The sequence below is a fragment of the Taudactylus pleione genome, unplaced genomic scaffold (assembly GCF_031769625.1).
Source record: "Taudactylus pleione unplaced genomic scaffold, aTauple2 ptg000541l, whole genome shotgun sequence".
NCBI classification, from domain to species: domain Eukaryota; kingdom Metazoa; phylum Chordata; class Amphibia; order Anura; family Myobatrachidae; genus Taudactylus; species Taudactylus pleione.
In genome coordinates, this window is record NW_028284943.1 from 1,324,210 (window position 1) to 1,455,500 (window position 131,291).

Consider the following 131,291-nt stretch of genomic DNA (forward strand, 5'->3'; position numbering starts at 1 on the left):
GGGAAGTAGGCGGCATTATGTAGTGTTGGGTGTCTACTTATTATGCTGTGGTTACATTGCGTATGCGGTCATTAGCACATTTTCACCTCGACAGGCTGCGTGCAAGCGCAGCCTTGCAACCGGGTCTGAATCAGGCCCACAGTCCTCAAGTTCAGGTTTTAGAGATATCCATGTTTGAGCACAGGTGGTTAAATCAAATTGCACTATCGAACATTGCACCAGATTATCTGATTGAAAATGGCCATCAATGTCAGTGCAACTGAAATAAAAGATGCAGTCGCTGACCAAAACACGCTCACATCTGGTTAGCCACCCCCTGTGCCACACCATTGGGACGCAGACTGAAAACATTGGGCGCTTGCGCAAAGCATTAACACTATGTCCACCTCTGAATCAGGCTCTTAGGGTATAAGCATGAGCTGTGAAAGCCGCTGATTATTGATGGCTTTAACCGAAACGGCAATACAGATAAATACTGAACCAGGCTTGTTTATTACTATTGCCAATGATCGGCGGCTTTGCAAAACTATTCCTTTGGGACTTTTTATTTTTTTTTTATCTCTTCATTCATTAACGGTAGTTAACAGGTAAATAAAAAAGAAAAAAATCATATGCAGCCATAACAAAGCAAAGCAAGTAAAGACATCAAACTACCTTATTATCTTGGTTTTGGTGTTGAAAAAAACAATAACATCTAGAAAATACAAATGAAAATATAAAATAAGAGAAAACAGATAAGAAAGGGGGGGGGGGAGGACACCAGGCAGCGGAGTCTAAAAAAATAAATAATATTAAAAAGTAAATAAATTAGTACAAAAAATTCAAAATGGAGGTCAAACCAGACCTGGAAGGGTCCTATTAGAGTAAGAATACCAGGGGGCCCATACTTCATGAAATGTTGGCATTTTGTCATGGAGGAGGGCAGTGATATATTACATGGAAGCAGTGTACCAGATTCTATTGAGTAATGCAGGAATGGGGGGTGAATACGTTTTTTTTCCAGTTAATAGCAATCAAAATTTTAGCAGCGTTAAATACATGACCACATAGTCTGTTATAGGGTTTAGAAGTGTCAGGAAATGGTTTACATAGCAAGACATGTATTGGATCCTTAATAGGTCCAGAGTTAAAGATATCGCCTAATAGCGACAGACTTCATCCCAGTATGTTGAAATCAGTGGACATTCCCACCATATGTGGAAGTAGGTGCCTTTATGTCCACATTGACGCCAACAAAGGTCTGATGTCAATGGGTAGATGGAATGAAGTTTTTCAGGGACCATATACCATCTGGTATAAAGTTTGTAAGCAGTTCTTTAAGGTTGGTGTTAATGAATGTCTTAGAGACCAACTGACAAATATCTGACCACTCTTCATCATTTAGATTCCTACCCAGGTCAGTCTCCCATGCCAGTTCAAATGGCTCTTTGAATTCATGGGGGGAGCCAGATAATAGAGAATATAGAATGGAAAAGGAAATAGCACCTTTACGACCAGGGTTGTAAGTACAGAGGCGCTCAAAGGAGCCAAGTACCCTGAAGGAACGTGAATTACTGACAGAATTTATAAAACTAGTTATTTGTAAATATGCAAAATGGTATTTTGGTTGCAGGTGATATTTTTTGCACAGTTCCTCAAAAGTTCGAGGGGCAAAATCCCCAACAACATGTAAGACTCTAATGATACCCACCATGATTAAGGACCCACACACCCCAAAGGGAACTGAGGGTGCCTCCAGAGGGGTGTCAAGGGGGATGGGTTCGAGGCTAAGTCTAAACGTTTATTCACTCTATCCCAAATGCTCAAAATTGGGACTTTTTACACTATGTTGGTTGAAGAATGAGGAATAAAACTTTATTTTAATTTTTTTACCAAATGAATCCCTACTGATGATTATGAGGTCAAATAATCAGAGTACAGTACATGTAGTTCATAAGTTAGTAAGCATTAAGATATTCATAAAATATTTTATTAATATGTAGTTTATTTTGAGATAAGGAAGAGTATCAACACTACATAAGGATACTACTGACTAGGTGTAAACACTAGGGTCAGCCACATCAGAGTAATCTATTTGGTGCCCCCAGCATGAAGCTGAAGGCTATTCTATTTTGCTAGACTGACTTCATCACCACACCCAAGACACAAGATGGCTGGTATAGGTATATCTTATGCTGGCTCCACACCATAATAAAGCTGGGTCCACACTAGATGATGTGCAAACAATGTGCTAGGGCCTGATTATCAGGAATCTGCGCGTGCACAGGACTCACTCTGTGAGTGTGCAGAATGGGTCCTGCATAGACGCACGCATACCCTCAGATGCCTCTGCATGTTTGACAGGCAAAGGCATTTAAGGGGCAGGGCGGGACGGGGTAGGCTGCTGTTTCCGTGTGTATGCCACGTTTTCTGGGACAGGCTAGCCCAGGATCTGCGTTGATCAATGCAGTGTCCTGGGCTCACAAGCTGGCCAGCCTGAGTAAGGTGAGGCTTACTCAGCTGGCCGGAGGCCTGGTGCAGTCCACCATCGCAACCATCGACCACCAATGGTCACGATGGTGATCCCACCCTGCGACCTCCATCGCAGTGCTGGGATGCAGCATGGTGTGGGGGGGTGTCTTACACTTCCTGCTGCATTTACATTATTGCAAGGATCACAATTGCAAAGCTACCTGCATGTAGCTTTGCAATTGTGATCCTATCTGAATCAGGCCCCTAGCGCGTAAACACTGTGCAGTCCTTCAAATGACTGAACAACAGAGCCGTAACTAGACATTTTGGTGCCCTGTGCCAGAAAGATCATCGGCGCCCCCTCTTTAAAGGGTGTGGTCTTCTGGGAGAGGGGTGTGGCCTTGCGGCACTCCCCTGTACTCCCCTGTACTGCATACCAAAATAGAAACCACAGGCATTTCCCCTAGAAGACCTCATCTCCAATAGTACACACATTGAAACCAACACTTGCCCATTTGAACCTTCCCGAGCACCCTCATGTCTGTATCCCCAGCTCCTGCACCCTAATTTATGTGTCCCCAGTTCCTGCACCCTAAATCATACAATGCATACAAACAAGATACTGCAGAATCCATTTTGGGCATACATTTTCAAATCAGTGGTCTCAGGGCCTGATTCAGCAAGGATCGCAATTGCGTTTATCCACGCAATTGGCCGATTGTTGTGTTGTGCGCATGCGTATGCATCACATTGGGACTGCGATCACTGAGACTATGTAGACCCATCTCAGAGTGATTGACAGGAAGTGCCGTTTGTGGGTGGTGACGGGGGGTGGTCGGCGTGCAAGTACGTTCGAACGCCATTGAAGAGGCGTGCATAAATTATCCACTGCGATGCCATATGCAGCTCGAGTACTCAGTACATGCACTGAGGTTAGCAATTCCTTAGTAAGGTCTGACCTTGTGCAAGTGTGCGTTAGGCTCCGATTATACTCGATGTTACCAATGGTTTTGCAGTCTTGCTAAACATTACAGTTGTGTGGAGGGCGCCCTTATGTATTGCTGCGACGTCATAGCGATCGCAATGGATTAGCATATCATCGCAGTCAGACTGCGTGCATAATTGCAGATGCGATCCATAGTGAGTCAGGTCCTCAGTCTCTTAAAACAGAAAAATATTGTCTAATCTTTTAAAATGAGACTGTCCTTTCTCCAACTGGTTCCAATCCTTATCCAGTATGTCTTTAAATCACCTTGTGTATGAATACACTAGGTTTATACTGTATAGCAGTGGTTCCCAAACTGTGCGCTGTGGCACCCTGGGGTGCCTCGGGATACTGGCAGGGGTGCCTCAAGTTGGTGGTCCAGCACCAAATCAAATTATTTATGGTCAATGTAATGTAAATATGTGGGCAAACAGAAGTGCAAACCTGTCCACCACCACATAACTGAACCTAAGGATGACAGTTAAGTACAATTTACTTCACTTTACTACTTTACTTCATTTTTCTTCTGAATTTCTCAATAACAAACTTAAACTTAGGGGTGCTGTGAAAACAATACTGATACTCTAGGGCGTTGTGATTCAAAAACGTTTGGGAACCACTGCTGTATAATATTTCTCAAAAAAGTATATTTGCAATTTGGATGTAGAGGGTGTATCAGCATAGTGATACCATTGATTTAATTACAGGGCAGAGGAACATCTGTTATGTTTTTCTGCCACTGAAATGGGGAACTTTCCCACTTAGCATTCCAGATCCTGGGTGTTTACAACAGAGTATCATCATAATAAACAGAAGGCCTGTGCCTAAAGCAGGGGTCTTCAACCCGTGACCGATCGGGGCACCCGTAGTCCCCCACAGCAGCCGGCATTACAATGTCACACTGACTTATTATTTTGTATGCCACTGCGCTGCCCGCCGCTAGTGCTGCAGCTGCGGCTGAACACTGTTGGTGATTGACAGTCCAGGCGCAGCTGGAAGGGGGAGAAGGGACCACTCTCTTTTCTCCTCCCCTCTCTTCAACTCCTCCCCTCATAGTGACACAGCCTTATTGGAGTCCGTGCCCGGCTCGAGGGTAGGAGGGCCGTGCTCTCCCCTCTCCTCTCCTCAGCTCCTCCCGTCTGACCTTATATTCTCTGGCTTCCCCCTCTCTGAAAGGCTGTGCTTGGGCGCCGGAGATCTGACGTCTCGATCTCATGACCATTCCCGGCGTTACTTCCAATGAGGAGCCCCCATCCATGTGCTGCACTGACGTTCTGGGCCCAGGTAAAAAAATTTAAATACTGTATATTAGTCATCCACTGTCACCCACTGCTTTCACCCTCTCCCTGTCATATCCCTCTCCCTGTCACCCACTGTTTTCACATTCTCCCTGCCACATTCTCCCTGTTTGAGCCGAAAGCTCTCTGGGGCTTGCGGCCACGAGACCCTACCACAAGGGTCTCGTCGCAAGCCAGATGGTCGCGATGGTCTTGACCATCGCGACCATCATCCTGGCCGCTCGCATTAGCTGTGGGTGGCAACCCACAACAATACGAGCGGCCAGGAGGCCGCTCCAGAAAAAAAAAAAAGACGCCCTGATTCAGAGCGAGCACTCTGTCAGAGCGCCCGGCTCTGAATCAGGGCCTCGGTTACACCAAACCTAGTGACGCCACCGAGTATAATATTAAATTATAACCATATGTAGGTCTTTTGATCTCCAGATTACCTGTTGTAATTGTTACATTATTACATGTACATAATTGTTTGAGGATGGGGCAAATACCGAAGTATAGCTAAGTGGCCCTCGGACACAGAGGTGGATGTGTTTTACAAGTGCTCCCCACACCTCTATCATGGCCACTGGCTTCTATAATTCTTAGCCCTTAACACCTGAATGCAGAGGGGAAATGCGACGGAAAGAGTTTACTACATTGACCGACCCCAGACAGCACTGAACCACCGTCCCAGCTCCAAGATTAAGAGCACTCCATGTGGCTGCCATCGTAGCGAGCAGTCTAGCTCTCTGCTTAACTACTCTACTCCCTCCCCCTACCTACCGGTCTGGATGCTCCCTGATGCTGCACAAGTGTGGTGGGTACAATCTGTGCCCCCAGTTCCTGCACCCTAATGCACAGGGAGGATGAGACATCAGCACGGAGAGGAGGTGCGGTGACATGGGGAGAAGGAGGCACTGTGGTCTCTCCTCACACACAGTGAGTGCAGGAGCCGGAACACAGTCACAGGCGGAGCTCCAGAGAGAGAGAAGGGCTGGCTGGGTGCGCCGCTGCATAACATACATCGCAGCAGGTGCCAGGCAAATACAGATTGTGGTGGTGGTCGGTTCCACCCCAGGGCATCCAGCTCTCTGTGCAACAGCACCGGCCGTACCTCCCTAGTCACTGCCCTGATAGAATGACCCAGCTGCCGATGCCAGGCAGGTGAATGGGGCAGGTGCCCGACATATCGGTTGGTCGGGCACCGGATCGTGTAATGTGTACTGCCAGCCCGATATGTCAGCCCGTTGCATCGCTGGATACACACATTGGTAAGTGTGTACCCAGCTTTAGTGTTCTTTCATATAATTTAAACTATCTTTAATTGTAAGTGGTCTTACGATAGATACATATAAGGTGTCTTTCAAGATATTACAAAACCGAGCAACATCATTGCCATGACTGAGGGTCATATATAATGGGCAAAATTACTTCTGTGAAGGATGTCCTATATCTTTATTATATAATTACATAACTACATAGTGACCACAGGGTTTGGGTCAAAAGTTATTATGTAGACCAGAGGTTCCCAAACTCTGGGCCTGATTCAGACACGGACGTTAAGCCGCGAATGCACACTATGGCCGATAATCGCCAGTTTGCGCATGCATATGCATCAATTCACTCACTGCGCTCGGGAATTGTGCGCTCGTAGTACACAGACTAGACGCTAATTTGAGTGACAGTGCCATTTGTGGTTGGTAACAGGGGAAAGTGCTTGTGAACGGGGGAGTGGATGTGCGAACGCAAGAGTGTCTGGGCGTCTAAACGGTGTTTTATGGGTGTGCATAATTAGCAAAGAAGCATCATTGTACACGTTACTTGGTTGTATTTTAGACATCACTGATAGCAGTGCTTGCGGTGGAGTAGGGCCTACCTCAAGCGCCGCGTGTAGCTCCGATGGCTCTTGATGTTACCGATTAATCACACACTTCCTGGAGATGACGTGCGCTAAGAAAGAAAGGTAGATGTTTTTATACAGCGTGCGTTCATTCTGCCGTTGCTTTCCAAGGCATAGAGGGCGTCCTTCCACCAGACAGTGCGATCGCGGCATTTACATACCTGGCCCCTTTTGGCTGCGTGAGAGTGCAGCTTATCGTCCGGGTCTGAATTGACCCCTCTGTCCTCAATGCACCTTAACAGTCCAAGTTTTAAGAATATCCATGCCTGACCACAGGTCAGAATCACCTAGGCAAGTATTAGATGACATATGAACAGTTGGTTTATTTAACATCACGGTTGCACCACACAGTGGGCCTGATTCAGAGGCACTCACAAAAAGCGAGCGCTCGCTCTGAATCAGGGCGGGCGCAGGTTTTTTTAGTTGCGGCCTCCTGTCAGATAGTAATGAATACACCTGTGAACCAGCTGTGAGATCTGGAAAACATGAACTGTTAGGGGTTCTTGAGAACTAAACTTGGCCATCCCTGATCCAAAGAATATACCCCTAGGGGACCTGCAGTACTGCCTTTGTTCTGAACTCTCTCCTGGTCTTATGGAGCGGTGACCATCAAAAGCAGAGTGGCAGAGATGCAGGAACACTGGGCCTGATTCAGAGACGGACGCTCTGAAAGAGCGCTCGCTCTGAATCAGGGCGTTTTTTGTTTTTTTTTGGAGCGGCCTCCAGGCCGCTCGCATAGCTGTGGGTGACCACCCACAGCTATAGCGAGCGGCCATGATGATTGTCGCGATGGTCAAGACCATCGCGACCATCGGGCTTGCGGCGAGACCCTTGTGGTAGGGTCTCATGGCCGCAAGCCCCAGAGAGCTTCTGGCTCAAACAGAGCCGGAAGCTCTCTCACTGACATCAGTGGGGCCGCCCACAAACGGCAGGCGTTCGCATGGGAACGCCTCCGTTTGTGAAGCCACCCCCCCTGCCACGCCTACAAAATGGGGCGAGCTGTCGATCAACATCGACAGCTGCCCTTTTTGTAGTGAGTCCCGGAGTGAGCGCTGGGCCACCATCGACCCGCTTGCGAGCGCAATGCGCTTGCGAGCGGGTCTGAATCAGGCCCTGTATTAGGAAGGTTTCTAAATGAGCTATACACATGATAATTATACAGAACTTAACGTAAACACCTCACCAGTCTCTTAGCCACTCTGAGGGTATGAGTCTGGTGGTGTGTCCATCCAAGCTTATCTAGAGACACAAGGACACTCTTCTTTCAGGGCTGACTAGAAGACAGTGGACCTTATTTAGACCTGGTCACAAGCGCTGAGCGCTCGCGACCGGGACGATGTTTCCCCACTGGGCATGCGCACGTCGGAGCTGGCTCCGACGTGCGCATGCACAAGACCCGGCTAGCGATGGCCGCTCCGTCGCTACGGGTCTCGCACCAAAGGGGGCGAGTTGTCGATGGTGATTTTGGGAGGCGGGCAGGGGGGGTGGCCGGCCAAACGGAGGCGTTTCCAACGGAATGCTTGCCATTTGGGGGCGGCTCCACTGACATCAGCAATGATGTCAGTGGGGAGCTTCCTGTTCGATCACAGCAGGAGGCTCCCTGGGGCTTGTGCTTGTCGAGACCCAACCTTAGGGTCTCGCCGCAAGCTCCAATGTCGCGATGGTCCAGACCATCGCGACCACCAACCTGGTCGCTCCCTAGAGCTGTGGGTGGTAACCCACAGCTTAGCTAGCGACCAGGAGGCCGCACTTCACACCACAAGCGGCCGCCCTCATTCAGAGTGACCGCTTGTATCTAGCGATCGACTCTGAATGAGGGCCAGTGGGCCTGATTCAGACCCGGTGGCAAGCGCTGAGCGCTCGCAACCGGGTCGATGTTTGCCAACTGGGCATGCGCACGACAGAGCCGGGTGCTCCGTCGCTCCGGGTCTCGCACCGAAGGGGGCGAGCTGTCGATGGTTATTGACAGCTTGCCCCGTTTGGTAGGCGTGGCCGGGGGGTGGCTTCACAAACGGAGGCGTTCCCAAGCGAACGCCTGCCGTTTGTGGGCGGCCCCACTGACATCACCAGTGATGTCAGTGGGAGAGCTTCTGGCTCTGTTAGAGCCAGAAGCTCTCTGGGGCTTGCGGCCACGAGACCCTACCACAAGGGTCTCATTGCAAGCTTGATGGTCGCAATGGTCTTGACCATCACGACCATCAACTTGGCCGCTCGCTATAGCTGTGGGTGGTCACCCACAGCTATGCGAGCGGCCTGGAGGCCGCTCCAAAAAAAAAAAAAAAAACGCCCTGATTCAGAGCGTCCGTCTCTGAATCAGGCCCAGTGTTCCTGCATCTCTGCCACTCTGCTTTTGATGATCACCGCTCCATAAGACCAGGAGAGAGTTCAGAACAAAGGCAGTACTGCAGGTCCATTAGGGGTATATTCTTTGGATCAGGGATGGCCAAGTTTAGTTCTCAAGAACCCCTAACAGTTCATGTTTTCCAGATCTCATAGCTGGTGCACAGGTGTATTCATTACTATCTGACTGTTACGACCCTGTGGACGCCGAAGAGTGATAATCCCTGCACCTTCTGGGTTAACACCTGGATCTGGCCTGCCGGGTTCTGACCGGGGTCCATGACAACGTCAACCCCTGATGGTGAATCATTTTATGGCCAGTGATGTTACGACCCTGTGGTCGCCAGAAGAGACAGTCTTGCACAGCCTTGAGGGCTGGAATACCTTGGCAAAATGCGGCTGGGTGGTTGCCATGGTGGTTGAGGGAGCTAGCTCCAAATGTGGCTTATAGCCAATTAGTTGCAGTGCAGCCTTTGGGCCAGTAGCAGCCTGTGGGCTGGGTGAGGTCTGTGAGCCTATTAATGAAGATGCGGCCTGTGGGCCAGTAGCAGTCTGTGGGCTGGATGAGGCCTGTGGGCCTATTAGTTGAGAAGCAGCCTTTGGGCCGGTAGCAGCCTCTGGGCTCAATGAGGCCTGTGGGCCTATTTGTTGTGATGCGGCCTTTGGGCTGGATGCAGCCTCTGGGCTGGATGCTGCCTTGAGGGTAGGGCATACATGCCGACTATCTGGCTGCCCCTTCCGGGAGGGAGCAGCCAGATCGGCATTACTGGGGGGCGTGGCCAGCAAACGGGGGCGGGGCCGGCTAGGTGATAAGTTTTTGCGGGCGGGGCGGGGGCGGAGCCACGCGAGCGCATCATTTTGGCCCCGCCCCCGCTACACACTGCCGATATTACAGGCAGTGTAAAGCAGGGGGCGGTGCCAAAAAGACGCAAATCGCGTCACCGCCCCCGTTCGCTGCCGGGGTTATAGAAGTTATTGCGGTGGGACAGGAGGGATCCACGGCAGCCGGGAGACTTGCCTGCCATCCCGGGAGGTCGGGAGCGGCACCCGATTTTCGGGAGGCTCCCGACCAAATCGGGAGGGTAGGCAAGTGTGGGGTAGGGAAACTTTGGCAAGATGCTGCGGTGCGCCAGTGCCGCCGGGGTGATACCAGTTAGTACACAGGATTGTGTACTCCAAAATGTCCATATGCGCTAAATGCCGCACATGGATGACACACGCGGTTGTACACAGGTTTGCGTACTGAGGATGCCCAGGTGCACTAAATGCCGCCAGGATGACACAAGCGCTTGTACATAGGGTGTATACTCAGGACGCCCAGATGCGCTAAATGCCGCTGGGATGACACAAGTGCTTGTACACAGGATTGCAAGTGTGCCCCTTGCCACCTGAATGACACAAACGGCACGTAATGCAGGTGCAGACCATGCCACCCAGATGACACAAACGGCAGGTAGTGCAGGTGCGGACTTTGCCGCCTCGATGACACAAACGGCAGGAACAATGGAGCTGGATGGATACTGGAACTCGACTGAAACAGGAGACCAACACAAACCGGAAACACGTGATTACGCTATCACCGACATGGAGTGAAGGGCTGGCTGGAATTTATCAGAAACAGAGCCCAAACAGAGCCAGCCTCCCTTGATGACTGACCAGTTTGCACCTGGGCTGTGAACACACAGGAGAATCAATTGTATTTCCAGCAGCAACCAAGACTGGAACTACAACAATATGCTGCTAAGCACAGATCCAAACAGGAGGAAGGAAGAGATTTCAGCGAACACTTGCCCGGCATTCACACCGCACAGCATTGGCAGTGCGGCGGCTTGTGATACTGACAAATATAAAAGATCAATAGGTTATCTAGAAAGCAAAAACCGTTAGGAGTCCTTGAGGACCATACTTGCCAATTCCTATTTTGAAGACTCTTCCAGGGACCAATTGTATCTTCCTGACAAACTTTAGCCTCAAGGCCAATCTTACACAGCCATTACCAACTGGTTAATACCCTCTTGATACTGTGGAAGCTCCCTTTTAAAATCAATATTTGTCCCCTGCAGTGTTCCAGGTCTTTGCAGATTGCACCATTTTGGCATGTTACCTTTCTAGTTTAGGAGGCAGGGTCTGGCATACATCCCTCTTCCCTGATTGGTTCTTCTCCAAGCTGGAATTGTTCTAGCCAGCTATGCAAACCCCGACTGTGAAGGCTCCAAAGGGTAGATTTATTTAGGTGCAGGTTGTCAAAGCCGCTAAACTTCAGTGGCTGAACAAGCCTAGTTTAGCATCTATTGCGTTTTTTAAACTGATTAGTCAAAACTGACAGTGCTCATCAGATTTGACAGCCTGTCTACTATATTTTGACGCCAACAATGGTACAAGCTTAGCCGACCATAAGGGTGCCGCTCCCGGCCACCCGTGAAGGCAAGCAAGCCTCCCAACCTCCAGCGATGTGTCCGCACCCCCCGGCGTTGAAAGTATAAACCCCAGCAGCGTGGGGGCCGGTGACGTGATTCGCGCTAAATAGCGTCATCGTGGTTCCGCCCCTTGCTCCACAATACCATTAATCTCGCCATGCCCTCCGCTGTGTAAGCCCGACAGCTCCCTCCCGAAAGTAGGGAGCTAAATGTCAGCAAGCCTACATTTATGAGGCTAGCAAGTGAGTTTAGAGTGAAGGGGTTGGGTGGCAGAATAGCAAAGCCTGAGCTTGATGGCTGAGGAAGCAAAGTCAAGAGTACAAGTGAGGGTGACTTTTTGACTACTAGGGGGCTAAAAGGTCCTTTAGGTGAAGGGGAAATAGCCTTGTTTGTATAAATAGGGCTATTTCTCCTTCACTGTAAGGACCTGACCACAAGGGGGCTAAAAGGCACAGAACCTGATTCAGAGCCGCTCATTAGATGCGATCGCTCACATGATGTGTATGCAAATTGCGTAGGCAGTGCTATCGCACAGCAATGCATTAGCACGCCCAGTATTTCTTAGAGAGCGATCACATAGTGTATGCAGACAACCACCAGCCTGTTTTATGACGCCCACTTGTGCACGTCATGTCCAGGGAGTGTATGCAACCATCGGTACATCGGGTAACATTGGATGCGATCGTAGCGCTTGATGTTGACCATACCCTGCCGCAAGCACTGCGAACACTTCAGTGTAAAAACAAGCCAGGTGACGTGTACTATGATGCTGTCTTATAAGTATGCACACCTTTAAAATGCCGTTGAAATGCTCAAGCAAGCCTGCGTTTGCACCTCCACTCCCCCGTTTTTAATGGCCAGCCCCTTTACCACCTACAAACGGCTTCCCCTGTCACTCACTCTGCTGGGCTGTCTATGCGCAGCGAGCGAATGCATTGATAACTTTCATTAAGGTATGCGCATGCGCACTGCGATGCAGACGCATGCGCACTATGCATACACACTGCATAATATCGACAGCAGCGAGAGTATGCTTCTTAGCGAGCGGGTCTAAATTACCTCCACTGTCCCCTTCATATGTAGGACCTGACCACTAGGGGGCTAAAAAGGTTCTTTCTGCAAAGGGGAAATAACCCTGTTTGTGAGGATATAGCTAGTTTCCTTTCATATGCAGGACCTGACCACTAGGGGCAAAAAGGTTCTTACGGTGAAGAGGAAATAGTTGTATATGTGCATAGCTGGCTAGTTCCCCTTCGCCGTAAAGACCTGACCACTAGGGATCTAAAGGTGCAGTCCCCTTCATATGCAGGACCTGACCACTAGGGGGCTAAAAAGGCCCATCCAGGGAAAGGTAAATAGTCCTATTTGTGCAGATATGGCTAGTTCCCCATCACATGCAGGACCTGACCACTTGGGGGCTAAAAAGGTCCATTCTGCGAAGGGGAAATAGCCCTATTTGTGCAGATATGGCTAGTTCCCCTTCACATGCAGGACCTGACCAATAGGGGGCAAGAAGGTCCTTATGGCGAAGGGAAAATAAACAGAAATGTGTGGACATACATATTAATTCAGCAACTCATAAATATATACAAACTTATGTTACTTTATTTTCTGCGCTGCAATTTATAGCATATATTGTACTAAATCATTGAGAAGTTATATATAGCTGTGCGAGTTGCAGAAGGCCACACTTGTCGAATGGCTCTAGGACTAGAGAGCATAAGACCTTCCGTTTCCTTTCTAAATGTAGGCAAGTGTGTGTCTGATGCAGCAGCCATTTTGTTTCATATCTTAGCTAAAAGCATGTTAAATTATGTATTAATAAGTGTGTAGAGATTAGTGTTTATGTCTCTGCAGGTGTGATTAACTGTGGAGATATGCATAGGTTGAACTGCTATATAAGTTGTTCTAGCAATAAGATTGATAGGTTTAAATTTAAAGTTTAACACGTACAGGATGGCTGACGGCAGCAGGTCTTAGTTTTTACAGAAACAAATGAGCTAACTGAGATAGCATTTAACTGCAATAAAAAGAAATGAAGGCCAAATAGGCGACCATGTCAGATTCCGGCATAGTAACAAAAAAAGATAACGCGGAAATATGTCAATATTATGCCTAAGGCACAGATGGCCGAAGAAAACTTAGTACATACAAATATTAATTGGATTAATTGGATGTACAGTAAAAACAATAAAAGGGTATAAATACGAGCAGAGAAAGAGGGAGGGGGAGCAGTCGGAGAAGAGAGGAGAAAATGCAGAAAACGTTATGTATGTATAACGTACTGGTTGACTGCTATCCTGTTATTTTGTACTAGGTGTCACAAATTAATTTTTTTTGTATTCCCTACTACTGTTGGTAGAACCTGTCTTATTTTGATGTAAGTCTGCACTGGCAAAATATATGTATGATTATTTTATCTTTAAGTAGAAGCACTGTCATTCATTTTAAATTCTGTGTTTGTGTGGAATTATTAAAAGTAATCTTTGTAATTTTTTTATAACTAGCAGCGTTATCAGGTGTATTTGTACAAAGCTGACTAGATCCCCTTCATATGCAGAACCTGACCACTAAGGAGCTAAAAAGGTCCTTTGCAAAAAATACAGTGAAATATCCGCACATGTGCCGCTGACTCATCAAACCCCCCGCAATCGCCTCCCGTTACCCACGCACCCCCTACACAGCCACGGATACCACTAACCACCCCCACAAACCCCCTTTCCCCCCTCACTTACACTTATTTCTGTGCTCTGGTGAAGTCCTCTATGCAGCAGCTGACCAGGGTCCCAGTGCAGGAACAAGTTGGCCAGCTGGCCGGAGCCCCAGAGGACCTCACCAGAGCACTGATCTCCGGTCTCTGGATGCAGGTGTTTTTCTTTTTAACAGTAATTAGCTTGTGGTCTATTTAGACCACAAAGCTTAACACTGGGGCCCGGCTCCCGGCTTTGCTCTGGCTGTCAGAGAGCAGGAGTCAGGAAACCAGGGGAAAGCCCAAATAACACCATCATGACGTGGTGTTACTATCACAGAGCTTTCCCCTGTATTTTTTCACGTTTTATTTTTAGTAAATCTGAGCAGTTCACATTTTCCATTACAAGTATGGGAAATGCAATCTGCTTACTAAAAATATGTGAAGGGGTTGGAGTACTGTTTCATGAAAACTACTTCAATTTCCCTTTAATAAATGTATGTTATACTACAATAATGTGAAAACACCCTTTTTCACTTTTTTTAGTAAAACTAATATTGATAAATACGTCCTTATGGCGAAGGGGAACTAAGCTCATCCACTGCACAAAGCGCACAGACAGTAAAAGTGAAAGGGGTCGTTTGCATCACATGACGTAACTTTACAAAGCTGCCAGTACGCACAAGCAGAGCTTCCACAGCGCGCATGCGCAGTCCTCAATAAGACGGAGCTTCTGGGTGACGTCATGCTCGCCGCCCTGCGCTCTTATTTGTGCCTGTCATAGGTCTCGCCCGGGCGAGGCTGCGCATGCGCAAACCGGGCCGGGACTCTGATCACTTCCTGGTTTGGAGTCTCCGGTCCTCTCTCACCATGACAGAGGGCTCCGCGGAGCCTCCCCCCTGCCCCGGGGCTCGGCGCCGCCGCCTCCTCCTGTCACTGCCCAATGTGTTCCCAGGGCGAAGTCGCTCAGTCCCCGATCCGCCAGCACCATCTCCCCCGCCATCACCTCCTTCCCCTCCGGCGGCGCCGGCCCCAGTGCCACCCTCATCCCCAGGAGGCCAAGACTCGCTCCTTGAGTGCCCACTGTGCCTGGTACGGCAGCCCCCGGAGGAGCTGCCCGAGATACTGAGCTGCCGACACCGCTCCTGTCTACGCTGCCTGCGCCAGTATTTGCGGATTGAGATCACCGAGAGCCGGGTGAACCTGCGGTGCCCAGAGTGTGCCGAGCGGCTCAGCCCCCAGCATGTCCGGGCCATCCTGCGCGACCCCCCGCTCACCCGAAAGTACGAGGAGTTCCTGCTACGCCGCTGCCTGGCGGCCGACCCGGACTGCAGATGGTGCCCTGCCCCGGACTGCGGGTGAGAGCTGCTCCTGGCTGCCTGCGGGGGCATAGCCCTAGTAGTAGATGGTGCTAATAGCTGTAGCGATGGGATCGGGAACATGATATAATAAGTGGTGGAGGTGTACATGGGGCAGCCTCTTACAGATATTGGTGGTGTCTACTCGCCCTTTCATTTCTCTTACCCCTCCTCTCTTCTGACTGCAAAGTGATGATAGGCATGTATAGTGGCAGCTCAAATATGAGAGCTGGCGACCATGTCAGTGGCAGTGGGGGTATTAGGTGATGGCAGCAGTATGTAGTGAAACAGGCTAACGTGTGTCTGCAATAGACACTGCTTCATAAATACCATTATATGTGTAATAGACACTCAAGTGCATCTAAACGTTTTCAATACTAGATATTTGTCTGCCATTGATATACAGCAATAAAAGAGTGATATATCAGGCTCATTTGATAACTGTATAAAGGGAAATGATTCTGAATGAGTGTGACTCATTGTAGTCACCTACCAGTATTTACCAATTTAATAAACTAGTGAAAACCATATATGCTTGGTTTGGATTACAGATGATCAATGCTGGCTTATCCATGTTTTATAAATGTGTATTTCTGTTTAATACCCATCTTCCCTCTCCAATACCTGCCTTCACCATTATGTTACTTTGGTGGGTTTTGTTCTCAGGTGCTGTCACCATTTGTTCTGTTACAGTGGGATTCCAGTACTGATATAGAGCTGGGAGCTGTGCTGCTCACCTTCAGCAATGTTTGAATGGTGCTGCAGTTTATAGTATGAGCATGCTAAAGTGAGTAATGAAGGCATTTAAAAATGACAAAAGCTAATTATTTGGATAAGCCCCAACAGGAGTAGATATGTTACTATGAGTATTTTGTGAGACTGTAACACAATATACTGTATTAAATACAACCCTGTCCATCGGATTCTTAGGCTATAAATATTGGGTAGTCAGTTATACAGTTCTTTTATACATCGTACAGCTTGCAATAGCTACAAGCAGTCATTTTGTTTGCTTCAAAGTTTATTTTCATACATATAGACTAATCCCTTATTTTTTTTATTTTTTTTTAAATAAAGTTACTGCTTATACTTCTTCACACTGGGCAATCTTTCATTAAAGGATAGGATACTGTAGAGGGGGGGGGGGGGGGAGGATTCAGTTAAAAGTGCAGGATATACTTTTCCTGCTTCATCTTGTGACCTACACCACTTGTCTGTAAATCTGTGCTCTTTTCAAATACATTTGCATTGCACTTGTGCAGATAGACTATTGCAGGTCAGGCGTGCAACCCACCGAACATGAAGAATCTACTAGAGCTGTAAGTGTAAAAGGTAGGGTTATTTTTGCAAAATATATCTTGTTGGGGTATATTTGGCATAATTAACACCCTTTAAAACTCTGCAGAAATGTAATTCCATTCCTAATACAACAATGCTTATCCCTAGCCATTTACACTCACCTCTTTAGGCAATCTTAACAAAGTCACCAAACCACCCTATTAGCCTTCTGCTGGGTACACACTTTGACGGGTCGCCTGTACACACAACCAGATGCACCGACCTGATATGTCTGTGACTTACATTCACAGACCTATCCGGTGTACTCACCCACCAATGTACTCGCGATATATTGCCAAGTGTTTACCCAGCATTAGACTATTCTACCCAGTTCATGCAAAGCCATATCAGCGCCCATGATCGCATTGCAGGATGCAATCATACCGTCTGCATGTGTGCATTTGCACCCGCAGGGACAGGGGCTCTGAAAGGAGCCCATCCCTGTGAAATGACCCCATCAGAGGTCACTTCACTCCTGTGCCAGGGATCCTGCGAAATCGTGGTCTACAGACCATGCATGCGCCGCAACCATTGCTGGGGGAGGGTTCCTATGGAGCCCTCTCCCGGACAGTTTGCGACGTGTAGCCCATAATGCAAAGCATTCCTGAACTTGATAAATTTGACAGCATCGCATCTTCTATAGAAACCTATGGGGTTGCGGTGGTGGCGAAAATGGAGGGGCAGCAGCAGATATTGGAGATATCTACTGCGATCCCTCCATTATACATTAGGGGATACTTAATATTTGCGGCTATACCCCAAAATCGGCTGCTCGATCCAATCTATAATTGCATAGTGTGTACCTAACTTAAGTCTTGTTTTAACTACTGTATTTGTCCCTAACTTTAATGCATTTTGGAGTTTGCTGGCATTATGGAAATACAAATTAGCTTAAACAAAAACTACTGTATACGTCCTATAAAAGCAACATACACTAAATTTAAAGATTACTCATGGCAGTTATTCCATGTTGGAAACCACTTTAGCTTTTGCACAATTTTATTTATATAGCAGATACATATTATTCAGTGCCTTACAGGGAATAGTTAATATATCTACCACATGGGCACACACAGGTGAATTGCATCAGAAGCCAATTAGCCTAGGAGTCTTTGGAGTATTGGCCCCCATACACCAGCGACTGACTTTTGCAATTCAGAGATCCTCAGATGCCGGGGTTGGAGTATCTGTAAAATCCAACACGTTGGAATTTACTTATTTGCTGATCACAGTATGATAGTCATTTGCCAATCAGTGACAAAACATGTAGAATTTCGCTGACCTTCTGACGGATTGGCTAGCATCAATGACCGGCGGATCGGTGTTCCTGATTGGAGGATCGGGCAATCTGTCGTCAGATGTATTGGGTCCTTACCTTAGAAATCCCATCCAAACAGGGAGAACAGTAGCAGGGTTCGCAAAATACGCGCTATAGTGCGTTTTTACGTGCTACAGGAAGTTGGGGATCCAGTTTTTAAAACTCAGTGGGTCCTGCAGGACGCGCTGTGTGTGCTGTGTGCAGTGCCGCAGCAGCCAATCACCGCCGGCAGAGTCTCATCAGCCTATTGCTGCTGGAAGCATCTCCTCCCCCGCTGGACACAGACCGGCTGGCTGGAGACGTGAGAACTACAGCTCCCGGAATCCCCTCGTCCGCCGGCGCCTACTGCAGCTGCCACTCCCCGCTCCCTCGGACTCTCCCTGTGCCTCTTCTCTACTGAACCTCCTCTCCGTGGCTCCCCCTCCTCCCCGCAGGCTTCCACCTTCTGCAGACTGGCAACACAAACTGTAGGTGCAGGTGGTAATGATGCATGCACAGTGTTACATTAGTAACAGCGTGTATGTGAGGAGTGCTGGGGGAGAGGACACGTACATACCACCATAGGGCATCTGTATTATTCATATAAAGCATTTTTTTCAGAGCATGATGCTATCATTCCTCTGAGACACCGATTCCTGCTTTGAGCTACAGAGCTAGCATTCCATTCTCCAGCTGCCACAGAGTTTAGTGTCCTTAGTCAGTGCTCACTACACAGCTGTCCTGGTCCATGGTGACCATCTAATACTAATCAAAACCCCAGACAATCTCTGAAATCGCCCCACAGGCCATAGGTTACCCTCCATACTGTGTTTATTTCCATAATAAATACACATCACTATAGGCAGGGATACTGGATTTACCTTGCTGTAAACTACCTTAGTGGTAGTGTGCAGCTGTCAGGACAGATACTGAAATTACTTTACAGTTCCACAGCATAAATATCTTAACCCCAGCACTGCCTGTTCCTAACCTCCCCTTTGCCACCAATGCTATCCCTGCTATCTACCCATGTCCCCTCTCTAACCTTAGTTCTGCTTGCCACTAACCTCTTCTTTGCCCCCAGTACTGCTCCAGCTGCTATCCACCTTTACCCCTTCCCACCCCCAGCACTACCTGACCCTTGCCCGCATCACGGTTGCAACTGCTGGTTGTACTTACCCCTCCCTACCCCCAGCTCTGACTGCCCTAACTCCCCTCTTGCCCAGCTCTATCCCAACTGCTGCTTGTCCTTAACCCCCTGTACCCCAACTGCTACCTGCCCCCAACACTGTCCTTACTGCTGCCTGCCCTCACCCCAAATAATGTGATTGGACTCAAAAACAGTGGAGTAGGACCCCAATTTTTCAAAGTGTATTACCCAAAATATGTGAGACACTACTTTGCTACTATGCTTCCCAGTATTAATATTTGTGCATGTACTGAGGAACGAAGATAAATGAACTAATATGGGTCATAAGAAGTGTATTCGTTATTGAAGGTCAATACCTGAGGCTAATACATTGTACATTTAATGGGTTTTAAAGAATATATTTTTATTAGGTAGTGTCCCTGTACTCTGCTCTGCTACTTAACTCTGATCTGTACAATCTGTTCCAGGCTGTACATCTAATATTTTGAGGCATATGTGTGAAACCTACCTGCATAGTTACTGTCGATTTTAATGTCTGAGCATGCACAGCCCTTTCTCTATCCCAGTGGTTCTCAAACTCGGGCTTCAGGAGCCCACACAGGTCACGTTTTGCAGGTCTCCTGGCAGGTGCACAGGTGTAATCATTACTCACGGACACATTTTAAAAGTTCCACAGATGGAGCTAATTATTTCACCTGTAATTCTGTGAGACCTGGAAAACATGCACCGTGTGGGGTCCTGAGGACCGAGTTTGAAAACCTGTTCTCTGTCCACTCCTAGTATTGGTTGGCAGACTGTCAACGTTTGAAAAAACTTTCCAGGGTAATTATGCTGCTGCGCCATGATTTCATGTTCCATGTTATCTTGGCAGACCTTGGTGTACTACACTCACCACACAGACACACACACAACAAATGTGCTGAATTTAATTCTACTTTTTTTTTTTTTTTTTATATTCAAATACCACCAAATTATTATCATTTATAAAATCCTGGAAATAACAATTTATGTTGCGTCACATTTGCCATTTATAAGAATTCTATTTTCCATTTGGCCAATAGAGTTTGAACAGGGACAACAAATCAATGATTCTTAAGATCAGAAAAATGGGTACAACATATTAATTTGTGACCTAATTGTGGCATGATAAAAACAAAACATGTCGACTAATTAAAATGTATTATTTTTAATGATTTTGAATTATTTCCACACAAAAAAAAACAGAAAAAAAAATGTTATTAGAAATAATACAAACAGGAAAAATAAATGTTAATCTTAGTTTTCCTGATGTTAGAAATAACAAATAATAATTAGATCAAAATAGCAAAAAATAGTTATAATAAGAGGCAAAATTGTCATCCCACATCAAGTTCCCGTATATTAATGACATTGGCCACTGTTGGGTAACCTTATGTTAAACCTTATCCTACATATACCAAATAATGGATTTCGAACCTTGTAATTCCTTTTAAGTCCATTTTTATCTTGCAATAGAACTCTTCCGTAGAGCTTTATTGTTACTAGTCTTTCTGTGCTATGGTGACTCACTGTTTGCTATACACAGAGGTGTCGTTACAATAAGAACATTAGACAAAGTATAGGAAATTGTGAACAGGAGATGCATAGTAGTGGAAAAAAATCGAAAGATGCAATAATTGTGTATACCAAAAGATATTAAATTAGTTTCTTTATATATTCTCTAGTTCGAAATAGAGGGTCCTCTTGTTATCGCTATACCTAGTTTATACAATACATTGAAAAAAGTGGCCTAAATGTAGTATTTTTATAATAAGTTTTTTGTTTTTAAAATATTCATATATCTCTGTACATCACCAAATAATAATCTGGATCCTATAGAATGTGAAATGCATTATAAGGGCCAGATTCAGAGGTGCACGCAAGCGGACGATGTTTTGTGTAAGGCTGGTGCAAGTTTTGATGTTGCGACTGATGGTGCACCAGTAGGCCGGGTCTTGGTAGGAAGATCATCGGTCGTGGTCTTATCATAAGTGTGCGTCTGAGGCAAAATATGCCGCTGCGTCTGCATGCACCTCTGAATCTGGTCCTATGGATACTGCCGAGCATCCATGAAAGCCAATGCATATATGGAGCTTCAACCTGTTTCACCCATACAATAGGACTTCATCAAGGGGAAAAGAGACTTTATCCCTGAAGTCCTATTGTATGGCACATTATGTAATGTGTGGTTTGATCACTAGTAAAATATGGTGCACAGTTTAAACTTAAAAAGAAAAAAGGTATTGTGTTTGTGAAGCAATATTGTTTCTTCTCTATTTGATAGGATGGGGGGGAACTTCCACTATAAAATTATGGAGTTCCTGTTATAAAAATGTGTCTGGATCAAAATGGTGTACTACATGCCATGTGGCTGATACAAGGGATAATATGTAATGGAGAGCAAATGTGGACTCAAAGCTCATCCATGTTTGTGTCTGCAGCATGTTTAGCCTGAAGATCATTGGAGCAATTCAATTGTTCCTCCGATCAGACGCCCATTAGCCACGCCAGTCACACTTTTTCTCGCAGCCTCCGGAGGTGTGAAAAAAAAAAAGTGTGACAAGTCCTTAGTTTAGATACTCAAACCAGGACTTTAGACGCCTAAACCGGGATTTTAGATGGGCTTAGCCACTTTTCGTGTCTAAACCCTGTCCTTCTTTTAGTCATGTAAAATTCTAATGGGCGTCTGATCAGAGCAACAATTGAATTGCTCCAATAGACGCCCATTAGTTATGCTTGGCATACACTATACAATTATATGTCAGATATCTTGTCCAATCTGGCTGGTTGGAATGAAAACCTGGTAATGTATGGGAGCTAATGAGTCGATCATATGGTCTTAAGCACTGGAAAACTGCCAAAAAACAATTGTTCAAACTAGATAAATTCATGTGTTTTAACCAATTTGTCTGAATGACCGTTTTTGTCTGTTTTCCAGTGTTTCTCAGCAAATGGTCGATTGTCATTAGCTCCCATACATTACCAGGTTTTCATTCCAACCGGCCAGGTTGTGCAGATATCTGACAGATAATTGTATAGTACAGTAGTTCCCAAACTGTACACCGTGGCACCCAAGGGTGCCTTGGGACACTTGCAGGGGTGCCTCAGGTTGGTGGTCCAGCACCAAATAAAATTATTCATAGTTCATGCAATGTAAATATGTGGACAAACTGAAGCACAAACCTGTCCCCCACTACATAACTGACCCTAAGGATGACCGGTAAGTACAATTTACTTCATATTACAACTTTACTATATATTTTTTTTCCCTGAATTTCTCAAACGTTTGGCTTAGAGGTGGTGTGAAAACAATGCTGATACTCTAGGGTGCCTTGGTTCAAAAAAGTTTGGGAACCTCTGGTATAGTGTATGCCCAGCATTAGACGCCCAGAGCTAACAATTGAATTCCCCCCCCCCCCCTTCCTATGTGTGATTGCTTGCTATAATCTATCAGGGAGTGTATTTGACTAGTCACCTCCATCGGTTTCTCACAGATCCGGCATCTGAATGGAACTGAGTAACACAAAATCCTATTTGCAGTACTCTGTGCAAAACCTATTGAGAATTTAAATGAAAAGATTTTAAATTGTATATTTGTAGAAGTGCAAGCAATTAAGTGTTCTCCCCAGAATTTTTTTCTAGGCGGGTGGCATAAAAAAATAGCCAGGTGGGGGCCTTAATAATAGCAATAAATAAAATGTTTTAAACCCTGACCCTATGATTTAAACTTGAAATAACATTTTATATATTCTCCTCTTCTTATTAGAGGCCCTAGTTGTCTTGATTATGAAAAAACTGCAAAGTCTGTAGGATCTGGACCTTTTTATACAGCTCCCAGATACTGTCCCCACTTGCAGGCTCCCAAAGTGCCGTGTGGTGCACCCGCAAAAAACAGCCTGGGGAGAACACTGAATTAATGATCAATCTGCTTCCCGAGTGTCTTTGTGGGAAGAGGGTAGTGGAGACAAGTGAGGCTGTAGCCCCAGACTGAGCATTAGGTGGTGGCAGTTGCATGATGTCCCAAATTGTGATGTCAGATGTTACTCTGTGGCAGAGGTTCCAAACTCCACGATTACAGTCCATGTTTAAAGGATATCCAGGCTTTAGCACAGGTGACTAAGGCCCTCATTCAGAGCCGTACGCTCTGAGCAGAGCGCACGCTCTGAATGAGGGCCGCCCTCCATAATTATGGAGCGTCCTCCTGGACGCTCGTATAGCAGTGGGTCACCACCCACAGCCTATATGAGCGTGCAGTTTGATGGCTGCGATGGTGTTGACCATCGCGACCATCGCCACTGCGAGCCGGAGCCTGCGGTTGAGTTTTTCAACCGCAAGGCCCGGAGTGATTTTGGCTCTATCAGAGCCAAAATCACTCCCACTGACATCACTAGTGATCTCAGTGGGCCGGCTTCTGACAGTAGGCGTTCCCTTGGGAACGCCGCCATCAGGGAGGCACGCCCACCAAAGGGGGCGTGCTGTCAATCAACATCGACAGCACGCCCCCTTTGATCAGACACAACGAGCGAAGGAAAGTCCTTCGCTCGTCGCGTCTGGCGCATGCGCACGACGGAGCTCCTGCCGTCGTGCGCATGCGCAGTGCACAACATCGACCCACTTGCGAGCGGATAGCCGCTTGCGAGTGGGTCTGAATCAGGCCCTAAATTAGTACCTCAGTCACTTTGATTTAACCATCTGGACTCTAGCATGGATATCCTGAAAATCTGGACTGTAATGGTGGAGTTTGGTAACCTTTGCTATATGGAATTAGGCCAACTTGAAATGTTGTATTGTTTTTGTTTTGTTTTTTTATTAGTCAAACTTAAATTTTGCCTGGTATGTATAGTGAGCTTTGAGTGCTGCTTGTTGAATTCAGCTCAGACTTGGGTGATAATAGGGTTATATGTTTCTCTGAGGAAGTACATATGATAAACAAAGTGATTTGAGTATGTGAAAATGCTGGAACTATTTCTTGTGGTCAGTGCCATTTGTTATGGTGCATACACACTGTACGTTTAAAATAAACGACAACGATATCTATCATATCGTGTATTTTTCAGTGGCCAGCGACCTGTGATGCACGTATGGACAATAACGATCTCATCCATTGCCCGTGCATGCAGGCCAACCTGGTCGATATCGACCAGGTTACTAAAGGGACCCATGAACGTTGGCCATCGTTGGTGGGTTCATGGTGTGCTGGATGTTCGATATCAAACATCCAGCACACCTAGGAGATCGTACAACGATATCATTATCATTGTCGATTGACCCGTGTGTATGTACCATTAGTTCCTGGAGAATTCTCCACTTGGCCCAAAAGCTCCTTATTTAAACTACTAGTCAAGTGAGGCTGGGATTGCTAAACTGTGGTAGTATGAACCACCGATATATCACTTTATATGTCCCTTTCAGATGTATTATGCCTCTAACCATGTGGATGTTTTGGCGCACATTCAATCACCCCTGAGTTGTATCGCGCAGTCTCTTCTCTCGAGTAAAGTGCCTGGATCTGTTCAATTAGAGACCGAGATAGCAGTTAATGCTAATTTCTGCTCTTCTCTCCAGAGGATGAGCATATTTAAGTGGATGAATAATTTAGGACCATTGGCTGAATTAATTTTAACTTTCTCTGAATTTTGAGGCCAATTTATAGGCATTACTCTAAAGTACCTATCTGCAATTCTTTGTGGCTTTGAGAAATGTTACTAAAGAACACCTCTGAATTGCAGAAGCCAGAGTATACAGGAAAGGGATATATTTCCAATGGTGGCCTCCTAAAATACTTACTGACTTGACTCTTTACTATGGATTGTTTCTAAATCCAACATATAACTACTGATTTCTGAATACATTATAAATAGGATATATAGACATAAGAGAAGCTCTAATTTTTACAAATGTATGTCATGATTTACAATAGTAAGGTATTGTGCACCAATATCATATTAAGTACTTGAATATCAATTGTGAATTTATTTTTGAAAACATTCTTAAGAACTGTTTTTGTTTCCTAAACACTACAAATCTCTAATGAAGTTTCCTGACCAGGTCCATGTGTTTTAGTTATGCAGTGATTGCCTATGGGTGCGCCAGCTGTCCCAGGCTGACCTGTGAGAGAGAAGGCTGCCAAACTGAATTCTGTTACCACTGCAAGCATGTGTGGCACCCAAATCAAACCTGTGACATGGCACGTCAGCAGCGGGCACCATCATTTGGTGTACGCCGAAAACACCCTTCTGGCATCAGCTATGGTCAAGAATCTGGTTCAGGTATGTATTTAAATGATGGCTGTACAATGTGTTTTGTTTTTTTGCAATCTCACAAGGTTTGTACCTGCAACAATACTTGAAAACTATATGGTAATAGAAATTCAGAGATATTTGTTGCATGCATTTGCGAATATACATGGTAAGCCACCAGGCCAACTTCACGGCTTTTCTGATACTGGTGGTCCCTACACTGCATTATAACCGTACCCACTCTGGGCCATGTAATTGTCTATTGTAAGGCCTCATGGTAAAGGCACATAAAGAAATACATCCAAATTGAGAGCCAGCTTACCTGGGAGTCACCCTGGGACCTCCAATTAGCACTATAAGATCCAGCATGCCCTCCAAATGCTGGTTCCATCTATGCCTCTCAAAACAACACACAACTAAAGGCCCCCATACATCAGCAATTGATTGCAGCAATCGTGCAATTTGCAATCGATTGTGTGAAAAAGGGAAAGATTTTTATACACAATTGATGCAAATTGCACAATTGCTGCAATCGCTGATGTATGGGGGGCCTTTAGTGGAAGCTGTTCAAATCAATTTGGCAATACTCTTCAGGTGCATGAAAGGGAGGGTTCATACTAAACAAAGAGGGGTGTCCTCCAGCACACACAAAATTGTACCTGCAACAATACTTGAAAGCTATATGGTAATAGAAATTCAGAGATATTTGTTACATGCATTTGTTTAGTATGACCCCTCTCTTTCATGCACCTGAAGAATATTGCCAAATTGATTTTAGCAGCTGCCACTTTGTTGTCGCAATTTGCATGGAACGTTGTAGGGCAAGGTCAAACAAGAGGTTAGATGTTGAGGAACTGAGGAAATTGCTTGCAGCAGTGGCCTTCTGACAAACCTATCATTTTCCCAGCTGATGACATGAAATCCTGCCCCCGGTGCAGTGCGTACATCATCAAGATGAATGATGGGAGTTGTAATCACATGACCTGTGCAGTGTGTGGCTGTGAATTCTGTTGGCTATGTATGAAGGAGATCTCTGACCTCCACTACCTCAGGTAATCATACAATACAATACAACTTTAATGTCTGAGGACATTTTTAATCAATCACTAATTGTATATTCTTTAACCTTTTACAGCCCCTCAGGGTGTACATTTTGGGGTAAAAAGCCATGGAGCAAGAAGAAGAAAATCATCTGGCAATTGGGCACACTGATTGGAGCTCCAGTTGGCATATCCTTAATTGCTGGAATTGCCATTCCTGCTATGGTCATAGGGATCCCTGTTTACGTAGGCAGAAAGGTTGGTTAAAATGGGGGGGTAACAGAAGTAGATTTAATTCTTTAGAATCTATATGGGGTTTTTTTTTTTTCTTCGTTATTCACATATTGGGCTGGTCTCGTCTTGTTCTATATCCTTTTTCTATAGATCCATGGCCGCTTTGAGAACAAAAAAACGTCTAAACACAAGAAGAACTTGGCTGTGACAGGAGGTGTTATTTTGTCTGTGATTGCATCCCCTGTAGTGGCAGCAGTCAGTGTTGGTAAGTGTTGGGGAAGGAGAAACCAGCTTCATGTAACGTCCACAACCTTATCTCTCCTGACCTTTTTGTGTATCGTCTTAGGAATAGGTGTCCCCATCATGCTAGCTTATGTGTATGGAGTGGTGCCAGTGTCATTATGCCGTGGAGGAGGCTGTGGCGTTAGCACAGGAAATGGCAAAGGGGTGAAAATTGACTTTGAAGAAGATGGGCCAATTACAGGTAGTAGTTTGCAAATCAATTTATATAATATGTTTACAAACTTTAAAATTGCAGTACTATCTGCAAGCAGTTACACAGACCCATTAATTGGTCTTTTTCCCTGGAATATCAATTACTTGATCCCTTTTTTTTCCTCCCTCTCTCCGTATAGTGGCGGATGCATGGCGTGCACTGAAGAACCCAAGCATTGGGGAAAGTAGCATGGAGGGTCTGACTAGTGTCCTGAGCACAAGCGGAAGCCCCACTGATGGATTAAGTGTTCTGCAGGGAAACTACAGTGAAACGGCCAGCTTTGCAGCTCTCTCTGGGGGTACCTTAACAAGTGGCACATTAACTGGCGGCATGCTGAGTGGAGGAAGAGCCAAATATTGCAGGTATCACTTAACATGTTCATCTGCAAGAGCATTAAGGATGTAGGGCAGGAATGAATATTATTTTGCTTGATGTTATGGAGGGGATCAATATCGCTTACAAGTGAGCATTATAGAACAATACTTGGCTTGTCCAATCCGCTCCTTTCTGGTCACCATCACTCCTCATTATGAAACTTCTCCTGGTTGCCTGGGAGTAGATTGAGCAGAAATCCACTAGGGTTTTCCAAAAAAAGTAGTAGAGATTGGAATTTAAAAGATAAGTAATTCAGGGTGATGTCATACTTGCATATATAATTATACCCAACATATACAGTATAATATAATACATTAAAATATGCAGACACTCACTTGACCGCTTCCCTAATAGCTTATACTCTGGAAAGAGCGAGCAAAAATAAAATAAAAACAAATTCAGTCAGAAAAAAAATAGTCCTCATGACACAGCTTTGTGTATCTTAAAATCATTTGGTAACACATCAAGGGTTGAAATAGCAATACATTTGTATCCAGCAAGGAATTTGTTTTCCTTCTGTAAATTGTATCATTCCATCACGTTAGTGTTCTGTATTAGATACTGTTCCTCAAATAAATTACAACACAATCCTTTTTGTTAGGGTGCGCTATATATAGCTTCAGTCTCCAAATAAATCGGAATTTTTGACATGCAAATGTTAATACATGAGCCGTCTCAATACACAGGCTAAATGTTGCCTTCCACATGATCCTTGTATTGATCAGTGTGCTGGTCAGATAAATGAAACTTTCCCCACCACCGCTATGAACTTGCAGCTCCAATGCTGAAACTCCAGGCAGGGTGAAATTAGCAGTGACTGGTCAGTGATTGTAGTAGCAGGACGTCTCTATGCGTTTCTCCACCTGTCAAACTATAGGCAGCTTCCCCAGGAGACCATTTTTTTTTTTTTCTGATTTGAATTTGTTTTTGTTCTCGCTGATTCCAGAGTATATGCTATTAGTGGTCAAGTGATTACCTGCATATTTTATTGTATTGTATTATATATTTTGTATATACAAAAAACTGGGACTGCGCTCTAACACATTCTACTTGTGAAATGGCAGAAAAGAATCCTATAGCAGTCAGAATTACCATTACACTTGTGTTTAATCACATAAAAAAACATACAATATCAATAAAATTACAATACACAATATGATGCAGCATTAATAGACCACTGTATCAGAATACGTCCGACTATATGACCAGACTGAGAGCCGTATTCAATATGAGCTGAGCTACGATACTTTTTCGCGGCCCGGACTTTCCGCCTACTTCGCCTGTTTTGCAGGCAGAAAAGTATCGCGCCCGTCCCTGCTTTACCCAGTATTCAGTATGGAAGTACGTGAAAACGGGACCCGGCGAAACTGAAACAGGCGGAAAGTACTGTCTGTTTTGGGGAAATCAGCCTGACACCCCCCAAAAGATGCTCTGACATGGGGGTTCCCTATGGTACCCCCCGATTTGGCTTGCTGAAGGTATTTGGTGTTTTTAAACGGGCTCAATAGCTGCTAAATAGCGTTTTTCTATACGTGGTGCAGAATAGTATTTAGGAGTTTGTTGTTTTTTTCAAGAAAATACGTTATCCCAGCAAATTTGGGGTACTTGAAAATGGGGGCCAGCATATTTAAAAGTTGCTAAAGTGAAGTTGAAAAAAATCGTGAAAAATCCACCTGCCGCAAACACCTGCAATAAAGAGAAAAAAACACTTGGGGCATACTTTGGGACCCCTCCAGAATCAAGTTCGCTAGTTTTTAAGTTTGTACCCCAACATTTTTTATTTTTTTTTTGCCCCCTTTTTCAAAGTCATTTTTTGGGGTGTCCTTAAGTGGTGTTAATTTTTTTGACAGTTTGCCTTTGGGGGACTGTCTGAAGGCTGCACAGTGGTTCCCGCAACGTTGCACCCCCAAAACCCCAATTCTGCACTTTTTTCTGCCTCCCATTCATAGGCGAAACTTTTCTTCCTATTACATTGCATTGACTTTCCGCCTCTGCGGAAAGACTTTCAAATTGACTACGGGGTAAAAGTCTAACAGGCGAAAATTACGTCATCGGCAAAAAGTTTCCTCCAGAAACACGCGGAAACTGACTTTTCGCCTCAAATTGAATACGGCCCTGATATGGAAAATTTCTTGTATATATTTCTCAAAGAGTAACGTTCCGCAGATGCTATCTGCCAGAAGTATAGATGGTGCTCTCCTTGATTACAAAGTTTCCTTATTTTATATTAGAGTTCCAATAACTCGAGAATACAGACAGAAAAAAATAGATAAAAAATAAAAATAGGAAGTAAAAATAGGAAAAATGACAAATCCGTAGTCAATAACGTATGCAGGAATAAATGCACCCAATAGAATTTCCATCTTTGCACCACAGGGTGCTGTAATTGGTGGTTAGGTGCCTCAATATTGGCCTCGTAACGTGTACCTGGTTGCTTGTAAAGCTCCAAGGAAGCCTATTCACTGCACCGGCAGTCTCACTTGGCTCCTATGGTTCTCCAGATATTCGGGCTGGACGGCGTGACCTGAGCCAATCAGTGGATGTAACAGCAGTGCCGTACAGGTACAATGTCTCTCCTGCTTGCAATAAATGGGACCGGGTGACACGCCAGTTTCTGTGAAGAAGTCCTCTGGACAAGTGTAATGGTAATTCTGACTGCTATAGGATTCTTTTTCTGCCATTTCACAAGTAGAATGTATTAGAGCACAGTCCTAGTTTTTTGTATATATTTATGTTTGTATAGGGGTATTCACGCGCCTCTTTAGTGGACATGCAGCTGATTAATGGTAATAAATAAGGAAATTAATGCCTTTTTGACACACATTATATAAATAAATAGATGGACTCAAAGAAGTCAAACTAGCGCCAAGGTCATTTGTCGATATTATATATGGTTTGTGTATGATTAAATGGTTAAGCATGACTGCGCCCTGAATTACTTTTTTTTTTTTTTCCTACATTGTTTTGTGGGTATGGTATAATTCCCACGTTGTTATGTAAGGCTGCAGTCATAACATAATTTATAGTATCTTTCATTTGGGAGGTTAAGCTCCAGATTAATTTATTTTTGTGTCTTTTTTTTTTTTTTTTTTTTTTGAGATTGGAATTTCTTTGTCCTTCAGGCTGCTTATCTTTGACTAACAAAACTTTGTAACATTTGCTTGACCATAGATTTATGGTGTGCTTTTCATATACGTGTTACACAAATGTTTACCTTTCTTTTTATTTATTTTTTAGAATTTATTTGTGTAACTGGGTAAATGTAAAACGTGTTTTTATTTAACATTTTAATTTCTTCTATTTTACGATCTCTGAGATCCCTGGTTCTTTTGTATTTGGAGAGAGGCAAACCCATATCGAGCTCTAAGCTGTTTTCTAATTGAATGATACATATTCCTATTAAAATTATCTAGAGATAAGTGTTTTAAAGGGTCAATTCATCACTTAATTTCTACAAAAGCAGCTGAAAATGTAATGTTTTACCTACTTTTGTAGAATTTTTTTAGTTTTGGGGACCATTCATTATAAAGCTAATGCTGCTGCTTAACTTTCAGGCCCTATCTGGCACTTTGTTCCCATACACTAGTATAGGGACCTAAATTCATCAAGCTCCAAAAATACAATATTTTCGGCACTTGACTGTGGGAACCTCTGCCATCTTCAGATGACGCTTGTTCCCGCATCGGTAGCAAAAAGGAATCCATTAGGATCCCTCCATCGCTACTCTGTTCCTTCCGCTAGAAGTCGCACACGCATGCTCAGTAGCACTGCCGAGTCAGTCTTCGGATCAGCTGTCCCTGCACTTGAGCAATGTTGAATTGCACTGGTGCTTGCAGAGAATTAGAAACTTAATTATCGGGGGCCACCCGGCTCCTTATAGTGTAATGAATAGGTCCCTAAGAACTTAAGGGTCTGTTTACTAAGCCTTGGTTTTAGATACTGTGGATGGATATAAAGTACCAGCCAACCAGCTCCTAACTGTCATTTTTTCAAACACAGCCTGTGACATGGCAGTTAGGAGCTGATTGTCTGGTACTTTATCTCAGCCCACTTTATCTCCATCCAAGGCTTAGTAAATAGACCCCTTAAGCTGCTTATCCACTATACGATATATTTAACAATATCGTAATAGTTCATTATATCGTCTAGTGGATATACAGTCAACGACCGGCGAAGTGTGCTCCCGCTGGTTGTTTACGACAAGGCTCATTGCCCGAATCTGCTGTCCAACCTGAAGATACAGTCAGGTTGTGCAGGTTTGGGAATGAGGGAGGGTGCCGGCACTGAACGATATCATGAATGATATTGTTCAGTGTGTGTGTGTCCTTAACGACATTGAACACACTACACGGTATCGCTCATGGAGCGAGTCGTGTAGAGGATATGTGGCATACATCTACTAATTCCTTGAGAAGCTACTGTTTAAAATGTACTTTGTCACCTACTTAAAGCCAGATATTTTGTGGGTTGAGGCAATATTAATGAAAATACAGTCTATCAAATCTCTTAAGAACTAGCGCTTCATGAACACTTAGCCATGACGTCCTTTAGTAATGTCAGTTGTTTCTAGTGAGTTGAGAGGTCGACTCCACTTTAAGTAGATGACAAGCTGTTTTGAATGCACTTCTTTGTCTGGCTACAGGAGATATAGATATCTATCTATCTATTATAATGTGTGTGTTTATATGCTTTTTATTTTTTCTTTTGTTCTCGTCTTCCTCTCTGGTTCAAATGAACCATTTTGTGACTGTCTGTTTAATATGTAATGGTTTTAGACTGGTATGGCGGGGTGTGATTACTGGGCAATATAATTTGCTGTGCCTCATTCTTGAATCTGCTACTAATGATTGTGACACTCCCTCATCCATGCAGGTTAGAGGTTCAGGCAGATGTACAGAAAGACACATGCCAGAAGGATTCTGTGAGCCTGGGAGCAGTCAGTGATAGTGCCAGCACAAGAGCCATGGCTGGCTCAATCATCAGTTCATACAACCCACAGGAAAGGTAAGCACTGAGTAATGTAATACCTTTTAGTGTCAACCTATTGAAGCCTCTGATACTTTTTAATGACACTTTGAACACTTAAAGGACTCCTGTATCTGTAATGCTGATTATCTTATAACTGCTACAAATAACACACACTAGTTGTTTGTGGATTAGTAGCCAAACAACTTTCAATATTGCTGGTTTATACTCTCATACATAATTTAAAATTTTGGTAGACAAAAATAAGTATGTATCTATGTAATACTACATGCCTGAGACCCTGGGGAAGGATTTTCAGGTAGAGGAGGGGCTGTAGAGAAAGACACGCAGAGGCGGGGGGACTGGGTAAGAGCAGAGAAAGGAGGGGGGAGAGAAAACAAAGGAGTTAAGAGGGAGATGCTGGTAGGTAGCTGACCTCTTTGGGGAGAGACAGAGCAGAGAAGCAGGAATGTAGTTGTGGTGCTCCTCCTGGAGGGGGGAAATGGCGCGGGGCAGTCCAACGGCTGACTAACCTAACTCTCCCTTAGGGGTGCCTAACCCCCCTCTAAGTGCCTAAACCTAACCCCCCTTATCCCGCTGCCTAAACCTAAGTCTCTCAGGGGGTATTAAGTATTGCTTACGTCAATCGCAGAATGTCTTTCTTTACACAGCCAGCCTGTACTGCTGACCGACAAGCTAGGACAGATAAGCAAATGTGTATAGTTACTGTAGAAGGCAACCGAGTAGAGGCTCTGTTAGATTCTGGCAGCCTGGTTACACTTGTGAAAGCTGAACTGGTGAACTCCTTGAAGCGTAAGGGAAAAACTGTTGGTGTGACCTGCATATATGGGGATACTCGTTATTATTATGTTACTGCAGAGGTGAACATAGAAACACAATGTGGTTCCGCAATAGTCTCTGTGGGTTTGGTGCATGGCTTGATGTATGATGCAATATTGGGGAGAGACTTTGCTCACTTCTGGAAGTTGTGGGAAAGCCGATTTGTTATAGAAGTAAATAACCCCGACCCATTTAAGGAGGTTACTGATGCAGTAGCAGAGGGAGTTTTTTCTGAGTCTGAGGTGTTCCCCTTTTCGAGCATGATTGGCAAACCAGAGAATGCTGAGAATGATGGTGGCTCGCCAAGTGATGTACCTCCTACTGAGATGGGAAGTGTTATGGAGCCAGTTGATCGTCTGCCTGATCTTGAGGTCAGGAGAGAGGTCTTTGCCGTGGAGCAGTTAAATGACCCTACTCTGGTAAAAGCCAGGGATAATGTAAAAGTGATTGATACTAAATCCGTAGACCTTGATAGTCCGTTGTCATATCCTCACATGGCAGTATGCCAGGATTTTTTGTATCAGGTGACTAAGAAAGGGGAAGATGTTGTGGAACAATTAATAGTTCCAAAGGCATATAGAAGAACCATGTTAGACCTGGCTCATGGTCACATAACTGCAGGTCACCTAGGGGTAGAAAAAGCCAGGGGCCATCAATATATTCTGGTGATAATGGATTACGCTACCAGGTACCCGTAAGCGATACCATTGCGCAATATGTCAACAAAGACCATTGCTAGAGAATTAGTCCATGTCTGTAGCAGGTTGGGAATACCTATGGAAATCCTGACTGACCAAGGTACCCCATTTATGTCAAAAATCATGAGTTATGCCGCCGCCTGATTAAAATTGATCAGTTAATAAGAACTGCTGTGTATCACCCCCAACCCGATGGGTTAGTGGAGAGGTTTAACAAAACTTTAAAACACATGCTTAGAAAAGTAGTGGACAAAGATGGTAGAGATTGGGATTACTAATTGCCTTATTTGTTGTTGGCCATAAGAGAGGTTCCCCAATCCTCCACTGGGTTTTCACCTTTCGATTTGTTGTACGGGAGACACACAAGGGGATTACTAGACATTGCCAAAGAGACATGGGAGTGGCAGAATAGTCCGTATAAAACTGTTATTGAGCATGTTTCCCAAATGCAGGAAAGAATTGCTGCTGTAGTGCCGATTAGTGAGAGAGCACTTGGAACGGGCCCAACAGGCGCAGCAGAGGATGTACAACCGCAATGTTCAGTTACGCGTCTTTGCTCCTGGGGACAGAGTGTTGGCGTTGGTCCCCACAGTAGAAAATAAACTTCAGGCTAAGTGGCAAGGACCCTTTGAAATTCTAGAAAAAGTGGGGGAGGTTAATTATAAAGTTTACCATCCTGGGAAAAGAAAGCCAGAACAGATATACCATGTAAATCTTATAAAACCTTGGAAGGATAGAGCAGCTCTGTCAGCCATCCCAGCCCCTCCAGTAAACCCAGGGCCCTTGGTTCCCGAAATGACAGTAGCTAAAACCCTGTCGGCAGTTCAGCAGCAGGAAGTTAAGGAATTTCTTATCAAAAATAGGGTTTTGTTTCAGATATACCGGGGAAAACCACAGTCATTTAACATGACATAATCACTGACCCAGGAGTTAAGACTAACTTAAAGCCCTACAGGTTACCAGAAGCCCAAAGAGAATCAGTATCTAAAGAAATTAAGAAAATGTTGGAGTTGGGTGTAATTGAAGAATCGCATAGTGAGTGGTCAAGTCCCATTGTGCTTATTCCAAAGCCCGACGGAAGTGTGCGTTTCTGCAACGATTTCCGAAAATTGAACAGTGTGTCAAAATTCGATGCCTACCCAATGCTTAGGGTGGATGAACTAATTGAAAGACTAGGAACAGCCCGGTATTTAAACACTCTAGACTTAACCAAAGGGTATTGGCAAGTACCGTTAACTGAGAATGACAAAGAAAAGACAGCTTTTTCTGCACCAGAATGGTTCTTCCAATACAAGATGTTGCCCTTTGGGTGACATGGGGCACCGGCTACCTTTCAAAGGATGATGGACAGAATTCTAAGGCCCCATAGACAGTGTGCTGCTGCTTATCTAGATGATGTGGTAATTCATAGTCCTGATTGACAGTCTCACTTGCCCAGAGTACAAGCAGTGTTGGACTCCATCTATAAGGCAGGTTTGACAGCTAACCCAAAAAAATGTTGCCTAGGGATGGAAGAAATAAAGTATCTTGGATACACCATTGGCAGAGGTTTGATAAAGCCACAGCTTAATAAAATTGAGGCAATACAAAACTAGCCACGACCCCTGAATAAGAAGCAGGTGAGCCTTCTTAGTGATACATGGGTATTATAGGAGATTTACACCCAATTTTGCCACCATTGCAATCCCACTGACTGACCTTGCCAAAGGCAAACAGGATGGTCATGGTTATATGGAGTCCTGAAGCAGCAGAGAAGGATTTTCAGGAGTTAAAATTGCATTGTGTACCCAACCAGTTCTGATGATCCCTGATTTTGACAGGGAGTTTGTTGTACAAACTAATGCATCAGATGTAGACATAGGAGTGATCCTGTCCCAGAGCAAAGAAGGTGAAGAACACACTATTTGTTACTTAAGCAGGAAATTGAATGTACATGAGAGAAACTATGCTATGGTCGAGAAAGAAGCGTTGGCCATAAAGTGGGCATTACAAACTCTCAGGTTCTACTCGATGGAAAGGAAGTCAGGCTGATCACTGACCATGCCCCTTTGAAATGGATGTCCGAGAACAAAGCGAGCAATGGGAGAATAACAAGGTGGTTCTTGGCATTGCAAAATTTTGTTTTCAATCGAACACAGGCCAGGAAGCCAGCTGGCCAATGCAGACGCTTTGTCGCGTGTTTATTGTTTGGGGGTTGCAGTTGTTCTGCCCCACAGGTCGCAACAAAGGGGGGGATATGTGATAGAAGCACTGGAGAAGTCTGGGATGGCATATATGTGTGTCCCAGATTCCTATCATATGTTTTAAAAACCCCAGGAAAAGTCTGTTATGCCAAACAGACCAGAAATGTCAGCTTTTGGTAAAAGCCAGATAATGGGTCCTAGGGGTGTGGATGTGAGAAGAGACGGGAGGGCTCCATCCACAGGCCATTTCAGGTGTTGGGCCTTTCAGTCTGAGAGCAGGCTGATTAGTAGTTGCACCTGCATGTGGTTCATATAGCTGTGTTAAGGTTTTGGTTGAGTGTCTCACATGCCCTGGGAGAACAGACACTGAGGTTTGTTCAGAGACCCTGTGATATTTGAAAGTGCTGCGTTTGTTTTTTGTGGTAAGGAAGTAGGCCCTGCTGCTTGTAGAGAGAGAATAACCTGTCTAGTTAGTGCCCAGATGGGCTAGGATTTATTTGTATGTTTTGTTTATATTGCAAAATAAAACTGGTTCCGACCAGCCTGCACGAAAACCCTGGACTAGTGTGCTAGAGGGACCCCCTACCGCAACTGTGTGTGTATATATGTATTTTTTTTTTATTATTATTTTATTATTTTCCTGGGGTTGCTCTAATTATGTAAATATAACTATGGGCAACATCAGAGCTATGTGGTGTGGGATCTTCTTTCTTTTAATAAAAATATATATATATATAATTACATTTGGAGGGAAAAAAATTAAATCACCCATAAAATAAAACTTTTTCATTCAGTCTGTTCTGAGAAATACAATATAAAATTACCGGTCCCTGACTAAGGGCTATAGATTGACGAAGTTGAGACACTGAGCTTGAAATTTAAAGCAGCACTAATTAGTGCAAAATTACTCCGTGCTTTGTACTTAATATTAGTACTGTTTTAATTTCGAGCTCAAACCTGCTGAGAAGTGTCTGCTTTCAAATGCCACATCTTAATTCATGTAGTCCTGTGACATAATTCCTGATAAGTAAACACTGGGGGGAATTCAGTTAGCTGATCATGCCCCGCACTTTTTGTACACCGCTTTATGGGCCTACTGAGTCCGGAGCTACCATAAGTGCAGCATATAGCTGTACTTCCTTATTCCACAATGGGACTTGCGGCTAATTGAATTCCCCCACATTGGAATGCATTAAAAATCTGTCTGGTCATGAAGAGGTTAGCAGTATGCCACAGCCAAAATACCAGTGTAGCTTGTAAGTTATTCTGCACCAATGTATTTGTATGTGTTTATGCAACTGACAACATACCTGTCTTGTTACATATCATTTAGTGCTACAAAATCTGCTCCACAAGCATGTAACCTTATACGTCATACGATTAATCAGTCCGCTCTTAGTTTCTTCATGAGCCTATGAGAGATAACGTTCCGTTAAGGTATTATTATGTTTGTGACGAGCTGTGCTTTCACTGATTAGCTGGCAGTGTTTTATAGAACTAAAGTGGAAGTGATTGTGAACTGCTGATTGTGTCTCCCAGCAGGGTGACAGCTGCATGCTTTGTCTGTGTCATAGTAATTATACTATGGCAGGACTCCATCAGTTGCATCCTTTAGCATTGTGATTGCACTCCCTGCTGCCTCTTTCTGGTGTAAAAATCAGACCCGGACAGACGTTCACAAAAGGAAGGCAGGGGAGGGCTGTGTGGGGTGGGTATCATTTGAAGTTTAATAGGGCAAAAATGACTGGTTTATTAATATCTTGTAGAAGGTATTCGTACATACAGAGAATATGTAAGACTAGGAGAAATTTACTTGATATGAAGATATTGGATTAAACCAGTTATTTACATTTGTTTCATTTACTTGTAGTCCAATTTACCAGTTAGTCTTGCTTGTTGTAACTCCTTGCCATTTTATCATGTGTGTATTTAATTTTTTGCCTGCCCTCTATTTGTTCTGTGTAGGGAGGTCAATAACCTGGAGATTCAAGTTCACATCGAGGCCAAACCTTCCCGATACCAGTTGATGAGTGAGAGCAGCACTGAGGAATCTCTTCATGCTGCAGCTCCTCTTGTGGAAGGGGAGGAAGATGATGCTTGCAGAGGCCAAAGAGCTCCTCGTGATATTACGCTGGCACAGCCTGAGAGCATTCGCAGTGACTTGGAAAGCTCTGATGCTCAATCTGATGATGTACCGGACCTGGCATCAGAGGAGTATGATTCCCCCCATCTTCTCCCACCATCTCCTCCTGAACAGCGTCATGAAAGCCCCCCACCACGCATGTGTGCACACCAAGAAGGTCTGTGTGCGCGAGAGGGGGGCCTCTCTAAATTGGAATTCATAGAAGTGAGAGTCTGAAGAAAGAGCAACTTCTACCCAACTTTTTATTTTATTTTTTTTTCTTTTCCCATGAAGGGAAAATTCCTCACACTGCTATAAGTGGACAGGGCCAATCAATGCACCGTCCCGCTGTACTCCATAAATGCTTTGTCTTGGACCTTTATATTCTATTCTGCCCGTCACTGTGAAAGGCCTGTGTCTCGCTCCTGTAAATTCCTTTAATTTATTGACACTTACTGGATGTATAGAGAATTAATTTGGTTCTGTGGAACATTGAAAAAGGGATTTGGTGAATCAGATTTTTCTTTTTTTGTTTTCTTTTCCTTTGTAAGGAATTGATAAAAATAAAACTTCCTAAAAATCTTTTCATTTCTGCAGATTTTTGATTTGAAGTTGGAGTATTGAATATTGGGGGGGGAACAATTTGTACTTATTCCAGGTTGATGAGCACTGGATGACAGAAAATACAAAGCATGTATGAAGAACACTTTCCACACATGCAGAAATAAGTTAGTAGTGCATTGTGCTTTTATGCTGTGTGCAACTTCTATAAAATACTGGTGCAGGACATAAGGCTTTAAACAGGGATGTAGTTATGGCCGCCGGTTTCAATACCAACAGGGGAATCCCGACAAGGGACTTAAGATAGGCGTTGAAATACCGACGCCAATCTTAATCCCAATGCTGAAAGACGCCAGCCCTAACGAGGTAAGTCCGATGCGCCCTTAACGTTAGCCTTGGGGGGAGGGTTACGTTAAGGGAGCATAGCGGCGTTAGGGTTAGGTTTTGGGAGGAAGGTTAAGGTTAGGCACCCCTAGAGGGGAAGGTTAGGGTTAGGCACCACTGGGGGTGGTTAGGGTTAGGCACGAAGGGGGGGAGGGTTTGGTTTAGGCACGAAGGGGGCAGACTTAAGGTGCCCACACACATAGCGACATTTTACACGATTTGGGCGATTTCGACGAATCGTAACGACAAATCGGGTAAAAAAAGTACAAATCGTGAGTTTATACTCACGAGCACGATGCCGATGCGCGGCCCCGCTCGTCGTATATCGCATCTTCTGATCTGCCGTGCTGTAGGGCAGATTAGCCAACCATGAACCCGATGGACGCCGATCGTGAGTGTTTTTTTCCTCACGATGAATCGTACGATTCATCACACAATGCAGAATTTGACTGACAGAAGCCTGGACACGCCCCATCGCCATCTTGTGCAGCATCGTGTATGGAGCAAGTCAGTCGCACTTTGGGAGCCTGCACACTGGATTTTTGTTTTGTTGGATATTTGGTGAGTATTTGTACAGTTTGCAACCACACTGACCACCAATATGTGCTCCCCACTGCCCACCAATGTATGCCCCCAGGCAATAAATGCATGACCCAGCCACCGCCCGCCGTATTGAGGCGGGCGGTGGCTGGGTCATGCATTAAGCTCCCCCACTGCCCACCAATGTGTGCCCCCAGGCAATAAATGCATGACCCAGCCACCGCCCGCCGTATTGAGGTGGGCGGTGGCTGGGTCATGCATTAAGCTCCCCCACTGCCCACCAATGTGTGTAATACCTCAAATAAATAAATAAACACGTTTTTTCCAAAAAAACACCATACATTACATTTAAAAACACACATTATTTCAAGCTGGGGGTCTTCTACCTTTCGGTCTCCAGCTGTTGTGGAACTACAGATCCCAGGATGACCTGCCACCCACCTTTGAAACTATTTTTAGGGCATCCTGGGATCTGTAGTTCTACCACAACGACAGGCCCAAAGGTGGAAAACCCATACTGTCAAAGAAAAACATTATATTACCAAGCAATAAACACATAACATTCCTGTAAAAGAAAACATGATTAGAATACCATAACAAACCTTTAAAAACCTGTAAAAAAGAAAATATTAAAACATTAAAAATGTGAACTATAACAACATTACATTTTACAAAACTATATACACAAATATTTAAATGTCCTTTTTTTTTCTTATTCATAGATAATGTCCATGGATTCAGAACGTGAATTCGTTACAGGATTCATTGAAATCCTGCACTCGAAAGACTGTCTGTGGAAGATCAGTTCTCGGAAGTACCACAATAAGTCGCAGAAGTTGGCCGCACTCGAGGAACTGTTGGTGTATACAAAAAAATACATATCTGATGCAGACCTGAAAACTGTACGGCAAAAGATACAAAATCTCAGGACAGTATACATCAAAGAAAAAAAGAAGGTGGATGACTCCAAAAAATCAGGAGCGGCTACAGATGAAATATATACTCCTGCGCTGTGGTACTACCAAATGATGTCATTCATCAGTGAACAAGAGCCTCAGGGAATCAATCATCTTGATGTCTGAGCGTGAGGGAGATGAGGAGGTTGCAGAAGTCTTGGTAAGTAGTGACACAGTTTAAACCAAAATCCTTAATGTTTTTGTTGTTAAATCCCAAATGTCCAATTTAGTCAGTAGTTCACAGATAGTCCTCCTGCCATGGTACAGCACCTGGTCCATTGAAATAGGTCATGTACTCCTCCCTCACTTCTTTGGCACGTGCGGTGGATGTTGTTGTAGTTGTTGGTGCAGACACAGATGTCAAATGTTCAATGTCCTCCAGGGGTCCTACATCTTCTGGTCTAGCTGGGACTGGTCCTCGTTGAGTAGATTTTCTTCGCAGAAAGTTGTGCAGCACACAGCACGCCATCACGACCAAGTCTATCTTCTCCACATGTAGATTGATGGTGGTGTGGAAAATGCGGAAGCGGTTGCTCATTATTCCAAACGCATTTTCCACAATGCGCCGTGCCCGGGATAGACGGTAGTTGTAGATCCTTTTCTCTCTGGTCAGGCCCCTGTGTGCAAATGGCTTCATCACATGTTCATGTAATGCAAAAGCCTCGTCTGCAACGAAAACGTAATTTAGGCCGTGCTTTGTCTGGTCCAGTGAGGGCAGGTTGAGGGTTTTGTTGGCGAGTCTCTGGTAGAAAGCCGTCTTTTTGAAGGATCCACCATCTGAAGCACGCCCATTCTTGCCGACATCCACAAACAGAAATTCGTAGTTGGCATTCACCACTGCCATGAGAACGATGCTGAAGAATCCTTTGTAGTTGTAGTAATATGATCCGGTGTGGGCAGGTGGGTTGATGCGGATGTGTTTCCCATCGATGGCTCCTCCGCAGTTAGGGAAATTCCAACGTTGTTCAAAATCTTCCGCGATGCTAGTCCACTCCTCCACGGTGTTAGGAAACTGTAAAAATAGGAAAAAAGATGTTAAAACATGACTATAATATTTTTTATATCTTTTTTCCCTATATAGACTCCCACCCAAGACCCTGATTTAACATCCACACCGGACCTCAGTCTGCTCGGTGGCGACAGTGATCCGGAGAATAGCACACAAGTGGAAACTCCACTTCCACCTGGACCCTCATCTTCGCAACAACCCCAAAAAAAAAAAAAAAAGGCAGAAAGGAGAATTTTACAGAACGAGAGGACCATTTTTTACAAAACGCAGAACGGCTGCTGCAGAAACCCCCAGATGCAATTGATGATTTCACAGCTCATGTGAACAGCACATTGAGAAATCTGGATGCAGATATCCAAAAAAAATGTTTACGGTTAAACTACGACCTCTTGAGTCGCTGTATGAGCAAAAATATCTCAAATTCGACATACATTGCAGATCCAATGCTATTTTCCCCTGCCCCAAATAGGTATGTCCGCCCCCCCCCCCCTGCCCAGTTAGATATTACTCCCCCACCAAGCACCCCAAGCACCAGCACCACCTTGTATAATGCTCTGCTGGATGCAGCAGATGAGTCGCCCCAATATACAGAGATGTAAATTTGTTCTATATTGTAATATCACCAAATTTTATGAATTCCAATCGGTGTTGCTGCATGGGATAGGGTGGTGATGACGCCATTTGAACAAGGTCACTACGCACATGGCACAAGTACACATAGCTGGAAGCCGGGGCCACAATGTGTACTTGTGCCATGTGTGTATTGGCCTGTTCAAACTGGCATCTGACCCACCCTATCACATACAGCCGGCTACCTATTGGGATTCATTAAATTTGGTGATATTTAATTTGGTTGTTTTCTTGTCCTGATTTTAATGTCACCAAATTTTATGAATTCCAATCGGTGCTTGCTGCATGGGATAGGGTGGTGATGACGCCATTTGAACAAGGTCACTACGCACATGGCACAAGTACACATAGCTGGAAGCCGGGGCCACAATGTGTACTTGTGCCATGTGTGTATTGGCCTGTTCAAACTGGCGTCGGACCCACCCTATCACATACAGCCGGCTACCTATTGAGATTCATAAAATTTGGTGATATTTAATTTGGTTGTTTTCTTGTCCTGATTTTAATGTCACCAAATTTTATGAATTCCAATCGGTGCTTGCTGCATGGGATAGGGTGGTGATGACGCCATTTGAACAAGGTCACTACGCACATGGCACAAGTACACATAGCTGGAAGCCGGGGCCACAATGTGTACTTGTGCCATGTGTGTATTGGCCTGTTCAAACTGGCGTCGGACCCACCCTATCACATACAGCCGGCTACCTATTGAGATTCATAAAATTTGGTGATAATGTTCTTTTGTAAAGTTGTAATAAAAAAGTATTTTGCACACAGTTTAGTGCACACTTTCAGTTGCCTGCAGGTCAGTGCACATTGTATTAAAAGAAGGCAATGTCTTGCTTTATATGTTGAGTAAAAAATAAATATAAAAATTTTTCTTTGCACAAGAAACCAATGTGTGGTGTTTTTTTTTTAACTTACCTTGCAATACTGGTACTGTAGCACTTTTACGATGGCTTTGCAGGTATCCGGAATGATGACGCCCAAAGACTGAGGTGAGATGAGTGTCCCAAACTTTAGGTCTTCCAGTGACCTTCCTGTAGCCAGGTATCTCAGGGTAGCCACCAGTCTGTCTTCAGCAGGGATTGCCCTCCGCCACCTTGTGTCCTGTCTCTTGATGTGGGGGGTCACCAGATGCAGCAATTCTTGGAAGCTGGCGTCATCCATGCGCAGGTAGTTCCGATAGTCCTCAGGGTTGTTCTCCTTGATCTCTATCAGCAGGGACATATGAGAGCGGGTATCCCTTTGTAGCAGCCACTCCTTGGTCCAGCATGCTCTCGTCCTTCTTCGCTGGGCCCTCTTCCTAATCTCCCGGACCCCGGCTTCAGCGACCAACACTTTATACTGATAGGGACGCATCAGTACAGAATTCAGGAACAGGATAGAATGCAGGTAGGTAGCACACACTTGCAGGTAGAATAAACTTTGTATAAGGCAAGCCAAATACAAAGAGCACAGTAGCAATGTACAGGATTCAGCAGGAATACACCTAGCCTCATCTAGTAGCAGAGCAGAATGTACACAGAGTTTAAAGGGTTCCTGCTGTTTATACTCCCTAGATAGCCCCTCCCATTGTTATGGCTATTTAAATTTCCCACCAATAGTCAAGAGCCTGTTTTATTTTTTTTTTAAACTCACGATTTGTTATGTCCAATCTCACGATGCGTACGATCCGATAGATCGTGAGATTGTAAGACAGATTGGGTGTCTTTTTTCCCAAATCGTGATCACGACGGCAAGGGAGCTCCCGTGAAAGTTCATGAGGAAATTGGCCATAAAATCGTATCGTGAGCACATCGGTATATGTGTGGGCACCTTTAGGTGTAGGCACGAACAGGGAGGGTTAGGGTGCAGGATGGGGAGGATTAAGGTTAGGCTACAAAAAGGGAGGGTAAGTAAACTTACTCAACCCCTGTCGGGATACCAACCATCGGGATGCCACTGTCGGTATTCTGATAGGAGGCATCCGGACAGCCGGCATTACATACCCATGCCCTGTAAATGAGCTAGATAAAGTAGAACCAAATGTCCAGCACCATAGCATTCTGGTTTTTGTACTAAATGGAAGAAGTCAGTGGCAGGTGGTGATTACATGTAGATAACAGATATGTGAAGAAGCAGAATTTTCTATAACTTGCCTGTATTGTCCCAGAAAATGTGCAAGAGCAACATAATTATATCAGTCTTGGATAGAGTTCAGTGTTAGAAAATTGTGCTACTTGTGACTTTCCTGTTCATCACATCTGCCAGCGTGCCTGATGGCTATAACAATCCCAGGTCACACTGCACTCTTTTGCCCTGGCCGAATCTGTAAGTGGCATATTAACAAAAAAAATAAATCATACACACTAAGAGTCACTGATTACAGTGTAACAAACTAAGTTTTAGGTTTGGATAGAGTTCAAGTTGACAGTGCTTGGGAGGTAGAATTGAATGTGTAAATCTTTTGTAGTAGTTCATTTGCAAAATACAGGAACCTGAATTAGTACATGTGAAATAAAAGTATAGGATATAGTGTCTGAAAACTCATTGTCCAGAAGGTTCTAAAAGATAGAAAGAAGAAAATGATTGTAAGTACAGATGTGTCCACATACATCTATCATCTGTGCGCTACAAGTCGTGCCAGACAACGCGTGAGCTCAGTGTGACTCTGTAGCGCAGAGCATCTTTGTGCGTCTTTTTACCTTCAAATGCGTCTTATTCGCACAACGATGCGACTAGATAGCACAAGCAGCGTCTGCTGATTAAAATGATATGCAGCAAAGTGCCACCTCCTTGCCTCTGTGGTGCACAAAGAGTATGCAGAGAGAACAAGGGAATTACTCTTTGCTCCAAATTAAACTTACTCCTCAACATCCTGGATAATAGGTCCCTTAGCACTTCATTGTAGTAGTCCTCTATAAACAACAACTGCGGCAATGTGCTTTTTCACATTCCAAACTGTTTGTTACCAATCCCATTAGATCAGTGCAAGAAATAATCTAGACTGAAAAACTATGGGTTGAAAGGCAAAATGTAGGCAGATTTAAAGAGCCTGTAGTAACAAAGAAAAGTCTGTAAATCCATTCTATCATTGGAGGATAGAGACTGCATCATATGTACAGTGCCTTGCAAAAGTATTCACCCCCCCCCCCCTTTGGCTTTTTACCTTTTTTGTTACATTACAACCTGTAATTTATTTAGTTTTTTTTAATCTGAATTTTATGTGATGGATCTGCACAAAATAGTCTAATTTGGTGAAATGAGAAAAATATAAAAAAAAGAATCTTTATAAATGAAATTCTGAAAATTGGCATGTGCATATGTAATCTCACCCCCTTTGCTATGAAGCCCCTCAAATTCTGGTGCAACCAATTACCTTCAGAAGTCACAATTAGTGAAGTCCACCTGTGTAAAATCTAAGTGTCACATGATCTGTCAGTATAAACACACCTTTTCTGAAAGGTCCTAGAGGCTGCAACACCACTAAGCAAGAGGCATCACACCATGAAGACCAAGGAGCTCTCCAAACAAGTCAGGGACAAAGTTGTTGAGAAGTACAATTCTGGGTTGGGTTATAAAAAAACAATATCCAAATCTTTGATGATCTCCCGGAGCACCATCAAATCCATCATCATCAAATGGAAAGAACATGGTACTACAACAAACCTGCCAAGAGAGGGCCGCCCACCAAAACTCAGACCGGACAAGGAGGGCATTAATCAGAGAGGCAGCACAGAGACCAAAGGTAACCCTGAAGGAGCTGCAGAGCTCCACAGCAGAGACTGGTGTATCTGTGCATGTGACCACAATAAGCCATACACTCCATAGAGCTGGGCTTTATGGAAGAGTAGCCAGAAAAAAGCCATTACTTGGTGATAAAAATAAGACACTATTTGAGTTTGCCAAAAGGCATGTGGGTGACTCCCCAAATGTATGGAGGAAGGTGCTCTGGTCAGTTGATACTAAAATTTAACTTCGGTCACCAAGGAAAACTCTGTCTGGCGCAAACCCAACACATCCCATCACCCCAAGAACACCATCCCCACAGTGAAACATGATGGTGGCAGCATCATGCTGTGGGGATGTTTTTCAGCAGCAGGGACTGTGAAACTGATTTGAGTTAAGGGAAAGATGGATGGTGCTAAATACAGGGATATTCTTGAGCAAAACCTGTTTCAGCCTGCCTGTGATTTGAGACTGGGAAGGAGGTTCACCTTCCAGCAGAACAGTGACCCGAAGCATACTGCTAAAGCGACACTCGAGGGGTTTAAGGGGAAACATTTAAATGTGTTGGAATGGCCTAGTCAAAGCCCAGATCTCAATCCAATTGAGAATCTGTAGTCAGACTTGAAGATTGCTGTTCACAAGCGGAAACCATCCAACATGATGGAGCTGGAGCAGTTTTGCCTTGAGGAATGAGAAAAATCCCAGGGGCAAGATGTGACTAGCTCATAGAAACTTATGCAAAGCGACTTACAGCTGTAATTGCTGCAAAAGGTGGCTCGACAAAGTACTGACTTTAGGGGGATGAATAGTTATGCACACTGAAGTTTTCTGTTATGTTGTCCTAAATGTTTGATTCACAATATAAAAAAACACAACTTTGCAGTTGTAGGCATGTTCTGTGAATTAAATGATGCACACCTTCAAACAATCCATTTTAATTCCAGGTTGTGAGGCAACAAAACATGAAAAATGCAGAGGGAAAGGGGTGAATACTTTTGCAAGGCACGGTATATAATATATCTATGTGCATTCACATAACAGGGATTCCTCAGTTTTCAATGGCACTATTCACCTCACCATTTTTGATATTCATGAATGCAGTATCTAGAGGTGGTTGGTTTTAGTTTCTAGTGTGTGTGGGAGGGGGGGGGGGGGGTTTGGCTTTATAAATAGTTGAAGTCATACTTGCCAACTCCTTCCTGTATGCCAGGAAGATTCCCTGAAAAGTTTAACAATCTCCCTGAAGCCAGACCACTTGGTCACAAAACAATGATGTCCTCTCTCTCTCTCCAACCACAATGTAGGAAACACAGGAGAAGAATGAGAATGTGCTACTTGAAAATGGCCACCACTCTCCAGCACAAGGATTGCTACACGAGTGACTGTATGCCCAAGAATGCGTGATTGCTGGAGATGTGTGCTCCGTTACAGTACCTTCCCCAGTGGAGCTAACTATAATCCCCTATTACTTGGACACACTAAGGTCATTTTTAATTTTTTTGGAGTGTGGGAGGAAACGGGAGCACTTGAAGGAAACCCATGCAAACACAGGGAGAACACACACAAACTCCACTCAGATTTGCCATGACTGGGAATTGAAGTCATAACCTCAATGCTGTGAGGCAGTAATGCTAATTACTATGACAACCAAGCTGCTCAATTATAAAATTTCATGTAGAAAATAGAGCATTAGCATAACTAATAGCATTTATCTCGTACTTGAATTGTTCCTACCAGACTTTTATTATTTATAGACTATTATTACTTTGGAACAACAAAGCTGTGATGCTTTATATTGCTCATTCAACAATGGTGTTTTTAGCTAGAACAAATTAAAAACTACTTATCGTGCTTGCTAAATGGGTCTCCGCAGGCTATATACAAATATTTTTATTTAAAAAGTGCCATTAAATTCATGGTGAGGTCAAGTGAACAGATGTTGGTTACAACACAGAAAAGAGTTGAAAGCCTGTTTACAAAAGATCAGGCTCAGAGAAGCTACAACGAGCAGGTAGGCTGTTTTTGGTGTAGTTATATATAAAGAACTGCTGGGAGTGGGTTATTGGGTAGGTGTAAAGAGAACAGTGGAGGAAACAGGTGCTGGAACTATGGAACCTCTTTTTTACTAGTATCTAGTTGTATTTAGTTTAAAGTAAACTGGCACTTAATGATACAATCAATAAGTATATATGTGTATAAATAAAAATTCAGGTTTGTGTATATAAATATACCTATATACACTAGGGATGTGCGGGCTCGGATTAGTTCAGATTTTTCCCTCCAAAAATCGGGTCTCAGAGGCAAAACGTCATCATTCCTTTTTGTCCAGGAATGATGATGATTGTCCATGAAAGATAACGTTTTGCCTCCTTCTGAGACCCAATTTTTGGAGGGAAAAATCCGAACCCGGAGTGCAAATCCGAACTAATCAGAGCCTGCACATCCCATATTTATATACATATTCTCTCTCTCCTCTCTCTCCTCTCTCCTCTCTCTCTCCTCTCTCTCTCCTCTCTCTCTCTCCTCTCTCTCTCTCTCTCCTCCCATGTTATTTCACATTTCTTTTTAAAACATATATGAATGTCACCGCAGAAAAAAGTTTGAGATCCACTGGTGTTGAGAACAAGGAAGAGCAGTCCAAAAAGTACATGGGCAAAATGAAGGGGGATATGAGAGCAGCTACAGGTGCGTACACTCACACATACTACCACCTTGTGGATGTGACCCACAGGTAACTGACTATGGGGTCTATATACTAAGCAGTGAAAAGTGATATGTCTGTGATAAGTGCCAGCCAATCAGTTTAAAACTGTCATCTCACAGGCTGTGTTTGAAAAATGACAGTTGGGAGCTGATTGGCTGGCACCTTATCACTTTTCACTCTCTCACTTATCACTGCTTAGTACATAGACCCCTATAACTGTTGATGAAGTTTCTGGTGGGATTATCTTCTAAGGAAGAGGGTGAACTTTGCTACTCTGGTATAGATGTGGTATTCAGTGCCTTATTGGGAGAGGGCGTGCAGCTCAGTAATGTAGAGGTACCCACTCCTAATAAATAGATACAAATAAAGGATAGTAAAGAGCGCTCACCCTGTGGTGTAGGTGCAGGGGGGGAGGGTATATTGGGTTGTGGGTGCAAGGTGTGTATTGGATGTGCGTGTAAGATGGTTGGCATTAGGTGGTGATTGTAAGGATGGGTGTGATAAGCCAAGGTGTTATTGTGGTGTGCGTGTGGTGTGGAATAAATGTACAAAAAAGGAATGTGAGTGGGAAAAAAAAACAAGCTGTTTATTATGAGTAGTCACAATGCTTCACTGTAGACGGTGTGGATCTGTGTGCTCGGGTCTGCTTTTATAGGGAGCATTCTTTGAGTATAGCTGTAACTATACTCCCATTCTAAAGTGAATATCATATTGGAGGAGGTGTGCGGGGAAGTAAAGCTGCATACACACGTAAAGATTTTCTGTCCAACCATCCAACTAGTTGATTGGTTGGAATGAAAATCTGGTAATGTATGGGAGTGACTGATGATCAGCAATTTGCTCCTAAATGCCAGAAAACAGATGAAAATGGTCGTCAGACAAGTTTGTTAAATGTTTGATCTAAACAATTTGTTCAAACAACAGTTTTTGTCCATTTTCCAACGTTTGGGAGCAAATTGCTGATTGTCATTTGCTTTCATACCTTACCAGATTTTATTCCAACCAATCAACTAGTTGGATGGTTGGACAGATAATCTTTACGTGTGTATGCAGCTTTAGGTTAATCCCTTCAGGAGCAGTTTTAACCATGCGGTTCTAGATCAGCACGTGTACCCTGCTGGACCTATGGTCTGACAGACTTGTCTATGTCTAGAGCGCTTCAGGGTGTATGCATCAGGGTGCAATACAAAACAGTGGCGGTGTCCCGCACTGGTAGGGACAGTCAATGTTAACATACCAATAGGTGGGCAGATGATATAGTGTGCCTTCTGTAATCCTCAGATACCCCACACTCCAAAGCCTGCTTAGAAGAGTATCAGATGATCTTCCTCTAGGAGTTACTTATGTTTGATGATGGCACAAGGAAGAAAGGCAGCTATTTTTAGTATAGTCAAGAGAACATTGAGCATTAGCCAGCAAGAAGCGCACTAAAGCTGGCATGCAGAGATACAAATGTCTAAATTGCCTGAAGAAGGAATATCAAGATCGGCGTCGAAACCTGTATGCAACGCAGATTGTAAAGGAGTATATTTTTGCCAATTGAGTCAGCTCCGTCTTGCCTGATAGGCCACGACGTGTCCCCTTATGACCACCTTACCAATAGCCCAGAATAACAGTGCCAGGAGGCAATATTATTGTCCACAAACTCGACCACAGTTCCTTTAGAAAATCCTTAAAATCATCACCCAAAGACCCCAATTCTGCACTTTTTTTCGACAGGTTTCATAGGCGAATCTTTTTCAATGCATTGACTTTCCGCACCTGCGAAAAGTCTTGGCAATTGAATACGGGGAAAAGTTTTCGCCTGGCGAAATGACATCACCGGCAAAACTAATTGAATACCCCCCTTAATTGCAAAAAAAAATTGGTGAAAATATCTTACTATATCCATAAATATAAAGAATTATAAGGTCACCGACCTACCGGGATATGCCCAGACACCCACTAACTGTGTTCAAAATTCAGAAGCAAATGCATAAATATCACTGTAAAAAGAATTTGTGACCAAGACCACAGGAGAAACGCGCATCCTGTTCAGACTGCTCATGGGGAGCAGCACAGCAGACACACCACTCCTGTAGCCCACTATCCACGGATCCATGTACCGGAGGTATTCTTTCCTATCCTCTCCTAGCGCTCATATCCAGGCTGAGCCGGCTTCCCCTCCTTGCAATGCCTTTGGTAACAGGAGACAGACACGGCTAGGTGCCTGGACAGCAGAAGTGCTTTCTGTTGTTTCACCTGGGGACTGTGCCCTCCACTCTCTCATCCCTTGTTTGCTGGTCTCAGACAAGGTAGAATAGAAATGGAGAGACACACTCTCTTCCCTAGACTTTACTTTTTTCTATTTTACTGTCTCAGACGTCTGAATGATCATGCTGTAGCTGTGTGTTTAGTTAGTATTCACTCAGGTTACTCTGGTGAACAAAGCGGTTTAGGAACTACAGCCAATGTCATGTGATTGATTAAATAACTTGTCATACAGCAATATATAAAATTTATTTCTAGCTGACCTACTATATTATTCCAAATTATACTGTGACATTAATTATGGTTGTATGTGTACTAGGTCACATGGAATTATATTCTGATGATACTTAAGAAATGACTTATGAGTACTTGTACTAATCATTCCATTGTTCTTGAGAAACAGTGTTTACATGCAAGTAATTATGTATATCATTATTGCACTGTATTAGGACACCATCAATATATTAATTTTGTTACTTACTCATAAGGTTTTCACATCAGGAAGGAAGTTGTTGTGTTCCACTATATCAGTAGTGAGGCACTAATGACACGATTATTCCTAATCTGACCAATTAAACTTGTTGCCTAGTATGAGACACATTGGGCCGAATTCAATTCAGTGCGTATTGAATAGCGGCGGGAGGGAGCTCCCGCCGCTATTCAATACACTGCGCTGTTTGGGCGGCTAAAGGATTTCTTCTCGCACCCCCTAGGGATGCGAGGAGAAATCCAACAAAAGTTCTGGCCGCGCAGCTGTTTTCCTGCTTTAGCGCGCCGCTAACAGTCGCATTTTTATCTATCTTTATTTTTTCTAAAGAGTGTATTTTCATCATTCATTTTAGAGGGTTCTATATTAAAAGCTAAGTTTTATATGTCCTTTCATATTCATTAATCGTATTATTTTGTTTAAGAGTGCCCTAAAAAATTGTTTTTTTTTGTCTTTTATTTGCCTCTGTGTAAATTGTAGTCATGTGTATAACACAAATTTTATGGCCACCAACATAGTGTCATCTAGACTTCTCCCTTTGATAGACAATTACATTGGTTCCTGAGAGTAATATTTTCTGTTTGACATCTCACTGTACTTACTCTTCTAAACCCCTGTCACCTTCTAATATCTTGTTAAGTTTAGATGCAGAGAAGGCCTTATATCATGTCTCGACCTCATCTCCAGCATATTTTTGAACAGCAAGCTTTTGGACACGCATTCTCTCAATTTATGCGCTTTATATGTATACTGATCCTACCACTAAATCGTGTAACAATGGGGAGTTGGGTCCTTACGTCACCATGCATCATGGTACTAGACAGGGGTGTCTTTTGTCCCCTTTGTTTTTATTTTGGCCCTTGGCCTCTTAGAATCCTGGGACATGTTTTGTGTTATACAGTTTGGAGCCCGAAAAGCAGGGCCGGACTGGCACTTCTGGCAAATGCCAGAAGGGCTGATGGCCAGATGGGCCGGTCTGGCCAAGCGCAAGCTCACCTGGCAGCAATGCCTCCCAGGGGTGGCGCCATGCTCAGTGGGTGGTTTGATGTGTGGCCGCGTCATTGCATTGTGATGTCATGACATCACGACAGCCGTGTATGAGAAGAGTGGTGGGGGTGGGGGAAATCTGGGTGGGTGGCCGGCCAGCCGCCATTCTGACAGCTCCTTTGAGCTGGAGTGCAGGGCTGTCCTGCAGCACCGCCTCCCGGACGGCACTGCGTTTAGGTTGTAGACTTATGTGCGGTTGTATCATTATGTCCTGATGTAATGATGTGGCCGCATCATGACGTGACGACGCAGGCTGGTGTTAGAAGGAAGGCGGGGGGTAATCTTGGAGGAATGGTGAAAGCCATTCTGACAACTCAGGCCCGGGCAGGCATGATCATGCGCAGTCCAGCATGCAGGGCGTAATTTGCATTTGGGGTATTATTGTGTGGTCATGCCCCTTCCCAGCGAGACCACACATGGTTTTTTTTTGGCGCGCGCTCTCTCTGATTTAGTTGTGGATGGGGGCCCCAATGCTCTTTATGTTCACTGGACACCAAAATGTGTAGTAACGGCTCTGTTTTGTTGTGCACAGATGTGTTATCCTCTGCGTTCAGCACCCCTGCCCTAAACAAATCCTGCAGTGAACACTATCTAATCCTCTACAACTGCTAAGCTAGGGCTTGGTTAATTGGGAAACTTTCTTCCCTTTTCTTTGTGTGTGACCTACACCAATGAAGTGCCAGCTTTACCCAACAGAACCAACCAAATACCAAATGCCTGACTATGGCAAATGTATGAATTCCCTGCAGGATGAGCTCTGTAGTGTGTTCTTATTTTAATACAGAGAATGTTATAAACTTTTTTGTTGTTCTAATATTATATTTGTATAGACTAAGAAGTGGGAGGAGTCAGAAATAGTAAGGGGAGGAGTTTGAGCCAGGTGCTGACGCGAGGTGGGCCTGTGTGCTGTAAATGCCAGGGCCTATTTTTAGTCCCAGTTCGGCTCTGCCGACAGGTTAAAGTCACTGCTTTTGCAGATGACCTGCTTCTCTATATTTCCAATCTCCGTGAATTCTTACATTTCATTTGTGCTAAAATAGCTGAATTTGACTTGATATTTAGTGTTTTTTTTTTTTTTTATTAATAGAGATAAATCTGTGCCCCCATGGTTAAGCTCTACCCCTAGACTTCAAAGGTGGCAAGGCAAACTCCCACTTCTGCAGCAATGTCCTGCTTTGAGCAGCATTCAGTTCCCAAATATTATTTTATACAACTATCCCATTATACATTATTGGCTCAATGCTTCCTCCTATCATACTGATGTCATCATTGACCATTCTTTTCTTCCTGATAGGCACCTCATTTACTTTTTACATACTGTCATATCCACCTTTTCCCAGCATATATTTTACAATCCTTTACTGATGTCCGCATGGACCGTTTGCCGACGTCTTTGTAAAAAACTCACTCTACCTCGGCTTCTCTTTTCCTCCCATTTCTCTCCAATCCTGCCTTCCAAAACGAAGTTGCTTCAAATCCCTTCTCCTCTTGTGCTGCTCATGAATTGTCTAATCTCTGGTCTAATGTGGATGTCCCCAGGCGCAACTTCATGAGAGTGGCTCTACCCATACTTTAGCATTACACCAGGCCCTCCATTATGCTTTTTCTGTTATTGCATCTTTTTCAGCAGTGGATTGGTCACACAGCCTTCATTCCATACTCTGTCGTCCCTCTGCGGGTAATAAACTGATATCATTATATTACCGTTCTTTGCATGTCTCTCTTGATTATACTATTAGTTCCACATGTTTGTCTCATTGGCTTCAGATTTCACCTACTGTCTTTAGACCAACTGTTTCTTTTAGCTTATTCCTGCAAAACGTTGATGGTTGTTTTTATAGGAAAATGTTCTGAAATATTTATCACCATGGGTATCTTTCCCTCCATTGTCGCCTTATTATGGCGACAATGGGGGTAATTATCCGAAATGTTGACACTGAAGCATCTTTTATACCATGGGAATGCCCCTTTATTAAATCTGTTTGGCGCTTTGTTCAAAGCTATGCCTACGCTCATTTGGTGGAATATGTTCCTCTTACCCCCTGAATAGGCAGTTTTAGGTTATTTGATTTCACTTTAGGGGTCAACACGGTACATCAGCGGTTTCTATTGATAGTGTCATTGTTTTTGTTAATATGCTTTAATTCGACTTCCTATTGGTTTGGATCCAACATCAACTTCATCTTTGCTTCAAAAACACCACGAGGTAGGATACTAGGCTATGCAAGGATGATGCTCTGATCAGCCTGGATACTGACCTGCTGACTGGCCTATGGGCTACTTTTTAAACTTTTTTTTTTTTTTTTGGAAGGGGGTGGGGTGGTTTCTATTACCTTATTTGTTATATTGTGTATACTATACTTCGTTATATTACTTTTTCACTTATAACATATATGTTGACGCTCTCTCTCTCTATATAAATTTTATATAAACACATATGTATTTAGCACATCAACACTTTAAAATACTTTAAAACTTAACTTGTGCCTGCACCGACAGCTTTGCGAACCCCTTTCTGGAAAACACAGCGTACACAGGTTTTTCCTGAAGAGGATGGAAAGAAATTTACAGCTTATGATAATGTCATTGCTCTGCTCCTGCCATTAACAGGTTTCATTCATCCAAGTGAACACTATCAAGACTCAAGGCATACTGTACATTATTGGTGAGACAATCTAGCGGTGGTGCAAGCCATTAATAAACAGTCTGCCTCTTCATGGCTGTTTAAACAGGCGCTGTGCTCGGGTACAAAAGAGGGCATGGTCACATTTGGGAGGTGTGGCCACAGCCCCTCAGCAGAAAACAATGTAAAATACAGGAAAGCAGCACCGCCTGCTGCTAAGAGGCCTGGGTAATTAGTAGCCGTTCCTCCCCCACCCTGTCGACACCCCTGTGCATCCTCCTCTCCAGTACTCAGAATACTCACATGGCTAGTGGCAACTTGTTTGCAACATAACATCACATTTAAAGTGAGGCATGTACAGTATCAGCAGAGTAGAACAGGATAGTGGATGTGCTTTCAAGGCCGAAGTGGAAGGGTTTTAGAGCAGCACCACCGTAAGTGCATTTTGCAGGCCTAACATCCCATCTTTGGGAGGTAGACAAGCTGGCCTAGGCAATCTAGTGGAGAAGTGCCTAGCACCAAAGACATGGACAGCTTACATAGTGTACATAGGGAGAGGGTCCCTAGATTGCCCACCCTAAACACAATGTGGGGTGCTACCTGTTGAGACTTGTAGTGCTGCAAGCTTGCACACTCTAACCATGCTGAACCTAATTATAATACTGCTAAATTGCATCAAAGAGGTTCTTAGCATAATGATGGCCATAATTATGGGCCTGCCCACCATATCCAGGTGACCTCCATCAGGCAGGTCCATAACACTCCTATGGAACAAATACACGGCACAGGACCCCCCAGGCCAACTCAGCAGAACCGCCCCATGGCATCACACTAGTGTGAGATTTAAAGTGAAGGTTATAGATAATAAAGAAACGCCTATGTGTTAAGTCCTACATAAGTAGGAGGTTATAATTAAATGGTTAGAGTGTGCACCTGCATTTGTTTCGTTTTCAGCTTACATAGTGGCCTGGAATATATGTAAATGGTTTCAGACAAAAGGAGCCACAGAGCGTAAGGAGGCCTTGCAGCAATTGTTAGCATTTCTCAGCAAGCAGAGGGAGAAGTGGGCATACAGTGCCATGGTCAGTACCATACTAGCAGGTATATTCTTCTTCTCTAAGCTGCATGGCAGGGGTAACCGGTAATGCACCATAATTAGAGGGTGAGGCAGGGGAGAGATAAGAATGAAAGGTTCCCAGAAGCCTGGGACCATAAAAGATAAAAGGAGAAAGTCCACATAATGCCAGCACTATGTAGCAGCAAGTGGGAAATAACACTAATTAAGGACAGCTTTTATTATAGCCTTTATTGTAGCGTTTAAGGTATGTGAGCATAAAGCTGAATCCAGCAAGTCAGTTGGCAGCAGGTTACTGCATAAAAAACGTTGTAGTGTCAAAAGGCATGGTACTCTGCAATATACACACGTCCAAGATGTACCAAGTTGGTGAGGGTAGATGGGTGCAGCACAGGAGCCATGAAGACCCGGCAATCTGCTTAGTAGTGGCATTCCAGTTATTATTAGGCCAAAAAGGGGGTGAATGTATTCGTCCATAGTGATGAGTGCGCATTAACCATGTTTCATTTCACATCCAAATGTAAAAGTTTCATAAAATACTTGGGGTGGGAGGTGCAAAAGGTAAGAACCCTTTCAGGATAGGGGCACAACACCAGCCGCAAGGCAAAACGTACTCAGTGGTGGACACGGAGAACTTGGGAAGGAGATGGTGAAATAGTTACAAGTCATATGTCAGGCTCATGGTAAGCTATGATGGCTGACTTTTATCTTCACTCCACCGACTTCCCTCTTCCTTTTCAGAGAGCGAGTGTAAATCACCGGCTCTTTATTGGGAGGCAAGGAGGGCTGCCACCAGGCCATATGGGCAACAGCTGGGATTACCACAATATGTAGGAATGGTATTTTGGTTCGACAAAAGGGGTATTAAATGGACAGCCAATAGACGGGTATTACAAAAAGCAGAGCACACATTGTGACAGCCTGGCGTGATAATGTTAGACCTGGGAGGCAACCACCTCGGTAAAATGAAGTCCCTAGACCTAGTCAGACATATTCAGGAAGACATAGCATTGATCAAGTGGTGTTGGAGTGCTTTGTACATAATACATCATCACAACAGACCCAGGAAAAGAATGAATGCAGCCATAAGTAAAGTTATTGCCTATTGTGGAAGTGCATCATATGACACAGGGACATGAACGTTAAATGCACAGGTCTACACAGGAGTGACAAGTTATAGCTATCAGACATTGGAATCGATACATTCAACAACACATTGCAGGAAGTGGTGTAAGCAGGACAGTATTAGGTGATCACAGTGTGTAGGGTTTCAGTCTTTAGGATCTCCTAAAATCCTCATGTAACAGGGGCATAGTAATCAGGGAGGTCAGCAGCAGCTTGCATAATCACGTGACCTGGCAATGTCAACTGTACGTCTGACTCTTATGCTGGGTACACACTGGAGCGATGTGGGGCCGATTTGCAGTTACGTAACATGAAATTGCTTACATCACTCAGTGTGTATGGGTGATTGAGCGCTCCCGCAGTCAATAGGTTTGATGTGCTGCACTTCAAACTGAGCGATAACGCGAGCAACCTGTGGTATGCGAATGAAGGGCGGAACAGGGACCGTTCCATCCTTCATTAACTCGTTCTAGTGTGTCTACGGGCAATCCCTGCTCAAGAGCATTCGTTCTGATGTCAGAACGAATGCCCGTTGCTCCCATATTTACCGACTCTAAGCATTAAATGGTTGAGTTGCTACTGGCAATGTGACAGGTTCAGTTCATATGCAACAAAGGACAGCTCAGAATTAACAACAAGGTGGTTGGGGAGGTCACCCAGGGGCCCCTACACATAGCTACATTACCAGCGTGGGGGCACTGTGGCATATATGAAATGAGGCTTCTATGTGGTATACTGTGAGCTGGGGGCACTACAATTGTGGCACTGGGAGAGTTTACACATTATACTTTTCAATAACATCGCCAGAACATCTTTCTTACCATTTTATGGTTGGGTTAGTTACCCTAAGGTCCCCACAATCTTTAATCCGCCATTGCCAAGGGCCTGCTCCATAAGAGGTGTGGTTGCTGCCCTTACAGGGTAGACAGAAAACAACCCAGGTGGTCAATGGAATGTGACTCTTTTTATTTGCCCTGTGATCATTTTAATAACATATAAAATAAAGCTGTGTCCAATTTCTCCCAACACACTCCTGCGAGGCATTCATGGCTGGTGCACTTTAGCAGGGTGCCAGCTAGTTGACCTATGCTATGCCCCTTACAGCTCAGTTATGTTGTGTTATCATTGCGGATTTCCAATCATTTTCAGCATGAGCTCCACCAGTGCACATGAAAATGGTCCCCACTGACTCCCAAGTATAGAAAAGGGGTAATGGAGTTACTTTTAAAAATGTTAATAAAGAAGTGGATTTAGGGCCTGAATCAGACCCGTTCGCAGGTCTGATGGGCGTTTATTTTTTTTTCAGGCCGCTCGCTAAGCTGTGGGTGACCAGCCTGGAGCCCGTCGCGATTATCGCAACCATCGGGCTTGCGAGGAGACCCTGTGGTAGGGTATCAGCTCTCACAAGCCCGAGTGAACTCCCTGCTCTAATAGAGCAGGAAGTCCACTACTGACATCACTAGTGATGTTAGTAGGGCCGCCCACAAATGCCAGGCGTTCCTAAGGGAACGCCTGCGTTTGTGCAGCCACCCCTCCTCCCGCCTACAAAACGGGGCGAGCTGTCAATCAACATCGACAGCCGTCCTGTCTTGTAGCGAGACCCGTAGCTATGCAGCAGCTGTTGCTGGACGGGTCTCGCGCATGTGCACGCCGGAGGCGGCGCATGCGCAGTGGGGGACCATCGACCCGCTTGCGAGCAGGTCTGAATCAGGCCCTTAGTCTTTGTGATTATGAACTTGATTTGCTTTGAAAGGAAGAAGTCTCATAAACAGTACATTCTAACATTTGTTCTGTGTGAATATAGTATTACTGATGGCAAAAACGTGTTATTCATGATATTTTTACAGTTTGATCATTTAATAAACCTCTACCCAACAGTGTAACAATCCATGTAAACAAATAAAATATAGCAAGAAATGGGTCTGTGAGTTATATCTGAAGACCTCGTGATTTAACTTGGTAATAATTAATTACTATCCTTGCAGCAGCAGCAGCAGCACATCACACAGGGGCTCCTACTGTGCTCTGAAATGATTAATGAAATAAAACAGTAGTTCAGGTGGAGCCTCCAAACCAGTCAGACTGGTTGCCCGGAGCCGCCGCCCCCAGGAGGATTCTGTCTGTGGGGACTGGGAGAGAAGTGACTGACTGGCTGGGACATAAGACAGAATACAGCAGAAAACACACAGCAACAGGAAGCATGTGCGGACCAAGTAAGTTACTGTACATATCATTACATCTTTATAGTATATCTACCACACATAAGTGACAGAACAAGGGGGTACAATCTCTATTTGTCTGATCCTCCCACTCAACTATACAGGATACTTTTCTTGTTGTTTTACATCTGGAGGTTATTGGATAGCACTAGGAGGACTGTTTAAGGGGTTCTATAGATACTATTGAGCTCCCAAAAACGTTTGCTTCTTTGATCTACTTGCTATAAAAATGTAGATATAGACTGTACCTTCTGTTGAGATATATATAATATAGATATATGTACTTGTGTATGTGTGGCTCATCAATGTATGACAATTATACAAATTATAAACTGGTTAAACTTGTTAATGGAGATTCTTTTTGTACTAGTTCCTGTAATGTAGAGCATTCCCAGACAAACCTAAACCTATGCAGATGGCAGTTGCCTGGAACTATTTGTTAATAATTAGTGGGACCCGGCTGTACCTTCTGCATATGTCTCATTACATAGTGACATAAACCACTTTTTAACTGGCAGGACCAATTACTGTAAATCCATAAGATCCATTTACAAAAATCCACTGTTAGCATTGTGGAGACTGTGCTTGTTATGGAGAAATCCACCAGATTTTAGGTGAAACGATACAAGTTGTAGATGAAACTGGCAGCATCTGGGCAAGTTCGGTGGTCAACGTACACACCTTCACCAGAGTTTGAGGAGTTACTCTCCTTTTTCCATCAGTGCCCCCATTATGTCTTTTTCTGCTTACAGATGCCATTTATTGTAAGAAAAGCATCCAATTCATATTTTTAGACCCTGTTGTTATCTTCAGCTTCACCACCTCATGAGGTCAGGAATTGTGCAGCCTAACCACCTTTATGGTAAACGGCTCCTTCCAATGCTGATAGCGAAACAATCCATTTGCAGTAGATGACATCTTGTGCTCTTCATATACATCCAAACCATTTTAATTTTGGCTGGGACGGTGTAGATTTCAGGAGACTCCCCCACCGCCCAGTGATCATCCCGGTTTGCAGGGGGTTGGGAGGCATTACTCTGCCAGTGTCTGGCATAAAATAAAAGCAGTTTTTATGGCAAGAACGCTCACCGATAGTGCGGATCACGGTCGCTATACTTTATTCACGCCCCGTCCTTATTTGAAAATCTCCCAATGTTGAGAGCTAAGTACTCTTTATGGTCCTTGGTACAAATAGTTAATTGAACAAATGTTTGTACTGCACTGTAATATATTTATTTATATTATTTTGACCTCCTGTAAAGAGCATTTTTTTTCCAAAGTAATAATGTTATGGTGCATACACACGGTCAGATTTTCTGTCAGGTCTGAACGAAAACGATTTAAAAAATCGTTCAATCGTTCATATCTGAAAGAAAATCTGGCATGTGAGCCTGCAACGATGAACGATGAACTTTCCCGCTGGTCAGATAACGATGTCTGACATCAAATGTGTTTGCAGTCAGATTTGGACGATTCCATTCATGTTAATACTGTCTAAAATCGTTCAAATCGATCGTAAAAATCGTTCATCGTTCATCTGACAGATCGGACCATGTGTAAGCACCATTAATGTTATATTGTTGTAATCTCTTTATAATTTAGTCATTCCAATCCCAGTGTTAGTGAGGTTGTCCGCCTCTAAACTCCATTGAGTTAGCTAATCAGCTACTTACAGTGACGCACCCTATATTCAAAATGTGACTAATAACCAGTAGCTACTATACAATTATTATTACAATATACAGTAAAAACATGTTTTCATAACATGCATGTATCTCTCTTTTTATGCATCCCTGTGTTCTATGTGCCTAGTCTGAACTCCCGGGCAACTACAGAGACCAATACCCCCTCCCCTCTCCTGTCGCCCTTTACTGTATCTGGTTTTTCAAAATGCTCTTTTGTAGTTTTTTTTTCACTGTTGAATGGTTTATAACCCCTACCCCCAAAAACCTTTATTTTAAGTTTCAGAAGGCTCTACCCCCTGCCTAGACAATACTCATTCACTTTCAGATACAGTGTGGGGACAGCTAAGCATTCAAAAATGTATAAACACAATGTAATCTCTTCATCAGCTCTTTCTAAAGCATTCCGTTAACTTGTGGCAAGTGAGGATTATCTTCGGATCAGGACTAGGTTCTCCAACAGCTGTGGACCTAAAGGTCCCAGCGACTGGGTATGCTGGGACTTGTAGTTCCACAACAGCCAGTTAGTTATAGATACAATATATTTATTTTTTAAAGTCATTTATTAAATCATTCAGTAGTGAATGTAATATTATTATGATTATTCAATTTTAAACTTTTGTTCAGATGCATTTTTCAATATGTCTAATGCTACTAGTTGCTATTATTAATTATGGATATACAGTAGATCATTGTTTGAGAATAAGGTACAATAGGTTCCACCTGACGCGCTGCCATATGGCACTTGATGCTCCCCCTAAGCGGAGTACAACTTAATGTAACCGTTCTTATTTATAGTTGACATTTCCAAACCTGTCTCCACAGAGATACTGGATGGCACCCTGTTTGGAAAAATTCTGATGAAATTGGGTCTAGCACTCCTTGTAGTTGGCCATCTCAATTTTATAGTAGGGGCTATTGTCCACGGATTGGTGCTGAAACATGTGGTTCAGCTGCAGGACACTGTGTCACTTCAATATTCTGTAACCAACATCATTGCTGTGGCATCTGCAGTTCTGGTAAGTCGACTAAATAAGTTTCTATAGATAAGTGACTTGTGGAAATGTGCGCTATAGTTATAGCTATATGTCAGGGCTGTTGTAACCCAGTGTTAGAGGATTTCATGTGGCCTCTAGCTTCCATGGGAACACTAAACCCTTTCTGATATTAATCATTAGAATGTTTTCTGAGTGTATGAATTTACAGTATGCATGTGATCAACATTTTAAAAAAGTTCTAGTCTTTAGATTGCTGGAAGCTCTTTACATAGGGCAAAATGGCGTTGCATGTCCTGTGCACCTAGATTTCGACCAATGAACGTAGGTTTGAAGAAGAGCAGAAAACTGTGCGGGTAGAGGAGTTGGACTGACTGGTGCTGTGACTTAGGTTTTTTTTTCTTCTTAAAGTGGTGAATGAGGATTTTGGGGAGTCTTTTATTCAACTAACTTCAATTTGAAAATATTGTATTGTTTTATGTTTAAGAGTAAATTGGGCAGGGGTCTTGTGAATCCCTGTCCATTATACTAAGATGGAAAAATTGCCTAAGTCACTCACTATATTATCAATTGCCTGTCCCTTTCCCCAGTACTTTGAGATGTGGGTCTGGGAGTCTCTGAAAGGAAGGGAGGACCAGTTGCTGTGTTAAGCACCACGAAAAGAATACATACAAAAGTGACAGCCATCTAAAAATAAAAAGTCCTCTCAGTTTATTTAAGCCACAATAAGGCTAAACCAAGCTGTATTTGATGATAAAAAGCTGAGTGGTGAGACACTATGGATGGCACAGTGCACCTCCTAATGATTTTCTGCCTCAGAACAAATGGACGTTCACTTTTAGTTGTGGAGGCTACTCCTCAGTGCAGAGTGGAGGAGTGCACCTAGGTGAAATCCCGGCGTCTGAATATCCCAACGCCGGAAGCCCGAAGGATGAAGATGACGATAGGGGTGGTAAGTATGCTAACCCTACCCCTCTCCCCCCTCTAACCCTAACACACCCCCTGGGGTGCCTAACCCTAACCCTCCCCCCCCCCCATTCCCGCACCCTAAACCTAACCCTCCAGGAGGTGAGTGCCTAACCCTAACCTCCCCCTGGGGTGCCTAAACATAACCCCTCTCCCCGTAGCCTAACCTTCCACGGGGGGTGCCTAACCCTAATCTCCCCCTGGAGCCCCTAAAACGAACCTAACCACCCTCGCGGCTAACAGCTTACAGGGCCCCGCTTACCTTCGTTAGTGATGCTGGCTGTCGGGATTTCGTCATCAGGGTAAAGATAGGAGTCGTGATTTCGATGCCTATCTTTAGTCCGGGTCAGAATTCTGACGGTCGGCATCCCGGGTGCCGGTAAATTAACTACATCCCCATCAGATGCCCTTCTCAAATTACCTCCAGTGTGTTTTCGAGTGGCACAGAAACGCTAAAGGGTATATTTACTAAAGTGAGAGTTTTTAGAAGTGGAATCTGATTGGTTACTTTAGTAAATACACCCCTAAATGTATACCCTTGGTATATGAGATTATATTATTTTCAGAAAAAGTCTTCAATATTGGTATTATTTGTATATATTATTTGTTAATGGGAAAAAAATGTATAGATGCAAATTTGATATTTGCACTAATTGAACCAAGAGGTCTTATTCAATTTCTGACTAAAAAATGCAAATTAATTTTAAGTTTCTGCAACTGTGGGATTTCCCACTTATGCCCTCTGCTGATGCCTCGCAGACCTGTTTTAACATCACCCTTTTATATACGTTTGTACATAAGCTTTTTTGAGATAAGGTACTTCTTTCCCTAGTGTTTCTTTGAAAAGTGATTAACACTTTTGTTCAGTTATTGAGACAGTGGCACAGCAAGAGGAGATAGAGATCCATCTGCATAACACAAATGGCTTAAATCTTATACTCGCTATCTATATCTTCCCTACAGGAAGTGACTGTGTAGGTTTCCCCAGAGCCATCTTTCTCTCTCTACTGTCACATTTGGCAATTAGAGCTATGGAGGGTGTTTCCTAACACTGTCAGCTTTAATTGATTTCATTTTCACCTCATTTGATATTGCACTTTGCAGACTTGCGATTCCTTGTGTTTGGAGAGACTGATGAGGGACTTTAACCTGCATGTTCAGTACATTGAGGGCATGCAGGCACAAGTTACGCATGCCCCTTGGGATGCTCCTTATTGAGTTACATAGATCTTGAAGCTATGAGATGTAAAGTTTGAATCTACATAAACTGAGTGTAAGTTTGGAGTTGATGATGATTGTCCCGTCTTTGCTCTGAACCAATCTAAATGCTAGATTTAAGGTTACCATTAAAATGTGCAACTCAAAATACAGATATGGAAACACAGGTGTACAGATGTAGTTTTGCTCAAACACATGCATCTTTCTTCTATTGCACGTACAGTTAATTGAAACAAGTTATATTTGTTACATTTAATTCTATTTTTGTCAAAATTTACACACGCATATCAAGCTATTGTTTTACAATCGAGCATTCGCATAAACTGCGCTGTGCGTGTGCAGCAATCGCATTGCGACTATGGATGCATGGAGGAATCCATCGCAAAGTGAGTGACATGTCAGCGTTTGAGGGGTGATGGTCTGAAAAACGCAGGTGTGTCTGTCCATTTGAACGCCGTTTCGTGGGCGTGCATAAATTAGCCACTGCTATTTCATACACAGTTTTGCGTGTCAGAAGAGCTCTCAAGTTTGTGGCAGGTCAAAACCTGTTGCAAGAGTAAGATGGCTGCTCGGTGTGCGGCGATGTTACCGATAATTATGCAGGTAAGCAAGCAGTGGGTGTTATTTTGACTAGTTTTGATGAGGGTGCATTAAATAGGTGCAGGACCCCCATTGTGTGAAGTGTGACTTAAGTAGTCAAACATTACTAAAGTTAATGCGGGTTTCTCTCTATGTGGAGAGGATGTCTCAGATTCTGTTATCTCCTCTATTACTGCAGCTAGTGAAAGATTTTTATCCAGGTCATTCTTGTCACTTTACTGTGCTCCAATGATTCATATAGTGCAGGAGAGACACCTGGAAACTTTTATCTGTTCAGCCTCCAACATCCATGGCCTCTGCTCCAGCTGTAGGAGGCTAAGCCCGTCACTCGGTTGTCCTTGGCATGGCAGTACTTCAGCCTTGTTACGCATACATTCTGTGCAGGACAATGACCGCTATATGCAAGCCTCAGTTGCAGAGTGCACACCAGCTGAATCTAGGCAAAAGTGACAATGGCTAGTAAGTACCTGTAAAGTTTTCTCTTGCATCCATCTGGGGAACACTGTGGTACTTAGAAATGGGTTAAAGTGTGTGGCACTTGGAGTTTGACACTGAAATTGTTAAAAGAAAATGCCGCCCCCTCTAACCCCTCCCACCTCCACTAGATCCTCCGTTTTTTGTTTATTACCTTAGGAGATAAGTTGACCATACACGGTGCAATGCACAGTGTAGGGCGACTGCTGATCCGTCGGCAGACAGATCGTGCTGTCACCGCCAGCAATTGTGTGGTCCCCACTGACCGCACGATATGTTGGCTCCCCCCTCCTCCATCTGAATAGGATCCTACATCGCATCCCAGATCAGTTGAACCTGCAGTAAGATCTGGGGATGCGAATTACGATCCTGCGGGAGAACGCAGCACGATATCAGGTAAGATATTGTGCCCATACATGGCACGATATCGGATCGGCATGTATATTGTGCCGTGTATGGGGGCCTTAAGGCACAATTATAGTTTTCTCTTAACTTTTATGTAGGTTCTCTTTATTTATTTTCTGTTTTTACATTATGAGTGCTTCAGTCCCTGTTCACAGGCATTGGCAGAGCGGGAGTTAGCCAGTATTAGAGCCTAAAGGTGCATACACACTAGACGATATTTTGCACAATTTGCCGGATTTTGACGCATCAGAACGACAAATCGTGTAAAATATGTCCAAATCGTGAGTGTCCACTCAATTGTGAGTGTCCACAATGCCGATGCGTGTACCCGCGGGTCGTACATCGCATTTTCAGATCTTGGCTACAGCAGGCAAGATCTGCCAATCTCGCACACGATCCGGCGGCATATCGTTCAGTGCTTATGACTAAACGATATGTTCGGATCCGTATTAAAGAAAATTAATACAAAGGGAAAACTGGCGGGCCCCCCCCCCCAAAGCACAACCACCCCTGGGCTATTCAGAACCAGCCCTGGTTGCCAAAATACAGGGGACAAACAACCAGTCCTGGTTATGGATATACATGGGACATAAAGCGTAGGGGTGCCCTGTAATTTCCATAACAAGCACCGGACTGTTTCTAGCGGGGGGATAATGCCACAGCCAGGGGAACCCTTTCACCGGGTCCCCCAGCCAAAGCATTACCCCTGACTACTAGTCAGCCCAGGCCGGAGATCCCTAGGGAGTTGGGGATCCCCCAATAAATGGGTCCAGGGCACCCTAAACCTATGCTGATAGCCCGCGGCTTTTGTCCCCTGTAATCCATAACCAGGACTGGATCAGAGCCCAGTGCTGGTTGCACTAAATACAGGGGGCCTCTACGTAGTTTGTCCCCTGTATTTTGGCAACCAGGGCTGGTTCTGAATTGCCCGATGCTGGTTGTGCTTTGGGGGAGGGGGGGGGGGCACTGAGTTTTTCTTTTCTTTTTTCACTTTCTATTAATTTATTTTTTTTTAACACAGATGCATAGACTGATCTCACTGATTTTTTTTTTTGCACAGATGCAAGCATCTATGTCTCTGCTATTACGCAAAGATTGGCTCTTAACTCATCCAGTGTCTCCTCGGTAATTTGTCCCGGCATGATAGAGCCCCTAGATCAGTACAGCTGATTCAGTGACCCCCTACAGAGGCACTCCAGGACACGATGTGCAGCAAAAACTGCACAATGTGACACAAGATAGATCTTGTGTCACAATGTGCAGTTTTTGCTGCATATCGTGTCCTTGAGTGCCGGGGATAGATCTAGGCAAATCACTCACGATATTGCATCATGAGCACATCGTCTAGTGCAGTGGTTCTCAAACTTGGTCCTCAGGACCCCACACAGATCTCGTTCTCCAGGTCACCCAGCAGGTACACAGGTGTTTCCATTACTCGCTGACATATTTTAAAAGATCCACAGGTGGAGCTAATTATTTCACTTGTGATTCTGTGAGCAGACTTGGAAAATATGCACTGTTTGGGGTCCTGAGGACCGAGTTTGAGAACCTGTGGTCTAGGGTGTACGCACCTTTAGTCCCACTCTGCCTACAGCCTCTGGAGGGGTCACTGAATCAGCTGTGCTGATCTAGGGGCTCTATTATGCCGGGACAAATTACAGAGTAGACACTGGATCAGGTAAGAGCAGCCACAGGCTACCCTGGTAGCGCTGGGTTTGCGACCCTTTCATTGCTGGACCCGTTACACAGCACCACATTGGTCCGTGACTGGTGTCTCTGCCACCCTAGCGTATTTTGCGGCTTCCGCAGGCGCTACTCTGCTGTAACTGACTAAATAAAGCTCTGAGGTTCGGTAAGCAGCCACAGCCTACCACTGCGGTAGCGGTAGGCTGTGATCGTTATACTCGCACCCCCTACTACAAAGCATCGTTGAAGGTAACTTTGTGACCAGGTGACGCTGCCGCTCTGCAGAAGACTATAGCAGTTTACGGCCACTGCAGGAGAGGGTTTTCAGTGTTTCAGGCGCCGCAACAGCCCTCTCCTAGTGAAAGATGGAGGTTAGCTCCTCCCCCTTCCCTCCTTGTAGGCTGAATGAGCGCTCCAGCACCAGCTGTTAAGTGCTACAAGTATACAGCAGCAACTGGGGACCCTGTTTAGCTGGAGTTACTGCCCCCTAGACACAGGTTACATGTGGTTGCATAGGGCAGTGTGTGCTGGATAGTCTGTGGGGATTAAGACCTGTATGTTAGAGGTTGTTAACCCCACTGTGGAAGGTTGATATCATATCAGGGCCGGCTCCAGGGGTCGGAGAACCCTGTGCCGGCCCTCTTTACTGTGCGCGACCGAAATGGGGGCGTGGCATAATTAACATAGGCCATGCCCCCTACATGACGTTATTAGGAGGCATGCCCTCCTCCAAATAACGTCAGGCTGGGGGGAGCCTCACTAGCTGGGCTTCCCCCAGATCCTCTCCCGTCACTGAATGGATGATGCGCGCGGCATCCATTCAGAGTCTCCGGGGTCCGGCACTGCCGCAGCAGGTCCCCAACCTCCCGATTTGACCCCCCGCTGGCGACTGCAGCCCACGGGTGGAACAGCGGGACAGTACTGTCCCGCTGAAATCGGGATGTTGGGGAGGGGTGCGCCCTCTATGGGTGGCGCCAATGTGCGACCGCACAGGTCGAACACCCCTAGAGCCGGCCCTGTATCAAATATAATATATATATATATATATATATATATATATATATATATATATACACAAACACAGTACTTGCTGTCTAAGCACACCAGTATATTTTAAGGAATTTTCAATTTAACTGCACGACTTAAAACCTGTTTTATTGGCTATGTTCTCAAAATAAACAACTGTTTGAACAATAAGGAAACAAAAAAAAATACTTGTTTTGACTTTTAGGCAAGTTTATTTAGGTAGTTTTAGGTAGTCTGCTTTCATTGAAGTGACGACCCTTAGCTTTGATAGGCACTTTGCATATCCTTGGCATCCTCTTTACTAATTTTTCCAGCTTTTGGTGATCCATTCGACTCCAGCAGCTTTGAAGAGCCTCCCAGAGGCCCTCAGTGTTGGTAGGCGTCTGTTTTCGGACTTCCCTGTCTAGTTCTTCCCACAAAAGCTCGATGGGTGAAACATCAGGTGATTGAGGTGGCTATTCCATTTTTGTTACGACTTCAGCGTCTTCTTTCTTTTGCAAATAATTAGTACACAACTTGGATGTATGTTTTGGATCGTTATCTTGTTGGAAAACGAAGTTCTGACCCACAAGTCGCCTTCTGGAGGGAATCGTATGACGCACTAATATGTTTGTAGTACACCTTTTGATCTATTATTCTGTCGATTCTGACTAAGTCACCAACTTGGTTGCTCGCGAAACATCCCCCAAACCATCACATTGCCTCTTCCATGTTTAACTGTTAGCGCTATACAGTCTAGGAGAAAGCACTCATCTGGACGACGACGCTCAAAAACCCGGCGATGCAAGCCAAAAAGTACAAATTTCAATTTGTCGGTCCAAAGCACCCTCTTCCACTATTCCTCAGTCCAATCCTTATGCTTCTTAGCCCATGCGTACCTTTTTGCTAGATTTGTAGCATATAGATGTGGTGTTCTTACTGCAACCCTACCACTAAGGCCATATTCTTGCAAGCGCCTGGCCACCATCCTATCGGACACAAGCTGGACACAACTTTTCCGCAACTCCCTATTTCCTGAGTGGTCAAACGTCTGTTACGCTTGCTAGTAGTCACAATGAAGTTGTCCTCACGAACAGTTGTTGGTTTTGGGTAACCAGTTCGCTTTCTTGTAACATTTTGACCGTTTTTTTACTTTCGTTCAATATCCCGACGCACGGCCCCAACGGATACCTTCAACTGGTTTTTGACACATTTGTATTGATTTTCTGGGTTGCATCGGTACGGAAATAGCATATTTTGTTATTTTTATCATACTCCATTAATACGCGAGTAGCAGAATGTACCATCGATTTCAGGAGGTTGTGCTCAGACTTTTGACAAGTACTGATTGTATATATATATATATATATATATATATACATACATACACACAGTATATACATACATACACTGCCTTCGGAAAGTATTCACAGCGCTTCACTTTTTCCACATTTTGTTAATGTTACAGCCTTATTTCAAAATGGAATAAATTCATTTTTGTCCTCGAAATTCTACACACAATATCCCATAATGGCAACGTGTAAAAAGTGTTTTTTGAGATTTTTGCAAATGTAATAAAAAGACAACAACTAAGAAATCACATGTACATAAGTATTCACAGCATTTGCTCAATACTTTATTGGTGCACCTTTGGCAGCAATTATAGCCTCGAGTCTTTTTGAATATGATGCCACAAGCTTCGCACAACTATCTTTGGGCAGTTTCGCCCATTCCTCTTTGCAGCACCTTTCAAGCTCCATCAGGTTAGATGAGAAGTGTCGGTGCACAGCCATTTTCAGATCTCTCCAGAGATGTTCAATCGGATTCAAGTCTGGGCTCTGGCTGGGCCACTCAAGGACATTCACAGCGTTGTCCTGAAGCCACTCCTTTGATATCTTGGCTGTGTGCTTAGGGTCGTTGCCCTGCTGAAAGATGAACAGTCGCCCCAGTCTGAGGTCAGAAGCTGCTGCGAATAAGACCCATTTGAAGGTAAAAAGTCGCACGGCACTCACGTTATATGTAACGCAACTTGTAGCGCACAAATTATAGATATACGTGGACACATCTGTATATAGAGAGAGTTAAGCACCCTATTGCTTTAAATATTGTGTATTGGGGGGATTAAGAACCATTTTATTGTTCGTTAACCCTCCTTCAGTTACAGGGTTAGCTATCCTATGCCTAGCAGTGGATATATGTGGGGATTAAAACCTGTTCTTTAGAGGTTGTTAGCTACTATGGCATGCATATATGTTAAGCTTATTGCTAGTTATATGTGTGTTAGCCTGATTATTGCCTTTTGGTGGGGATAAAGAACTGTTCTTACTAGTTCATTAACCGTACGTCTACTACATGGTCTTTTTAGTGGCCCTATGTTTAGTACTATTAGCAACCTCTTGCTTCAGGAATAGTACTGTCCAGCAGGCTGTCAGGTTTGTTACACAACATTCTCAATAGTCCTGCACTAAGAAAAACCAGTTTGGGGGTTTTGCCTAATCAGACTCGGATAGCTTAGTAGCTATCTATTATTGCACAGCAGGAGTGGTGAATAGGGAAAGCCTGTTTGTGGACAATGCCACTGCTGTGGCTTACATAGACAAGCAGGGCAGAACAAGGAGTTGCTTGAAAGTGTCTCACACCCTTGTTTGGGCGTAACCTAGGGTTTCTGCCATCTTGGCAGTTCACATTCCCAAAGCGGACATCTGGGTGGCGGACATCTGGGTGGTGGACATCAGCAGGCGCCACACCGTTCACTTTGGGGGAATAGGAAACACACCAGGCAGTCTTTAAATTATTCCATTCTGATCAGATTACCTAACTGTATTCGACGAGCGGGTCTTCCAGTCATACGCTTAGCTCCAGGTGGGCCTTGTCACCAGTGGTACGCTCTCCTTCTAGGAATGCTGGCCAAGACTCCTTGCCACTTTTCTCTTCGGCAGAACTTACTGAGTCAAGGCTCCTGTTTACAAGAGATTGGGCTTAGCTGGCTTGACGTCTGGGTTCTTGAGACCCAGATGTTTTTGGTGCGCTGCTTTCCAGGTTGGTCGTCCAGACTATGCTTTGGGGTTGTAAGCTAGCTGCTGCAAGTATATATATCATCGTATCTGGAAACTTTCCATTTGTATAGTGAGGATGTTGAGTCTCTCATCTGGAGGCTTCTGACTACCACTTTTGCCTTACTTCTCTCTAAATGGTCAGGTTCTGCCGTATGGGTCTTTTTTCCAGAGCCGTCTGACCACTATTTTGGCGGTACAGACCTTCCCTCTTGTCCCTCTATAGGGTTTGAGTTTGGCATTGCAGGTTCTTCGAAGGGCCCCCTTTGAACCTTAATATCATGGAGTTACATTTTCTTATGTTGAGAGTGTTTTTTTTTTTTTTCACCTTACATCCTTAAATCTTTTGGAAGTCATCTGTGTTTTAAGAGTTGTTTAACATATTATTTTCGGAGCTGGACTGTGGGAGCTTTCGCCATCTTCAGATGGCGATTGCTCCCTCACCACCATTCTTTTCCTAATGGAAGGAGTCCCGGGTTGCCCGTGTCCAGCTACTTTCGCTGGATGCCTGGGTTTTGTGCGCCTGCGTGAAGCCCAGTTCACCCAGGCGCACTAGCACTGCCGAGTTAGACTTGGCAGTGCTAAGTTTCACTGCTCCGAAAGAGGATCAGCTGTCTCTACACTGGAGCAATGTTGAATTTCTCCGGTGAATATGTATCTACTGATGCTACTCGCATCGATTTGGATACTTAATTATAGGGGGCTGCCTGGCCCCCAATACTTGACATGATGAATGGACCCCGGCAGGCTAGACTGTGTGCACACACTGATTAGTGGTCGTTGTCCTAAAGACAGATTCATTCTCTCACTGCTGTGAAAAACTGAAGCTGCTGACAGCTAGTCAGTTAGTATGTGTGGGGGTTGTGTATGGGATGGCAGCGATTAGGATGTCGGCACTCAGAATCCTGACACCAGAAACCCAACTAGGTAAGTTTCCCAACATCAACCCTACCCCTAAACCTAACACTCCTAACACGCAATCTAAACCTAACCCTCCCCTCCCATAGCCCAAACCTAACGCTCCCATCCACAGCCTAACTTTAAGCACCCCCCCCCCCACACACACACTGCAGTCTAACCCTAACCCTCATACTTACCGTCGGGATGCCGTCACCGGGATTCTGACTGGTGTCGGGATTATGGCATCACAATTCTGTGTGCTGTCCCGACCGCCGGGATCATAACTATATCCCGCATGTGGCGATCGCTACTTTGACAGAGGAAGAGCAGACAAGTAATGAAATAGAAAAAACTCGCAAAGAGAAGATAATGTAGCGTTGAATATTAAGAATCCGATTTGAAACAGACATCAGAAGTAGATTAGACATAATAAGTATATAGAGAATGAATAATCGAAAGTAATTGTGTTTAAGATAACAAGAGCTATAATAAAAAAGAGCTATACCAAAGAGAAGACCGATTAAAAAAGATTTAATAAAAGTTGTTTTTTTTTTTTTATCTAAAGATAGCAAATGTAGAACCAGCAGAATAAAGGTTTTTATGAGCTAACAGGATGATCGAGCAAAGTCGAAGAGAAATGTTTTATGGGACATATATGATAATGAGAGATTTGAGGGTAGTCAAAACCAAAGGAAACAGAAAAAGAAATATTCTTATGAGGTTAGAATGTCACTATCAGCTTAGATAAAGGAAGTAAAGTCATGTAAATAAAATTTGCATAAATACGAATACTAAAATGAAATGGTAACCTAACAGAGTGTTTATAAAAAGTCAGTCAGAATAGACTACCCAGTGATAGGTGGTACGTAGACCACCGACCTACATCCTGCTTTGTAGCCAGATATGCTTGTTAGGGCTTGTAAAGCAGGCTACATATGGCACGATGTGTAGCCGGCGATGCGACAGCCGATCTAAAGGCCGACATATTGGGCGGTCCCCACACACTGGGAGATTCGATGCCCGACCGCCCGATATGCCGGAACCCGACTCCTCTCCCCCCCCCCCCCCCCCTGCAGAGCGTTGCATGGGATCGCTCATCACTTCACCAGATCTCTAGTGCCGCATGTAAGATCTGGAGGAGTGATGTACGATCCCACGGAAGCGTGCACTGGCCGTTATCATACCCACACAGAACGATATAGCAGCGATATCATTCCAATCCGTCTTATCGGCTGCTATATCGCTCCGTGCTTGGGGCCCTTAACACCTTCTGATATGTTATTACAGATCAGTGTCTTTTTGATAAAATATATAGTTTTAACTTATTGCAGAGATTAACACTAATGTGCAGCCCTGTGGTCTTGTCTCTCTCTGCGTTATGGCACGTGATGCACTCTCTCTACATTATGTGACAAGTAGCCATGGCGGCGACAGGAGCACATTATTTTATAGAGGGCAGTACTGAAAGAAAACCAATAGGGAACAAATATTGTAAGAGTAATTATAGGAAACATTAGTCCCAGGAGGGAAAGGATCAACACTCAGAATAGCTATGTGCTTTGAAGAAGAAAGAGATAGGGAAAAGAGCTAAACCACATCAACATATAAATAACATAACAAAAGATGTGTATGAAACCAATGCTGATTATGGCTGGAAGCTGGCCGCAGGACGTAAGCCAACAATACCACACAAGCATAAGTGCCTGACTAGGCAGTTAAACATAGAAAAAATAATAATTAAGGGGATCCAAACAGCCAGATCAAATATTTCAAATAGTGACTCACTGAATATTTCCATAATTAAGACAAAATATGAGACCTCTCCCTTAGCAAAGCAGGGCAATGGACTTGTACAGTGAGCTTACTATTTCCCTAAAGCAGTATTTTCACAACTTTCCCCCTTGGTTCCCTAAACTCAACCCATTGAGGAAGGTACAACTCAGTAATTATTAACATTATTTAAATTCCAATCCACTCCCTATGAAAACTCTTTAGTCTTTGTAAGTTAATATATTATGGGGGGAATTCAATTCAGCGCGATGATGAATAGCCGTGGGAGGGAGCTCCCGCAGATATTCAATTTAATGTGCTGTGTGCCTTGTTGGGAAGCAGGTAAGTTAGAGAATGCCGGTTCTCGCGACTTAACCTGGGTGTTAAGGCGCGGTAACCGGCATTCTCCAACTAAAGTGCCGGGCGCTCGGCTGTTAGCGCACGCTAAGCCGGCAATCAGCTGCGTGCCCGGCACTTTTGTCGGATTTCTCCTCGCATCCCCAGGGGGGTGCGAGAAGAAATCCTTTGCCCGCCCAAACAGTGAATTGAATTGAATAGCTGCGGGAGCTCCCTCCCACAAGCTATTCTCCATCGCACTGAATTGAATTCCCCCCATTGTAGTACATAAAATGGCAACAAAAAGAACACATCAGAATGAGGTTTAGTAAGTAGTATTTGATGGGAATTGTTGTGCTCTAAGGAGGCGATTCAATTGTATGGTAGGTGGCGTTAATTAATGGGCACCCATGTTGCAATTCAATTGTTCTGGGCACCCATTAATTATTATGGTATTCACGCCCAATTAGACTGGGCGCATAAAACGGCTAAACCTGTCTAAAGTCCTGGTTAGGGTGCCCAACCTGTTGTTTGGGCGCCCTAAACACAGGTTTAGTGCACATTTTTGCTCGCACCCTCCTGAGGGTGCGAGCAGAAATGCCGGGGCCAGCGGTTATCGCGTTTGTGCCAAAAACAAATAGCCGCCTTAAAAACAATTGAATCGCCCCCTAGGAGTTACAGATACTGTATTGCACATGCCATTCTTAAATGCACAGGCTCAGTAGCAGGAAATTAATTGGCCCTAATGTACAAATACATCTAAGTCAAAATCAGACACGTGTCTTGTGTACTCACACCCTTACAGTAATAAGCTATACTTGTCAACCCTCCCTAAATGTCAGGAGTAACAATCTCCTCGAAGAGTCGAGCAATCTACCTGATTGCACATTACCTCCATTAAGTAGTTGTTATACACTTAAAAAAAAAAAAAGATATACATACATTCAAATGGGATCATCAGTGCCATTTCCCTGCATTACTTATAAGGCACAATGATGTATAAGTGTGTTTTCATCAACAAGTAGATCTTACTGAGTAATAACTGATCTCGTTTACATTTGGATGTAAATCACCTTTATGACATGTTTTCACAATCTCCCTGAAAGTCTTTTTCAAAAGTAGGCAAGTATGTAATAAGCGTACATGCAGGGCCGTAACTAGGGTAGTGCGACCAGTGCCATGACATAGGGCAGGGGGCGCAGTTTGGGCCTGTCAATTTTCTATCTATCATCATTCTCACTTGTAACTTCCTCTTCTTTTATCCCCAGCAACTCCTGGCCTCCCCCATCTCTTCCCCATGAGGTTGTGGCCCTTTTTCGGGTGTCTTATCTTATGTCCCTATTTAAAAAATGGGAGGGGGGGCACCAATGCTCTTTCTGGCACAGGGCGCCAAAAAGTCTAGTTACAGCTCTGCGTACATGTAATGCCTCTGATTCCCTGATCATCTAAGAACAACTCCAAACTCTAATTCAAGCCATTTCTGATTTGGTAAGAATCTTTGAATTATTAGGGCAACCAATCCTCAAGTATCCTTAACAGGTCATGTTTTCATGGTTTCTTTAATAGTGCACAGTCTATTTTGCTAGGTCAGTAATTATCTCACCGGTTTTCATAGAGAACAATCCTTAAAACTTGACCTGTTGGGGGTACTTGAGGAACGGAGTTGAAAACCCCCAAGTGGCGTGTGCAGAGTCCATTTTACTTGTATTCCTAGAATGTGTATTTAAACACTGGAATCTGTGTGAGTGAAATGGGTTAATATTCTCATAATTGGTAGGCACACCAATTGTAGTGTTTATTTAATTGAAATGCTTGCATGACTTTATTTGCATTCAAAAACCCTGTTCTAATTTGCATAATGTAAATTACAGCTGTTATACTACAATTTTCATATACGAATCGGGTGCAGCCTCGTATTACATTAAAACTGAAATTTCAACTTCGGACAGATTGATTCCCTCAACTCTGATGGGGGATGCAACATTTGGGAATTGGGGTATATTTGGAGAAAGTGTAGCATCCCTTTATTGAGATTACTCCTTACAGTGAGCAATGTTTAGCATATTAATGCACAATCCTGTGGATGTTGGTATCTTTTCCAGTTGTTGAACAAATCTCTTTGAAAACCAGTTTACACAGGGTGTTTTTATTTTCTCGACACTTTTATTCATCCTATACAATTTTTTCGGTTTGCATTTCTAAAACTGGGTACACACTGGAGCTACCGGCAATCGGTCCAATGTTCAGGACGGTTTGCCCTCACCCTGGACATTGCATGACTCCCGATACACATTACCCGATTTAATGAATGATGACTCATTCCGTCCTTCATCAATATATATGGAGCCGCATGCGTTATTGTTATTGGAAGTGCAGTACAGCCAAACACACTATATCGCATGCGACCGCGGGAGCATACAAATTGGGCATACACACTGCACGATATGCCCAATTTGTCGTTCCGATTTGGCCACATCAGCCCTATGTCGCTCCAGTGTGTACCTGGCTTAACATTCAAAAGCAGCGCTTCTCATTTCAAGCATCATAAACAGAACATGTTTTAAGGATTTCATTCTGTGGTAAGTCGTAGGATACTGACCATGCTAAATAAATCGAATCGGTCAATGATTAAGCAATCCTTATAATATGAGGTTTAGGGGTACTTGAATAACTGTGTAGGAAGATGATGTTCTAAACCCGTAGTAGACCTGATTATGGCAATAAAGCTGGGTGCACAACCTATACAATTCTTGGCCTGCTCACCTGATATTGGATGATGAAGCTGACTATTGTATAGGTGTGTACGCTGTGCGGGAGCATTAAAGGCTTTTAATGCTCCTGCAATGGTCCGGATCAAGAGGTTGCATCTTATGTTCTGTTTAATATTTGTTGGCCTGACAACCCAATCCAATAGAAGCCCAAACATACTGTGCTATATCTGCTCAGCGTGTGTACAGTTCTCTGCGGCAGCTGACAGGGGGTCATGCTGGGGACACACCGCTCAGCTGATAGAATGGGCAAGATTCAGTTAAACGCGAAGTGAATAGCGCTGGGAATGAGCTCCCAGAGCTATTCAATCCACTGCGATGTTGAAGGCTCGTTCTCGCGCCTTAAACAGGGTGTTTAGGCGCGAGGACGGGCATTCTCCAACTAAACTTCCCGGCACGATGCTGTTTTCCCGGCGCTAAGGGCAGAAAACAGCATCGCGCCTGGACTTTTGTCGGATTTCTGGATGCGAGATGAAATCCTTAGTTGGGGTTAGCAGCACGATGGATTGAATAGCTCCGGGCCCTCATTCCCGGCGCTATTCACTTTGCGCTGAATAAAATCGTGCCTGAAGAGTTTAAACCGATCAGTCGCTGATGGAAAAGGTGTGTACCCAGCTTTACACTATTGTAAGACTTAGCCCATATGAGACAGGATTTCACCTTTTTAGACGGCAAAGGGACTGTCATTTTCTGTGATGAACTCCATGCGTGTTATTTTATTAATTAAAAGTTTATTTGATTAAACTTTTTTTTTTTCACAGAAAAGTGCATTCCTCAGTGTAATACAGATATCCTTATTAATAGACCTATAACCAACAGAGCTATTATTTCTCATATGTGCAATTGAAAGAATTCCCATCCTGAGAGGTTGGTGTCAGCATGTCATCTGAATGCATTAATGGACGATTATATAAACCAGAAGCAAGAAAAGTTAAAAGCCTTTAATATATAAACATATATACAAAACATAATGAAATGAACACATATAAATACCTATTTAATAATATATAAATACTAGCCATGAGTAGGAGTGTACATAGTGGGAAAGAAATCAGGTTATAAGCAACACCATAATGAGTGACAGATGTTCTCTGTGATAATATGAATTCTCTGTAACCACCTGGAATAATATTAGTTACCGTATCACATACCTTAACACCAAATGGCAAAATGTTAAAAGTGGGCAACAGAAACATTTTGTTTAAGTAATAAAAAAAATTTTTGTTTCCCTTTTAAAGTATGAACAGCTGGGTTCTTGCAGGGGCTAGGATTAGCCCAGATTCTTTTCATGGGTTCATTATAGTGCGGTGTTCTAGGTCATGGAAGAGTGGAAGGTTTGCACTCTGCAGACTCCTCACCGGCTAAAGCCGTTCCCTTTTCAAGATAGCTATGGTTGGAAATGTCTGTCTTTCTGGAGACCAATTAACAAACATCTGAACATACAATCGCGTGCTTGGAGGCTGTGCAGGCCTGAATCCTAACTCTAATGGCCTGTCTGGGAAACCTTGGACATTTATTTTTAGGGCACTTATACACAGATGCTTCATCTGTGTCCATGTTCAATCAGCAGTATGAAAAGTTAGTGCACCTCATAATAGGGTATAATAGGGCATACTGTTTCCTATTAAGAAAGACTGGTTTGCTGTTCATATGAGCACCAAGTGATGGATCAACACTAGAAAGCTGTGCGTGCACGTTTATGTCCCAGAACAGATATAATAAATGAGCCTCATTAAAGGTCATACCTCCTTTACGCTTTAGGAAAACAATTAAAACTAAACATACAGCTGGTCATGTTCTTTCTGTCAATACATGCATAACACTGTTGTTTCCAACATGTCAAATGGCTGATGAGTTACATATTCCTTATATAAGAAATTATTTTTATCTTATATACATTATAGAGAACATTTTTCCTGCATTCACACACCTTTCGGATATAAATGATCATAATCCACTGCTTACTTTACACAATTAGTAAAAATACACAGCACTGAAACTCATAGTATAACTATTATCATAAATGTAGGAGCCAAACAGATTTTATGGAGCCAGTGGAGTATGGACAATTTTGATGAAGACAAGTAGACCACATCAAAAAGACCTAGTAAAATCCTGCTCCTTTCATGTAAACGAAACTATGACTTTGTGCACTTAACCAACATTTTCAGTTGAAAAAGTGTTAACTCAGGTCACACCGTTGATCCAAACCCAATCAGTCATACTGCACCCCTGCCACTCTTGTGCGCACCACTTTTGACCACCAGAAATTGAGACAGTTATAGGTGTAGATAAAATCTGGTAGCTGAATAAACCAGCAACAGTGTTGATGCAATTCATCACGTTGTCAGGCAATACCAAGGGGTAAATGTACTAAAGTGCGGGTTTTTTTGTGGAGTTTAGTGAAGTTGTTGCCTATAGCAACCAGATTCTAGCTATTATCTTCTAGGTGCTAGATAAATAAGTAGAATGTGATTGGTTGCTATGGGCAACAACTCTACTTCTAAAAACCTGCACTTTAGTAAATATATCCCCTAGTGTGGTGTGGTTACATCTAGCACAGTAGCCTCCAATTAATCAGCCCTGATCAATTTGAACGTGTTTGTATATAAGTTGTATTATTTTTAAGAATTTTGTAGACGTGATGTATGACAAACGTTCTTTCTTTTTGTCTCTCAGAGCATAACCTGTGGAATAGTGGCCATTGTACTCTCACGGTACCTTGAACGCACTTCTTTGGTGAGAGAGCATATAATGTATGGGTGCTGTTTCAGTGTTGGCAAGGGGGGGATTATTGAGGTTTATGGGGGTTTTCTGCCTTTGTAATGTTTTAATAAACAACCTACCGGTTTATGTGTAGTAACCTCGTGTCTTGTCTTGCAGCGTTGGGCAGCTATGATTCTAAGTATAATTAATGTGGTGCTCTCTGCTGCCTGCACTGTAGGCCTTGCTGTATCAGTCATAATCACTGTGGCCAATGGAGGTCGTACATTATTGTCCTCGTGTACATTCACCAATCTGCAGCTTACACAGATTTCATATGAGTGTCCTTTTGATCCTACACGAATCTATGTAAGTAATGGAAGATGATGGCCTTCTGTGACACATATGCAGCACAAACTGCAAACAATGACCTGCATGACTACTTTCTATCTTACAGAGCACCACACTGTGTCTCTGGGTGATTTCAGTATTACTGGATGCTACAGAGGTCGTATTTAGCGCACGCCTCTATTTTACTGTAATCCAGCTGATGAATGTCCGTCTGTGCCACAAGAGAAGGAGGAAAGTGAGTGTACATATGTAGCGATTATGGCTTATGCTGAATAGATGTTTGTTCTTGTTAATGTGGACTCCCATGAAAAAGATGACACAGAAATGTGGATAAGCACAGAAGACTTGATAATTTCACATTACGGCTATGGTTAGATTTTAAAATATACCAGTCTTACAAGTATATTTTATTTTCCTGCATTGGCCTAAATGTTTTGCAGAGCATATAACAATTTATATTATGGAGCAGGGATTATTTATGATTTTATTATTATTATTATTATTTATGATCACTCAGCACAAAATTAGACATGATTACAGTTTGTGTTCAGATGCGCTTTTGTTCATGCCCCAATGAGTAATGAAAGACTGTCTAGATCTAGACAGTAGAACTGATAAAATTCTAGTAAAGCAAAGCTTACATTTCACATTATGCCGTCTTCCTTTATTAAATGTTATCATCATCATTCAATGTGCTGCTCATTTTACTCCTATTTGGCTACAATTGAATCCAAAAAAGCATTGACGCATCAGACTATGGGCCTGATTCAGAGAGACGGACGCAAAGGCGACTACACACGCAATCGAGCATGTTTTCCATTGTGCATGCATGTAAGCCGCATTGTGCGTGCGCAGCGTTGGCACTGCATTTACGCAGAGTGACAGGTTGTCGGCGTTTGGGGGTGGTCTGAGAAACGCAGGCGTGCCTGCCTGTTTAAACGCCATTACATGGGCAGCAATAAATTAGCCACTGTGATTGCATATGCAGCTCTGCGTGTCTGAAGAGGTCCCAAGGCTGTGGCAGGTCAGACCTTCCGCTAGGTCAAGATGGCCACCGATGTACGGCGAAGTTACCGATATTTACGCTGGTGTGTGTCGTCGCACTCAGGTAAGAAGGCAGCAGTGGGCGTCTTTATGCTCGTGTGATCTTTGCAGACATTAGCATATTTTCGCTGCTGAATTGCGTATGAATTCGCAGCTGCGATCGCATTACCGTCCATCTCTGAATCGGGCCCTATATTTTAGTTAATATGTTATAGTGATGGATTTTCTTACTGTAAATACATTGCTTACTTATAATTAACTGTATCCATCGAGGATGAGCAAAAGGCATCTCTCCAAGTAGTGGTTTATGCCTCCTCTGATCTGGAATTCAAATCATGGGCTTTGTCATGGTACACCACAGTTCAATGTAGGGTAGGAAAAGTTTATCTACACTCAGAGCTCACAAGTATTGTATGCTTCACAAAATCCTTTCATTTCAGTGCTTTAACCAGGGCACAATTAGGACTAATGCCATGCATATGGAAAGGCCCTGACAGACAGTCATTCAGCACAGAGACCCAATGTTACCATGCAAAGCCATACACCATTGCAAATATCTTGGTGCACTAAACAATTGCATGACATCCCAACATCTTTAGGAGGCTGTGCTGCGCTGTCTAATCATAAATGACCAGTGGCCAAATGATTGTAAAATTATTATAATTGCCAATGAATAATTAAAACTTGGGACCACCCTAATTCTACCCAATTTTATCCTTATATCATATACAAAACAAGGGGATCCTTACATTTTATCATAATTTATGGTAACACAGATGGACTATATTAATACAGTAGTCTGTTTTAGTCACTCTGCCAGATCATTCATAATAACATTTCCAATGACAAATAATGGATGTTTTAAATCAGTCTAAATGATTCATTAAAGAATGTTCTGCAACCTTCAATGATAATCATAAGTTTTAGAACAGAAGAGAGCCTTGTGCAATGCAGCCATTACTGAAGTAAGGTCACCCTATTCCAGTGGCTTCCAAACTTTCTTGAATCTTGGCTCCCTAGAGTATCAGCATTCTTTTCAACACAGGCCAAAAGGTTCTTATCAAGAAATTTAGCAAAAATGGTTTAAATTATTTTAATTGTGCTTACTTGCCTACAGTAGGTGGTTATGTGGTGGTGGACAGGCTTTCGATTCTGTTTGTCCACAGCACTAGTTTGCCTATCACATTGACCATAGTTTCATTTGGTCCTGGACCATCAACCCCTGGCACCTCCACAGGTGCCCTGCGGCACCCAGTTTGGGAACCACTGCCCTACTCTTTATGTAAGCCCATGTAGATGAAAGTGATTGGATGATTAATAAGCAACTTGGACCAAAGTTGTCTCTTTCTATTGCAGGTCAGAATACAGATTCCTCAAGAAGAATGTGCGATTGCAGAACGAGAAGACCTGAATGGGAATGGCAGTCAAAGTAACTGGCTTTGACACATGCATTGTGTATGGACATTTGCAGCTGTCTGGAGGCAAAGTTTACAAAATATGATAATGGTGCACAGGATCCTACTGTTTAAATGTGAAGCATTGAGAATCCTTCAGAAGAATAATTGTCCAGCATGCTGGTATGTTGGATGTGTGAGTTCAGGAAGTGGGTAAGATTTGTTTACATTTGAAGATGTGAAATGGTACAATCTATGTTTGGCACCGGTATTGTTTCTGCAGATGCAATGTGTGTTTATGGGCGCTATGTGCTGCCAAGAACAAGGAGATGTATGTAGTGAGCGACCTATTCAGGACATGGACATGAACCTTAATCTCTTAGAGAAAATCAATGGTTTTGCCCCTTTTCTGGGCATTTTATAGTGCTAAAAGTTATTATTAACTGTAATCTCTTAATTCAGCCAGCTTCAATGAAACAGCAAGTTCTGTTCATTGCAAAGACATAGCATGGTCAGACTTACTGTATTGGCTGTAGTTCACAGCAATACTGCAGAAATCCGCTGTGCAAAGGACAGACACCTACTGGGAGAATGGGCAGTAGACAAAATAAACTAAATCACATGACCAGGCTATGTTCATCACATCCAGTCTGTTCAGGACAGACAGTCACATGAGTAAGATAATAGTATATAATAATAGCTATTCACTCTACTGCAGTGTAAACAGTAAATATAGGTATGGCTGCAGTGTCCTGTGATGTGCGATCAGTAAGATATAGCTGTAGCAGTTATCTACCTTGCTTTATGGTCAATTTATAAACTAGTAGAAAGGAGTAATAAGGATCCTCAATTGCTGGGAGTCCATTCACATGTGTTTTGTTCATAAACGCAGGAAATCAGTGGATGTACAAATTTCTTAACCACAGTAGGACAAACACCAGTGTAGGAAGTGCAATTCTAGACAATATAATAATCTATAATCTACCCCCCCCCTTCCCCTAATATATTAAATGTAACGTGCATAGTTACTCCCTGCATTAGTGCAACCAAACCCACTGCTGCTCCCTCCGAATAGTCCACCTTGTTCCACTGTCAAGCAGTCTGCATCAAAGCAAAACAGCTGATGACCAGTTATTCTATTTTGCAACATACCTGTATCTTGCAGTGTGTCTCTGGTCAGATTACACACTTCATAATGCCCACCCTTCCCTTGTGCCCATTTCTCCATGCAACCCATGGTTATTCCATATAATAAACATAATACAAGATTTAGAGTAATAAATAGGGGGTAGGAAGTGGGCTGATTGGTTGGCAGTGCAATCATGTCCATCTAATGCCCAAAAGGATTCTGGGACATGCCGCTGTGCAGAGGCGAGGCATTGCCACTGGAAGAAATGGATGTTTCCCAGACTGCAACATGGCTCAGAACTGTGAGGCTGTGCTGGGATCGCACTGCAGTAACCGTACGATAGATGGGTCACTCTTGGCACCTTTAATAAACTCCTCCAAGGATAGCTTGCCTGGAATGAAAAGCATAAAACAGGAGCTGACAGGATAATAATAGTGTAGTACAGGTTGAGTCTTCCATATCCAAAATGCTTGGGACCAGGGGTATTTTGGATAACAGAATATTCCGTATTTTGGAATATTTGCATATCAATGAAATATCTTGGGAATGGGACCCAAATATACACACAGAATGCATTTATGTGTTATATATACACCTTATACACACAGCCTGCAGGTCATTTTATACAATATTTTCAATAATTTTGTGGCTCAAGCAAAGTTTGTGTACATACATAAAATTCAGTTATGTTTCATATACACACAGCATGAAGGTAATTTTATACAATATTTTTAATAATTTGTGCCTTAGACAAAGTTTGTGTACATTGATCCATTAAAAATCAAAGGTTTCATTATCTCAGTCACGCCAAAATAATTCCGTATTTCGGAATATTTGGATATGGGAGACTCAACCTGTAATATATAGCCAATTTAAGAGACCCTGTAAGGTGTGTGAACATTAACATTTTCCTTAGTGCCTTATACACTGTAAATGTGTCCAGTTTCCATATGCTCCTTCTGCACAGGAAGAAGCATGAAATAATGTTACACACTACAGTACATGGAGATGCAGTCATGCTGTCTCCTGGTAGCTTCCTTATATACTGCCTATGTACTCACGAGACAGGAGATGTGACATTGCCAGTAGCATGACCGAGATTAAAGCCAGCGTAGGGCACTATGTAAAGTGTTTTCTCACAAACCTGACAGGTCCGTGTACGTTTAGGGGAGAAGAACAAAGGACTCTGGTCCGTGCTTCCAACTTACCGTCATTATTTGTGTCCATCTGTCTGAATATTTTCTCTGTGCGTTTCTCTGGCGTGGACTCGTCCTCTGGCATCTTCATTACAGAGGAAACCATCTTATAAATGGCCTATAAAACCAACAAGGACACAAGATATTATGGATGCTATAAATCTGCTTCAGAGATCTTGGAAAGGGGTTTTATTACACACTAGCCCTAAAGCTGTAATAACAAGATTGTATATTTTATCATTGTGGGTTTTTGGAGGCTGCTTACTCTTCCAATTAATGGGGTTTAAGCTCTTAGTATAAATGACTCTGGTGTGCATGTTCCCACTCCTGTTACGTCCTACATACAGCCTTATACTGACATTTTCACTATGGGTTTATCTTCAGTGACACAGAAACTCATGGAACGTACAATACAATATCATAAAATGTAACACACTCTCTGTGGAGTAATTATAGATCTTTAGTTTATTTTTTATTAAGATCTACTATTACTGTTAAACTTTAATTTAAATCCAAACTACATAAGGTGAAAAGGAAAGCACAACGTCTTACATAGGCAGCAGTGGGAAGGGCTATAATATTCCAGGGCAATGCATCACCACAGCAGTTTGGTTACCTTTAACATGAGATCTGGATATGTACCAGAATGCAAGCAACGATGTACTTGTATATAATGTTTTAATTGGCTGTACACTCATCCCAGACACTGTTGGAATGTATATGTATTTTTTTTATTTTATTTTTAGTACAGACATAATTGTTTTTAATAAAAAAAAAAAATATCTGTCAATTGTGAATGATCTATTACATGAATCATTTTTGGTTGTCATATTTATAGTTTGGTAAGCAACCTCCGCACCTTAATCTGTTGAACTATACGTCACAGCAAGTCTTGCAAGCCTCTGGTGGATCAAAGTCCAAGATTGCTGTATCTGTTTAGAAGTATTAACACTTTTCTTGCATCTTTGCAAAGCAACTGAAAATAGCAACATAACCGGGCAGATATAAAGTGCACCCAGATGTATTGCACAGTCCAATTCCACAAAGAATTAAATGTATCATTATTTAAGATTTTTCTTTGGATATTACAAATCTGAAAATCTGGGAAATCACATTGTATGTTAGTGTGCACACACCCAAAGGCTTCCTTTCCCCGTTTACCTGTACTATCTCCAGCATCTCCTCGCGGCTGATGTAGCCATTCCCATCTAGGTCGTACATACTGAACGCCCACTTCAGTTTCTGCTCTAACTTCCCCCTTGATGTGACACTCAGAGCAATGATAAACTCCCGGAAATCTATAGTCCCATCACCATTTGTGTCAAATGTACGGAAAACATGCTCAGCAAACTTAGAGGCATCTCCATATGGGAAGAAGTTGGCATAGATCTTCTTGAACTCTTCCACATTAAGAATGCCGGAAGGACAGTCCTTCAGGAAGCCTTTATACCACTCCTGCAGCTCATGATCCGAGAACTCTGTATTCTCACGCAAGTCTTGCAGCATCTCTGGACGGAGCTTGCTGTTCTGCTTTCCCATTGCCTATATAAGTCACATAATAAAAAAATAGACACATTTTAGGTACCATCACATTAGAACATAATGAGACTAAAGGAAAGAATGTGAGAGCTAGGACAGGCCAAACAGAGGCTAGGAAGCAAGATTTCATTGTTCTGGTTAACTAGAAGGTGAGGCACATGGTACATTAAATTCATTCTTTATTTTTAATTTTAAAATTATTTGTAGCTAGACTGCAACAAGTCATGGTACAGTAAGGGGTTGATTAATAAACGTCTTGTTTACAAAGCCACAGATGATCAGCGGCTTTGACCAATGGATTTCAAAGGGCATTAGTAACTAATGCTTCTTTAGCATCATTGGTGGCTTTGTAAACCCAACGCTTAGTAAATCTACCCCTAAGGCTAGCCTGCAAGAACTATTAATGGTCTAGATGGTGGATCGCCCCTTTGAAGACATGTGAACTTTGAAACAAGAGCATAAGTGGAAGGTTTTGTATCAAGATTGTATTCACAATGCAAGTGTAACATCAATCCTCAGTCCTAGCCTCATACTCAGTCCTACCCTTGTACCTCATGAAGAAAGCTCCACTGACCTTTGGACCCTAGGGGGCTGATTCAAAGTTGCACGCAAGTCCACTTGGCAGACAGATCTCCAGATTATTAGCAACTGTGCATGCGTCACAGCCTGAATATTCTTCATACTTTTATAAGCAGGTGACTATTAGTGATGCGGCCACATAGATGTGGAGATCTGCATTTATTTACAAGCACGCAATGGGGCCGCAGATGTGCCCAAATTGCATGCAACACTGATTCAGACCCTTGGTCTTAAAATAGGGTCATTTACCGGGCATGTGTGTAAACCTCATAGAAACTTTAGTTCCTGTTTAACATTAAACAAACAGTTTTCCCTTTATGGATATTGATAAGGGAGAGGGGCGGTAGTAGCTTCTCACTTATGCTGGCCATACACGCTACAATTATCGGGACGATCCGCCCGATATAGGCGGATCGCTGCGATAATTGTAGCGTGGGGGGGGCGACCGAGGGTTAAATATTGCTCAGTCGGGCATGCTGGATTGTCCAGCATGCCCGTCCGATGCGATATTACCCGGTAATCTGTCGGCCGCATCGGGCAGTGTATGCCCAGAGCAGCCGACAGACAGACATTTCCTGTGTTCCTTCCTACGGAAGGAACAGGGAAATGTCTCCTCCCCCGGGGGCGGAGCGCGGATGTCGGGCTATACACTGTGAGATTTCTCTCACAGTGTATGCCGCGGACATCTGCGGCTGGCAGCCGGCCAGATAAAATGTCTGTCGGTCTGACAGACATTTTATCTGGCAGTGTATGCCCAGCATTACTGTGAGCAACAATGTACATAACTTAACATATTTAGGGGTCTATTCAGCAAGAGTGACTATGTTGCCCAGAATATTAATCGGGCAACATCGTCACAAGTTTTTATCAACTGTGATAATTTATTGCTGCTATTCAGCAATATTTTGTGCAGGGACAGCGGCTGCGGTAACACACTGTCCCTGCGATGTCACAGAAGGAATTGTTTTTGGGATGCTCAATCATGCGCTTGGGGATAGTCTCTGTCCCTGCTTGCGGTGACCGCCGACGTGGTAAGTACATCTCCAGCCTGTCCAAATTGATTGACATGTGTATACAGGCTTTATACTAGCCTATATACATGTATATTTATGTGTTTTTATATTTAACATTTATATATAAATGTTAAATATAATCGCCCATAAATATTCATGTTTACAGGCTAGCATAAATCCTGTATACTCGTCAATCACTTTCGGCAGGTTTAACATGCTCTAGTTGGATTTACGTGTCAACGGTCACCGAAAAGCAGAGACTGAGCGGTGTTACAAGATGCTGCAGGGACTTATGGGAAAATTTCCCTCTGTCCCTGCAGTTTTTGGGATAATTAAGTATTTTCTTCATATAACGCCATTCTGAGATGGTGTTATATAAAGTAAATATTTTTAGAGTGATTTAACACTTTTTGCTTTGCTGAATAGTAAAAATTATTAAAGCACTGTAGAGATCAATGGCTGATCCCTACAGTGCGGTACTCTGCGAGCAGGGAATTAATGGAGAAGATTCATTAATTATCTTCTCCATTATCCCATTGCTGAATAGGAGATTTACATAAAAAAAAATACAGAAATCATAGTTTCCGTATTTTTTATGTAAAAAAATCATTGCTGAATAGACCCCTTAAGAATGGAAGTCTACAAATAGGTGCAGGGATATAAAGGAGCAAGTCTAGGTCAAATATAATAATGGAGCGATGAAAAGTAAATCTAAATGTACTAAACAGGAATGTTACTTCACAAGCCGAAGGCCACAGTGCAAATCCTGAATAATGAGCGCGTAACAGGCAGGAATACAAAAAAAAAAAAATCCTTAATTTGCACTATAAAAACATCTTCAGATTGACAGGACTTCTGAATATCAAATTATACAGAACTGGATCCAAATATTTCCATTTCTTCTTTGTAAGAATCAATCCAATAAAGCTGACCATATTTCCAAAATGACTATAAAAAATACCAAACACACTCTATACAACTAGATCTAAAACATGTAACTGATGCAGAATGATATTAACCGATAATGGCTTTTAATTCAGCCAGAGGCATTTTTATTTTTTCTAAATGGATCTCTCCTTCAACCATGGGGGACACAGGGCCTGATTCAGAGCCGCTCGTGAGCGCACAGAGCTCGCAGTCGGCTCGATGTTTGGCCACTGCGCATGCGCCGTGTCCGGCGTGTGCATGCGCGAGCCCTGCCGAGCGACTGCAGTTCATTCGCTACGGGGCTCGCTGCAAGATGGGGCGGCTGTCGATGGTGCGTGACAGCTCGCCCAGTTTTGTAGGCGGATAGGGGGGGTGGCTGCACAAACGCAGGCGTTCCCTTAGGACCCTACCCTACCACAGGGTCTTGTCTCAAGGCCGATGGTCGCGATAATCGCGATGGTCTCCAGGCCGCTCACAACACCTGTGGGAGGTCTTCCACAGTTTTGCGAGCGCCAGGAGAAAAAAAAAAACCTGCCCACAGACCCTGCGAGCTGCCTGTGGCAGCGAGCGGGTCTGAATCAGGGCCACAGTGCGGTATAGGCAGTGGTGGAAGAGCCTGGCACTTTAAGAAATAATAAAAGTGACTTCTCCTCCTCCATGCCCTGACTAGCTACATTTTTTCTGAGTACCCATGTGTGTTTTTACTTTCTCTTCGCCCAGACAGCCTTTGAGGATGCGGTTAATGCGTTCCATCACAGGCCAGAATCCAGGATTCCTGAGCTCCATTGCGCAGTGGAGTCCCGACTTACCACCAGACACTAGCTTGGCCGGGTAAGTAGCCTCCCATCTCTGACAGATCCTCTAGTTAAGTTGCAACTGGTCCCATTATTCAATTTCAGGAATCAGGCTAGCGGCGGATGTTGAGACAACCCCTGTTGGGTAGATGGGGGCACAGGAGGCAGACCTTTTGGATTAGTGATTGCCCTCTTTATGGAGGCCTTGGCGAGAGGGTCAATCCATGTATTCTCCTCCCCTCGAATGGACCTCCCTGCTGGCCAAACCCACCAATTCTTCCCGCCTCAGACACTGGATGGAGCTATAACACATCATTTCTGCCTCCTTGGGATTGTTTAAATGCTCCTACCCACCACCGCTCTAGTTTAGTTTTAGTTCTTTGCTAGCTCTGTGAGGGGTTACATTTCTGCAGAGTAGTGTATTTTTGTTACCCTTCAGTTTTTAAAACTATGTCTGGGAAGGGAAACTCCGCTGGGGGAAGCAACTCTTACATTTAGAGTAAGCATACACATTAAAGCAAAACTCTCTAATGCATGTTTTACTATTTCGGCTGCTCACTCCTGCTATCTATTAAGACTGGATTAGATTAGTGTCTACAGAGACTGTCTGTTCCCAGGATTTGGCTTGTTTGGTTCAGGGTCTGGTTCCCGGTCTCCTCCTCCTTGCAGAGGACACACAAACATTAGCTGCCTGCAATCCGTAGATCATGGAAAGCTTCTACCGCCGATCTCTTCTCAGCAGAAGAGGACATTTTGAAAGATTCAGAAATCATCCCCTATTTTGGATGAAGATTCTGTTAATATACAGGAAGTTGGATCCTATGAAGGAAGAGGCTCCACTGGGGCAGTTAAGCAGGTCCTCCATATTCAGGACTCGGAGCACCCAGACGTTGGGATTCTTTTCTTTTCAAGCATAAGAAAAGACAGGTGGTGACTTTTCCTTCTTCTCCACAGTTGGAAGATATATTTTCTGAAGCTTAGAGTCATCAACCTGTGGATCCTCCCATTACACGTTGGTCTAAGAAAACCACTATCATGGTGCCGGGATCGGCATCACTTTAGCACCTGGTTGTCTGCATACTTTAGCTGAATTACAGTATATACATTTTACACACTTGCAACCAGAGATGCTAGTTTCAGACGTAAGGCGTTGTGAGCTGCTTCAGAGCATTCCCTCCTGTGAGGATAGATTTGGAGCATCCTCCATGGTTGAATGAGAAATTGGAATTTTTGTACCTGTAAAATTATTTTCTCTGATGCCACAGGGTACACTGGACGCCTTACCAGTGCTCTGCTTTTCCGCCCTCTGGTTTGTGGTTGGCTGATTTTCGAATTCTTTGTTTTCCTCTCATTTTTCGCTACTCGGTCTCTCTCTCTTTTTTTATCCTTAGAAAATACCTGCGCTAGTTTAGTCCGATGCTGGTTATAGGGGAATTATTATTATTATATTTTATTTATAAGGCGCCACAAGTGGTCCGCAGCGCCGTACATACAGTAAAGGGTACACAGAACATTACAATACAGTAACCAAAGTATAAACAGAACACAAGTAACAATTAGCAACACAATTCTCCATACACAGTACAGCTCTGAAGGTGAAGGCTGTCATAGAAGTGCTAGAGAAGAAGGCTGTGAGACAGTGGGGAGGAGGACCCTGCTCCTAGGAGCTTACAATCTAGGGGAGGGGGGGGAGACAGACAGATGACATGAGGCATGAGTGTGTAGAGGAGGACCTGAGTGCAGGAAGTAAGCAAGGTAGAGATGGCTGAGGCGGGCAGGACAGAGACCTGGTAATATGGTTATGTGGTGGAAGGGTATGCTTTGATGAACAGGTGGGTTTTCAGTGCACGTTTGAAGCTCTGCAAGGTCGGGGAGAGCCTAATCGAGCGAGGGATTCCAGTGGAGGGGGGCTGCACGGGCAAAATCTTGGATACGAGCATGAGATGAAGTAACCAGGGTGGAGGAGAGGTAACAGTCATTGGCAGACCGAAGTGAGCGGGAGGGAGTATGTAAGGAGATGAGGTTGGAGATGTAGGGAGCAGTGGAGTTAGAAAGGGCCTTGTATGTGAAGGTGAGGAGTTTGAAGAGGATTCTGTAGGGGAATGGGAGCCAGTGCAGGTTTTGGCAGAGGGGAGCAACAGAAGTGGAACGTCGGAAGAGGAAGAAAAGTCTACCTGCGGCATTGAGAACAGACTGGAGGGGGGCAAGATGGCAATCCCACATCGGTTTTCCACCCCATTTTCCTGTACGAGGACGGGCTCAGAGGTTATGCTTTTTTGGGGAAGATGGGAACCCACACAATTTTTTATAACCCTTTATGAAAAGCTATAGCATACAGAAACCTGCACAGATCACACAGATTCTGCACAACACATTACTTTGCAGGTTTTTTTATTTCAGCCAAATACAACTCAACTCACACACGATCAATTAAGATGCCATAGACCATCAGAAAACACGATTCAGTCAAACACTATTCTTAAGCTGGGCATCCACTATACAATTTTCTGTCAGATATCTGTCCATTCTGGCTGGTTGGAATGAAAACCTGGTAATGTATGGGAGCTAATGACAATGTCCATTTGCTCACAAACACTGAAAACAGACAAAAATGGTTGTTCAGACAAATTGGTTAAAACTAGGGATGTGCAGGCTCGGATAGGTTCGAGTTTGCACGTTGAGTTCGGATTTTTCCCTCAAAAAAAACGGAACTCAGAAAGAGGCAAAACGTCATCTTGCATGGACGAACATCATCATTCCTGGACTTTTGTTGGTACTGTACATTTATGAATGGTACTGTATATTTAAGCAGTATTCCAGCACTTAGGGCCTGATTCAGTAAGGATCGCTATTGCGATCACAATAGCGATAATGCAGTCTCACGCAAAGATATGCTAATGATTGCAATCGCAATGCCATCGCAGCCTAACATAAGGAGGCCCCCTTTACCTTACACCAGTGGTTCTCAAACTCGGTCCTCAGGACCCCACACAGTTCACTTTTTCCAGGTCACCCAGCAGGTGCACAGGTGTGTTCATTACTCACTAACACATTTTAAAAGATCTACAGGTGGAGCTAATTATTTCACTTGCAATTCTGTAAGGATACCTGGAAAACATGCACTGTTTGGGGCCCTGAGGACAGAGTTTGAGAACCTGTGCCTTACACACATCTGTAATACTTAGCAAGACTGCGAAACCATCGATAACATCGAGTACCATCGCAGCCTCACTTACACTTGCACAAGGTCTGACCTTACTCAGAAATTGCTAACCTCATCGCACGCAGTGAAAGTCCAAGATGCATACGGCATTGCAGTGGCTAATTTATGCACAGCCCTGTAACGGCGTTCAAACACACTGGCACGCCTGCGTTTTGCTGACCACCCCCCCGTCACCACCTCCAAACGGTACTTCCTGTAAATCACTCTGCGATGGGTCTGTGTGGTCACTGCTATCACAGTTACGATCGCAGTGGAGTCTACGCGCACTGCGATGTGTATGCAGAACGCAACAATCAGCCGATTCAGTACGTAATCGCAGTTGCGATCGGTTGTGAATCAGGCCCTTAGTCCAGATTTACTCAGGAGCTGCTCAAACTGGAACATCTCTGTTTAGTGCTTCTTTTTTGCCATTCTATCACCACAGGGTACTCAACATTAGCTTGTTTGTAAATTATTACAATGACCATAAAAACAAATCAAAACTATAGCGCGAGCTGTAGTGTGAACGATCAGTGCTCAGATATTTCCATAGCCCAGGGATGTACTTTGTGTGCTTTCTCCAGCAGTTCCATCCATTTTGCCTACCAACAGGGCAATTCAATTTGGAGCGAAAAGTCAGTTTTTGCGATAATTTCGCACCGATGACATCATTTTCGCTGGTTTTGGTTTTACACCGTATTCAATTTCAAAGACTTTTCGCAGGTTCGAAAAGTCTTTGAAAAAAAACGGGGATAACTTTCCACCACTGAATAGGTGGCGAAAATAAGTGCAGAATTGGGGTTTAGGGGTGCAGGCTTAAAAAAAATAGCCTGCACCCCTGGGAATTACATTTTAAAATAAACTGTGTCAAAAAAAGTTAAAAAAAAATAAAATAGGGACACCCCAAAAAAATTATTTAAAATTTGGGGTGGAAAAAAAAATGGGAAAAAAAGTGTTCAAAAGGGAAATAGGTTCAGGGCTATTCTGCAAATATGCGGCAGGTGTTTTCTAGAATAGGTTATTAGCGGCAGGTGCATATTTGCAGAATTTTTAAATAAAGACTTTAGGTTAGGGACTTAAATATATGCTAGTACCCATTTTCATGTACCCCAAATTTGATGGGTAAAAAACGAAAAAAAACGAAAAAAAACAAAAAACCTAAGTGCTCTTCTGCAACACTTCTTCAATGTCGGGAAAAAAAACACCTGCAGCCGCTATTTAAAACCCCAACTTTCATTTGCAGGCTAAAACGGGGGGTACCCATAGTGATCCCCCATTTTTTACAGCTTTAGGGGGGTCCTACAATTTATTCCAGGAAAATTTCATTTTTTTTCGCCGATCCTACTTCGCCGGGTCCTGTTTTCGTAGCTTTTAAATTGATTAAGGTGATAAAGCGGGCGCGCGCCCGATACTTAATCCCAGGAAAATCTCCGATGTGGAGCGCAAAGTCCAGCACGGACTTTTCGCTCCCATATTGAATACCCCTCCAAGTGTGACAATGTTGCTGGACCTTTGCCACTTTAGCTCTTATCAGCTGACCAATGCATTTTGGGTATATTCACATTTAAAACAGCGTAATCGGAGCAGTTTTGCTCATTCTAAACGCATTTTGTTTTTACTTCACTACAATGTGGAAAGATTGCTTTCTGGTTTCTCCAATACATACCAAAAATCGAAGTCTTCCAGATCTTACTTACAGTATGTTCTTCCATATCTTACTTACAGTATGTTCTTCCATATCTTACAGTATGTTCACGTTTGCCCGGTTCTGGTGAGTGGTGAACGCTACTTTCTTACAACAGCAGATCTTTAATCAGATACCTCTGTCACCAAACAGGTGAAAATGCCACAGGTGTCATAGGTTAATTTGCTCTCATCAAGAATTAACCCTAGTGTGTATGTGTGTGAGCATGTGGTAGGGAATATAGATTGTAAGCTCCACTGGGGCAGGGACTGATGTGAATGGGCATATATTCTCTGTAAAGTGCTGTGGTATATGTGTGCACTATATAAATAACTGGTAATATATAAACCAGCAAAATATTTCAGCAATAGACAACAGGGGTCACTTTAATTAGATGCGAGGGGGGTGAGCTGCCGTTGTAACCGCAACTCGCCCCCCTCGTGGCCCAATCCCGCCTCGTACTCGTGGGGCTACAAACAAAAATGTGCGAGTACGTTGGTACCGTAAGTGCAGCATATAGCTGCACTTACTCCTGGCCATGACTAATTTGCATCTAATTGAATAGACTCTAAATAATGGAGGAGATGCATTCATGGCTGATCAATTTATTTATTGTGTTACATATTCAACATGTTTCACAGATGAGTTGCAAAGTTTATGTATAAAAAAGGCAGCAAATCTGGCAGCAATCCAACTTTCACTGAGCTGTCAATTATCATCCTGACTGGAACAAGAAGCATAGTAAGCAGAAGAATTCTGCAATATCCAGAGTATCTAAATATAGAGCATTATGCTAATTATACAATGTAAGTGCTACCTTAATAAAGTTAACATTTTTATTGTTACTTTTTATCAAGACAACAGTTAACACTGGTAAACCCTCTACAAATAGGGGTTCATTTTAAGCCAACTATACATGTGTTTATATTGCCTAGAAAAAAAATCATGTAAACCAGTGTTTAGCGAACGTTTTTGGGCTGTAGCACCCTTGGTTCCATAAAGTCATTCAAGCACCACCCACCCATCAAGGCCACTGGTGAAAACTAATTATTCAAGACTGATAAAAGTTTTTATAGCATATAGTATATGAACAATGGCCCTGATTCAGAGCCGGACGCTCTGACAGAGCGCTCGCTCTGAATCAGGGCCGTCCCTGCTCCTTTTTGGAGCGGCCTCCTGGCCGCTCGCATAGCTGTTGCGAGCGGCCAAAATGATGGTCGCGATGGTCAAGACCATCGCGACCATCGGGCTTGCGACGAGACCCTGCGGTAGGGTCTCGCTGCTGCAAGCCCAGGAGTGCTTTTGGTTCTATCAGAGCCAAAAGCACTCCCACTGACATCACTAAAGGGGGCGTGCTGTCAATCACCATCAACAGCACGCCCCCTTTGGTGCGAGCCCCTTAATGACGGCTAGGCCGTCGTTATTCGGGTCTCGCGCATGCGCACTTGGGCACCATCGTCCCGCTTGCAAGCGCTCAGCGCTCGCGAGCGGGTCTGAATCAGGCCCAATATGTATACTTTTTTGTATAGTATATACTCTAGTTTGAAACTCTCAGTCACTGTTCCTGCCCTTAAAGGATTATTCTACCCTTCCCAGTAAGGGGTAAATTTACTAAGAATCTTGCCTGGCTCGTGTTTGTCTGAGATTAAACACATATAGGCACAAACATTCACAGGGGTTTTTTTTTTTTTTTTGGTAATACGGGAATTTACTAAGCTCCAGTGTTTGTCAGAATCGTGTTTTCAGATGGTGTATGTGATTATTCCTACCTGTATTTCATCCCCTTGTTTCCCTAACCTAGCCTAATGCTGGCCATACACTAGTACGACCAGCATAAGATGCGATTCATCATAAGTTTTCCCTTGAACTCTCTGGCAGCGCCCTGGCAGTCCCGGCCGTACTATTGACAAACGATGTATATACGATCTCATGATACGATCGATCTGCAGCTTAGGAGGGAAGGTCATTGAAAGAACACACACTTCTTCAAAATGTAACTCAAATGACGCCGGTCGGACGCACGATGCATCGCATACACAAATACACGGCACGATCCGCATATGCTTATGATAGATAATATGGGCTGCACATCTGATCATACGATACGTTTTAAGAGCGGCGGGAGCGAGCATCGGATCGTATCCTACCTAAATACTACACGTTTTCAACACAATTCATCGTACGACGCGTCTAAAATCAGGCAATCGGCCCGAAATCATGCTAGTGTATGGCCAGCATAACACTCCCGAACAAGCAGCCTGCACATATCAGTGAGATACATGCAGGCTGCTTGTGTGTAATAAAGAATAAAAGAAAGGGATAATTTAAAAAACTAAAAAAAGATGCGGGGTTCCCCCCTCAAACATAACCAGCCCTGGGCTCCTCTAAAAATATGGCGCACAACACGTGTAGGGGTTCCCCTATATTTAATAAACCAACACTGGGCTCTGTGAGCCAGTCCTGGTTTTAAAAATACGGGGAAAATATGGCGTGGGGGGCCCCATATTTTTAAAACCAGCACCGGACTCAAACTAGACAAGGTGTAAAGCCACCCCAGATAAAGCATTAACACCCCAAACTAGTCAGCCCAGGGATCTCAGGGGAGGTGGGGAACCCCCCAATAAGGGGGTCCGCCCTATCCTGAGCACCTCTGGCCTAGTCTGAAGCCCGGGCTCTTCCCTGCACCCCTGGCCGGTGAGTGTGAATAATATATGGCTACTATTGTTTTTACAGTGGGACTACAGGTGTCAAAGTGACTGCCCTTTGGCACTTGTGGAACTACAAGTGCCAGCAGGAGGCTTGCATAGGAACCCCCACTGTAAAAAACAATAGTAAAAAACCACAGTAAAATTATATTACACACTAAACACACACATACTTACCTTCTCCCCAGTGATCGGTCCCCTTGTCCAGTAGTCATACAAGGTTTTCCATAAATAAATAAATACTCACATACCTCCTGGCGCAGGTCGGTCCTCTTCTCCAGTAGAGTCCCGGCCATAGCAAAAGAAAAAAAAAAGGAGTTACCCGACCACGGACACTGAAGAGATCTCTTCCCTGGTAAATGACAGAGCTCTTGTCGGTTACTTTATTTGCCGGGCCGCCAGCCAGTCAGCGGCCACTCTAGAGTAAGTGGCCGTTGATTGACAGCCATGCGGCTTACAGCCAAAAGCGGCCCCTTACTCTCGAGCGGCCTGCGATTAGCAGGTGGCCTGGCAACTGACGGAAACCACCCAGTCTCCGTCATTTACCAGAGAAGAGATGTATGTTTGTAGATGTAGTTGTATTTTCTGGTGCATTTTAACTTCGGATTCGCCCATGTTCACCTCTAAGAATACAGAAAATACACCCATTTTTGCTTAAATTCCCGCATTTGCATTCACGGAAGTATTTTGCCATTTTTACAATCTCGGACAAACACAGAGCTTAGTAAAGTTACTCCTAGGAGAGCATTTCTTTATGCACACTGACTAATAATGATAAGCAGTGTGGATTGGATGGTGCATAGTACCGTAGACCCTCAGATATATTCTCTATGTCCTACATCTATTCCCTGACTAGATAAGCTATAGATTTAGATCACAGGTGGTCTGGCCAAGTGGAGAGAAATATTCCCCACATTAGAACTATCTACAATTGTACCAGCTTGTGTATGATTAAATAAACAGTTTTCACATCATATGCCGAAATGCATTAGAAGATCTTACATAGGGCCTAATATAGCCCCAGTTTATATAATGTTTCGCAAAGAGGACTCCCCTGATTCTAATTGCTATAAATGTGGTTAAATTGATGGCAATATTCTTTATCGCTAATGGACTTGATCGAAAATTGTTAATTTTGGGGATAAATATATTATATTACACATACTTTAAATACTCCATTGTTGTTACTTAAGAATGGGCTTTTTTTAGTTCCCGTCTGTTACTGACCAAAATAGCAGCAGCAAAGGAAAACTATTGTCTCAGTGGAAGGTAAGTATTGCTGTACTACTGCCTAGTATATCCCCAGCGTCTTTTTTCCTTCCTTTTCCTTTATCCCTGATTTTTTCCTCTTACTTTACCTGTTCATTTACTTCTAGTGGATTCCCTAGTGGCTTGCTGCTATATACTCAGAGGAAGAGTGTGAACCTATGGCGCCAATAGCATGTGCATGCTAAGGCACCCCCCTTCCCCACACATAGCATTCCTTAGTCAAAATCTATATAATTGGCTAAAATATCTGTCCCTTACATGCCCAATGAGAGGCAGATGTTCCTCCTCCCTCTGCCCGCTCTCTGTATAGTGAGCTATGCCTTCACACACTGAAGAAAAAGAGGGAGCCGCTACAATCCCCTGCACACCACAGAGGACCCAGAGAGTAAACCCCATCTCAGCAACACTAGGAGCATGGAAGAGCAGGGTAGGACCCCTAAAGTCTATGCGACAGCATGAAGATAACAGTAAGTCTCAATAGGACCCAGGCAGTGGTGCCCCGTGGGGATGGCAACCCATAAACTTCAAGCCTTGTCCAGCAAGCATCAATCAAGCACAAGAGGCCACCGGCAAAGTGAGTGAGCCATGGAAGAGCAGCAGTGAATGAGCTGGGCGAGTGGTTATATGCCTGTGATATAGGGCTGTGAGGCCACACATCCCAGGGAAAAGAGGGAGAGAAACAAGAGAAAAGGGCAGAAAGTGAGATAGTAGGAACATGAAAGAGGGGTAGAGACACACAGGGGAAAGACAGAAAGAGAGGGAGGGAGGCAGACAGAAATTGTTGCAAGACAGGGCAGAGAGAGAGATGGAAAAAGACAGGGATAGAGTAAGAGACGGGAGAAGAGAGGTAGAGAGACTAGCCACCCGACTGACTGGTATAAACTACTAGTTTTAGATAAACACATATACAAACAGGCTAGCACAGTACTTTCTGCATCTATACATACCAACCAAAATTATACAGCTCTGTAGGATATATAAGAAATAAAGTACACTTAAAATGTTTCATCTTCAACAATATGTGGCGCAACACCTCTAAAACTTTCAACAGTATGGGGAGTAACGAGACAATTTAATTATATATTGAGACAGATAAGTGGTGGAATAACCTTGTAAAATACGTTAATCCCACACAACCTGTAATGTAGGCAGAAAATTACATGAAAATTTTAAAAAATAAAAATAAAATGCATTGTTATAAAAGGAAATGTGACCCAGGCCATAGCCACAAGTTTAGAAATGATTGTATAGTGACCAATTATATATGGTACACTGTGTAAGTAGTTATCTAGACTCACACTAACCTATGACACACACTAGTGCCCGGTGGAGACACACTGGAACGCAGATTTGGACCTGCACCAGGTGCAAGAAGTCATGACACAGAAGAAACCAGGACCTTCCTTTAGCGGCAAGAGCACAGCCCCTGAGACGCTATTGACTGAGGTGGGAGAGCGATAAGGCACACAGCAGCCAGTCAATCAGTGCACTCAATCAACTGTGGGAACGGAAAGAAGGCAGGTAATGTGTCGACCAATGGAATGCGCCCTCTTGCCGGCTATGTATTCTGAATGGATGATAGGGGGGGGGGGGGGGGGGATCTTGCAACGCTTCCCTGTCACTTCTGCTATAATCTGCTGGGGATAAGAGAACTGTCCGCTGGGGTCTGTTAACTGTATGAAAAAAAAAAAATAGTATTAATGCGCCCAGAACGGCGTCCTCCAACCAACCTGGCGCCCGGAGCGTGAGCTCCACCAGCTCCATCCTCACCACGCCCCTGTACATACTTAAATCTTTTATGATGTTCTGCACACATGTAATAGCGTGTGTGGCAATCATTTAACCAGTTGCCTGGGCTTTCCGTGACATGGTCGCATCTGATGCAACAGTGTCAGAAACACCTTCAGCATCTGCTGAAAAGTAATTTTCCAGCAGCCTCCAGACTCAGCCCGCCCGGCCACCTCTCTGGTTGCCACAGCAACCTCCTGCTGCCGGAGTACGGAAGGGTACTAAAAGGATCGCCCATCCGCAGCTGCAGGAAGACAATCTTCCTGCAGCCCGGACTCAGGGAAGCTACGGCTTACCTTCTCTCCCCCTGGCTATAGTCACTACCGCGGTGGCGGCTGCAATCGGCAATCCTAATAAGATCAACCACCAGCCTGGGCTGGCTGCATTGCAGCAGCCCCACCTCCCCCTGCTCTCTCCCCCACACAGACAACAGTGGGGGGGAATTCAATTCAGTGCGATGTAGAATAGCTGGGGGAGGGAGCTCCTGCAGCTATTCAATACAACGTGCTGTTTGTGTGGGCAAAGGATTTCTTCTCGCACCCCCCTAGGGATGCGAGGAGAAATACGACAAAAGTTCTGGGCATGCAGCTGTTTGCCGGTTTAGCGCGGTGCTAACAGCCGCGCGCCCAGCACTTTAGTCAGAGAATGCCGGTTACCGCACCCTAACACCCAGGTTAAGTCGCGAGAACCGGCATTCTCTGACTTACCTGCTTCCCGACAAGGCACACAGCGCATTGAATTGAATAGCTGCGGGAACTCCCTCCCACGGCTATTAATCATCACTCTGAATTGAATTCCCCCAGTGAGTCATGAGTGTTTCTTAGAATAAAATACTTTACAGGGTATTATTTTTTCCAAAACGGTCCTGAAAATCAAGATGATGGAATTTTTTTAAATTAACCCCTGGTTCAGTATAATTTTATTAATTTGCATGTTTGTTATTAAAATTATACTTAATCAGGTTTATAGGAATTATGTACACAAGTTAATAAATTAAAAAAAAAAAAAAAAAAAAAGACAGTTTTGGGGATTTTTTGGGAAAAAAAATCTACCTGGTTTTGCCTTTTAAATGGTTGCCAGTTTAAAACTTTAGGCAGACTCGCTGGGATCTTGGCAATGCCTGCAAGTCGCAGGCTATTACATTTCCCCTAATATCTGGTTTGAAACCCGTTTTCATTATAATTCTTCTGGTTGTATGCTCATAGGGGGAGATTTATCAAAACTTGGAAAGAGATAAAGTACCAACCCAGCTGCTTCTAACTGTCATTTTACAGGCTGTGCTAGAAAAACAAAAATGACAGAAGCTGATACAGTAATTGGTGATTTAGCTCTCTCCACTTTCCCCAAAATTTGATAAATCTTTCCCAAGGTGTCAAGTTTTTCCATGAACAGTTTCCTCTTGTGCTTCCGATACCTTCAAAAGCACTGTACTGTCAAACGGAATGGGCAATCCCTGGTCATTTTTCTCAGATTTTTTTTTATATGTCTGTTCATATTATTGTGTGATAGACAATCCTTATTACTGATAACCTTCTTATAGATTTAGCTCCACTACACACGGTTTAGAAAACCGCTGAGGGCTGCAAACAAAATACTTTGTATTTACATCCCATCATCAAAAATGTCATGTAATTTACTGTACTCTCTATACACAAATTTACAACACTGCTGGCAGGTTAAACCCACATTGAGTGTAGGGGTGAAATATACTGTCACTTGGTGCACTTCTGCCTCTCAGTAGTACTAATCTCTCCCCACACCCATTCAGCCGCAACCTGGACTAGCTCCTAAGCAAAAGAGCCACACCCGTGGCCCATCCCTAACAATATAAATGTCCTTGAGTGGCCCAGAAAGAGCCCAGACTTGAATCCGATTGAACAACTCTGGAGAGATCTGAAAATGGCTGTGCACCGACGCTTCCCATCCAACCTGATGGAGCTTGAGAGGTGCTGCAAAGAGGAATGGGCAAAACTGCCCAAAGATAGGTGTGACAAGCTTGTGGCATCATATTCAAAAATACTTGAGGCTGTAATTGCTGCCAAAGGTGCATCAACAAAGTATTAAGCAAAGGTTGTGAATACTTATGTATATGTGATTTCTTAGTTTTTTATTTTAATTAAATTTGCAAAAATCTCAAAAAAACTTTTTACACGTTGTCATTATGGGGTATTGTGTGTAGAATTTTGAGGACAAAAATGAATTTATTCCATTTTGGAATAAGGCTGTAACATAACAAAATGTGGAAATAGTGAAGCACTGAATACTTTCCGGATGCACTGTATATGTTGCTGCCCGCGGCCGGGGTCAGGACGCTCACCTCTTTGCACGGAACTACTCCCGATTACCCCTCTCCCTCTACACAATTCACTCATGCTTATTTGTTTTCCATTCATACTCAAGAAACCCTCGGACCCTCAATCCAACATTGTTGTGTGACTGGATCATATACCACTAATCACATTTCCTCACTGTAATTTGGCTGGCCAGCTTTTTTGGAGGAGATACAATTAAGCGCCAGGCCCTGTAGGAGGCTTGAGCGATGTGCTTCTGCACACGTCTAGATATTACGGTACTGTAACACTGCCTGCTTTTGCTCATATCTCTGAGGTGAACTGATGTTTTAGGACCATAACACACTGCAGAACTTTACGCTAAATTGAACCTCCCCCATTATTTGTGTAATAACCAGTCTCCTTTACCTCCCCCAAATGCTGACTGTCACTCACTTTGTGAATGAATCCTCTGTGCGAGCATGATTGCAATACAATCGCTGCATGTGCGCAGAGTGGTATTCGCGAATGCGCAATGGCAAACAATCACTCGCATTGTGTATATCTTGGCATCAGGCCCTATGACCTTGATAACACCTATGGTTATTCTAGATTGAAAAAAAAGAAATAGCCAAAATTAGAACTAATTAATGATCTGTCCATGAATCGAATCCATTCTTCACTGTAGTCCATGTAGATGAGCCACTAATTGAAAAATGAACACTGCACTGATTTCTGGACTGCTTTTCCAGTGTTCTCCGAGATCAATTTCACGGGCGCTTCTCTCTGCTTTCTTTAACATGCCACCCGGCAGTATCCTGATCCAGGGATCTGACAGCCAAAATCAGAGCTGCTCTGCGCTTACATTACAGCGACAGGCACAGTAAGAGATATCACCCCCAGACGGCGGGAATGTTGCAGAAAGGGCACACATTGGGCCCGATTCCGCATAGGACGGAATTGGAAAGCTGCATGCAAGCAGCTTAACAATTCCGTCCTTGCAATTATGGTAATACAGCAGGAGGCATCATGCCTCTTGCATGCATTACTTATCCGAGCTCCTTCCAAGGACGCAGCATTGCATAATCTGCGATAACATCAGCCGGCTAAGTGACCCATGGGGTCACACAAGCTGGCCATCGCAGATACAAGAATGAAGCAAGGAAATCTTCATCAGCCATAAGAGATCCTGGCCTCTTCCCTCCCCCCCAAAGGCCGCGTCACGCCTCCATTTCAGGAAACTGAGGCCGTCGCCAGCCCCCTCCCGCCAACAAACGGCAACACATTGTCAATCACTGACAGTCTGCTGCCACTCTGCGTGTGATCACGCAGGACCCGTACTGCACATATGCAATATGGGTCCAGCACCTGCGCAGATTCCCGACCATCGGGAATCTGCATTAAGCTGCTGAATCAGGGTGCAGACATGTACTATGTCCTCAGCATACAGCGTTGGGTCTCGGCGTGCATTGCTGGACTCAATAATATCTGTGTCCGGTCAGCAAGTGGGAAAGATCTGAAAGTCTTTCAAAAATATTTAATTTATTTAAAATTGTTAATCTCGAGTTCAAATCAATATAAGGATTTTAAATTTTTCATTATTGCAAAGTATTACACTGCCCCCACCGGGCTACTTCTTAATGCCATCTGGCTGGAAAAAATTTCTGGGGAAAACACTGCTGTCCCCCAGTGGCATCCCTCCCCGCAGTGTCACCCGATGTGGGGAGGGACGATATGCATGCAGCACCAAACAAGGGGCGTGGCTTCATGGACAGGGGCATGGCCACATGTGAAGGGGCGTAGCCTTGCGCCCAAACCTCCGCGGTCCCGTTATTACTGGGGGGCAGGGGAGGTGTCAGAGGTGCGGACTGCCATGTGCAGTGGAGGCCAGCCCCCTTACAGTTGTCAGGAGCCGGGTGCTGCACTTATTATACAGTATAGCACCCAGCTCCTGTCACTGAGGGGTAGTCTGCACCTTGGTGTCACCCCTCGGCGAGTGACACCCGGATGCGGCCCGCACCCCCTTTGTGACGCCACTACTGTCCCCTATCATAAAGCATTGCAGAATATAGTGGCGAAATATAAACATTAATATCAATTAAAATTGGGAAATACGTTTGCTAAATCAACAAGACAACATAATTGTATAATATTATAGAACCTGGACACACAATACATTCAAGAAGGATATTAGTGTTCAGGCTAGACTGCGGGTTCTGTCCTGCACCCGCGGGCCACAGTGTCCCGCGGGTGGTGAAAAGGGCAGAGCAGCGGTCAACCCCTGATGAATTGATGCCGGGCACATGCGCCCGGCATCCATTCACAGTGACCGTGGCGCTTGGGGGCTGCCCGGCATGTCCGTAAGTGCCGGGCCTGCCCCCAAGAGTGATGAAAAGGGGACGCGTCATAAAGACACGTCCCTTTTCATTGACCACGCCCCTTTTTGGACGCGTGCGTGCCCTTGTTCGAGGTCCGGCGCCCTGCCTGCCACCAGAACTAAAGAGAACACTAGGATATTATGGGGTATATTATTAAGTACCCCATATTATGGGGTATATTATTAAATACTCCATAATAACCTCCTTTAATGACACAGCCCCGATATTTACAAAGTTGAGCGATGTTTTGCTACTGCACATGGGCGGAAAATCCAGAAATCCCTTACTGCTGACGCACGACCTGATTTGTGCAATACCGATCGTAATTGCGTACGGTATCAATAACATTTGAGAAGAGGTTTGCGATCCCTGGACGCTTTAGGGTGGAAACTGGGAGGTGACCTAAAGTGGCAAAAAGGGGCCATTTCATGGCGTGTTATGGGAGTTTTACTAACGTGTCCGGAAACGCCACAGCGTTTCCCAATCACAAATCCACGGCTTCAGAGGCCATGTTTATTTGGATTAGTGGAGAGTGAGATCCTAGGCTATCGCAAATGTTGATGGTGTAATCAATGTGGCATCAATGTTGGAGTGTTTACAGTCTCCATCGCAAATGCACAGAGCCTGAAAGTGGGCGTATCAGCGGGGATGCAATCGGTAAGCCGGCTGACGTAAGCCCGACAGCTGGCTTCCCGACTGCTTTATCCCGGCGAGGGTTAAATGACAGGCGTCTAAATCTAGACACCTGTCATTTTTCCGACGCCGGTCTCCCGATCGAAGGGATGTCGGGTGCCACGAGCGGACAGCCGCGCAGGGGGGGGGGGGGGGAGGGTTAGGCTAGGGGGAGGGAGGGTTAGGGTTAGGCACCCCCGGGGGGAGGTTATGGTTAGGGGAGGTTAGGGTTAGGCACCCCCCCCGGGGAAGGGGGGGGTTAGGGTTAGGCACGGGGGGGTGGGGAGGTTAGGGTTAGGCACCCCTAAGGAGGGTTAGGTTAGGTTAGTAAGTACTCACCTACAGATGATCGGGATTTCCAGAGCTGTCGGGCTGCCGCTACCGGGATTTCTTCATTTGTCTGCCTGCCGCTACCGGGATTCGAACTCCTGGCCATGCGGCCGGCGGTATTTCATACCGCTTCCTCTCAGCACTCGTACTCTCCACAGACAGTAGAGAACAAAGGGAAGGCTGAGATTAGCATTTGCCTATTCCTGCTGTTGCATTAACAATCTCTGAATCCAGCCCTTAAATCAGGGCAGAGTAAGGTTTGTAGAAGACCTTACCAATAGAATTATATTATGCCAAGATAAACATTATGCCACATAATGCCCTCAGTATGTCTGACAATGCCCCCAGTGTAACAGTGCCCATAGTATGCCACACAATGCCCCCAATAGTAATATTATGCCACAAGTATTAATATTAAGCCCCAGTGCTTCCCACTGTGCCACCCAATGCCCCCAGTATTAATAGTATGCCCAGTGCCGCCAGTAATAATAGTATGCCCCACAGTGCTTCCCCACTATTATTATGCCCACCGTGCCCCTCACTATGCCACACAATGTCCCCAGCATTAATATTATGCCTCCCAGTGCCCCCACCAGTATAATACTGGAGAGGGCTCTGTGAAATATAATATTAATACTGGGGGCACTGTGTGGCATAGTAGGCCACTGTGAAGCATAATAATACTGGGAGATCTGTGGACATAATACTGGGGGCATTGTGTGGCATAGTGGAGGGCAATGTGGGCAACGTGTATGACAACAATACAATTGTTCAGTTCAGGAGGTGAATTTACTTTCACAAACTGACATTACAAAAAGATGTCGCGAGTGTGTTCACTTTGCATGAAGGAAACGGTCTGAAATACAACATTACTTTGACTCCTTGATAACCTGAATTTATTATAGATTGATGGAATAGATGAATTGTAAATGCTGATCATCATTTACTCTGTTTATACACATTAAATATTTGCATGGTTTAATGGAAACAACTTTGCAAAAGATAGTATCAGGAATGGGTAGCAGCAGGAATAAATCTATGCACTGTCTTAATAAAGAGCCCTGTAACGAAACTGCAAGAAAGTCCTGTGAAGTTACATCTGCCTTCTGAGTAAAAACTATATTTTGTTGCCTACTCTTCTGCTATTTTGAATTTATGGGTCACTAAGGAGCTTGTCAAACATGCAGAAGGGCTTTAACACTTTGCAACGCAAAACATTGTCCTGATTTTACAAAGAATAAAATACTATGCCACAGTGTTTAAATGGAATTCACAGAGCGAGGTGCAAGTATATCAATGCAATATATTATATTAAGTTTATATTTGGATACATTAAACAAAAATATATATATCACCACTTTAAAGATTAATTAAAACTAAATCTCAAAAATAAAATTCTAAGTTTTACTTACCTGCTCTCCGTGGACCCATATACTTCAAATGGACGTTGGGCTTGTCAAAACCCTTTCCCAGTGAGCTTCTCACCCATCACTGCAGTGGTGTTTTGACAATCTAAACATGGCACTGCATGCGTCTGAGTGGCACTGTGCATGCTTCCCAATGGTTACCGCCAAAAGCCGCAGAACAAATTTGGACGTAGAGAGAGGCATATTCTGTGGGCATTCCTAGGTGGTAACAGGAGGGTGGCTAGCCAGATACAGCTGTGTCGCGGTCAGCAGACGCAGCTTTTGCCACAGTTGCACAGATTTCGTTGGTCATGTTAAGATGGACATACTGTGCCTCCATAGGGCTCGTGCAGTGTTAGATGGTGCAATCAGTATGCAGCCGATGGTGTGTCTTAATACGCAAAATTGCAAATAATGACGCAGTCTGTGGGCTTTTCTGTAAGAATCCTATCAGCTGCAGCATTAGCATAAGGTTGCAGTTGCGCTGCAGAAAGACATTTGCTGCTTTGAATCAGACCCTGAATGAGATAAAGGGAACCAGTCACGAGGCTGTATGCAGCTTTTGATATGTCTGAGAAATTCACTCGCTCCGGGGCTCGCTACAAACGGTACGGCTGTCGATATTGATCGACAGCTCGCCCCGTTTTGTAGGCGGGGAGGAGGGGTGGCTAGCCAGATGGAGGCGTTCCCGAAGGAACGCCTGCCGTTTGGGGGCGGCCCTACTGACATCACCAGTGATGTCAGTAGTGAGCTTCCGGCTCTGTTAGAGCCGAAAGCTCACTGGGGCTTGCAGGAACGAGAAACTACCACAAGGGTCTCTTCGCAAGCCCGATGGTCCCGATGGTCGTGACCATCACTTGGCCGCTCGCAAAAGCTGTGGGTGGTCACCCACAGCTATGCGAGCGGCCAAGAGGCCGGTTTTAAAAAATAAAAAAAGCGGCCGCCCTGATTCAGAGCGAGCGCTCGCTTTCTGCGAGCGGCTCTGAATCAGGCCCTATGTACAAGCCTTGGAAAGAGATACAGTGGATGAAGATAACATACCAACCAATCAGCTCCTGTCACTTTTCAAACATAGGGCTCTATGTACTAAGGGCCTTTCAGACCCGTTCGCTATATGCGTGTGCTCGCAAGCGGCCCGGTGTTTTGCGTACGTGCATGCACATGTTTCGTTCTGCGCGTGCTCGAACTACTCACTGCGATCGCATACCGCTCGCTCTGCAAAGGCAGCCCAGAGTAATGAGTGACAAGAGAGGCCGTTTGTGGGTGGTAACAGGGGCAAGACACTAATAACGGGGGGTTGCAGATGCGAACGCAGGCGTGCCTGAGTGCTTCAACGCCATTTTAGAGGCGTTCACTTGCCTTTTTTTTACACTGATTTCCTCGCAATGCTTGCGGCAGGGTAGAGCAACCGCAAGCACTGTGTTTGCATCCGATGGTGCTCGATGTACCAATGTTTTAATACACTTCCTGGAGATGACGTGTGCTGGCGGGCGGCTCTGCCTGTGCGATTGGGCGTACGCTCACACAAAGTGACCGCTCGCTAAGACATGGTGGGCGTGCTTATGCCTTGGCGAGCTTTCCTTTCCAGTGGTGTCACTTTGACAAATTTGCATACACATCCAGCGAGCGTACGCAGATAGTGAGCAGGTCTGAATCAGGCCCTAAGCCTTGGAGAGAGATAAAGTGGACAGAGATAAAGTACCAATCAGCTCCTAACTCACTTTACAGGCTGTGTTTGAAAAAAATGACAGGAGCTGATTGGTTGTTACTTTGTCTCCATCCACTTTATCTCTCTGCAAGGCTTAGTACATAGACCGCATAGCCTGTAAATTCACAGGAGCTGATTGGTTGGTACTTTATCTCTCTCCAAGTCTTAGTACAAAGAACCCTTAGAACAAATCCAGCTAACTGGTGGAAATTTACACCTCAATAAAGGTGTACAATTATAATAGTTTTTGTATGCAGACTGTCTTTGTATGTAGCATTTTCACACTGCTATTTAAGTTGACCTAGAAAGCTCCACCTCCCAGCTCTGTCCATACTAAATCTATTCACCTCCATGAGGTCCTATGTATTTAGCAGACAAATGGAATTCCTCGAAGTTTGAGAGCATTTGTTAAAGGGCTTTCTCTGTATGAGTGGTGCATAGTATATGGTGCGCAGTCAGATATTGGCTGACACACTGGACCAAAACTAAAAATATTTATAGCTTGATCAGCCAGCCCACCAACTAGAACTCTACAGTCCACCAGTAGGCACTGGAAACTACAAAGTTATAGAGGAAGTGTGGCTTCCAGTCCAATGACAGGCATGCTACAGTACTTAAGCATTGCCAACCAGGAACTGTTTGGTTATCAGCGCTGTATGAAAAGTAAGCAGACCATGGGACCTATTCTTCAAACGATAAATGACCCGGTAACCATGCGGAAACGCTAGTTTCCGCATATTTAGGTCACTGGGCCATTCATCATCAGGGGTCCCAAACGGACCACCGGATATTCGGCAAACTCTGAAAACAAAGTTTTCGCCGTTTGTTTGCGTAAACAAGCGCCATCTTCAGATGGCACTTGTTCTTGGATCCCCACTCCGGGGATGCAAAGAGGGATCCGAGCGAATCCATTTGCCACCTTCTCACTACTTCCCCGGCGGCTTTGCGCATGTGTGACCTCGGGTCAGTCGACCGCAGAGACAGCTGCTTTTCGGAGCAGCTGTACCCGCACCGAAGCAATGATGAATTGCTCCAGTGTAAAGTTTCCCCCGCTGCAAGTTGGACACTTAAATATCCCTCGCAGCGAGATGATACAACCCCTGATGATGAATAGGCCCCCCATGTCTCTCTACCTCCAATTAGTGGCTAATGCAGCCACATTTCTTTTCTGTTCTGAACCAATCGGAATTTACAGCAGTAAAGGAGCTGAATGCTGATGAACCTAGTACTGCTTTGTATAGCAGGTGCTGTACAGAACGGGAACTGTCAGTACTGAGGCTTCAGGAGTAGATGGCAGAGTCTCCTCACAGGATATAGGGCTGCTATATACTTGCATTTTGTTTTACATCTGGCACCAGATAAATTTCAGCATATTAATATTGGCCTCAGACACACAAAGCAGAAACAAATCTGGCAGTTATTGTACACTAGTTTATACTAGTGCAGGCCAATGGAATGAGCTCAGCTATTATAATTGTAATGTGACGTCTGGCTTCATAATTGTCTACTGGTTACATGGAAGTTGCTCATACATACATACATATGGGTGAATTCTGTTGTCATTACTGGTGTACTATAAGGAATAATTGTAAATTAAACTGGATACTATAATTTACCTCAGCTTTGTGTGACTTACACAAAAATATTCATCCTTGTGCTTTGTCATGGTCACATTACTTCTATCAATAACATTTCCTGTACGGAAGTGATTTATACAAAGCTATACCCTATATTGCTGTAAAGGGGTTGTGGCTCCTAATTTTTGTTATTGGCACTTACATTTTTGGATAGATTTCTTGAGCCTCAAGAAGAATCTTAAAACGAAGAGAGGTTCCTTTTAAGATTCCACTTTTTATACCCCTGTTGCTGGACTCCAATTCAATTGTTTGCGAATGGGCGCCCATAAGGTCCGCCCAAACGTTTAAGTGGCTATCGTGTCTGACCAATCTGAAGGCAGGTGCGATATTAAATTGTTTGCGACTCATCCGTGTTTGGGTGAAGGGTGAACACCACTTGTTTGTAGAAAGCTTGGCACATCCTGCAAAATGGGTGAAATTAACTTCCTTCACTAAGCCTGATTGCAATAAAAAAAAATAAAGACATAACAGTCACATTGAATCAGGCACATACACATACCCCAAATGGGCCTGAATCAGAATTGTACACCATTGTATTGGCAGCTGTGATCGCGATCACAATTTATGTGTGACAATAGACTAATACCTGCTAACAGACTCCACAACCTGATATAGGGTGTGCTGCACTGAGCAAATGTTGCTACAACCGCTTCCCGTATCTGCGTGTGCAGAGCCTTTGGGGGTTGAGAACACACCAACATCGACGCCACATCAGACACACATTGACTCCTCCAGTGAGTCCTGGGCTGCGCAGATTCCGGGTCAACTTTTTCTCTAAATATTGCCTCTGAGACAGTGGTTCTGCGATTGAGTGTGCTGACAGGAACACCCATGGAATGCAGGGGTCTTCACAGGACCTTCAATCACGAAGGCATTGTGTGAATATCGGCATAGCGTACAACCCTATGGGTCTAATTAAGATTTGTACGCTAATGTTATCGCAGCTGTGATCCCGTAAGCAGGTAGTGTTCCCGCTAGGCTGTTTTAGCGGGGTGCGGCGCCCTGCCCTCCTTCTGGAGGGCAAAAAGCACCCTTCCCTCCAGAAGGAGGGCAAAAAGCGCCCTGCTCTCACAGCCTGCGAGTGCCGTCTTCACCCGCGAGTCGCAGTGTCCCGTGGGTGGAGAAATGTGCGGTGGCCCGGTCACCGCCGCAGAGTAGACGCCGGGCGCTTGTGCCCGGCATCTATTCTCCCTGTCTGCAGCGCTTGGGGGCTGCCCGGCGTGTCCATAAGTGCCTGGCACGCCCCCAAGTATAACGAAAAGGGGACGCATCTTATAGACACGTCCCCTTTTCAATGGCCACGACCCCTTTTTGGGCGCACGCACAAAGGTGCCCTCTCTCTAGCTCCGGCGCCCTGCCTGCCGCCGGAGCTAGAGTGAACACTAAGCAGGTGCTGTGTGAAAATATGCAAATGTGGCAGAGGCCGGGGAATGTATTGAGACACCCACCTGCAGCATTGCAAATCCAATCATCTGTGTACAAAGATGCAGCATCAGTCACAGTTCTGAAGTTCTGAGTAATTCTATGGCTACTCATAATGGGTACTGAGAGGCCGGATCCACTTTCACAGCATAAGGGAAATCCCTGAAAATGGTTGCATCACGCCTGTGATCTATGCCAGCACCCCGCGTTACCTCCCACAAAAGGTCCCTGATTGTCAATCACACTGCAAGTAAATGGTCACTGCGAGCGACTACTGTGATGTGCCTTGATGAATGCGAGTCGATAATCTCTTAACTGTGTAAACACCGGAATAGCGTACATCTGAATCAGGCCCTATAGCCCTTACTTATTTGCTATCATTTCAGCACTTTTTCTTTATGTCTCAAATTTTCTACAAACAAATAATGCTGTCCCCTGGTTTTAATACAATGGCTGCTGGAGATGGAATCTACCTGGACTGTACACTTTCCTTCAGTGCATGTCATATTACTGACTGTGGAGCGGGAGCTATAGCTGGTTTGTCTTTTATTTTTGGCCTCTCTGATGTCCACTAGACTATTTTTTGGTTGTATTATGGAGCATAATGATTACAGTAGGGGTGAGTTAGGAGACATGGTGGCAGGGCCGGATTATAGAGAGGGCGAAGGGGGCGGTCGTCCTGGGGCCCCCACACACTGCCCAGTCACCGCTGCTACTAACACCATTGCGCTGCTATTGTCCGTCGGCGGCTCAGCTGCTCCCAATCCCTAGCAGCAGCCGCCGAGGAGCTTCCTACAGTCAGAGTCTCGCGAGATTTGACATCATCTCGCGAGACTCTGACTGTAGGAAGCTCCTCGGTGGCCGCAGTCAGTGACAGACAGAGGGAGCCGAGGCTAAAACATAAAGAAGAGTTGAGTCGACTTGACTCAGGTCCTCATGGTTCCCTCTTGGTGCACCTCAGCGGTACAGGTACTGTAGCCCTTAGTGTGTGTGTATGTATATGTATACGTGTGAATATATATATATATATATATATATATATATATATATATTATATATACACATACACACACATACAGTATATATGGCTATATATACAGTGTGTATATACACACAAACATAATGTATATATAGCCATATATACTGTATATATATATATATATATATATATATATATATATATATACATACACACACACACACATGTTTATTACATTTGCTTTAAAATTTAAAGTTACTGGAATATCAAGGTCTTATATATATATATATATATATATATATATATATATATATATATATATGTATATATATATATATATATAGATAGAGATATATATATATATATATATATATATATATATATATATGACCTTGATATTCCAGTAACTTTAAATTTTAAAGCAAATGTAATAAACATATATATATATATATATATATATATATATATATATATATACACACACACACACACACAGTATATGTATATATACACACTAACACCTATATATGAGTGTGTGTATAGTTATATATACAGATATACTGTGTGTGTTTGTTGCCCAGGGGCCCCCACAGACCTTAATCCTGCCCTGCATGGTGGCACAAATACCTATTCCTGTCAAGGTCTCTGACCTACTCCTAATCCCAACACAATAACTCTGAATCCTGGTTAGGGACAATTTTAAGGGCTAGTGTTGTGGGTCCAGTGGTGGATGGATAAGGGTGAGATGAACACTGCTTCTTCTCCTCTGTGACATGACCTAGTATGAGGAAGTCAACACATAACTGATCATCTAGATCACAAGTTCTCAAACTCGGTCCTCAGGACCCCAAACAGTGCATGTTTTCCAGGTATCCTCACAGAATTACAAGTGAAATAATTAGCTCCACCTGTGGATCTTTTAAAATGTGTCAGTGAGTAATGAATACACCTGTGCACCTTCTGGGTGATTTGCAAAACGTGAACTGTGTGGAGTCCTGAGGACAGAGGGCCTTATGCAGACCTGGACGCTAAGCCGCGGACGCATGCTATGGGCGATTGTTGCCCGTCTGCACATGCGTATGCGTCAATATGCGCAGGCGCAAGTCACTCACTGTGCTCGGGAATTGTGCGCTCGTAGTACACAGACTGGACGCTACTTTGAGTGACAGATAGTGCCGTTTGTGGGTGGTAAAAGGGGGAAGATGCTTGTGAACGGGGTAGAGGTGGTGCGAACGCAGGCGTGTCTGGGCATCAAAACGGCATTTAATGAGCGTCCATAATTAGCATGGAAACGTCATTGTACACGTCACTTAGTTGTATTTCAGCCTGCAATGATCGCATTGCTTGCAGCGGGGTAGGGTCGACCTCAAGCGCTGCGTTCTGCTCCGATGGCTCTCGATGGTTCTGATTAATCATACACTACCTTGAGATGACGTGTATTAAGAGAGAAAAGTGGGCATCTTTAGACCAGCATGCGTTTGCTCTGCCGTCACTCTCTAAGACATAAAGGGCGTCCTTAGACCAGACAGTGCGATCGTGGAATTTGCATATCCGGCCCCTTTTGGCTGCAAGAAAGTGCAGCTTAGCGTCCGGGTCTGAATCGCCCCCAGAGTTTGAGAATCACACTGATGACCATGGCCAAAAGTTTTGAGAATGACACACGTATTGGTTTTCACAAAGTTTGCTGCTTCAGTGTTTTTAGACCTTTTTGTCAGATGTTACTATTGTATACTGAAGTAAAATTACAAACATTTCATAAGTGTCAAAGGCTTTTATTGCCAATTACATTAGGTTTATGCAAAGAGTCAATATTTGCAGTGTTGACCCTTCTTTTTCAAGACATCTGCAATTCGCCCTGGCATGCTGTCAAATTCTAGAACACATACTGACTGATGGCCACCCATTCTTGCCTAATCAATGCTTGGAGTTTGTCAGAATTTGTGAGTTTTTGCTTGTCCACCCGCCTCTTTAGGATTGACCACAAGTTCTCAATGGGATTAAGGTCTGGGGAGTTTCCTGGCCATGGACTCAAAATTTCAATGTTTATTTCCCCAAGCCACTTAGTTATCACCAGGGCGAATTGCAGAGGTCTTCAAACAGAAGGGTCAACACTGCAAATATTGACTCTTTGCATAAACCTAATGTAATTGGCAATAAAAGCCTTTGACACTTATGAAATGCTTGTAATTTTACTTCAGTATACCATAGAAACATCTGACAAAAAGGTCTAAAAACACTGAAGCAGCAAACTTTGTGAAAACCAATACGTGTGTCATTCTCAAAACTTTTGGCCATGGCTGTAGATGTATTAAAAATGCTATAAAATGCAAAGTAGAACTGGTGACAGGTGCTCCTTGAGCTATAATAAATACAGTATATGGTGAAACATGCAGACTATAGGAGCAAAACAGGAAATTTGGACCTAATACAACAGCAGGCAGCAAGGGCAAATGATGCTCCCAATATCCAGGATAAAACTTTGCTGAACATGCAAACCTCTATTCTGCGACTTTGTATAAAAACACCTGAATGAATGAATATTTACAGTAAATGCATCTATAGGTGGGATAGTATAGGCACCTCCTGCACCTGCCATAAAAGTGGTCTGGGAAGGTGCAGGCAGAAGAGGATAAACACAGGAGTTCCCAGGGCAGTCATACACCAGACACTGAAAGCACCTGACATCACCTATGAGTGAGCAATTCTGCAAACGTTGATGCAGATGTAAATGTGCTACACGTGTTTTACAGTTAAAACATGTAAACCCTGGAGTTCATTTACTGTGTGCTGAGTATTCATTTTGTAATTAGTGACTCATTTATTTTTTCCTCTAAAACAATATAGCCACAAGCTGTAATAGATACAATAAAGAATAAAGTAATCCAGTTTAGGTCATTAGTGAATAGAATCATTTATTTTTGGGTTGGCATATTAGTTGATAGATACATGTTAAATGAATACAAAGCAGCGATATAATGAAGAACTGCGTATATATGGGGCATGTGTTCATGATACAGGGCCTAAATTCCTGATCCTGATACATGTGTGCATGTTCCATGCAGTCATGTCACCCTCCTCCCTGTGTGAGGGGAATTCATTACCGGCTGGCTGATCTGGGATTATCCCAGGGTCTGGTACAGCTGTTCAGCACAGCTGGCATGTGCAGAATATCTCTGGACACCAAACTCAGCAGATGTGACCTCTCAGGGAGAGGGGGATCCTAGGAGAGCCCAAATAGTCATCAATGATGTTTGGTTGGAGTTGCAAAATAAGATTGGGCAGCAATTATCCAATTAGTCCATCATTCTTAAATAAAAAGACATCCTTGCATGTGATCTGAAGAAAATCATTTACCAAGTCCGAATAACCTAATTTTTATGCCCCCCCCCCCCCCTTATATTTTCATTTACACATGAAGTGGCAGATATGTACCGGGTACAGTATCCGTTCTGCTATAACATATGCCATCTAGCAATACGCACCATTTGTTCCTATATATTTTATATGAAATTTTACATTGATAGAGTTCTATGGAAGCCCTACTGTACTATTAAGCTATTTATTTATATATTACATAAGTCACATTATATATGCACAACTGCACAGTAAAAAGGAGTACACTACAGTCCCAAATGACAGTAACATCTAACAAGTCTTTCTGATAATATTTAGCCTGACAGTAATTGTTGGGGACAGTCGTTTAAACCAATTGTGATTGTTACATCGGGTAGATGAATAAGTATACAGGTATATGTTTTATATATATATATATATATATATATATATATATATATATACACACATATATATACACACACACACGATCTATGTAAAAATGAAATGAGATTTGCTACAGATAATATACCCTCATAATGTGGTTAGATAACAGTGCATACGAGCTACGCGCACTGGCCGTCCCTGAGTATTACCTTGTCCCTGTGTCCTATCCTCGGATCAGGGTGTAATCTTCCAGTGCCCCGGTGCCTGCTGCTGCCGTGTGCCGGTGTATGTTCCGGGTATATCCCCGCTCTCTGCCAGCCGCTGATGATGATGAGCCGGTGACACCCAGTGCGCCCGTCTCCAGCCGGTGTGTGACCGCAGCAGTCACTGAGAGCCTCCTGTCCCTGTAGCAGCGGCGGCAGCAGCTGAGCGGATTGTACAGCAGCTTACAGCCCAGCCGTGAGCCGGCACCGCACACACCGGGGGGGAGGGGGCGCTCGCAGCGATCATCACACCCACACCGGGCACACCGGCTCTGGCAACCCACCGCGCCTCATGGGACCCAACTCCGTACTTGTCATTCGCTAGGAGGCGAGAAACTGACACATAACGGCCATGAAACCGGCTCGTACATGATAACACATGTGGTGCTCCCCTTTTATGTACATAATGGACCCGTCCTCTTCTCAGTACAAACTGAATGGGTCTGTGAGCACCACAGTACAGCAGCAGCAGCAGCAGCATCAGGCAGAGCAGACAGACAGTGATGCACACACATACATCGCACATACATCCCCTCACTCACACAGCACCTGCTGCTGCTTTCCTGCCTCCATTCTGCCCAGAAATCCTCTTTGGGAGGATATTTGCTGCACGTTTAACTTTGCAGAATACATTTTACATAATGCTCTGCATTAAAGTCAGTGTTTGGTTATCTTACATTATTTATATACAATGTCTTGCTAATGCCTGAAAACTAGGTTAATGTCGCATTATTCAATTCCCAGCTCCGTTACCCATAACACTATTGCCTGCACTAATATTTTGTAACAGAGGCGGGGGTAAGATTAGGCTTTAATATTATAAGATTTTGATTTTCCAATATTACAGATTATTGGATGGAGAAACTGTATATTCCAAGATAAAGACATGACCAAAAGTCACATTTATAACTAAACTGTGAAACATCCAATTTATCACTAATACGAAATTATTGAGGATAGGTACAGTAAATGTTATTAATAATATATTAGGAGACAATCCATTAGGAAAAATTGGGTCTTTCTGGCCTATCCTAAAAACAATGGTGACACATTCAATTTTTTTGTTGCATAAGTTTTGCAGATCTGGATTAGATAAAGTAGTCAGGAGAGAAATTACAGTCAGGTGCATAACTATTGGGACATTGACAGAATTTTCAGATTTTGGCCTCTATTCACCACCACAATGGCTTTGAAATGAAACAAACAACATGTGTTTTAACTGCAGACTTTCACATTTAATTTGAGGGTAATTACATCCAAATCAGGTGAACGGTGTAGGAATTACAATGGTTTCTATATGTGCCTCCCACTTTTTAAGGGGCCAAAAGTAATGGGACAAACTAAACAATCCTAAATCTAACTTTCACCTTTTAATACTTTGTTGCAAATCCTTTGCAGGCAATTACAGCCTGAAGTCTGGAACGCATAGACATCACCAGACGCTGGGTTTCATCCCTGGTGATGCTCTGCCAGGCCTCTAATGCAAATGTCTTCAGTTCCTGCTTGTTCTTGGGGCATTTTCCATTCAGTTTTGTCTTCATCAAGTGAAATGCATGCTCAATCGGATTCAGGTCAGGGGATTGACTTGGCCATTGCATAACAATCCACTTTTTAGCCTTAAAAAACTCTTTGGTTGCTTTTGCAGTATGCTTCGGGTCATTGTCCATCTGCACTGTGAAGCGCCGTCCAATGAGTTCTGAAGCATTTGACTGAATATGAGCATATAATATTGCCCAAAACACTTCAGAATTCATTCTGCTGCTTTTGTCAGCAGTCACATCATCAATAAATACAAGGGAACCAGTTCCATTGGCAGCCATACATGCCCACGCAATGACACTACAACCACCATGCTTCACTGATGAGGTGGTATGTTTTGGATCACGAGCAGTTCCTTTCCTTCTCCATACTCTTCTCTTCCCATCACTCTGGTACAAGTTGATCTTTGTCTCATATGTCCATAGGATGTTGTTCCAGAACTGTAATGGCTTTTTTAGATGTTGTTTGGCAAACTCTAATCTGGTCTTCCTGTTTTTGTGGCTCACCAAAGGTTTACATCTTGTGGTGAACCCTCTGTATTCACTCTTGTGAAGTCTTGTCTTGATTGTTGACTTTTACACATATACACCTACCTCCTGGAGAGTGTTCTTGATTTGGCCAACTGATGTGAAAGGGTTTTTATTCACCAGGGAAATAATTCTTCTGTCATCCACCACAGTTGTTTTCCGTGGTCTTCCGGGGTCTTTTGGTGTTGCTGAGCTCTCCGGTGCATTCTTTCTTTTAAAGAATGTTCCAAACAGTTGATTTGGCCACACCTAATGTTTTTGCTATCTCTCTGATGGGTTTGTTTTGATTTTTCAGCCTAATGATGGCTTGCTTCACTGATAGTGACAGCTCTTTGGATCTCATATTGAGAGTCAACAGCAACTGATTCCAAATGCAAATGTCACACCTAGAATCAACTACAGACCTTTTACCTGCTTAATTGATAATGAAATAATGAGGGAATAGCCCACACCTGTCCATGAAATAGCTTTTGAGTTGATAGTCCCATTACTTTTGGCCCCTTAAAAAGTGGGAGGCACATATAGAAACTGTTGTAATTCCTACACCGTTCACCTGATAAGGATGTAATTACCCTCAAATTAAATCTGAAAGTCTGCAGTTAAAGCACATCTTGTTTGTTTCATTTCAAAGCCATTGTGGTGGTGAATAGAGGACAAAATATGAAAATTATGTCAATGTCCCAATATTTATGCACCTGACTGTATATGTGTATTTATGTGTGCAAGAACAGAACCACCCATAACACAGCCAGTGCAGCAGTGCCATTGCCACTATAGGGAATCGGTATGAATTACCGCCTGACCTAAGCCCGGAGGATGAAATACCGATGCTGGAAGGTCAGCACAAGAAGATTCCGACAGAGGTAAGTAAGATCCCTAACCCTCCCCTCTCCCCTCCCTTAGGGGTGCCTAACCCTTAACCTCCCCCTGGGGGTGCCTAAACCTACCCCCCCTCCCCGCACCCTAAACCTAACCCCCTCGGGAGGGTGCCTATACCTAACCTCCACCAGGGGGTACCTGACGCTACCCCCTTCCCCTAGCCTGACCCTAAGAACCACCGGGAGTCCCTAAACCTAACCCTCCCCCCCACAGCTATCACCTCCCGACGCCCGGCTTATCTACGTTCCGTATGCCGGGCGTTGGGATTTCGGCGTGGGGCTAATGATAGGCGTCGGTATTTAGACGCCTATCATTAGTCCCATGCTGGGATTTCACTGTCGGGAAGCCGGCGGTCATCATTTCGACCGCCAGCTTCCTGACTACATCCCCACTATAGCAACCTAGCCAGTCCAGTGGTCCCAGTATAATGGACTAAGGGCCTGATTCAGAGTTGTATGCTAATGCTGCTACCGCTGCTGCATTTGCGATGTGAAAATATGCAAATGCAAGCAACTACGGTAATGTACACATGCACAGTGCAACTCAGGCACAGAGCCGTAACTAGACTTTTTGGTGCCCTGTGCCAGAAAGAGCATTGGCACCCCCCTCATTTTTCAAAGGTACATAATGCACCCAAAAAAGGGGAATTTCCTCATGGGGAAGGGCCAGGGAAGAGATAGGGGAGGCCAGGAGATGCTGGGGATGAAATAAGAGGAAGCTACAAGTGAGAATGATAATAAACAGAAATTTGACAGGCCCAAACAGCACCCCCTGACCTGTGGTGCACTGTGCGATGGCACCGGCTGCACTACCCTAGCTACGGCCCTGCTCAGGCGCATGTGCAGACTGCCGAAAATCGCTCATAGGGCCTGATTCAGACCCACTCGCGAGCGGCTGTCCGCTCGCAAGTGGGTCGATGTTATGGACTGAGCATGCGCACGACGGAGGGAGCTCCGTCGTGCGCATGCGCCAGACGCGACGAGCGAAGGAAAGTCCTTCGCTCGTTGTGTCCGATCAAAGGGGGCGTGCTGTCAATGTTGATTGACAGCACGCCCCCTTTGGTGGGCGTGCCGGGGGCGTGCCTCCCGTCAAAAGCCGGCCCACTGACATCACTAGTGATGTCAGTGGGAGTGATTTTGGCTCTGATAGAGCCAAAATCACTCCGGAGCTTGCGGTTGAAAACCTCAACCGCAGGCTCCGGCTCGCAATTTCGATGGTCGCGATGGTCACGACCATCGCGGCCATCACAATGCACGCTCGTATAGCCTGTGGGTGGTGACCCACAGCTATACGAGTGTCCAGGAGGACGCTCCATTTTCATGGAGCCCGGCCCTCATTCAGAGCGTGCGCTCTGCTCAGAGCGTACGGCTCTGAATGAGGGCCATAGCTCTGAAACAGGTCCTAAATCCATTATATCCCCATTTATTATACAAACTGAAAAAATTCAGAGTACTTTTCCATTGGGTTAAAAAACAGAATTCTTATTTCCCATTAGATTTTGATGACAAAGACAGAAAGAGCATTTTGAATTAAAGTGCTAAAAGAGGTATTTCAATTAGTGCTTTTATTACATTTTATTTTAAAATATAAGTTTTTTGCTTTTGTTCATCTACATTTAAAACATGCATTGGTAGCCATTGCCTGGATTTATTTGGTCCCTTTGTATGCATGCATGTGTTTCTTTTACCCTCTAAAAAGTAAGATATAAAAAACATATTTATAAAAAGAGGAGTCATTTACAAAATTGACCGACAGAATGCAAGAGTGAGAACTTTAAATTCTGAGTGTAATTTGGAGGGAAATATGAGGTCTTTGTCCTTCATAACTTCACACTCCCCACATTCATTCCTGAAGGTTGCTGCAATTTTTGCACCTATTGCTTCATGTTTGGAACCTAAGGCTTTTCAGGGGATGTAGTTACCATCCCAACGTTTGGAAACCCGACAGCAGGACGGCTTTTTTTTCAATGTATTTTATGTGCATTTGGCTATTTCAGTGTATTTTATGTGGATCTGGCAATTTGAAAATAAATACATTGAAAAGGTTGGATCGTCGCAAAATACATTGAAATAGCCAGATAAACATTAAAATCTTTGAAATAGCCAGATCCACATAAAATACACTGAAAAAAACGTATCCACATCAAATACACTGAAAAAGTCGGATCCACATAAAATACAATGAAATTGTTGGATCCACATAAAATGCACTGAAAAAGCCGTATCCACATAAAATACAGTGAAATAGCCAAATCCACATAAAATACACTGAAAAAAAATTTATCCACATCAAATACACTGAAAAGGCTGCATCCACATAAGATACATTGAAATCGTTGGATCCACATAAAATGCATTGAAAAAGCTGTATCCACGTGAAATACATTGAAATAGCCAGATCCACATAAAATACATTAAAATAACCAGATTCACAAAAAATACATTGAAAAAGCTGGTTCCACATAAAATATACTGAAAAAGCCAGATCCACATAAAATACACCGAAAAGGCCGAATCCACATAAAATACACTGAAAAGGCCGGATTCACATAAAATACACTGAAAAAGTTGGATCCACATAAAATAAATTGAAAAAGCTGGATCCACATACAATCTAGAAGGAAGGGGGAGTGCAGTACAAGAAGGGCTGGACCTACTGGGGGCACAGGGATGGCTAGACATGGTGGGCGGGAAGTGGCACAGGGCAGGGAAGGCTTGACCTTAATGAGTAGGCACAGGGCAGGAAAGGCTGTACCTTAATGGGGGGCTGGACTGGGAGGGCACATGGCTGGGAAGGCTAGATCGGAGGGCACAGGTCAGGGAAGGCTGGACTTGTTGGCACAGGGCAGGGAAGGAAGGCTGGACCTTAATAAGGGGGCACAGGGTGGGGAAGGCTGGCTGGACAAGAGGGGGGCAAAGGGCAGGGAAGGCTGGCTGGACTAGGGGAGGCACAGAGAAGGCTGGCTGGACTAGGAGAGGCACAGGGCAGGAAAGGCTGGCTGGACTAGGGGGGAGGCACAGGAAAGGCTGGACTGGGGGAGCAGGGGAGGCTGGACTGGGGGGACAGAAGGCTGGCTGTACTGGGGGGGCACAGCAGGAAAGGCTAGCTGGACTGGGGGGGCATAGAGCAGGTAAGGGCTGGCTGGACTAGGGGGGACAAGGAAGGGAAGGCTGGCTGTACTAGGGGGGACAGTGTAGAAAAGGCTGGCTGGACTAGCGAGGGCACAAGGCAGGGAAGGCTGGTTAGACTAAAGGGGGGCACAGGGCGGGGAAGGATGGCTGGACTGGGTGGGGGGCACAATGTAGGGTAAGGAACTATGTGGTAGATGAATGAAGCAGTGAAAAGAGTGGAGAAGTGTGCCAGTGGAGTTCCCTGTGGCAACCAATTAGCTTTGAGGTTGCATTTATCAAGTACATTCTATAAAATGATAGAAGCTGATTGGTTACCATGGGTAACTTCAACACTGGCACACTTCTCCATTCTTTTCACTGCTTCATCTACCCTTATGTACCTAGCTTCTTCAGCTTGCACACTCGCTGGCAGCCAGCAGGCATGTAGAAACAGCGCCGGCGGCATTTAGAATATGGCGCCGGCTGAGAGCCAATCACAGCTCCCGGATTGGCAGCCAATCACGAGTGGCCGCTGCAGCTGCCACCACTCCTGATTGGCTGCTGTTTCGCTAGCTATCATATTGTTATCGTTCGTATCAAGCATTTTCTTGGTGGCCAACGACCTGCGATGCGCGGACACATATGGACGATAACGATATCGTCCATTGCACTTGCATGCAGGCCAACCTGGTCGATATCGTCCAGGTTACTATAGGGTCCCGCAATCATTGATCGCAGGTCGTTGGCCATCATTGGTGGGTTCATGGTGTGCTGGATTTTTTATATCGAACATCCAGCACACCTGGGCGATCATACAATAATATTGTTATCGTTGTCGATCGTCCCGTGTGTATGCACCATTAGAACCAGCAAGCAATCTGTGACAAAGTAAACTCTTTTTGTTGGGGCACTCTTAATACAGTATTAATACTGTATAATAGACAGAAGGATTTCAGCAAGCCTACATCCACAGAAGATCCTGGACCCCCCCCCCAAATTTATAGTTTAGTTAGCAGGACCGTATAGAAGTCTGTTTGTGGGCATTAGGAAGGTATTGTAGGTTTCTAAATGGTGTCAAATGGCTGATTTGTGATTTTTTTTTTCTTACAAGAAAATGTTTTAAAAAAAAGACTTAGTTTAATCCCAAATGAATTAATTGAAAAATGCAAAAAAAAAAAAGGAGGAGAAAAGGTGATTTTGGGGTACTTTGAGGGCAGCTTAAAAAAATGATAAAAACAATTATTTTTAAACTAAAAAATTATTGTAATTAACTTTGGGGTGCCTAAACTAGCAAAAAAGTTGATTTGGGGGTAATTTGAGGACATGTTTTTTTTTACCCCCAAAAATGACATATAATTATTGGACTAAATAAGCTAATTGGAAACTTCCAAATGCCTAATTAGTCATTAGGGGGGGTGTCCAAGGGTGTTCAGCACGGTGTCCCCACATTTTAACCTTACAATAAAGATTTTCCTTTCCATCTCTCACCCTCAGGGAGGTGCGAGTGGAAAGTTGCAAATTCAGTCTGACTGATTCAGTGCGAGTTGCTAATTGGATTGCAAAATGAATTCGCTAAGCGAATTCGAAGTGGAAATAGCAACTCGCAATTCGCACCTAATAGGATTGACCCCTTAGAGTCCCCACACACACATTTTTCATTAATTCTTTTTTTTATTTATTTTACAGTCATAGTCCCTACCAGTGCCTGAGCCTTCCACCACACACACCCCCAAACAAACCTCCAGCATTCCCGTCCGGTGGCGAAGGTTAGTTTTGCTTATCTTTTTGTTTCAGTTTTAGCATACATACTGGGACTCGTCATTCGCAGTAAGGGATTCACAATTTGGGGCGGTATGATCCTGCTGAGAGTATTTGAGAGAGTACCTGATTTCAATTATGTACCATTTTTGGAACATATTGTATTACTGTGTGGAGAACATGAAACCCTCACCATCCTACTCATTACTCAGCTGACTTCTTTCACCGTTATTGGAACAGTAACCGTTATCAACTGCTCCTCATTTTCCAGAACTACAAACAATATTATTTTTCCTCAAAGAACCAGTTTATCTGTCTACCAGAACACCAACGCGTCTCCCACGTGTTTTGCAATATCTTGGCTGTAGTCCATCCACTTCCCTCTGAGCATGCCACCAAAGTCATAATTTTTACTAAGTATGTTGTGAATCTCCACAATATATTCAGGCTTTTTGATTTATATGTCTAGTGAAACTGAAAATGAAGTGATCAGTAATAATCATACCATCAATGATATTGCTGTGTGCAAATTTGATGTTACCAGAATATAGCTAAGTCTGGATAAAGAATTCTGGGCCTATAAAATATATGCACCTTCACATTTAGCTAGTCGATGAGGTCATCACACATTTCCCAGAAACACAGGGTGCAGTTCTATCTTAAATTTAGCTATTCCGCAGGTCATACTTTCATCTTATGGTCCACAAAGGGCCTGGTCTGCGTTAAGCAGCTTATTGATGACTTGATGGGGATACCACTACTGTTCTCACAGGCTGCTGAAAAATATCCGGTGCTTTGACTCTTTAGTTTACCTGCAGGCTTATCATTACATTGCTACTCTCTCTAGAGTGTTGTCCCCGGATAATCGCAATAATCCGATAGATAAACTATTAATTCAAGAGAACCCTCCTCATAAAGCCATATCTACGTATTACTCCTTCCTTCACACCCCATTACTTAAAAATCTGGGTCAGCACAATGGAAGGATTAATTCCCGTGCCTAACCACACAGATATTGTTGTGAACCCTTGCTGCTTCTATTAATCTAATTCCCGCAGCGTCCTATGTAGAACTTTTCCTCAACATATTTCATAAGACATATCTTTCCCCTCATCGCAGATATTTGATAGGATTGGCAGAGGATTACTCCTGTCCCAGATATGGATCTCTAAGGCTGGGTTTGGTGCCCTGTCTTTGGGCATGTCCTGTGATTCGTCGATTCTGGGCTCAGTTGTGGGTCCCCTCTGATGATCATTCCCCTCTACCCCATGCTCTGCTGCAGTCTGCAAAAAGGTGAGGGGACGGGGGTATACCACAGGGGGAAAGGTGTAAAAGGGAGGGTAATCTTTTCACACTGGGGGTAGGGGTGGGTTATGCTGCCCCATAAAAAGATTATTTTGGCTGGGATGGGAGAGTGGAATATATTAAAAATAAAAAATACATATATAGTGGCACATGAGGAGGGAAGGAGACTAAACTGGGGGCCCGTTGACACTGGGGGTGAGGGTGGGGCTCTGCTACAGGGATCTATTACCACTGGGGGGTTGATAATGCTGGGGATCTTCTGCCAGTGGTGGGGGCTACTTCTAATGGGGGTGGGAAGTTATATTACAGTGCAGGCCTATGGACACGAGGCAAAACACCCTGTAGGTATTTTTTTTATATAAAATATTTAAATATAGTTTTAAACTTTATTAAATAAAAAAAATTACTGAGTGGTTTTGGTGAAAAAATATTGTCAGTAAAAGTTGGTTAGTAAAAAATACTTTTTTTTAATATTTAAAAATATTTAAAGTGTTTGAAAATAATAAAAATATGAAAAATATATTAGAAAGGGTCCTGGACTGCACACCCTGAATATATATAATGGGAGGTGCTACCTGTTGAGACTATTATTGCAGGCACAGAAACAGACAAATCACAGGTGCACAACTCCAAATTACTGATTATATATAAATACATTATGCAATAATATTTTGCAATGAATAGAGGTTTTTAGCATAATCATGGCCAAGGTTATGGGCCTACCCACCATATCCAGATAACCTCTGTAGGGTAGATCCCTAACATAATACGGTTGAAATCCAGGGCGCAGGACCCCCCAAACCAACTCAGCCGAGCTACACCAGGGCATCGCTCTAATGAGAAAAGTGAAGTGCAAAGTAAGAAAGGTAGCTGCTGCTGCATGTATAAGATAGAAAAGTAAAAATACAAATATAATAAAAACAAACAGTAAAAGTGTTTAAAATGTGCAAGAAAGGAAAAGTGTTACGAGGGTTGTCCAAAAAGTAATGCCCAAATGCTCATAACTCTGAAATAATACGCAACACTTATTTGAAACTTTGTCAGTTTGTACTTTAATATGTCTGCTAACTATATATGTAGTTTTGTTTAGGTAGTCCAAGAAATACCATGGAATCCAAGATGAAACAAAGAGCCGTAATTGAATTTCTGGAAAAAGAAGCCTGCAGTGCTACAGAAATCCACAGAAGACAGAAAAAAGTGTATGGTGAGCGTATAATTGACTATAGCAATGTCAGAAGGTGGATGAAGCGTTTTCAATGGGAGAATCGTCCGTGTGCGACAAACCTCATGGTGGCAGACCATCAACTGCAGTGACAGCAGAGAATCGACACAAAGTCGATGCCATGTTTCAGAAAGACCATTGTGTGACCATCAGAGATATCAGTGATGAACTGGAACGTAGCCATGGCACTGTAGAAACACTAATCAATGATTGTATGCTAAATGGGTTCCAAAACAACTAACCAGTGATCATAAGGCCCAGAGGGTGGAAGTGTGCAATGACCTTTTGACCGACTTTGAAGCCAACCCTGAGATGTTTTTGGAAAATGTCATTACAGGAGATGAGATCTGGGTATTCGTTTATGACCCAGAAACAAAGGCCCAATCAAAGCAATGGAAACACCCAAGTTCACCTAGGCCAAAAAAGTTTAAATCACAGCGTACGTAAACAAAGTCATGGCCACATTCTTCTGGGATTCCCGAGGTGTTATTCTCATCGATTACATGGCACAAAACCAATCAATCAACAGTGATCTATACATTATTACACTTAAGTAGCTGAAAGAAGCCATCCGCAAAAAAAGGTCAACAATTCGACTGTCAAATGTCATCTTACACCACGACAATGCCAGACCTCACACTTCGATGGCAACATCTGCGGCCATTGCCAAAATGGGGTGGGCAATAATGCCACTTCCACCATACAGTCCTGAGTTGGCCCCTTCTGACTTTCATCTGTTTGGCCCTCTCAAATACTGTCTCCGTGGTCAACATTTTGAAGACATAGAGGTTGTTAAAAACACCATAAGTTCCTGGGTCAAACACCAACCACTGGAATTTTTCCAAAGTGGATTCACAGCTTGGGTTGAGAGGTGGAGAAAATGTTTTAGGGCAGATGGTGAATTATTTGAGTAGAGTCATTTTGTTATTAAGACTTCAAAGTATTTTACTGCAAATTTTGTTATCTGTATCTATAATAAAATTTGAGTTGTGAGTATTTAGGCATTACTTTTTGAACAACCCTCATAATGCGATGCCCTGAAGCAGACCAACCAAAGCAATCCAGGGGACCCACACCCCAAAAATCAACCCAAAGTTGCACTATAGTATATAATTTGTAGGACTTACCTAAAATTGTGCCTATTACTAGTGTGCATTCACAATACCAAACTGCATGCTTTAAACCAATAAGGAAGGGGTGCTAGTCCAGGTAGAAGGTGTCTCAGCCTTCAGGTGTGCAAAGAAGCACACTAAATGGAGTGTATAAGAAAGGGTCCTGGACTGCACACCCTGAATATATATAATGGGAGGTGCTACCTGTTGAGACTATTGCAGGCACAGAAACAGACAGATCACAGGTGCACAACTCCAAATTACTGATTATATATAAATACATTATGCAATAAAATTTTGCAATGAATAGAAGTTTTTAGCATAATCATGGCCAAGATTATGGGCCTACCCACCATATCATTATTATTTTAATCTATTTATATGGCACCACAAGTGTTCCGCAGCGCCTTACAAAGTACATGAACAAATAAGTAACCAGTGACTTAGAATACAATATAAAGCAGGACATGGACATGTATAATAAACATTGCTATATTAGCGACCTTTACGCCCACATAAGCAGCCGAGTGTTGGTTGCCCTAGTGGGGAGTAAGAGATAAATTAAATTACAGTAAGGAGAAGCACAACATATCCAGGTAACCTCTGTAGGGTAGGTCCCTAACATACTAGGGTTCAAATCCAGAGTGCAGGACAACCCCAAACCCTGGGGTGGCTCAGCTGAGCTGGTTTAGGGGTGTCCTGCGCTCTGGATTTGAACCCTAGTATGTTAGGGACCTATCCTACAGAGGTTACCTGCATATGGAGGGTAGGCCCATAACCTTGGCCATGATTATGCTAAAAACCTCTACTCATTGCAAAATTTTATTGCATGATGTATTTATATATAAACAGTAATTTGGAGTTGTGCACCTGTGATATGTCTGTTTCTGAGCATGAAAAATATATTATTTGAAAATAAAACTTTCAATGTGAACTGCATGCAAACGTGAACTACAAACAACAAATGCAAGCCGCAGATTTTGAAGCACAAATAAAAATCTGATTCTGGCTCCGCCCCAGTAATTATACCTTGTGCCCACCACACATTGTCATTGTGAAGCCATGAACACCCAGGTCCCCAATTACTGCGAAAGCCCTCTTCCTTGCTCTCTAATGCCTGCTCCCTTGCTTGACCTCCACCATGCTAACCTTGAGATAATATTAAACTATATCATGGTCACTGCTCATTTATCCGTCCAATGTCATCCCAAACACTTTAGATAAAATCAAGTTCCTAAATTGTTCCCTAGACCGTTAACCCCAAAGTGTAACACATCATCAAATAATTCTGGGCTGAATACTCGCTTGCCTTTATTATTTATTTTACAAAAAAATCTAACCAAACCGTAGCCCTCTTACCCAACCATTTTGCAATTGCTTTTCTGCTGCACCTTGAAGTACTGGCAGGCTTCACAATTATTTATATATTTATTTATCACACATATAATGCAGGTCTTTAAAGAGAATATTTTAGTAATTCACGTCTGTACCTGCCCCAGTTGAGCTTACAATTTATATTACCTACCACATGTACACAGGCACACATATACATACCTTCCAGCCATCCTGATTTTGGTGGGACAGTCCCGCTTTTCAGGCACTGTCCTGCCGTCCACTCGTGGGCTTCAGTGTCTCACGCAGGGGCGCCGAGAGGGGAGGAAGCATGTACTAATTACCCGGGCTTCCTGCAGGGGCCCAGCGGGGACCAGGGTCCGGCGCCGCTCCCCCTCCCTCTTACATCACAGCATCCCAGCACACGTTGCTGTGTACTGGGCTGTACTGGTAGACTGCTCGCGCCTGCTAAAGCAGCAGCCGGAGCAGTCTCCTATGCCTATAGGGGGAGCAATCACGCTGATCGCGCCCCCAATGGCTGTGTGCCAGGCTGAGGGGCACACAGCGCCCCCCTCCTTAGCGCAAAATATATTTTTTTCTTTTTCCTAAGGGGGCGTGACCACGCCTCCCGCATTTAGGCCATGCCCCCTATCACATGGGCCCGGTGCGGCTGGCGGCTGCCCTGGCCTCATGGGGAGGGGGGTGACAACAAATTTGGGAGGTGCCCCCTCATCTGCTGCTCTGCATAGCAGAAATGAATGTATGCTGAGAGATTTGCGCACAGCAGCCATACACTGTGGACAGCAGCATGGGAAAT

General features: G+C 43.9%; 3 protein-coding genes across 4 annotated transcripts; 2 read left to right on the forward strand and 1 right to left on the reverse strand.

The window, feature by feature from the left end:
• The first annotated feature begins 14,821 nt into the window (after window positions 1-14,821).
• RNF19B (ring finger protein 19B) lies at window positions 14,822-38,991 on the forward strand. Of its 2 annotated transcripts, none has more exons than XM_088451204.1 (9): window positions 14,822-15,414; window positions 25,281-25,486; window positions 26,364-26,508; window positions 26,592-26,754; window positions 26,881-26,995; window positions 27,077-27,217; window positions 27,366-27,588; window positions 32,474-32,605; window positions 38,253-38,991. In XM_088451204.1, exons 1-9 carry the CDS (start codon window positions 14,864-14,866, stop codon window positions 38,644-38,646), a joined length of 2,070 nt encoding a protein of 689 aa, XP_088307330.1. In that variant the 5' UTR covers window positions 14,822-14,863; the 3' UTR covers window positions 38,647-38,991. The 2 variants fall into 2 exon arrangements, with proteins under 2 accessions (XP_088307330.1, XP_088307331.1); XM_088451205.1 differs by having other exon boundaries at window positions 14,892-15,414; window positions 27,077-27,214.
• A 20,655-nt stretch (window positions 38,992-59,646) lies between these two features.
• Window positions 59,647-86,195, forward strand: TMEM54 (transmembrane protein 54). Its single transcript, XM_088451207.1, has 6 exons — window positions 59,647-59,724; window positions 62,238-62,431; window positions 80,268-80,327; window positions 80,472-80,660; window positions 80,749-80,877; window positions 83,043-86,195. The coding sequence occupies exons 1-6, from the start codon at window positions 59,712-59,714 to the stop codon at window positions 83,127-83,129; spliced, it is 672 nt and encodes a 223-aa protein (XP_088307333.1). The 5' UTR covers window positions 59,647-59,711; the 3' UTR covers window positions 83,130-86,195.
• HPCA (hippocalcin) lies at window positions 78,479-117,958 on the reverse strand. The gene is made up of 4 exons (XM_088451208.1): window positions 117,637-117,958; window positions 86,567-86,947; window positions 85,418-85,523; window positions 78,479-84,600 (listed from the first exon to the last, which is right to left on the reverse strand). The coding sequence occupies exons 2-4, from the start codon at window positions 86,942-86,944 to the stop codon at window positions 84,503-84,505; spliced, it is 582 nt and encodes a 193-aa protein (XP_088307334.1). The 5' UTR covers window positions 86,945-86,947; window positions 117,637-117,958; the 3' UTR covers window positions 78,479-84,502.
• Between the last annotated feature and the right edge of the window lie 13,333 nt (window positions 117,959-131,291).

Excerpts from the sequence above, each read along its gene's own strand:
- RNF19B (XM_088451204.1), top strand. The coding sequence starts at position 14,864 with ATGCGCAAACCGGGCCGGGACTCTGATCACTTCCTGGTTTGGAGTCTC. Across the intron at positions 27,589-32,473 it reads GGAAGAGCCAAATATTGCAG|GTTAGAGGTTCAGGCAGATG; the intron begins GTATCACTTAAC and ends TCATCCATGCAG. Across the intron at positions 32,606-38,252 it reads TCATACAACCCACAGGAAAG|GGAGGTCAATAACCTGGAGA; the intron begins GTAAGCACTGAG and ends TGTTCTGTGTAG.
- TMEM54 (XM_088451207.1), top strand. Across the intron at positions 80,328-80,471 it reads ACCTTGAACGCACTTCTTTG|CGTTGGGCAGCTATGATTCT; the intron begins GTGAGAGAGCAT and ends CTTGTCTTGCAG. Across the intron at positions 80,878-83,042 it reads GCCACAAGAGAAGGAGGAAA|GTCAGAATACAGATTCCTCA; the intron begins GTGAGTGTACAT and ends TTTCTATTGCAG.
- HPCA (XM_088451208.1), bottom strand. The coding sequence starts at position 86,944 with ATGGGAAAGCAGAACAGCAAGCTCCGTCCAGAGATGCTGCAAGACTTG. Across the intron at positions 85,524-86,566 it reads AGATGCTGGAGATAGTACAG|GCCATTTATAAGATGGTTTC; the intron begins GTAAACGGGGAA and ends TTGGTTTTATAG. Across the intron at positions 84,601-85,417 it reads GATGGACACAAATAATGACG|GCAAGCTATCCTTGGAGGAG; the intron begins GTAAGTTGGAAG and ends TTTTCATTCCAG.